The following is a 120,020-nucleotide window of genomic DNA, read 5'->3' as shown; positions in this document are numbered from 1 at the left end:
TAGACAGTATAAAGATATGCACTTATACAGTCCATGCTTGACACCGTTAAATAGCAGGTTTTGAGGTTTGTTTGTTTTTGAACTTTTTTTTTTTTAAATAAAGTTCAAAACCAAAGTTTAATACATTTTAGATCAGCTCTAAATCAATTAATGATATATTTATCTTTAAATAAGGAAAAAGTATAATCCAGCAAAAATAGAAAAGTCTATTCTCAGTGTAGAGAAAGGTTATACTATAGCATTGTGTTTTACATGATTTTATTTTGCTTAGTTTCAGACTGTTTCCAAGGTGAACTTGGTTTTTAATTTTTAGAGATATCAAGTTTGGTTTTTTTATTCATTTCTGTAGTATTTCTCTCTCTCTTTTTTTTGGAGTTTATTCTTTAAGAGCAAGACAAATTTGGAAAAAGCCTTCATCTGGGGTCAAAGCCTTGTTTGACGGTCAGTCATCAGAGAGAGCTAACTAAAAGCAAAATATGTTCTTTGTATTTCCATTTTTGTCGTCAATATGGGATAAAAGATAAGATATCTTCATGGGTGGCACAGTGGCGTGGTGGTTAGCACTAATGCCTCACAGCAAGAAGGTTCAATTCCATCTGGCCTTTCTGTGTGGAGTTTGCATGTTCTCCCTGTGTCTGCGGCCAGCTTCCTCCCACCGTCCACAGACATACTCGTTAGGTTCGCTGGTGATTCCAAATTGGCCGTAGGTGTGCGTGTGAGTGTGAATGGTTGTCTCTCTGTGTTAGCCCTGCGATAGACTGGAGACCTGTCCAGGGTGGCTCCAGCCGTCCCCTGTGAACCTTCACAGGACAACCGGTTACAGAAGATGAATGAATGAATGAAATGAAATGAAGATATCTTCATTTCATTGATTATTTCAGTGGAAGAGGGACATGCATGAGGTGCCCCATCAAAATGCCTGGTGCAACTTACCACAGATCACAATCATAAAATTTAAGGATACGACTGCCAACGTTTTGATACAAAATTTTGAAACACACCAGCAGCTATTTATGCTCTCAGAGAGAAGTTCATAAACTGTGACACTAGAGGGCACCAGCACTCCACTAAACTCATGCCACAGAGCATGAAACACATCTCTCTCTGTCCAGCTGATTCACATCTCATGTGATTCCTTAATTAATTCATAGCTGTTAATGTGTGAATAACGACATTAGTGTTCCTGTCAGGGAAGATCAAGGCTCTTCCCGTATAACAGTATTAGACCATGTGATGATAGATTCTCACTTGAATACACGCTCAGTGGAAAAGCTGGAATAGATTTTTACAGCATAAAAGAAAGTAATGCTCAATTGATCACATTTGTTGCTGACAATCAGAAGATGATGGAAGGTTTCGTGCCGTGTGCAGATGTGCTCTTGGCATTTGTCTGTGTCACAATAGGGCCTTCCAAGCCTGTTCTGTGCTATCACTCTACCCAGAAGGCTGCGCAGCCAGCCCCCCTGCAGCCTGTGATTATCCAGCTTTATTGACAGAAAATGCTCTTTTACATAAAGATGCTCCCATGCCCTTCAGTATTCAGACGCCCATCAATACAAATGCGTTGTGCATTTAAATGTTTGCGGGTCAGTCGTCTGAAAACGTAGGTTCAAACTGTGCCAGCAGAGTGAGATGAGTTTCTATGAATTGATAAGTAAAAGATTCAAGGGTAGGAACACTGCACGATTTGTCAGAGGGAAAATCCGCTTGTTCTCTCACGGGTGAAGAACAGCACTGGAGAATACAACAGACAATGTGGGGGTGTTTGGAAAGCTTACAGGGTTATAGCTCATACTTGCTAGACACTGGCCATCTGAGGTTGTCTTACAGGCGTTTCCACAGCATATGTCTCTCTGTTATCTGTTAGCTGCAGTTTATGAACAGTATGTAAAGTAATACGCTCCTTTTTTCCAAGCCTACTTATTAGTATTCAGGTCTGGTGCTGCTGGTTTATCGCGATGAGCCGCCATGATAATTTGACTGCTTTTTGCTTTGCAGCAATCTGTGCAGCACAGTCTTTAAAAACGGCTTGAAAATGTTGTACCTGTGGGTGGTTATTTAACAGCGAGGCCTATCTCCTCCTCGCCTACCTCCTCTCTGCCCTGCCTGTCTAGACTGTGATTACCATCTGCTTCATCACTCTGGATGGTCCACTGTTTACTGTGCTGTCTCTCTGCCTCTTTCTCAGACGCAAACAGCCACAAACACAATAAAATTACATACAAACGCATATTTCATCTGTCACTAAATCAGATTCTCAAAGCACTGGCAATACCTACATAGCATTAGAGGCTAATATCCGCCCCTTGCAGTATTTCCAGACTAACACAAGAATGGTGAGATGAGTTCAGAGTTTGTGGCTGTGTTTGCTTCTCAGGATGATAGTTGCACAATGATTAATCTGAAACAGGCATTTTCTAAAAGAGAAAATACATCAGAGAGAGACTTTGCCATGTGCTACTTGTTATGGTCTCAGCTAGCTGGGACTTGTTTTGTGATCAAGTGTAATTTTCCTCTAAAACTACATATAGAGCCAGTGATGATGTCACCTGCAAGACAGTTGTGTAACTACTGAGAGTGAATGTTAGATTATGAAGCAGAGACTGCAACATGAAGTGGTATTCACTGTAACCACTCAACATTATCTTGTTAACATTAGCACTGTGACTATGTTATGTAACAATGCCAGGTCAAAGTGTGACTCACAAGACTCTTGTTCTATAATGGTGTTTTAAGAGCCATCCAAATGAAGCGTTGCCTCTGGGTCATAAGGTTAACTGGCAATTCAAATAAATTCTGTCTTCGGCAACGCTTAGTAACTGCAGGTATGTTTTGGGGTTTATCAATATGCATTCTCGTCTGTACATGTGTTTTGATGAAAAGTCAATCAGTCGCTGCCCATGTACTGTTCCAGTTCAAAGTACACATCTGACCAAGCGCAATCAAAATATATAGATGTGTTCTGGCCCCATCCATTTTATTGAGGATGCATCTGGAGGTAACTGCTCAGTGTGACACCAACAGTCAGTTGGTATCTGAACCACAACTCCATGATCGAACGCACGTCACCAACTGTGCATAGCTTATGATTTTGCGTGATGATGTCTCCACAGACACCCAATTCACAATCTTGCAGATATGAGGAGTTTCCTTTAATTTCTTCTTGGGTTCATAGACTCATTTGTTGATGCTCATTTTACAGGCAGTTATTTAACTATAAAATTTTCTTTAAATTGTAAATGTCATATTTAACTAACAACACAATTAAAGCGCCAAACATGTTTACTTTGTCACACTGTTAAAATTTTAACTTGGGACTGCTGTGGGTTTGTTATTGATTCCATGCAGTGTACTACTTTGTTTTCCCATTCACTCGACGGCGTGTTTTTATTAGGGTGTAACACTATTACCTCATTCGTCCTCTGACAGCTTGCTCCGAGCTTTCAGAGCTTTCCAGAGATGTACAGGCAGGGCGTGTTGGGGCAACTGAAGTTCACATGTTCACATTCGAACCAAATCCCCAAAGAATGCTCGAGCTGTTGTGTAAGACCCTCTTTCAAAGAAATATCCTGTGTAGTCACGAGGCATTTAAAGCAGAGCGTTCTTTGCTGCACAGCTGTGTCGGATAAGGGGTTCAAATTCAGCTGCAAAGGTTTAGGGGCACATCAGACTGTATATATTAATGTCTCTCCATTGTACTTTCCACGGTAAAATACGGTGCCTCACATTGACTAGGAGGTATTGCATGCATTCCACATCATTGTAGGAGAAGCATGTGAACTATGACAGCAGTGTGAATGCCACAGCGGGGTCAGAGTGTCTCAAGAAGTTTAATATAGCCCAGGTCCTTCTCACCCCCTGATGAGAGACCAGTAATTAACACAAGGGCATCGTCCTCCTACTTGACATCCTGAACCCACAGCCCCACAGCTCCACAGACCAAGCTCTGCATCTATTTCCAGACACATGTCTCCAGTTAGGTTTGTTCAGGGGTGTACAGCGCTAAATGTGAGCTGACAGAAAGACAGACTGTCCACAGACGGACAAGAGGGGAAGAGACGTCAACAACTAGGTAATAATCTCATGACAGTCTACAGTCGTGGAGCTTTTTCTGTCAGGGTCGCTGCATTTGTGCTGCTTGAATAAATAAATACAAAAGTAAAATCTTAAAAACAGTGAAATTGTTTTACTCCGCACCCGACTACCATTTGTGCTTAAAATGGAGACTCGTGCGATGCCTGCTCAGTCTGAATGTTTTTTTGCTACTGTACCTGATTTGATTGCTTGAGCGCAACAAGTGCTTGATTATCATCCTTCAGAGAGCATTAAAGGGTGATCACATCATTCAGTGGTAAGATAAAGCAATCCTTACTTACTGCAAAACACTGCATCCGCTAAATGGGGAAAAAAGCTTGAAGGATTTAAGCACATTGCCTGGTTTTCAACAAGCCGTAATCTATGTGCTATCCACATTTCAGCTTTTCTTAATCCAGGCAAATTATCTACTTTTGTGGGGTCATGATAAGTATATCCAGAAATAAACACTCCAAAGTGCTCTGGTAAGCTGGCTCCCACTGGGGAATGTACAGGAGCAGAATAAAGTCGGACGGCACATGACAGACAAGACGGTGGGACTACTGTGTTCTTGGACAACTATCATTACTTAACAACACATAGTCCAACTCGGACCAACTCCAAGTTATGCGGCACAGAGTAGCTGCTGGTTTGTCAGTATTTTTCCTTTAAGTTTAATCTGAATGTAAGTTGGCTGACCGTGGACATGTAGTGCATTATTGAAGATCACCGCTGATGTAACAGTCTAACTGCTGAAGCACTTTGTTCAGTGAAAAAAAAGACGCTGAACAAGTAGAAGTCTGATCACTAATTGGTCCCACTTTCCTCTTGACTATTTCTGCTCTCTGATCATCTATGTGAAAACTCTTAGTGGGAACACGTCTTTCTCCATTTATCTGTAGTATCAATGTCAGTCATTGGGAATTAGCGTTTTTTTACAACCTGGACCTTATTTCTGGCATAAAATACGATCGTTTACTCACCCATATAACTTTGGTGTTATTTGGAGTCGTTTGTCAAATATTTAGATCCGCGTATATCCATATATTGGGAGTGACTGGGGCACCGAAATGCAGCTTCTAAATAACGCATTATCTGCCGCGAAACTCGTTCATTTCACCAATATTTTGTTATGATACTCTAGTGCTATTCCCCGTTGAGTCGGGAGTTACCTGTTACCATCATCCGGGGTCTGTAGATTGACCTGCTAACCTCTGACCTGGATGATGTCACCTCTGAGCGCCGCACACACCCGCGAAAGTCAGCTTGTTTACCTGTAATTTGCTACTGCTAGTGTTTTTGCAACATGGCTGAATATTTTTCCGATTCTGAGGTTGTGGATGACGACTTTGTTTATGATGGACGTCCTTACCGTTTTGAGCCAGATTATACGGATGAGGAGCTTGTTGAAAGGAGGATGCGGAGGCAGAGAGAGGAACAGCTGGCCAAAGAACAACAAATAGAGAATAGCACTGGTGTATCATAACAAAATATTGGCGAAATGAACGAGTTTCATGGCAGGTAATGCGTTATTTAGAGGCTGCATTGCGGTGCCCCAGTCACTATTTGAATATACGCTGATCTAAATATCTTCCGAACGACTCCAAATGACACCAAAGTTATATGGGTGAGTATACGATCGTATTTTATGCCAGAAATAAGGTCCAGGTTGTAAAAAACAGTAATTCCCCTTTAATTCAACATGTGTTATGTATTTATGAACTGATAATATTTCAGTCCTAGTTGATTTATGATGGTAAATATAGTTTACTACACTGGCAAATGTTTGCTGTTGCTGTTTTCCTCTGGGAAAAATCAATTGCATTTCCTGTTGCTTCTACACACTGAAACGTATAATTGTGAGGCAAACGAGACATAACAATGATGGTGTTGTGAGTGAAATAGAATTACCTGCTGCATCAGTTCCTGTAAATCCCTCTAGCATTTAAAGAAAGGTGTTTTCCAGCGCGGGAGTGGAGGAGCCCGCCTCTTGCAACAAAAAGTACAATATGCAGAGATAATTACTACCTAATACATTGAATAACAACTGAATGGAAAAAAATGCCAAACATGAAATAATGTCGAGAATAAAAGGGATAAGGATGCATTAAAGGTGTAGGACTTAATGGCTTTAAGTGATGAAGCTGTGGATTGTGACCAGCTTAGTGCCACTCCCTCAGCACTTCCTTTCCAAGAACGAATGACACATAAAGTGTAAAAAGGCATTATAGCTGTACTGATTTCATTGTAACCAAGTCTTGCACATATTGTTCAGTAAAATAAAAAGCGATCCAATGTTCCAGTTCCAGTTCGTGCCACAGCAGACAACAGAGAGCGGAGTAGGAGTTTCTGCTTGTCCACTGTTTCGGCTCAAAGCCTTTCTGCTAATGAGCTTTCCTCGATTCTGAGCATCTTTATGGACTAATTGACCATTAAAGGCTTTGAGCGTGAGTGTGTCAGTGCGCTGAAAGACTGAGCTGATGATGGTTTTGCAAATGAAAACACCTACAGGAGAGTGATGTTTCTGTTAAATGAACAAATTTGGGTGGCAGATATGAATTCAGAGACTGTGCTAAAATTGTTTGGTTTAAAAAAAAATAAATAATAATAATCACTGTGTAGACATTTCGTAATTTTTGATTCCCTGCATTCATATTCCTCGATATCTATCACCACCAGACCAGTCAGAGTGTGTTATGATAGTAGTGGATAATGTAGCCTCAAATAGAGATAAGGATCGGGATCATAAGGATTTATTGCTCCTTCATTCCTCCATCTCAGTACTTGGAGGAAGCAAACGTCTGCTTGAAAGCACATATGTGAGAAAGCAATCCTGTTCATCTGGCAGAAAAGAGAGTCTACGGAGGTTTTTGGTGCCCGTTGCAAAGCTTTGATTCAAACCTTGTGATTTTAGTAGATGGGAAGATGTAAGCTGTGCACCTGTTAGGGGTTTCTCCCTCCTTCTTTGATAAAGGGAGCATTTTGTTGCCTGAGGTGAGAGGCTAGCGCAGGTGCTGCCTCTGTTTGATGTACACACACTGACTCGGGGGGGGGGAAATCCAGCCACCTGTATCCATGTGCGTTATTGGAAACTTTCCCTCTTCTGATTTCACCATGGGCCTTATGGTACATCTGGGATCAATGTTTGGCACATGACAGAAGAGACGGAGATGGTTCTAAAACATAATGTCGCAGTTTGAAGTTGAGAGCACGTTCACCTGAGGGTTTCTGTACTCCAGATGGTCACGACTAATGCACCATTTAGGCTTCGGCGTCAATTTGACACGGTACCTATGGCGACAGGCTAGACCCTACGCAGACCCTAACGTCTGATGTGCACCTCCTCAGAAATGTAACAACGCGTCACAATGACACAGACCGCAAGAGTTGTGATTGGTCCACTTGGTAGCAGCGTATTTCCACTTTAGTATTTGTGCATCTCTGCAGTTTTCAAATTGCTTGTTTTGGATGAATACAGATGGAACACACTGAAGAAAGATTGACTGAGGAGGTTCAGGAGTTACAAGCATTCGTACGACTCGTCTTCTCTGAAACTTTCAGTCAGGATTGTCGAATGTAAGGCAGGAAGTCGCCGACTGGCAAAAAAAGACACAGCGCCGACTAGCGTTTGGGTGGCGTTTTTACAGCATGAGCCAGACTGATGAGCTCTCAAGTATAAATGGCGTAGGCTGCGTGCGTAGGCTGCGTGCGTAGGTTTACGCCGTCTTGTCCTGCAGAGGCATAAACCGCATTTAAGAGTTAAAAATAGTTCTTGAATATCAATACTGGAGGAAGTAATCTGATCTTTTATTGAAGAGTACAAGTATCAATAACACAATTTTAAAATACTCGATTAGAAGTAGAAGTCCTTATTTCCAAATCTCTCAGTGGTCTCAATAGTGATATCTGAAAATAAATAAATAAAACTATCTGCACAGTTTACCCCTAGGTGTAGTTTGGAAACACTTAAATAATAAGAGCTGGTTTGTTACCACGTCTTTATTGTTTCATAAGTAGAGGGAAGAGAACGACTGGTAAGAGCTTGCAGCAGGCGAGCAATGTGTCACAGAGGCCACATTTACCACATGGCTAAAAATATGAGACGGGGCTTTGAATTGACTGAATGCAGCTGTACTTTGTACTCAGGAGATCTAGTGTCTGAAGGAAGTTGCACAACCTGCCTGCGCATCATTTATCAGAAAGTAAAAAAAAACAACAATATAGTCGGAAAGCAGTTTTTTTAAGAAATATTTCCTTTGAGTTTTTATTTTCTCTGTCCTTTTGTTTCCATTATTCTGCAATCTGTGGCTTCTCCTCCGACCTGAAAGGGGTTTCACAGAGATAGTGCTTAAACGTGAGAGAGGAAAAGGAAAGACTTTGACCTCTCCACTTCAAATCATCAAAAAGCACATCCATTATAAGTCATTAAAGCGTGACACTGGCCACTGACTCATATGTCATACATTCCTGTGTCGCAGTTTCACGCGTGCTTTTGTGTGTCTATTAAATCCCATCAGTCAAAGGTTACTCGGTATCTAGTGGGTCAAAAGAAGAGCCGGGGATGATGCTTCAGCACATCCTGTCACCACTGAGTCACTTTAACACAGAAAGACCGCTTGTATTGTTTCATTAAAGGGAAGCAAAAAGTCCCAGTGGCCTTGTTGGTCACATCTCATGCCTTTATTGTGGGCTGTGATGGATTATTACTCTTCTCTTCTCTCTGAGGTGCATTAAGTCATTTTAAGTTGAGCTCTTTGCTGAAGTATAGAGTTCTTGATGTCAGAATCTTTGAGGTCAGAGATGTCTTTAAATGTCAGTTTGGCTAAAATGTGATTTTTAATATAGCGACGAGAGAATTGTTTTGCATCTGGAGTCTCATACAGGTTTTCTTTTGTTTCTGTAAAATTGAAAAAACACATTTTTTGTCGGAATTTTTCAATATGAAGCACTGGGTTCTGATGCAACACCTTCCTTTGTTCTTTCATTCTCTGTCTAGCCTTGAGACCTTTGGGAAGACTATACTTACAAACCCACTGGACTAGGACTTGTTCTTGCTGTAATACGGGGCCATGTTTTCCAGTAACAATGTGTCTTTTGGCGAAAGTCACCATTTCATACCTCTTTTTTAACAGCTTAATGGTTCATTGTCTGTAGATGTGCCGTATGTGCTATGAATATCCAGTTAAAAACAAAGGAAGGCTGAAGGTAAGAAGTTCAACATACACATTTGAACCAGCTGGAATTATTATAATCTGATTATATTCTGACGCGCTCTCTTTGATTGGCGAGGGAAGGACGTTCTTTTCTGCTGTTCTGTTGGTATTTAGACACTGGAAAGATGTTCTAATATTCATAAACTTTAGGTAGATTTTGCATAATATGTCTCCTTTACATCCAAAGAAGCATTATGCTTTGTTATTGGTCTGAGTGTTGAACTACATTGTATATAAATCAGTTTGTTTTATTCACATTAGCAATGGTTCAAATGACAGAAATGTCAAACCAATCTGAACATTTCCTCAGATTTTTCTATCCTCTTTTAGCTCTAAAAATTGGTTTTATAACATTTTAAAAAGAAAAACCTTATTTACATGTAACCTGGCTGGCACCAAACACACAGTCAGACAGGTGGTAAACATGGTGGAGAATTGACTGGCTCAACAGAGAGACTCCTTATGATTCAGAGCCATTCTCTGAATAACAGCAGGTACAAGCCCAGAGTCTTTGGCAATAAGTAGAAATGAATGAGTGGAATGACGACAAAGCTCAGGATATGACGAGCGTTTCTGGAACACGAGTGTGTTTACTGTCCGAACCGTCGTCATGTGTTGCATCATATCCTTCTTTTTCCCCTCCGGGCTGACTGGGTTCATGTGCGCTGGGATGGGTTTGGCGCGGCTGGACGGCGATGACTCTCCTACTCCTTAACAAGGTCAGGACTCAAGCGTGTGTTTGTTGTCTTCTCCCTCCTTGCCCTCCTTCTGTCTCGCGCTGCCTTCCTTCTCAGATGTGTCACTCCATCAATGATTGATGTCTCCCCGTAGGACTTGACTCATCTTTCACCTGCAGCCTGCCTCACAGCTGTTCAGTGAGCTCAGCACCGGCCCACATGCGTGAACACTCAGCTCTGCTCCGCATAATCTGAGCTCCTCAGAGGGTGTGTGGTTTTTGGAGAGTCCAGCGACTGATGTATCGCATGCCTTAGTCTCTTCATGAATAACCTCACATCCTGTATTTCTGTCCCCACTGAGTTTGTTCCTCTGTGTGTTTGTTTCTTCTCTTTAAGGAAGAGTTTGACACTTGCATCTTTGTATGAGAATCAAGGCTTTTATTCAATATACGTCCCACCCTTCATGGCCATTCCCAGGAGCCCAGAAATAAAAAGCCAGTTTTCAGCTGCAGATGCAGTAATTCCATGTTGTCAGAGCCCATTGTGCTGCAGAAGCTGCATCTGTTCTTGTCTCATATTGTCTATTGACGATGTGGGAGCGGCAGACGCCTCAACGGGTACAATTATGCAGCTTCACAAAACAGCGAAACTGCCTTTCCTTACTCATGGATCAGCGTTTTGTTGAAGCCAAAGGTGAGGGGAGGCTGAATAAATATGTTTATCCTTCTCTGCGATAGGCCTCTAAGCTTTATGCTAGCGCTCAGCTCCTCAGCGCCTGCAGTAACATATTCATGCAAATGAGCAGGTCATATACCCTCAGCAGTGACTTGGCTACGGTATCTTTTCTGTTTGTTTGGCCTTGGTTTTAAGGTTTAGAGCAGAGATTATGCTTGCAGAAAGTTTCAAACCAAAATCCTTCCTTTAAACAGAGTGTGTTTGGAAAGACTTCTTTGGACGGGCTGCCCTAAAATGTGACACCTATTGACAGTGTGTATTTTTTATTTGTACTCTGCATCACAAAAGAGCTGCCTGTAGTCTTTGTAGTTGCTGGAAATTGCAAAGCTCAACTTTTGCTGTGACGGAGACAAATGACACAAACTCAATAAATGTATTCATTCATTTCCTATAACTGCTTGTCCTCTAGAGGGTCGTGGAGCCTGGAGCCTATCCCAGCTGTCACTGAGCGAGAGGCGGGGTACACTGTGGACAGGCTGCCGTCCATCACAGGGCTAAAACAGAAAGACAAACAACCATTTACACTCACATGCTCACCTAGGGCCAAGATTTAGAATCACCAATTAACCTAACGAGCATGTCTTTGGACTGTGGGAGGAATTTGGAACAGACGAAGGAAAGCCACGCAGGCACAGGGAGAACATGCAAAGGCCCAGCCAGCCACTGGATTCAAACCCAGAGTATCAACCATTAAGGCTCTTTTAAAGTACTGCAGGACCTAGACGCCATAACTTATGGAGGGCGAGCCATTCATACTTGAGCGTTTGTCAGTCTGGCTAGCTCTGTAAAAACACCACCCAAACGCTACCCGGCACTCTTTTTTGCCAGTCGGGTTAATTTTTGTTTCTGCTTCCTGCTTCACTTTCAACAATGGCGACTGAAACTTTTGCCAAAATATCGCCGAAGGCAAGTCATACAGATGTTTGTATCTCTGAACCTCCTCAGTGAACTTTTCCTCAGTGTGTTGTTCCATCATTATTGATCCAAAACAATTGATTTGAAAATAGTGGAGATGGAGAAGCAAGCAGAAATACTAAAGCGTACCAATCACAGCTCTTGTGCTTTGCGTCGCCATGATGCGTGGTTACAATTCTGGGGAGGTGCTCATCTAACGCAAAAGTCTAAACTGCCTATTACACAACTGTGCTGCCTGAGAATTTTCATTTTCGTTTCTCAGTATTTTACTCTCCTTATGATGTACTGTCCTTTGGATCTCATTTGATTTAGTGTCTCCATGTGAATAGAATAATACACTAAAACACAATTGACAGTATGCGGCTTAACCGCTGTTAAAAACAGGCTCAAAATAGCGATTCATCCTCCTGCTGCAGTGTTCTTAAAAGCACAAAACACGTGTCTGGCTGTTACACAATGGATGTGTACAATAACAATGTTAGGTGATTCATGTCTCCACAACAGTTGATGTGAAACAGGACACCAGCACTCCTGTTGTTTATTCCAACTTCTTCCCTCGTAGCCTTCATCTTCTTCTGTTTGTTAAAAATCAAGGTTCAAAGACTGGAAAGCCAAGACAATTTCGAAATAATTAAGTTTCCCTGACAACAGCATGAAACCAGCAGTTGAATCAGAATTGCTTTACTGGAACTAGACAAACAAACATCAACAACGCATGTCAATTGAATTAGTGTTCTAGGCGGCTGGTCCAGAATCAAGCGCTTCCTAGAAAACTGACACAACCCTCTCAGGCCAGCTGGGAAGAAATGTGCTCTGACGTCTGGGCTCAGTTCTTGGAGCCAAAGAAAATAAATAAATAAATAAATAAATACAGCAGTGCTTTACATTCCCTCCCCACATGTCATTTCACGTTGCTCGTCCAAATCCGTGTCCAACCTATGGACTCAGAGTCTGGATCATGTACAAGTGTAATGCATGTGCTTCATGTGTCTTATATGTGGGAAGAGGGAGGACAAAGTTGGACCTTTTTTTATTTTTTTTACTGCTGGACATTCATAAATGCTTTGGACATGAATCACTTGGAAATGGCAGTGTCTAAAGTAGCTGATAGTAGATGATAGATCTGTGGGACAAAAAGCTGATGCAAACGAATAGATAGAGCTGGTATTTTATCCTGCTAAGAGTAGCATCATTATGTATGGGGTCAAATAGGGTTAGTTTTTTCTTTTTGTTGTTGTAAGTTTTTCTTTTTTTTCATTTATTAATTTGAGTGTTTGCAGTTGTCAAAGCATCCAGCCTCTCTCGCCAAATATAGCTTTAATTACATTCTTTCCCCCTCCACACACATGTTCTGTGTGTGGAGGGGGAATAGGGCCAAACCAAAATAATTTGCCCTGATAGATCACATGAAGCCACAGTGCTGTTGGAATTTCATTTGTAAATCCAATAACGTGCAGTACACATCTGTGTTACTGAGAAACAAAGTGCTGCAGCGCATTAACCCCACGCTGCTGATCCACTTCTGTCGGTTAATTCACTGGTGGCATTTTGAAGTTGAGAAAGTCGTCTTGCCAGCATCAACAGACTGGTTGAGCGATGCAGCCACATATGGCCGGTGTGATTTCTTGGAAGTGAATAAATAGCAGCAGTTGTAATTACATTTGATTGCTTGGAAATTGTCTCTTGATGACTCTGAGGCTTTTACTCTCTGCATATTATAAATTACTGCTGCTGCAAAACTGGACTCACTTATAGCATGAAGGTAAAATGCTTTCCCTTATTATAAAGTCAAAAGAGCAGCCAAGAGCAGTCATAATCTGTTCCTATTCAGCCAGAGGGAATGGCTGACATCATGGGGAACCAATCCATCGCACTAACAATCCCTCTGGCACGTCTCAAAGCGTTTCCTCTGCCCCTTGTTCACGCGCCTTGCCTCCTGTTTAGTGGGACAGAGGCAGAATATGTGTTCGTATTCAACCCTGGACTGGTGCACGCACAAAACACTATTGAGACGCATCAGGGGCGTCCGCCTCAAGCTCCACATGACGTCACATTAGCGACAATAAGACAATCAACCGCAGGGCCTTCCCCCAGAGTACTGTGAATGGACGTTTGCTGCTGTTTGACAGGTCTTATTGGTTCTTGGGAGTTTAATGCTCTTAACATTTAACTAGGCCCAGTGTGGCTGGGCTGACATTTGCACATGACCCTGACAGATTGTATACAGCCAACAGGAGGAACAATGAGTTTTTTTCATGGTGCATTTCCAGCTGACTGGAAGATATCCTGTACATTGTGTCTCTCTTGTTATTGGTCATGAGGGAGAAAATTAGTTTTTAAAATATACCAACACCATATTATTTCAGATTCTCTGGAAAATTTATACAAGCAGAAAAAAAAAAAACGAAACTGTGCAAGAGCTAATTTACACATTGACTGATCAATTTGTTCGTTCATTCATCATAACCATCCGATTTCTTCCTCCGTGCAGTCCCGCTGAACTCAGTAAAGTGCTCCACGTCTATGGCAATATTTGCCCTCACTGAAAGAAACGCTTTCATCAGCTTTTCCCCCATTTCCCTTATGTTCCCACTATGTCATCAGTCTTGTGGATGACTGGCTGTCGAGCTGATTAATTAGTCGGCTGGCTGGCTGACTGGCTGGCTGCTTTGCAGTCTGACTGTAGGACTGACTGGCAGATAAATGATCGACTGACTCTTTCACTGCCTTCTTACCAAGGTGACCAACTGCTTTCTACATTTAACTCATTGACAATTTTTGTCACGAGAAACACAAAAACGGTGGAACAGCCACATGATGGGTTGGGGTGGGCATTTTAAGTACATTCTGACTTCTCCAGCACGTAAAGGGCCGCCTATATCCTCTGGACAATATATCTGTCTGCATGTCAGGAATTTTACTTATTCACATCATTCTGTGAAATATTTGTTTTTCTCAGGTGCATTATTCCTGTTGGAGTTGTCAGTATTCATGATATTCATGATATATTCAACGTTCACCACCTGTTTTTTTGGGTTTTTTTCACTTAACTTTAGTAACTTAACGTAGGTTTCGAATAACAACTGTAAATATGTATTGTACCATTAATATATTCTCTATTTTACATATCCTTTTTTATCTTGTTGTGATTTTATTTTTGTCCTGTTTTACTCTGCTGCAGTAATACCCAAATGTTTCTTTGGGGAACAATAAAATCTTATTTTTTCTCTCTGGGTGTAACAGAATACACAACATTAAATTAAAGATTTAAACTATTAAAATGATAAATGTCTTCAGTGAGTATTTGTTATAGCAGAAAAGTGTATGTAGAGCTGACGCACGTTAAAGTGTCCAGGCATATTACCAGTCTTTTTCTTTTAATGAAGGTTACAAAATTGTTTCCTAAAGACCTTTGGTGAAACTGTACCAGTGCACGTCTGGGCAAAAGGCGATTGACTTGTTAATGATATGTGAGGATCAGACGTGGATCTCAGAATCCCATATTAGGTCCGGGTCATATCTCACCAAAGCCTAGAAGTTCTCAGTTGTTGTGAAAGATACGTCAGGCTAATGGAAGCAGATGAAAGAGGTCAGGAGGGAACAGATTATCTCGTTCTCATATGACTTTTTGCTCCAGTCATTGTTTGCATTTATGACTAAGTAATTATCTTATTAGGTTTGTTCGAGTGATTTCGGTCGTTCCTTTCCAGTGTCAACAAAACAAGCTGTTCCTGAAGATCTATCTGTGTGTCACCCCGGGCGGTCACAGTCAGGGATCTCTCCAAGAAAACTCCATATTTGTCCCTTTTCTATTCAGAGACATGCTGTCTCTCTCTTCCTTCCTTTGTCTCTCTTTCAGCCTCTTGCGCTCACTCAGTCATTAAAAAAACATCCGTTTCAGCTCTTGCTGTGTCTGACAGCTAATAAATACCAACTATTTGTTCAAAGTATTTGCATAGTTGGATCTAATACTAGTTGCATGCCAAGGATAAACCCTCCAGTGTCTGCGTATTGTTTCCTGAAAAGGTAGAACTTCAGGCTGCACCTGCCTCTTATTCTTTGTTTGCCTGAGCTCTAAGAGGCCCTTGACCAGAGAGTCTCTGAGACTGGAAGATCTTGTTGAGAACAGAACAATTTGTTCTGCCAAATGCAAGACTAAACGTACTGTACATGCATATAGCAAAAGTTCCTTCACAACAAAAACCAGGCAATTAAAGCTGAGTTACAGCTGTGGAGACGAAGTGATAACCATTCTCTCGACACTTCATTAAATCCATTGTAACAGAACACAGGAAACGGCCCCTTGGTCAGTGCTTCAGCCTGTTGTGGTGAAATTGGATGTGATGCTGGAAACAGCAGCTGCCTTTAAGTTATCAACCTTTACATGTCTTCTGTTCTAGTTAAAGTCACTTCAACTGTGGTGATGAAATGAACCTGTTTATGTACTGCTGCACTACAGAAATGTGTGTTTTTTTCTTCAAACACAGTGTCAGACAAAGCAATCTGTGCTGATATGTAGAGATGCCACTTTTAAAGGAGGAAACTGTGTTGCCAGTCAGACACTCTGCATTTGTTAGAATCCACTGAAAAGTCATGCAAATCTGTCAGATGGCTTGCATTCTCAGTTCATTCCTCACCGATTAAACTCTATATCAACTGAATTTAAGTATAAATCAACATTTTAGATTGTATATCCACTTCCATTCAGAGGAAACTGGATGTCTTTAATATACTGACAGCTGTTTTCAGTATTTGCGCTTTTGTAAAAGGCAAAAATGACACATTATTAGCTTCTTAGACTTAGACTTAGATAAACTTTATTCTGCACAAGGGAAATTGCTTGGTCACAGTAGCTTAGCTGTACATAAAAATGTAACATGTAAACATGTGATTGTTAAATAAAAACATGTGTTTTTGCTCTATGTGCGGTGTTAGACGCTCGTGAGAGAAGGTCATGCAGTTTTCAAGTGGCGAAACTGTAACATTTGCCAAGTGTAGGTTAGGGTTACTTAGTAAGTCTCCCATGCTTCTGCATATCTGATGTCAACCTGTAGTGTTATTATCCTGACATGGTTCAAATAAATGTTCCCAGTATGAAAATTATTATTGTTAGCTGGCATAGTTTGACATAAAGACAGGAAACAGAATGAAAGAGCTAGTCCACAGGTGTCAAACATACAGCCCGTGGGCCCAAAGCGACCTGCCAGAGGGTCTAAGTACAAAAATTATATATAACTGCTATTCCTAATTTGTCGACTGTTTTACTAAGAGAAGTGGACAGAACACAACACGGAGAGCAGTGTGCCCAAATTGCACATTACATTTTATTTTTATTAAATCTAAACAATCTGCTATTTTACTTGTTCTTCTTTGCACTAAAACAAATGGAAAAAATCTGGAGTTCTCATTACTTATGGGTTATTATATTGTTATGTAACTGGTCCGGCCCCCTTGAGATCAAATTGGGCTGAGCAAAAATAAACACGATCAACACTGTGATAGTTTTGGTCATTTGTTGAACCCATACACAGTGATTCACCTTCTGTTCACATCACCTTCATAGACACAGAGGGTTTGGAGACACGGTTGAGACGAGACGATGTTGTTAACTACAGTAGCTTAAAGTTTCACATTTTGTCTAATTAGCATTTAGAGGTGCTGACAGCTACATTTTTCATTTGAGATGTTGCACCATCCTAGCAGTTTCCTCTTGCTTCCAGTCTCTGTGATAAGCTAGGCTAATTGTCTCACTAGTTAAAAGCAAGGACAACTGACACACTTCTAGCATATTAAACTACTGTACTGGACATTTTTGCCCTGTTCTTTGAGCTGTTCTTTGAGCTGTTCTTTGAGCTTTTGCTGAAGGGAAGATACTGAGGATAACAGCTATAGAAACACAGTGTTTGTGCTCCCAGTTTATTGCAATCAACACTCATTCGCTGTCAAATTGGCACAGTGTTGTTTCTCTGCCTGGCACGCCCTCATCGTTGGAAACAATTGACCTGAAACTCAGTGGCATTGAGCCTTGACAGTGTCTGACCTACTCCTCCGTTCCCACATCCACTCCCTTTTTCAGAATATGTATGCAGTGAGGGTTTCAGCACCATATAAATTTAAAAAGGCTTTCTCTCGGTTGGAGTGGAGCTATTTTCCTGTTTGCGATCCCGTGTGTCTCGTTGGGGATACGCGAAAGTGACATGCACGTACCTTTTATTCTGCACCACCTTGGTGAATCCTTCTTCAGCTGCTTGGGGGCAAGAACAGAAGTCGCTGTGTATCCAGAGACAGAGAGGCCTGGCTGGCCGTAGGGTTACCAAGGCAACAGGGAACATTGCAGGCATGGCGCTGAAAGAAGAGGGGGTCTAGGCTGATAGGGATAACTGAGACGCCAGGGGACACCTTTGTGCATTGAGATACTCCACACTCGCTTTTGAAGGGGAAAAAGAGACTTTTTTTTAAACCAAACTAAATTAAACCATAAATAGTGCTGGTTAGGCAGTGTCTGAAATTGAAGAAGCCAATATCAGGGACGGTACCTCGCGGGCGGACACAGAACATTTTACGGTACCCAGACCATTGTGAATGGCCACTTTGATCTATTTATCATGTCTGTGTTATTAAATGTACGGTCTGCAGTGTACTGAAAATGAATGCTCTTAAAATGATGTGCAGGTTTCTGCAACATTAATCTGAAATACATCCTGTGAGGCTTTTTCTTACATTAAAGGTTTATCCACTGTTCATGATTCATTTATTTAGACTTAGCACAATACATACATGTGTGTAGTGTTTATGTGTCTGTGTGTCAGTGTGGACAGATGTGTTTGAATTTTTCTAGGATAAAAACACAATTAGATAAAATGTGGAAAAGGAATGGAGACTGTGGACCTGCAACAATCATCAGATAATGTCCGTTGATTGTCCTACTTTCAGAAGGCTAAGCTAATCCAGTCCTGAATATTAGCAGGTTCTGTTTATGGTGCATGTCAGGCATTCTGGGATTTAAGTTGTATTTGCTGCACCCCTGGTTCAGGTCTTATTGAGTACCCATGTTGGATGTCCTCTCTCTTTATTCTCTACTACATTTCCCGATTACACCTTCCTCTATATGCTGTTAATCATATTCAAACTTTAAAAACGGTCAGTAAATTCCACATATGACTGTTTCCAGTAGCACTTCTGTGCTCTCTCTATTCACACTTGTTCCTTACTGACCGTTTTCACAGCAAACATTTTGCAATGTCAGAACAGGAAAATTAATAACACTGTAATTAATCACACCAAAAACAGCTGCATTAAGTAATTATTGACAAATCAAAAGGAGCCTTTCAACGCAGCAAGTCTCTGTTCATACTGTAGTTTCATAACTCAAGGATAAACTCTTGTTACTGTGTTTTGGTTGAACAGAATCACAGACTATTTTTTCCATAATTACACATCACAAGCTAAGCAACGTTCCAGCAAACATTTGTGTAATAAAGCCAGCGGAACCTTTTATTTATTTTTTTTTATTTTTTTTATCATGGGCACATACTGCCATATCAATAAACCATCTACTGCAGCTTGGCATACCATCCACATGTCAGCGGTCTTAATTACTGCTTCGTTCCCAGAGCCTGGGAACCCTGCCACCATGTTGACTTTAGATGTGGCCCCTTCCCAACAGGGCACGGTTTTGTTTTTGTAAGACCGGGAAGATACAGCGTCACTGGAACTTGCTCATAACAGGCTGGGCAGAATGGGCAAGAAATGACCGTTCCTTAAAGTAATGTACACAGCTTCAGGCTGCTTCAGTTAAAGTGTGTTCTTAACCTTTCTGCAAGTGTGACCCTACTGTGACGTTGAAAGGCAAGTTTACGAGGGCACCGATGTAAATTTTCAGATAATGAAAACAATAAAATAGCGTAGTTCGCTTGGAGGTGGTGAAGAGTTTGTTCTCTGATGAGTTGTGCTGAAATGCTCTTTTACACAAAGAAGCCTCTGTAGTTGTCTTTAAAGCATGCCGGCAATTAAAATCCAGCCTCACAGAGATGAGTTGATGCAAATAGGAGTTGGGATTTCCAGCACCAGCACAACTTCGCCAACTTCCAATGTATTAGGGGTTATGGTATGAAGTGGTCATAGCTCTAACAACACTAGAAAACTTTATAAGTCTTATGACGCAGACCCTTGATCTTCCAACTCTTCCACTGTGGCATTCCTGACAACTTTGTCACTGCAAAAGTCTTTCCAATCCACTCTAATGTATCAGACACCGCATGATGTTCAGGAACATACTCTCTGGTTTTGATACGTTAATATTTCTATGAAAATCATCCAGTAACAGAAAGCATCAAAGTTGTCCATACGTGTGAACCATGAGCCATTTTGACCTCATCTGTGTTGACCTTAATTCGCTAATCAGCCTTTAAGTACAGACCCACCAGGAGGTTTGGAGTGGTAAATGATTTTTGTCCGATGACTGATGAACCAGTTTGTCAGTGAGTAAAATCTAATAATTCTGATGTTAAATATTCACTTGCGTTTATTGGTTGTTCTTTATTACGATTTTCTGTGGAAAGACTTTTGTTATTTGCACTGTGTATCTGACGACTTGTGTTGGGATTCGCACGGAGGCTCATCTCAAGTTTCCTCCGTGGATTGCGTAGTGCTCTAAACAGGTTTCCAACTAAACTCACCCTTTAAACCCTCCAAATAGTAGAAGCTGAGATTTGGAGGACATTGCCAGAAGTTAGTTTGTTGTCTAATGTACTTACTCAGTTGTAAAGCGAACGCTCCTTCCTGACTAAGAATGAAACTGTTTCCAAGTTGCTGGAAACAGTCTTAATGTGGGACCTGTCCAGACTTAGGTTTCATCTGATCAAGACTTGTTTTTCTTTCGTAATGTGATAAAGCCCTCAGGAGTAAATGTGTTTTTTATCAAGCAGCCTGTGAGTACGCCTGTTATGCATTGCTTAAATAAGGTACATATTTTGACCTTGACGCGCCTTTTTTATTTTTTTTTTCAAAAGATCCTGCCAATTACTGATGTCATGAATCTTGCGGATTTGAGCCAATATTCTAACTTCGTTGCACACTGATTGCATCACTTTGCTCATAATCTCATCTGGATTGTATGGCTGTGTTAACAAATTTGTCTTGGGCAAATGGCACTTTCACTCTCTCGCGGAGGCACCAGTGTCGGAAGTATACGTGCTGTAACCAATATGTAGCCTAAATGATTCACATCCACTCACATGTGGGCACAGGACCATTAACCTTTGTCACACTTCATTTGATGACTTCTAACAACTTGAGGCAAATAAAAGGTCAAGCCCGTTTAGAGCAGGCTAGAGAAGAAGAATTTGTGATTCCGTAATCTTCACCACGTCAAAGTAACGATGTGAAAAAAATAAAGAGTCTAATTGAGCTGTGCACTATTATCTCTAAATACATAAACGTTTGACAATGACCTCCTCTTTTAACATTCCTACCACACGACCAACACTTATAGTGTATTGAGATATGACCAGATGCAGTTCTGATCTTTGACAGCCCCCCACAGAGAAGAGGGATGGAGCGTGCACGGTCAGCACGCTGAGAGTCGAGACGACTTAAAAGGAGGCTATTTCCCCTTTGGCCCTGGCCAAAATCGGCCTTAACTCAAAACAGCAGCAAGAATCATTAGGTGAAGGTGCGAGTGAAAATGTTCAATATCTCATAAAATAATATTGACATGAGAAGCACTAGGCAGCACTCTTAAAAGCCAGCACAACAGAGATTGTGCCAGAAATGTTGTAAACAGAGAACAATCATCAATCATTCCAGCTCAGTACAACCTTTTTTGTTAGTCCCCCCCCCGTATTTGAGGCGTGCATTAGTGGTGCATTAGCCCATGTAAATGTCTAATCGCTGTGCTTGATATATTCAGACAAAGCCCTGCTGCTTCTAACGGAGCATCACACATAATGAACTCGCCTTTGATCATATCTAAAGTGTCAAAAGGTCAAGGATCAAGGATGTCTGCAGTTGTTCCACACTGAGTTTAACTTTGGTGAACTCTGATGCAGGAATTTGCACCACAGACCGACATCAGGCCATGAAGTTATTATCCATGTTGCGCCACTTATGTGTACAACACAAAGTTGTGTAATAAAAAAAGTATTTTGAATAAACTGTAACGTCCCAATAGAGATGTTAAACAAAAGAAACAAATCATGTATGGCGGCCCGCCAGGGTCTAATTTACTCCACCACAGGCTCATAACGAATCAGAAATATTTTTGCACAGAACACTGTGCTTGTGTTGTGTTTTTCCTTTTGCTCCCGAAAGCATCTCCCCTTCCCAAAGCCACCTCCCCCGAGACCCTCCACACACACCGGCAGTTCACCTGCTGAATTTAACCTGACGGAGAAAATGGCACGGACCACTAATGTAGCATTTGAAGCTAATGAAAACAATCTCATTTAAAGAAAACAATTTTGCTTTCTTGTACAATAATGCATATTTTAAAATATAATTCACTATTCACTAGTCTCAGTATAGTAATCCATTTCCAAACATACTAGATTCTTCAGCTGGAGAAACTATATGATTTCTAAGTTGTATTACAAACTACAGATCTTTGGTTTCTGAAGGTTTAATGGAAAATTTGCAACGAGTCACAAGTGGAATGCTAATTCTAAAGCTAACAGTGAGGTGGAAGATTTATTGGACCAGACGGACTGCAGCCTCTGCACTTGTAGTAGCAGAATTATGAAAGTACACAATTTTAACTCATTGTATTTCAACCAGGAGAGACTTTAAAGAGGAAAAACAGACTAATAGTATTATGTTAAGTATGATTTATTTTATAAGGTAGAAACAGAATGATCTTTGGCTCTTAGACCCAGGCAGGATGAAGATCACCAGAGTAGAAGGAAGCTGATGGATCCAGATGAAGAGTGTGGCGGGAACTTGAGGGTTGTGGTAAACTGTCAGTTGCTGAGAAGGAGCAGAGTTTTGCCATCGCTGTTGGCAGCAGAGGTGGAAGGAGAGCTGCTGTACTCGGCTGTTATATGCTGAAGGAGGCTGAGGACATGATGTTGGGTAACAACAGGTGGACATCGAGTTGGAAGATGGAGGTCTATGAGGTGAAGTTAGAGGTTTCACAGGTGGAGGGTTCGGTGCAAGAAGAGTTCTGTCACTCGTGTTCTGTCAGACTAGAAGAGCTGCAGCTTATGTGATTGGAAAAGCAAAAGCTGCTCTGTAGGAAGAGTTGGTGGAGGCCTTAAAGAGTTTCTGGCAAACAGTGAGATGACTGAGGAATGAAGGCCATTATTTTCAAGTGTTTTAGAATTATATTTTAGCAGGACTGTAATCTATCCCAACTATTATTTTTTTTTGTGCGTGAAAGAGAGCAGGAAGTATGTTAACTAAACAAAACATTAGCAATTCACTTGCAACCCCCTGGCAACCACTTGAAACTCTGAAGCTAAATCAGACAGCAGAGGGGGTGACTTGTTTTGTCAGCATACAGCACACCCATAAACATTTAAGCAACCTTTATCAAAGTCAGAGTCAATTCAGAGCATCTTGGATGGACTGAATGATTGCATTCTTGGTTAACTGAGTGCTGACTGTTTTTATTCTTAACTTCCCCTAACCCTGACATTAACTTAACTAGTTCTTGTAAGCCCTTTACAGGCTGCTTTACCTGAACCAAACCTTAACCATGAGATGTGAAATTAATTTGCTGTTGAACACTTACTAACAGCCTGTATTACTGCTGTTCTCTGTTGACCCTTACCATGACATTTCCTATCCTTGACCTTTTCTTCCAACCTTGTCTGAACTTTTTAAATTACATTTTCCTTACCTCTAACTCAAGCTTGATGGTCCTGCAGGTCTGATAGACATGTATCATATCTTATGGCCCCTACTACCATTTATTGTCAAGGCACCTAGTTTCATGTCCAGATTTTATCAGTGTTTATTAAGATGCTGCTCCATCACCTGAAGACAGCTTAGTAAAGCTCAGTGATAGGGTGTCTCCCCAAGTCCCAAGTGTTAAAGAAATTCACCACTTCAGGCCAAAGCACAACTTCCTCAAAACTGCATCAATCTAATTAACTGTCTGTGCAATCAAGTCTTCTTGTGGAAGAACCAGAGTCATAGCGTTGCACTCTGTGCCTGCACACAGTAGCAACCAGGTCAAGTAATTGTGACTGTGTCTGTCTTAGGTTGTCCCGAGGTTTAGCAGGGGGATCTTACCCTTCATTGGCAAACCAGCCTTCCATACCTGCCTGCCCATAAGTTCTTCCTAAATAGTTATTATTTTTACTTCCATCTCCTGTCAAACCATGTCCTGTGTTCCTTGTCATTTTACAAAAGCACAAGTCACAGGGTTCTTGCACACTGTGCTTGCTCACAGTGGTGTCAAGGTCAAGCAGTCGTGACTGCACCTGCCTTAGGTTGTCCCGAGGTTTAGCAGGGGGATCTTACCCATCATTGGTTGACAGCCTTCCATGCTTGATCCTCGTAAGGAGTGGATTTGTTTAATTTTAACAAGTGGGATAAGATCAATCCAGCTTTAAGGAGGATCTCATTGTGCCTGACCTGACTGGTGCAAATTTAACACATATGGGACTGATGATCATATCAAATCAAATTTTATTTATATGGCACGTTTCATACTTAAAAGCAATACATAGTGCCTCACAGATTCTTCCCTCTCTGCTTACTTTACTTTCTCAATGGCCAGTGTGGCACTTTCAAGATGTCTAGACCTTGCTGACACATATTTGGTCATGTATGTACCCATGGCCCATTTACAGTATGTGTACACATCACATGCACTTTTTCATAACTTTCTGTGTCTTGGTAAAGGACACCTCAGCCTGCTAGGACATCAGCACATGAGGAAGCATGGATCAAAGCTTTGGTTTAGCAATACTAGTTAGCTTTGTCATGGTCAGGCTTTATTAGACAAGCCTAGGTAGGTCGGGTTAGGTTAGATGTTCTTGATTGAATTAGATAAAATAAGGTTAATAACTTTTCTTAGATGGGGTCAAGTTAGATTTGGTTGGGAAAGGTCATGGCAGGTTCTGGTTTCTAGACAGTTACTGAAATATATTTACAAACAGATTAAATTAAATGATTTAGCCACAGTTTCCCCATTTGGGTTTTTATTTTCTCAATGGGGCTGGATTCAGTTATAGCAGGTAAGGCTTGGTTAGGTTAATTTAGCCTTGGTTAGAGCAGATATGGTCAGGTTAGTTACGTTGAGGCTAGAAGTGTGCTGTTTAACTATCAAGTGGTTTACCTTGGTATTTCCAGGTGGTTGCAGTGGTTTGTCTAATATTTCAGTTTTCTTTATTTAAATTTGGACAGGTTAGGAATCCATTGCTGTCTAAAATATCTCTATCTAAAAGAATGCAACTGGACTGGAGTTTCATTTCTCATCCAGAATACTTCCCAGGTGGACAATAGTAACAGGGTTGTTCACCCTCCACCCTCCACCCACGGCCATCGTGTCAGTTGGTAATCTCAGCAGAGTTCAGGTTTAAATGTCTGTCAGATCATTTCCTCTTTCAGACAGTTTCATCTTGCTAAAATGTGTACACTGTTGTCTTCAGAGTGTCAACTAGATGTCATTTTACTCCTGACTAGGGCTCTGTGAAGCCTAGGTGAAGCTGTCATTTTGTTTCCCCACAACACTGACCCCATTCACTCCTTGCATTAACAAACATCCTGGGCAATCTGATCGCAAGTACAGGTGTGAGCACACCCAGGATGCACTGAGGACACAAGTGATATTCAACCTCTGACCACATTAAGAGGTGGTCTATGGCCCCATCCAGACCTGGCATTAACATCCGTCCTGGGCAATCCAATTATAACTGTACAGCTTTAAGTACCTGTGGTCACACCTTCCATTAAAATGCATCTCCACATGTGTCCCCAGCTGGTATAGTAGCGGTGCGGACACTATTGTCTGGCTCTCCCCCGACGAGGGCTCTGTCCGGCAACCGGTTGCGGGAATCAAAGTGCGACCTGTAAGCAGGGTTGGCCGTGCTGTTCGTGTGCAGCGTCGTCGGGATCTTGGAGTGTGGCGTCTGCTCTCTGCCTTCACCACGAGACAGTGACAGTTGGGCCGTGTCTTGAGCTCCCTTCGCTCGGCTGTTGAGACCACAGCTCGTGTCTCTTCCCTTCCTAGTGCGTTCTGTGTGGGGCTGCACTGCACAGCCCGGTGACGTGTGCTGCCACCTGGGCATCTTGAACGGCTATCCATGGATTCCAGCCTGATGTGGTCGCTCCATCTTGTGCTGCCAGCGTTCTACATGACCCCATTAACCGCACAGTAATTCCACTGTGTGTCCACACAGCTTCAGGTACTCCATTCGCGGTGGAAAAGAGATTCGGGATCCGGCTCATTGAACCGGCCACCAAAGAAGACTCAAGAATCATGAATCTAGACGTCTATTTAACCGGCTCAGTTGAGTCCTACCACATTTGATTGATATACAATCAATAAACGTCACCATTCAAACATCTTACATCTCATTCGGCAGATAAACGAAATGTACTGCCCGACTTGACCACTAGCAAGAAGCGCAAACTAAGGCACTCAGCCACTCCAGGAGCGAATCCGCTGCAGATTCACTACTCATGAGTCCCTGGTCTCAGTTAAGCAGGGACTCATGAGTAGTGAATTTGCAGTGAACAGCCACTCACTCGGTCGGCAGAGAAACGAAACTTAACCAACTCACGGACCATTCTCATCTCAGAGAAAACACAAATACTCTTAATCTGTTTCCGCCTATAGCCAGTCTAAAGACGGAAAAAACTGACCATATGTTAAAATTTAGACCATTAATCACAGACATTTGCTTAATTCATGTGGATACAAATATACAAAGAAAACAAAGTAACATGTTAATAATGAAACAAAACAACTTAACACCAAAAACTCAGCTGTGGGCGGGGGCCAGGAATAGTAATAAACCTACTAGCTAAAAAGCAAACCCAACAGCTGGATATTAACCCAAATAAACGAACAAAAATTTGAGGCGGGGTACACCCTGGACATGTCTTCAGTCTATCACAGGGCTAACACAGAGAGACAGACAACCATTCACACTCACATGCACACCTACAGCCAATTTAGAATCCGGAGTACCCGGAGAGAACCCATGCAGACAGAAAGGCCCAGTCGGCCCACGAAACCACGGAACCTTCTTGCTGTGAGACATCAGTGCTAACCACCACGCCACTGTGCCACCCCGCGAATGAATATTTAACCAAATAACCCACACAGAAATAAACCAAATGAGCAACAAAAGGAAATATTTGACCTAAACAAATAATGCAAATAAGCAAAAAAAACTAATCAAACCAACAGGAGTTGTGGTGGGATGGAGAACCCAAAACTGTGTGGACACACAATGGAATTACTGTGCAGTTAATGGGGTCATGTAGAACGCTGGCAGCAGAAGACGGAGCGACCACACCAGGCTGGAGGCCGTGGATAGCCGTTTGAGATGCCCAGCTGGCAGCACACGTCACCGGGCTGCGCAGTGCAGCCCTACAGAGAACGCACTAGGAAGGGATGAGACACGAGCTGTGCCGAGCGAAGGGAGCTCAAGACACGGCCCAACTGTCACTGTCTCGTGGTGAAGGCTGAGAGCAGACGCCACACTTCAAGATCCTGACGATGCTGCTCACGAACAACATGGCCAACCCTGCTTACAGGTCGCACTTTGATTCCTGCAACCGGAGCATGCCGGACAGAGCCCTCGTCGGGTGAACGCCAGACAGTAGTGTCCGCACCTCTACTATGCAGATACTACTACTATACAGATTACATCTCATTACTCAGACAGATTACATCTGATGATACATTTTACACGATGGCCAGGGGGTGAACGACCCTGCCGCTGTCAATAATCTGTGAAATTAACTCAACAACCCCCTGTATAAGGTTAAAATACCTGGGACCCCCCATGTTATCTCCCCCTATTTCTTCCTCTTTGTTTTACTGCTCTCTTTTTTAGTTTTGCGCACATAACTGTGCGACCCAAATACACTAGATACCCTCTTGTATAGTGATGTAGTGGGAGTGTTCAAACTACCGTCTGTACCATTTTCTTGTTGTTTTGTGTGCCACCTTTTTTCACATTGTCCCTCTCCAGTCTTTCGATGTCCTCCATCTCCTGCGCCTTCTACTGTGATCAACATGTTGATCAAAAATACAGTTTTTGGTTGAAATGAGTCAGTTATTTTTTCCAGTGGGATGGAAAGAAAGGTTTTTATTTACAAATCCATTCTTGCCATGATTCTTACATATTTATCTTCTCTTTTAAGCTTGAAATGTTGAAAATACAGTATCTGTTTTAAGGACATTATGACCACCTTCCTAATATTGTGTAGGTCTCCCTTGTGCCTCCAAAACAGTTGTGGCTCATCAGAGAATGGACATTGGCCTTCTGAGGGTGTCCTGTGGTGTCTGGGAACAGAATGTTGTTAGTGGGGGCCTTTGGGTCCTGTGGGTTGAGGGGAGGGGCCTCTGTGGATCATCCCACAGATACTTGATCAGCTTGGGATCTCGCGAATTTGGAGGCCAGGTCCAACACCTTGTCGTGTTCTTCATGTTTTTTTAGTTGTTCCTAAAGTGTTTTTTGTGTGTGTCTGTGTCAGGCTGCATCCTGCTGGGAATGGCTGCTGCCATCAAGTAGTGTCATTGCTACGGGGTGGGGGTGCCTGGTCTGGTCTAGGTGGGTAGTACATGTCTAAGTAACATCCACATGAATGCCCGTGCCAAAAGTTTCCCAGCAGAACATTGTATTGTCACAAGATGATCAGTGTTATTCACCTGTCAATGGTTTTAATGTTATGGCTGATCAATGTATTTTTGCTTTCTTTCCTGTTATTAAACATTTAATACAATTTGATGTTTCCACACATTGCTATTGGGCAGTGAGCATCGTGACTGCAAAGCTCTTTGAGTACCAGTAGGTTGAAAACACCATTTACCAATCGGCAAGAAGTCAAAACTTTGCAGGACTGAGACTGACAGTGTGTCCACACTACAAAAGCAATAGACTACAAATGATTTTAAATGGAAGTCGACACTGGCTGCTGATGAACGTGATTTGCAACAAATCAAAGTTGCTCCACTTCTTTCTGTTCTTAAAATGTAAAACACGCCGAAATAGCACACGGTAGAGTCTTTAACTTGAAAACTTTGTCAAGGAGTCACCGCTTCCTGTGATATTTTGCGTTGTATAATGGTTGCAATTAAAATAATGCAATTAAATAAATAAAACTGCTGATTTCAAACACTCCTCTTAGTGACCTTATATTAAAACAGGGGCGTCAAACATACCCCGCTGGCCAAAACCTGAGAACACCAGAGGATCTAATCCTTATTCTCTTGTAACTTGTGTGATCATGACAGTTTGAAGCTGGATGAAACGAGCAACGCCGCCTGCTTCTTAACTGAGCTTACACCTAAACTTATAACAGGTTATTGCAATGTGCATTCATGAGTGGATTTAAATACTCCTGAGCAATGCTAGTGTTTTATTATAATTATTATCGTTTTAATCATCGTCCCCATGAGGCAGGATCCTCTCCATGGCGCTGCGATCCTCCTGCTGTGTTCACCTCCGAGGTTTCTGGTTGTTGTGCATCTGGTCTGTCTCAGCACCAACCCTTCACCAGCTGCTGGATCAGCCCCGTGATGGGCCATCTTGGTGCTGGTGAGGCCCTTCACTGTGGTCTCCATGTGTGAACTCAATCATGTCTTTAGGAATATCATCTTTAACAAGCTTTTTGTGTTGTTCACTACTAAATAATGTATGCTACCTCCACTTTTTAAAACACAATGTTTGTGCTCTTGATTTTTTAGATCATGGAGATTTACAATTACTTAAAGAGAGTCAGTCAAAACCCGGAGGAAAAGAATCCAAATGTAATGTAAACTAGTTCCATTTTATAAGCGCTAGTTAGCAAAGTTAGTTTGAAACTCAACAGTCAGCTATAAAGTCTGTTTATTCGCTGTTCACTTTATTTAATCTTACATACATTTGTCCATAGAATGCCGCGTCTCACCAGACTCTGCACAGACTACTGCTGTCGCTAAATCCAATATCCGCGTTTTTACGGTAATTTAAGGACTGATACAAAACGCATGTTCTTATTTTATGTGCACACATTTCATATAACGTATACATTGTTTTTAATGATTGGGATAACATCATAGTATCATAATTATTATTAAGATAGTAGAACCCCCCCCCCCCCCCCCCCCAGCCCACTCCTCCTCTAAAAGGTCAATAATCTGCTTTTTAAGAGCTGAAAAAATCTAACCATGCCACAATCTCACATTTGAGGTTTAAGAGAGTTTCAACTGTTTGGTGGCAGGAGCAGGTGTGGACGGACTTCAAACATTAGTGTAAGTGTGTTTATTGTTTTTCTTGGATTACTGCATCCATAGCTGTTGGTCTTTTGGGATGAGCCGGAGGCATTGGTCACGTCACAAAACTGTGGACTGAGCCATAAATGAAGGCGGCGCCATAAAACCAGGCAGAATTATAACCGATGGGGGGAAATGGCTTTTTACATTTTATTATGGGGGTATGTCACTAAACTATTCTAGTTACATGCAGTTTTTATGTCCTGGGGACCACTGAAATTTCAGTCATGGCTCCTTCCTCATTCATTTAGATACGGACCAGGTCTTGTTGACCCAAAATAACTACCCAAGGACACTACCAAATCAATTAACCTGACAAATTTGCTAACTAACCATACTTGATTAGCTACCAGAGCAAGATTTACTATCTTCCTAAACGTTTTATTGAGCAAAATAGTGTGAAATGGTGAATTAACCACCGGCTGCACACAGTGCAAGGAAAATTGTGCAGGCTTGCCAGGCCGGCAGCTGCAGGAGTTCACCAACTACGTATTTCTGTGAGCAGTCACCATCGTCACCAAGCTGATCTAATGTCCCATAGACATTCTGAGGTGTGGCTGCTGCTTTAGAGAGGTGGCATACGTATATAACTGCACCCTGAATGATATAAGTCACGCAAGGCCTGCAGGGCTGGACGCTGACACAACATATGAAAATTGATGAGGAGAGCCGAGAGAAGAGACTTCCCTGTCTTTTGATGTAGCGTTTCTGCCACCTACATCCCTCCGATCTCTTTCTCTCCGAGCCTGTCTTGTGCCAGATTGGTGCAGACAGAGCAGAGGTGCCAGGATGACCCTGAGCTGTCATTGTTTCCCCACTAACGCCCCTTCCTTCTCACTCCCTTTTTCTCCCCTTCCTTCTCCCTCTCTGGGCTGTGCAGGCTGCACAAAGACAGGTGATTGCTGCCCGTAGACGGTGGAAAAGTGTGTTCTTTTCTCTTCCATTTATGTCAAAGCCAGCAGAAAGTGTTTGGAATCACTCACCTGAAATGTCAGTGACTTCCTAACAGGGTGTCCGTCAGTGATTTTTTCATTTTTTTTCTTTTTCAAACTGACAAGGGAGCCATTAGCCAGCTCCGAGTGTGTGTCCTGTGGTGAAAAGGGGCAGGATCGTGATTTTGTTTGCGTGTGTATGTCTAGAAAAGAGAAAAGAGAAGCAGCATCTGGAAGGCATCTGTATAGGAACGCTGTGAGGATATTTATTTATAGTTACCAGGGGGTTTAGGTACATGATTCATAAAACGTGCTTCACACAGCTCTGATTATTATACATTCCTGATTATAGCTGTTGTTTACTGTGTGTTCAGCTACGTCCACAACCACAGACACACTCACAGGTGCAGGCACCATGACGACACTGCACTGTATGCAGCATGGACACAATCTTTAATCATCCAGTGGTCTGCTGCAGAGGGAGAATATACAGTGATGCAGACACAAACACAAACACAAGGACACACACACACACACACCTTCCCCCACCCATCGTCCACCCCCTGCAAACCTACCATTCCCTACTCCATGATGTAATGCTATCAGACCCCTCCTCTGCCGTCTCTCCCTCCCTCCGTCTTTCACACACTCCTCTCTCTCTCTCCTTCCCCTCATTCGATTGGTGGCTCCCGCCTGCATCTGCTGGTTCAGCTCTGACTCCCTGCACACACACATACACACACTTGCATGCACACACACACACACACACACACATATATATGCACACACACACTCCCATGCTCCCTCTCACACACAGTCTTACACATACACTACCAGGGGGATTCCTCCGCCACTGCAGCCTCCGCTCGCTCCACCTGGCTCCTGTCTTCCGCTGTGGGGGGAAAACGCGGTGAGTCCCTCCTTTCTGTTATGACAGCAGGCGATTGTGGTTCCAAGTAAGACAAAAGGGTGAGCGGACGTTCTTTTATTCTGCAGAGAGTGATGGACAGACACCGGGAGGCAGTGCCGCCACTGCAGCCTGGGAGGAGAGGCTCGCAGCTGAGTTTGCGCTCGGAGTAATGAAGTGGCGTGAGGTTGCTCAGTTACTACAGATACCGGTCATCTTGGCACCGGGTGCCATGGCAATAGATTGCCTCCAGTCAGGGTCTCAGGTTCATTGTGTGTCTGCGTCCTAGCAAGGTGCTGGAAGCCGTAGTGAGGTGCACGTGCGAGTGAGCTCAGTGTCTGTTTGCATATGTGTGCATGTGCAACCTAAATTAGGAAGCCTAAATACGCTCCGGGGTGTTGTGTGTTCCTCTGATTTCCTCTGTGAGTAATGTCACTCACTTACTTGCTTACAGAAACCAAGAGAAGGAAAAGAAGACGTCGGGAGGTGAATCACTTGAATATAAAGCCAAAGCTGCTACTGCATTGAGTTCCTGTGATGGTTTAGTTTGTTCAGCCGGCTGGACAAGGATGATATACTGGTTACAATAAAGCCCTGGCAGTCTCATTATGTGCGTATGGATTGTTTCTCTGATGACAAAACAGGGTGTGTGCGTGTGCTGTAAAGTTGTGCGTCTGTGACATTTGGACACTTGCCTTTCCTGTCTTCTCCTTTCCCATTATGTGCACTGGGCTTTTTCACTGTGAGGCTCAGTGACACTGACTGTAATAGGAAAAGTAATTCTATTATTGCCTCAGCCTTTGACTGCTAAATGACACATTAATGATAATATAACCGAGTGAAATGAAATCACTGGTGCATTTCTCTTCCTCGGCCAAGGTTGACCAGTTTGTATTTGGTGTAGCATTGCACTGCAACCTCACCTTTTATATTCGCTGTGTTGAAATGTTAATATTTTATATGGCTGGTCTACTGCACATGTGGACACTCTCATAACTAATTCATCCAGATGTTTTTCCATTTCTATACCATATGGACCAGGGGGGAAAAAAAGCCAGACATGATTCACTTCTTTTCCATTTATAAATAGATTATGGTTCTTTTTGAAGCTTGATTAGTACATTGGTCAGATCCATAATTCAAATAAATACCCACTATATCTGGAGACAAATGTAATCCATCAGATTCCACCAGCCCACTGCTGGCTGCAAACCAAGCAACATATTTTCCAAGCATGATCATCTGCATGCCGTTCTTCAATTGAACAACAAACAAATTAGCTGGGCTATGCCTTTCAACTCGCTCATTATTATCAATAAATGCAGTTACAACCACACAGAGAGGAAGAAACCTGCCCAAGACGCTCAGAAAGTCAGCTGTCCCAAACTGAAATTCTCTCTGCAGTCCCTTATGGAAAAGTGTGTGCAAATATGTTGGTGGATTTTTTAATCGATGATTAGCACATGAAACGGCTCTTCCTCGAGGCTGTTTAACTCTTACACAGTCTCTGCTCCATGCATGAATGGAAAGTAATTAGGTGGCCCAACAAAAACTCCAATAAACAATCAGGCAATGAGGAAATGCTGCACATAGCCGGTTCCTATTGGCCGTGGAAGCATTATTTTGGTGCTTCAAAGGTTAGAATGTGGTCATACTGAGATAGCTCATTGCTTTCTTACTGTTTGAGTCCCATTACAGCCAACAATAGACACAATGTCTCTCCACTGCCCCAAAGGCCTTTGGCAGTAAGTCCAGGAGCTAATGCTGAAGTCATATTCAGGATTTCTTTGAACTTGGCAGAGAATTAAGATGTTAATTTATCTTTTCACATTTTATATACATATCACCTGGCACAAACTGATTTCCTGTGAAATGGAACTGAGGCTGGAGAACGCTGTCTGCACGATTTCCTGCTAACTGAACTGATTAAGGGGCGGGACAGTGGTGTGGTGTGGTGGTTAGCACTGATGCCTCACAGCAAGAAGGTTCTAGGTTCGAATCCACCGGCCGACTGGGTCCTTTCTGTATGTTCTGTGCTGCATGTTCTCCCCGTGCCTGCATAGGTTCCTCCCACTGTCCAAAGACATGCTTGTTGGGTTAATTCTAAAAACTGGCCATAGGTCTCTGTGTTAGCCCTGCGATAAACTGGTGACCTGACCAGGGTGTACCCCGCCTCTCACCCAATGACAGCTGGGATAGGCTCCAACCCCATCAAACCGATTAGTCGAAGTAAATATACCTACAATCTAACTCAAAGTAAAGCATTAAAACACTATCAAATTAAACAGATCAATTCCGTCAATATTTCATTGACTCTACCAAACAACTGTGTAAACAATATGGATTTCAGCGCAAAGAAGGATTCGCATCGTTCTCGCTCCGACTCGTTCCCATACCGAGGCTTCCACACAAACTGTTTTTATCAGATTGTTTGATAGTTTTTTTTGGGTTTTTTTCCATTTTGCTCCAAACAGAAACACCGCAAGTATTTCTAAGAATAAAACACGCGATGATGTGGAGACTACTTATGGAAAAAACAAACCCACGACAGCTGCTCTGGTTCTTCCACCCCAAACTGAAAACAGTTGTGCTCTATAATAACACTAAAGTACTTCTTTACACAAACTGCCCAACAAATGCCAACAAAAAACCCATCTAAATTCCAACATTAGACGTGTTCAGTCTAACTTGTCTGCTGTTTAGCTGCATTGATGAAATTGGAGGGCTGCAAAATGACACAGCTTGAGGCACAAGGATACCTGGCACTCTACAGTGGTTAAACAGAGACTAAACTCAAAGCAGAGGGTTGAGAGCAAAGCAAGGTTTAGAGGATGACTCTTGTTTAACAAATAAAAATTGCACTCTCTCACTTTTAACTGTATCAGCTAAAATGCCCTAATACTAGTTGGTATCGCCAATGTTACGAAAAGCTGATTGAAATTCCATTGTGTTTGCAGTGAGATGTTTTTCTTTACATTCCACAAACCTCCACAGAGCCTCACTGAAAACCCAGCAGCTCTGACTTTTGATTCCCAGCTCTTAAATTTTAAGAAAGGATCTCAAGGATCTTAATGGCTGAACCCCCTATTAGACCTCAGACATGCATAGACAAATTCATACATTTTAATTTTACTTTCCTTTTTAACGGTGTATCATGCTAAATGTCATGATTAATGAATTTATTTGAAAGTAAAAATCCCAAACCTCATTAATTCCTTCTCTGAGCCTGGAGGCTTTCTTCCACGGCCCTCCCCCTTCCCGCTGTGCAGCTGTGCAGGACCTTCACCTATGCCCTCCTGCTGCGGCGCCCACAACCTCCCTGCTTCAGAAGCATGAAGAAAGAGCCAGACAAAGGAAATCTATGCACTGAGCAAACACCCACCCACTGATGTCTTCATTTAAACTGCACTGGCCGTCACCAACATGACTTCCCTCAAGCTCTCAGGGGGAAACCAAACCACATTAAGGTGCATTAATCTCATGACATCCTATAGAGCTGATATTAACGCCACATGTCAGCCCTTCCCCCGAAGCTGTCAGGCAGCAGATAGTGCTTCTTATTCATTAAAGAAGATAAAGAGGCATCTTAGCAGATCAGCTGGCTCCGGTACGTTCTTGAGGCGTCAAGAGTTTGATCTCTGCCGCATGTGGAAATCCTTTATCTGTTTTTTTGTTTGCCTTTCTTTGTTTGTGCATGCGATTTTTCTGTGACTTTGCTGTTTACTGACCCTTTGGAGCAAATATGCAACAAGGCTAATCCGCAGATAGGCCGCTTTTGCTCCTCTGACAGTTTCCCTCCACTTCTTCACGGTAATTCAGGCCTTTCTTCTGTGAAGTTTTATCAAGTGCTTTGATGAAAAATCAAAAGAAAGAAAACTGAACACCCTGCAAAGCCTTGGGGGTAAAATCTGGACTGTTCACTTGTAGCTTCAATCATCCACTCCTCAGTGTTTTTCCTGTTGAGCTAGACAAGTTAGCTGCAATTATATTATTTGGGGGAACTCAAAAAGCTCACTCAGATATGACAGAACATGTAAGGAATTAAAGTAAGTACCAATTAAAGCTGATGACATGATCTGAAGCTCCTGTTGAATTATTTTTTTCCCTGTCACCATAAACACTGGCATGTGAGAGAGAGACGGTTGTGAGGCAGCAGGGACGGGTGGCGGCGGTGAAAACAGGGGAAGCCACCTCTCTTGTCTTTGATACGCACACAAGCTGCCATCTGTGGTAACTGAGTGATTTTCACTCTTTCTCCGTGAGGCTGTTTGGTCTCATCGGCCACAAAACTACACTGACATGAGAACATTGCCTCCTTCCTAATGGGCAATTCACTCAAATTCACTCCACTCACCTCTACTGGTATCCAGCCATGTGGATAGCTTAATTAGGACAGATTTGGGGACATTTGTCAGATTTCTACCTTGTCCTTTGAACAGTGGGGAGTAAAGGATTATTTTTGTGATGCTCTGTGTTTTATAGGAACTACTGTGAAAACTGAGACCTGTTGATTTTCCGGCATAATCGGTTCTTTCTGTCTGTTATACTTTGTGGTCATGCACGTGGCTCTACAGGGATGAAAGTGTTTTGTTGTTGCTCAACCGGAGCCAACACTGAAATATGTCTGCTACCGTGTGATGGATTGCCATGAAATCTGGTAGGCATATTCATGTTCCTCTCAACAGGACACAACCTGGTGCATGGTTGACTTATCGGCCAACACCGTCACTGGGTCAAAACTTCAGTTTGTCCCCTAGTTAAGCTTATGAACCTGCAAAACTATCTGATTGAATGTCATTCAGCCTCAGCTGTGCTTTAATGCTTCCAAATCCAAACTGCATTAACATTCTTATACAGTATGCACTACATGCTAAACTGATTCAGAATAATTTATACAGAAAGACATCAACATCACAATTTCTTACTTGGAGGAAAATGAAATTCAGCTTCACATATCGAGATTAAAATGTTTGCCCCAGTCAGTTATTGTTCTATTTTCCAAGTTATTTTGGAGCTGTTTCAACACCACCCACGAGTGATTATTTTTTTAGCTGTGAGCTGCTACTCCATGTCCTCCGTGAACTGCACTGTACAGACAGAAATCATCCATTCTATTTGCATGCGGCCTGTTTTGCATCTAGTTGTCGACATATACCAAAAAAACAGCTCGGAACGAGAGTGTAGTATGGACACAGTGTCTGCGCTGTATGCTAAGATGGTAGACATTAGAACTGCTTGACATCAGCGTGTTGGCATTGTCAGCGTGAGCAGAAGCCGAGGTTAGCATTTAGCTCCAAGCGCTGTTGTGAATTGTCTTGTCTAAATGTCTTGTTGCTGTTAGAGGTTGAACGACTTCAGATTTTTTAAAGAAGACTGATATGTGGTGAAAGTTGAGTCGACGTCGACTAGTCAATAACGTCACACATAAAAACACAGTAGAAAGTGAAGCTTTGCAAGAATGAAATCTTTATTCTTGACTTGAATACATATTGTAGCGTTTCACACAAAAGAAGCTACAGAGGCTTTTCTGCAATGTAACTGAAGCTTGAACACGGGCTACTGTCAACACCACAAACACCGTCAGTCTGACACTTCTAATATGCGGCTCTACTTCTGCAGATATGTTTAGCCTTTATTGATCGGCATCGTCAATAGGATTTAATAGTACTTCACAGCGTGTTGTAAAATAAGATAATGTAGCCGAGATAAAAAAAGAAGCAGTATATCTCAGAATCCTTTTCCATTTATAGCAGTTAAAGGTCTAATAACTTTAGACAATGAAATTTACCAACAAACTGTTGATTTGCAGCCTCCTTCTTTCTGTTACCACAGGACGTTTGGTGAAATTGTTAATTGACTGCTGCTGAGAGGATGTGGACTGTTCCTCTGCTAGCATTAGCAGATGCCTTTTCAGATGAGTGTGCATTACAGTAGTACATTTTGCTGTGTTTCAGGACTAAGTTACATATTCTGCATGTCACGGTAGAATGGGCTTCATCTTAGGTGAAGTATTTCCATATACTCGATATAACTGCTGCTAGTTGCTGCAATGACCCACCTGGCTCCTCAACTGTCTTCCCAGAGGCATCCATGCTGTTATTGTCATATGACCGGCGTGAACTTCCTGCTTAAAGCGTCATGGCACAGCAGTAAAGTCAACTAGTCAGTGTAACCCCTAGTTGCTTTGGAGTACTAAACTTTTCACATGTAGTTATCTGCATGACTACATAGCCTACTATGCTTGGGTAAGTGAGAAAATACCTATTTTTGTCCTACCAGGGTCCAAACTAGTTCACTGTGAAGGTCGGGTTCATGCGCAGTGTAGAGAAAAGTTGCATGATGACGGTTTCTCATGCAGAGTACACAAACCTTACTGACAAATAAATGTTATGGTCATCTGATCTCATTAGATAACTCTTCTCTCAGTTCCTCAAATGTCAGAAATCAGCATTTTCCATTTTACTTAAAGGTTTTAAAACGGCAAATCATTGCTGTCTCTGATGTTTGACCAACCTGTCACAGCTACACAGCTCATATGTAGAGGAAGCAGTGGAAACTTTCAGATCCGAGTGTTGCATCATGAATCATCAGTGTGAGGAGAGAAGGTCTCCTGCAAAGAGAGAGGGTGAGTGAGATGAGGAGATATTTTTGGGGCTGCCGGAGCACGACAAGGTGAGGACACGAGGATGAGTCGAGTGCTGTTAGCTGTGCAGGAGGCACCTGTGGCCGACTGCGCTGACTTAACGTGGCAGCCTGCAGCGGCGAGCACACCCTGTACTCAGAGTTTGACCTTGTTGCTGGTGAAAAACTCTTGATTCCTTACCAACAGGTACTGCTCATAATGCGTATGTTTAACATATATATGCTAAGTTTTTGTAGAATTGTGTGTTTTATTACTGCAGGGTGAGGATAAATCATCTGTTATCACTGTTCAGCTAGCTTTGGCTGTGAGGCTAAATGCTAACGCGCCAACTAAATACTCATGCATTTCTGCTGCTGGTTAGCATGGACTGTGTTTACAGGCGTTCATCGTCTTAGCTTGTTAGCATGCACAGCTAATACAAAATGTCTTTTTACATTTTTGGTTGATACGTCAGTCATGAACAAAAGCCTTGGACAAGTTTGGAGTTGATTTTGGTGTTAAAGGTAAAGCTAAAGGATCATCATTAGGATTCATCCTCTGGCACCACGAACGTCTGTGTAGATTTAATGGCAATAAATTCCATACTTGTCGAGACGTTGAACAACCGCTTGCTAAACAAACCGCTAATGTGGCTCAAAAACACTCTTGTGGTTTTCTTTAAAAGCAGAGCAATTTCTTTTCGTTGCCTGAAACAAACTATGTGGGGCAGTTTGACAAAGAGGAAAATCATCGATCTCATTGTTGATCTCAGTGACATACGCTTGGCTCTACGGTGAGCTGCTACTATTTAGGGCTTTTGTTGGGTGAGTAAATCCGCAAAAGATTTAGGCAGATCTCCAAATCTGATGTTGTCTGTCATATACTTAACCCCAATAAAAGCTCCACGGGTGGGCGTGACCTTAATATGAATGGCTGCTGTGTGGGCTCCAAGCGTTCAAGTTCGCATGCTACGACAAGCGGATGCAGTTTGGTGGAAAATTGAGGGTGATGTGGTCAACAGCTGAGCTTGCTTCTTTCATCAAAGTGTAAAATGCTCCACATAAACTCCAACATGCTCATTAGCAGGAGGTATAATTCTTATCAAAGTGCTTCTACCAAAGCTGCAGAGCTACATCTTCCGTTTGGGAGGACCTGTGTGTGGGGACTACTTGGCACTTCTGCTTTTGGAAGTTTGAGTTAGAGACTACTTTGCACTTTTTTAATCTGTTTGATTTTGTAAAACTCAAAGAGAATAGGAAAAGTAAGACAAATTCTTTAGAGGAATTTGCTGAGTGGTCTATCCACCCCCTGTTGTTTCAAGCCTGAATTCTGCATAAGTTGGACGATTTTAATCTTCTCAGAAGTAATCCTTGTTTGAATTTGAGGGATTACTGAAGTCTCAACAGATAAAGAAGAACAACTTTGATTGAATGCGCAGTATGTCTGAGAATACACAGCAAAGAGAGATTAAACCTACGCAAAACCCGTCAGAAAGAGTCAACATTTCCACAACACAAGTGTCAGGACTCCGCAGGCCGAGCTACCTAAACGCAGCCTCAAGCATTCGGCCCTGGCTGGGCTGCTGTCATCACATTTCTTTGTGTTAACGCTCAAAATATCAGACAAATTGCCACATTGTCGCATGTCACTGGAAGCGAGAAGCTGGAGAATTGTTCATGCTATCTTCTCCCCTGTCTGTGCAAGTTTTGTGTTTCATGTTTCAAGCTTAATTATAATTTTAATGTGATATCCTGAGCAGAGCGGAGACGATGGAAACACCGCCTGTTGTTTTGAAATCTTAAAGGAAAGCTAGCTGACTGGAGTCCACAGTTTTCTGAGGGGCAAAAAGAGATTACATGAATGGCTGAGTCTGGCTGTGCTCAGGTCTTTGCCTTTGTACATAATCCCCTGTAATTCTCTTTGTGGTGGACGCTCTCACTTGTCATCCATTGTTTGATGATTCCAGGGTAACCCTGAGAAAAGAGAGACAGGAACACTGATACCCAACACAACAGAGCAGGAAAATAAAGAAATCTGCCACTGTCAGAATCCCAGAGAAGATACAGAAATATCTTCTGTTTTTTTTGACCAGATTCATTAGCCAGTTCATTAGGTACACTAGAAAAACAAATATATTCTAGTATAACAGTCCTGCACTAAATCTTAGCTACACAAAGTTTGTGGTATTCAGCATTAATTTAATATAACTGAGAGAGCTGTTGATTCAACTGTGTTTTCATTTTGGAGGCTGTGGTTTGTAGTACTAATGAACTGTACTGTGTTGTACTGACACACCTTTCTATTATTTTGACAATCCCATTTTAGCCAACGGGCTAGGATAAAGAACAGAAACGGTTCAGTGTTTAATTCAATACAGTGTGACATCACCGCAAACTATATCCAATGATCATACAGTTGCATTACCACCTTTCTGACGCTGCTTCAACTTAAGCTGAACATTATTATTAACTGTAGATAGAGATTTACTGCCTGAATATTATGTATATATATTTATTTTTTACTAGTGTACCTAATATTTTGGTAAGTGAGTGCATACAGCAAAACATACTCAAGGGTATTTGTCGGAGATTTTACCGTAAATTAATAAACTACTTATTTCTCCTTTGACACAAGTTGGACAGATGTTAACATTGGACATATAAATAAACTATTTTTTTCTTGAATTTTATTTTTCCCCCAAATTAAAAAACAACAAAAAAAAAACAAACAAAAAAAAAAACACAACGGATCCCTTTACACAAAACCTTCCCTTTTCTCAAAAAAAAAAAAAAGTCCCAGATCAAATATTCTCTGCTTAAATCTGCAGCATTTGGCAGCAAACAAAAATAAATATATCATAAAAAGATTTCTTCGTGTGCATTCATCATTTCTGTAACTGAAGACCTTCTCGTCCCTCGGCTGGACCTGAGAGCTTTGTCTTCTGTGGTGTTTTCTCCGGGTGATCTCCCACATGTGTGCTGCAGGCTCGGGCAGGGAGCGTGTGTGTGCTGAGGGAGGAGCTAAAGTTTGGTGGCTTGAAAGCGAACCAGCCTTCACTTTGTAGTGGAGGAGGCTCGTCTTTGCGCACGGAGGATGGACTTTACCGCACGGACACGCTAATGGACTCGGTAACGTACGGGCTTAGGAGCACTTCACGGATTTAGACGTTATTTCGGTCCGTTTCTCGGCGGTTTCTCTCCGGCCACAGTGAGGACTTCTGCCGGGGTGGAGCGTTTTTCCGCCGCAGCTCGTGGATGGTAAGGTCTTTTTTTGTGTGTGTGTGTGTGTGTGTGTGTGTGTGTGTGTGTGTCTGCTCGGTCCTCTTTGGTTTCCACGTTGAACACCTTTACAACCAACAGAGATGAGCCGCAGTGAAAACGGATTTTAAATAATTATATTTACTATTTATTTTTTTCTTCACCGGAATAACAGCTTCATTTGTGGAGCTTTTGTTTATCTAGCATAGAGGCAATTTATCCTAAGACTGGATCCTTAAAGCGCACTTAGAGTAACACCTCAGGCTGGTGGTGATATGTCTTATTTTAGTCATTAAATAAGGAATATTTTCTACATATAGTAAATGTTCTTGCTCACCTCAGAGCTGTTTTCTTGTCGCTTCTGTCACTGGTGTGCTTGATAAAGGTCTAATGTACATCCCCAAAATTAAAAACTCAGATCAGAATGAAAACTAACTCCACACCAGCTCTAGCAGCGATTTTCAGCACTGCTGTGAAAGCAGTACCTTGTATGTAGGTGGTTGAGACAGCCTGATAGACTTGCCCCTCTGTTTTCCGACTATCCATGTGGGCAAACAGCTGCTGTTTGCATCCAGCTCAAAGGAACAACAAACCAGAGCCAGTCCTGATGCTCTGCCTCTGCTTTGTTTCATTCCACCTGATTTGAAGAAACATTGGGAAGTTTGCAGCTGCTAAACCTCCATTAATCATTCATTTCGCTGAACGCGGTGGGGAGCCTTTTGGAATTGATTCAGCCCAAACTTTACACTCGCTTAATGGCACTTTGCTTGTTTCCTGTTATTCTCGTCCAAATAGCCGACTCCTCTTATCTCTACTGCCGTGTTGCAGAATGTGTTGACACAGCTCCCATATCACTCTGCATTTCTACCAACCAAACACAGTTGGACCAAATCTGGTGGTTATGATGCATGCAAGAGCCGAAGACTCTTGTTTTTTTTTCAGATTGCGCTGATATGCATTGTTGGAGTCGGACTGTAAATGACCGGTGGAGGAGATGTTTTTTTTTCCCTAGAGGTTTGCTGTGTGGTAACGCGTCAACAACACTACTGTTAGTTTTACTGTAAACCTCCTTACGAAACCTTTTTTGTAGAATTATGTGCAAAAAAGCATCCCAGTGCAGTGCGTCATCCCAGTCCTCCCTCTCTTTCTCACACACACACACGCTAACACAGACCCCAACCCCCACCCCCCCCCACCCCCACCCACCCACACACTCAAACACTCAAAACAAACACACAGTCTCCACCCAACACTCCACCCGCTGTAACAACTTCAGAGGAATGGTCAGCATGTGGAGAGGTTGTGGTAAAGGGTTGGAGGGGAAGTGGAAACCGGGGAGGGGAGACTCTATACAGCTTTTAACCCACAGAACGTTAGTGATATCCCATGCAGTGTCCAGTGGGATAGGAATTAGTCATTGTGAACTGATGGGAACTTGCGTGTTCAGAGTCCCCCGTGCAGCCTCCTATCCCGTGCAGAGATGTGGGAAAAGAACATTTTGCTGGGGTGAAGCCAGATCACACCCAGGAACACAACAGACACGGAGCCAGCCACGCTTCCAGTTCCATCAGCTGAGTTGAGTTTGTGCAAAAAAAAAAAAAAAAAAAACTTCAAAAAGGTTTTGTTGTTCATCCCAAATAGAAATAACAGTGCGTAAGAACTCCATGTTTTCTCTGAGGTTTCGCCTCGGCCGAAGCATTTGGCAGCGAAGGCGCCTCGGTTTGAGGAATCTGCAAGAATTCTTTTAGCGTTGCTGCAATCTAAACTGTGAAAAGTCACACTTCGCCTTTACACACTGGCGATAAGGTTTAATGGTTCACATTTGCATCCAGTAAAACTTGGCTGCAGACCTGTTTGCTGACTGTGTCTGCTGTGCCTTCGCGTAGCTTTGTGTGCCAGTTGCAAGGCCATTCATATGCGGCGTGACCTGCGGCTCCTGCAGACGGGCTGGCCGGGCCCTGCAGGGGGGTCAGACGCTGGAAGGGCTCTGGACGCAGGTGATGTCCCTCTGAGGCCGTCCCGATGAGTCTGAAATTCCTTTACAAATGGGATTTTCTGCATTTTAGTGCTTCTTTCCACTCTGGCAGTTCTTTCACAAACAGATCTGTTTTTCATAGTGAGAACATGTGTTGAACACAGGACCTCCGTCTGTAGCTGCGATTCGTACTTATCACTGCTCAACCACAGAATTACACCACTCCCAACAGACACACTGTGAATTTGCTTAACTCTGTCTGAAAGAATTTAGATAGCATACTTAGATTTATTAATGTGGTTTCTGCACTCTTAGTACTGAAGAGTCATCATGACACAGTTTAGATGAAGCAACGTTACCTTAGAGCCTCTTAAGGTGATTAAGTGATATTTCTAAAGTAACTATGGTAATCCTATAGTGCACTAGAAATTAGTTTTCATCTTTTTCATAGTAACTCATTAACATTCAGCTCTGTTTGGGAGCCGACCAGGTTGGAGAACACACGTTGACCCCTTCAGGTTTATTTTGAAGGAAGGCTTATATGTCTTGGCCGCATCCGTCAGACAAGTATTTAAGTTCACCAGAAGTGCCCTCTGCGCTGCCTCGGATGAGTGCTTTAACTGAGGTGGCTGTCTTGGGATGGAAACATATTATGTAACGCGTTCTTCTCCAGAGAGAAATGAACGTCTCCTCCATTTTCACTCTCTCTTGTTTTGAAAGAAATGCAGAGAAGAAGATAAACTGTGACGTCGTAATGGAAAACAGACCTGCAACGTGCCTGGAATGTTTTTCCACGAGAATTTGCTGATAACCTTATCTTATAGTTCATTAGAGGGTGATATGGAAATGGTTATTGTGTTTTTATGTTTGCCTTCTTCGAGTGTTTACATGGGGAAATAACAAAATGGACCCATATTATTTGGTTATGGAAATAAAGAACAGGAGGGGAAACTTACCAGGCCCATTCACACATGGCCCATTTAAAAGAGAAAAAAAAGGTCTTGCTTCCGTCTATGCATGCGTTTTAGGTCATTTTTCCATGAAAAAGCAAATTTTATGTATTGATTTAAGCATGATTCAGCAGAGAAGAGTCATTTATAGAAGGGACTGTGTGAAAATTATCAGTGAGAGAAGGTGCTGCAGGAGAAGGGGAGTTTTTTTTTTCCACTCACTCTTTTATGGGAGAGCTTTTTCTCACCGTTTTAAGTCCGCCTCCCCTGAAGTATTTTTCAAAAGTATGTGTTTTTGTCCCGTCTGTGGGTTCTTGCGTTGTGTGAGCTCGCGCATGAGGGTGAACGTGCATGGGAACGTGCGGTTGACGCAGTTTTGAACGCTAGCGATGGTGTCACACCGTTTTACTGGGCAACAGGTGGCGGGTACGTGCCAAGGCCATAGAAAAGAAAGATATAAACCTTTGCAAATGTTAAATATGCACAATTATGGTGATTAATATTGCACATTATGTCAAAAGTTAACTGAACCTTTGAGACTAAAGAGTGGGTGGAATATGTGAACTTTTCCAAAACTTATTGCTCTTTGATATTCGGCTTAAATGTGGCTTACATGTTATGCTGTTGTTGCATTAAGATATTTAAAATAGGTGAGGGTTTTTTTCTAATATCTAAGGTGTCTAAAGTAAATATTTATTGCACTATGGTGCTTTTATTTTAGGCCTACTCCCCTGTCAACTCATTTTTGTACGGTCCCTTAAAAAACAGCCTGTTTTTGTCTTCTATTGAAGTGTCTCCGGAAATCAATTCATCATAATGTTAACAGTGTTTCTAATCATTTCCGATTATTTCCCTTTTATAAATGTTACAGAACAGAACAAATGAGTAATGACCCCGTTCCGTGTCTGTGCCATGTATCGGCCGTTATCAGCAGGACTGTTGCCAGCAGGGACCACACTGTTGACTTATTACTTCCTTTATTGGCGGCGACTGCTCTCGGAGACAAAGACGGAGCCCGTACCTGACAGTAAACAAAGCAGAAGGGCTTCAGCTGTTCCTTTTGAAGTCGACGCGTTTACTGAGAGTAAACAGCCCACTGCCTTGAAGCGGCAAGCCTGACAAATGACTCAGACAAACTGTGTCGCGTTTCCACTTGGGATGAGTAATGCGACCGGTTTCGTGGTCAAGGCTCGTGGCGGCGGCCATCGGAATTCATACCTGAATGCTGGGGTGATTGCAGCCCGGGTCTGACAAGGTGAAACGGGGACTAGGAACGGAAAACAGTCATCTGACACGCTTGTAAATCCTATTGCCCTGCTTGTCAAATCGCGTAAAGAAATGAGTCCTCACATCGGTTTAACTGCGGGGATTAATCGTGCCCCCAAACTCTTATGTGCGAGTCATGAGATGAATAGCCCACAATGGATGGCCGGGGCCTTGGGTTTGATGGAGTAATTAGCGGATGAACTGTGATGCTAACACAGCATGGTCCAGACCTCACAAAGGCCTTTTATTGTGTGATTGCATGACTGTAAATCTTCAGCTCTCCTTTGTCACGCCACAGAGTTTGTTCACAATCTTGACTGACATCACCATCAACCCGGCTCATGAATGAGACGCTGTGTCCATTTGGAGCTTTCACAACGACATCGTTTCTTGTAATCTGTTTGAGAAATAAATGAACGTGGTTGGACAATCATTGATTTCAGTCAATCTGTACAGCCCTGAGCGAGTGGAAAGTTCAATTCCTGCCTCTTTTTTATTTTTATTTTTTTTGGTAATGTTTCCACCCATGGCTAAATGTTGAGCTCTAATCATGTGGATTTCCTGATTGGTCGGTGCACTTCATTAGACTAAATAGGTCATCACGTTAAAAGCACGTACTAAACAAAAGAATATGAGTGTAATGTATTTTCCAGTGATCTTGTATAGTAATAGAAATGATTTTTCGGTGATTTGACGTTGTTTCCTAAAGTGGCTTTCTCATCTCCAAGGGTTGCCATAGTTTCTGTAACAGCGCTGTGTTGAGTGGGAAATTATGCCTCCTATCACACTGCGTTCTGACTCACGTGCCGCTCATTATTGACGCTTTCCGGGTTTTTCAAGAACCGATCTCCCACAGTTCCCCCGTCGGGCTTGAATAAATCGTGGCAAGGGCAAGTCTGTATCAGACGGAATAAGGTGACCCCAACTCTCCTTTAAGCACTTATCTCTTCTGCCAGTTCTGCTTCACTCGCTCGTTTGAAATGATAATTGCCGCTTCCTGCACGGCAAAGCTGAGCAGTACGTACGCTAATGTAAAAGGGAGCTCGGATATTCCTCAGAGCATAGTCGGGCACAGGATCACACTGAAAGCGGCGTCACATCTCACTCCTTGCTCTCCATTACAGCACAGTGTGGATGTGCCGTGTTGGAATGAACGTCACAGGAAGGCGAGTCCTGGCGCTAACCTTGACGATGCCACAAAGGGATGTGAAGTCACTCGGCTCGTCCCTGCCCATCAATGAATGCCTTTGACTCGGAGACACGGGCACGGCGGGATCACGGAAACAGCCCACGTACTCTGGTTAAACAATTAGCACAGGTCTGTCTGGTAGCTCAGGGTCACGCAAAACCAATTAGGACGTATTCAGTGCCCAGCCTGGCGCCTGATTAACATGAGAGAGGGAGGTTTGATGCAAAAAGAAAAGTGGATCAAACCGTCAGTATGTTTTTATGCACTCTGATGGATGATAAAGTATCACGCTGTTTATGAGATTTACAATTATCTGCAGGCCTCACACAGGAGTAAGCTCTTAATACTTTAATAACTAATGGTTATCATGTTAGGTTTGGGTGTAAAGGGATACAGTTAGTATGGAAGTATTTTATAGCTAAACCTCTGTGTTGTGATGCAACAGAAGATGAATAGATTTTGTATATTTCATACATTTATTGCAGATTCAAAGAATTTCAGCGATGAATGCTTTTTAGTTTAGTCGGTACACTTTGTGTCCGTCACGCAAAAAAACTGAGCTTTGATCCAAATTCTGTGGTCGGCTGAACCCTGGCTGAGTGTGTTTGGGACCATGACCGCGCTACGACCTGAATATCAGGACATTCAGTTTGCCCTTTTTCCTTCAGCGAAACCTTGAGTTCTCTAAATCATCCCCGTCGCGTTTTTGAACACAGCAGGGACATACCACGGGAGGATGCATTATTACAGAGAGTCATCAACGCAAAGATGATTCTCTGAATAATTAATAACGCATGCTGCAAAAAGTCATCTTCTTCATCAATCTGGGATCACACATGTGAATAAATAATTAAGTATTTAATTGAGTTTCAGATCTCAGAGAGTTTCACATTAATATCAGATGACACATCCTGTTGTGTCCAGGATATGATTCCCAATACAGTAAGACAGGAACAGACACTGGATTACAACTGTCAGTAAAAAGTTGTTGTTTTTTTACAAAATAAAATGAATGAATTTGTAAAATGTATGCAAAATACACAGTCTGAATTGTGTCAAGTAGTTTTCTGAGATGTCCAGGTACAGAAGCTTTGCACCTTTATTCTCCGGCCACATTTGCGTAGTGGTAATGGAGAGGGTTCCTCTAAAACGAAACGATGGATTAACATTCAGATTCGTTTTTTTGTGCCGTTTGTGCAAATTTGTCTCTTTCAGAGCGGGTTTGCCTTTAGGCGCCAGGATCCTGAATCTTCAGTTTGCAGCTGTTCCACATTATAGAGCAGAAAGTTGGAGCGTGCATAAAGGCTTTTATTTTATCCCGGGTTAAAATCTCTTCTGCTGTGCGCCGACACAGAGGCCTCGGTTGGTTTCGGAGCCAAGAGAAAATCACGTTACCTGCAGGGTAGAAACCATGTTGGAGAGACAATATAAGAACAAATTTTTCTCTCCGTTTGCATCAAATGTTTGTATTTTCTTCCAAACTGCGACATAGGACAAAAATTGGAAGCCGCAAGCAAACGCCACATGTTCAGACCCTGTAGTTGATGCCCTGTTGATCCTTCTACTTTTGCTCTTTTTAGAATATTTACGTTTAATCAGCATTTAATTTCCTGCTCCACGGGAATTTTCGTTTTTTAAGAAGTAGAAACGAAACAGTATATCTTGATGTAAAGTTGTTTTTCCAGGGCTTGCTCTGCTTGTTATGAGGGGATATTAAAAATGTCTCCAAGATTTCTGTGAGAGGATATCCAAGAAAGCAATCAACCACTTTAGCATCAGTGTAGATGTTTCGAAGCATTATCTTGGCATGGACTTCCTGTTCATACAAAAAATCTACAAAACTATTAGCAACACTTTGAGCTGTCAACATTAGACCGGTATGGTGACCTGTGCTCAATTTGGGCCACATTCAGTAAGTCCAATAAGAAAAGGTGTAGAATAATAGTTTTTATATTCAGTCTATGGATGGAAGCCGTGGTGAATAGTAATGAATAATGTCTGCACGCCACTGTGTACGGTAGTTGTGCAGTCATCTACTCTCTGTCTTTGTCTAGCACCTTTATCCCTGAGCTCCGTCATCCCAACATGCTGATTCATGCTTTGATGCTGCATAAACTCACCGCGTCACTATGATGATGAATTTACTATAAGCTCTGCCAGCTTAGGGAACAATTGCCACTGTCTCGACTGCTGCGCTGGGTGCTTACAGTTTATTTTTAACCCAGTCGTGATTTATTTAGGAGCCCGCTTTCTTGGTGCTGGGAGCAGCCTGCTCAGCTGAAACACTCACTTCTATTCCCAGGTGGCGAGGGTAAGAGTTCACATGGTACCCTGTGTTTCCACAAAGTACTCTACCTGCAGTGTATTCACAGGCTTCTCGGATGTCTCGTTCCCTAATTGGAAAGTTGTTTTTTCTCTATGCGTGGACTCTACAAGCAAAATGTGTTGATTTTTTTGCTCTGAACACTGGTTTTCCAGTATTTGCACAGCTATAAAAGAGTGAAGTGTGGAGGCTTTAGGGTTCTTTAAAGGTGTCTTTGATGGGGAAACAAAAGTAACAGTGACCATCCACTTATGCTATAGTAATGTGTAGGGATGCACCGATCCGACTTTTTCAGTCCCGATACCGATACCGATGCCTGGGCTTTGTATATCTGTCGATACCCGATACCGATCCGATACCGTTGACTTAATATAATAAACTGCATACCTTCCACCTTATACCTTCCTTCCACCATGTAGAAGAATCTAAAGGCACCAGACTTTCCTAACTAAGACAAAATAACATAGATGTAATGTATTGAATACTTATTTATTTGTTATTTGAACAATTGTGCATCCAAATTGAAAATAAAATGTAATCAAACTTCTTAAAATAAATTTAAATAAATAAAATGTAGTAGTAGAAACAAAACAGTAATCAAAACAAGTTACCAAACACTGTAAACATGTAAAACATATATTAAGTGCAAAGTACTGCAGGAATTCAAAATACAAAAGCAGCTGAACCTGAGAATATAACCCGTGAAATGCCTCCACACACCCGACTCTTTCGCTCGCTCCATGTTAAACGCTCCAGCTCGTTCTTCTTCTTCTTCTTCTGTTTAATGGCGGATCATATCTTTACGACATACCGCCACCTACTGGACTACTACAGGATCTCCAACTCGTTCCACCATGCTGTTAACGAATGACGAAGGATTTGCTGCGACAGAGGAAAAAAAGAAAAGAAAAGAAAAGAAAACTGGATCGGCCCGTGGATCGGTTAATTTTACCGATACCCGATCCACATATTTTTTCCAATATCGGGGCCGATACCCGATACCAATATCGGATCGGTGCATCCCTAGTAATGTGTGGTTTATACCTCCACACCTCCAGGCCTGGACCCTACGCACACCTTAATGCCATAATGCTCCTCAGAAATGTAACTACACGTCACGGCGACGCAGACCGCAAGAGCTGTGATTGGTCTGCTTGGTAGTAGCGTGTTTCCCCTTTTGTATTTCCAGCTGCTTCTCCATCTCCGCAATTTTCGAATTGATTGTTTTGGATCAATAAAGATGGAACACACTGAGGATAAGTTAACTGAGGAGGTTCAGAGATACAAACATTTGTATGACTCGTCTTCGGCGAAAGTTTCAGTTGCCGTCGTTACCGACGAGCGTTTGGGTGGTGTCATTACAGAACGAGCCAGACTGTCAAAGTATAAATGGATCGCACTTACGTAGGGTACGTGTTACGCCATCTATGTCCTGCAGTACCTTAATGAGCTTTGAGTGAGTATACACTGATCTGCCACAACATTAAAACCACTGAGAGGAGTAGTAAATAACATTGCCCATCTTTTGGACCAGGCATTCGTGTGGATGTTACTTATACATGTACCACCCACCTAGACCAGACCAGACACCTCCACCGCATAGCAATGACACTCCTTGATGGCAGCAGCCATCCCCAGCAGGATGCAGCCTGACACAGGCACACACACACACACACACACACACACATATCAACATCAACACCAGGTGTTGACCTGGCCTCCAAATTCACTAGATCCTAAACTAATCAAGTATCTGTGGGATGCACTGGAACAAGGCTGATCCACAGAGGCCCCTCCCCTCAATCCATAGGACCCAAACGCCCCCACTAACAACATTATGTTGCCCAATGCCAGCTGGGATACGCTTCAGTGACCCCCTCGACCCACCAGAGGACAAGCGATTACAGAAAATGAATGAATGGACAACTCGGACAAGTTTGTTGACGTGATACATACAAAACGGGGGATTCAAGTAATCCAGACGTATACTTGGCAAATGTTACAGTTTTATCATTTGAACCCAGCATGTCCATCTGTCCCAAGCGCCCAACGGCGTAATTTTTGTGCCAGTATATGGTTTATGGTTACATGGACATGTTAATCGTCCATGTACCTTTTCTCTTTGTTGTCGCATAAAAACTGGAAACAGTCATCAAAGCACATGAACACAACAAAGTCAGAAAAACAACTTCCCAACTTTAGAAATGTGACTGTCCTGGGAGCAGGTGAATGCACTATAAGTTAACAAACGTCTCCTAGTGAGCAGCTGAAAGGCCAGCCATTGATTGTTTTTTTTTTCGGGGGTAACTCCCCCTACATCCCCCTGCTTGATTTTTGTACCAATCAAGCACTGCCCACTCAGCTAAGCAGGCTGCTATAAGTGTGAGTTATAATGACAGACACAGCAAGGAGTCTCTGCCCTGTCAGTCACCAGCTGAGGTCTTTTCTGCCCAACATAATAGCTCCATAAATCTTTCTGAATGGTGATCTGAACCCATAGGGCCATGTTGTTTTTTTAGTTTCAGACATTGGAGGAAAAAAGAGCCAACTTTCACATTATTGCAAGACAAGGACATTTATTTGACCCAATAAAAACAATTAAACGTCTTGATGGCTCGCTTCAGATACGGTCTCCCAAAGTCACCCTTGGATGTGGAAAAAAAAAAAATAAATAAAAGTTTCCAGATTTGATTATAACCACGCAATTAATATGCGTTTATCGTTCCCTTTCACTTAGATGTACTCATGATACTGTTAATGGATTGGAACGCAGCCCAGTCTGGCCTCATGTCTAACTCTGCGACAGTACTTTCATCACAGGGTCCTGCCCAGCCACTGATTATCTCTGTAAGTGCCTCGATCCGTGCCAAAGACTAAATGTGAGGCAGGTCACTTTGCAGAGAGGAGTTATTGGGAGCTGCTACTAGTTGAACACAAAGCTCAGTCTTTCATACAAAACTAGTCCGACTGTTAGCGTTCATACAGCTCTTTGTCCAGTGAACTCGACATGACCCGACTGAGTGTCGTCCAGTGTGTCTGTCACATCCTTTCTCTCTCTGAGCAGATGCAGGTATTAATAGAGAGCCTCGGGGGAGGTTGGGAAGGTTAATGAATCTGTAGCTTTAAGCAATATGGCACCAGATTCACCCTTCACAGATACAAGGGGCAGCAGACCCTCGCCTAGATGAGCAGATGGGTCCTCTGGCATTGAGCGTAGTTGGTCGCTTACACTTTAACGGCTCCGGCTGAATAGAGCTCTAATCCTATAAGTCCTATAATAGTTGCTTTTAATAAGATCACTTCTTTTGGCTGAGCACTTGCTGTCAAAAAATATTTAATGCTTATTAATATTTAGTTCGTCTATTGTTCTTCTGAGCGGATTAGGACACTGCACAATTAGCTGGACCGCAATGCGTGGTCGTGGTATTCAAGAGAAAAAGTACATAAAACAAAGCAGGCAGAAGTGCGGCATTACATCAGTTTACTTGGCCTTCGAACCCTTGCTAAGCCTGAACAGATCTGCCTCAGGCGTGCAGCGCATCCATCCTCTGCTCCTGAGGTACTGGCCCCAGTTAGATGAACATTTATGAGTCATCATGTACTTAGGTTTCCCTAGATACCTTGTGCTTCCCAGTCTGCTGCATGGGCCTCTTCATACAGAAATAACATGTTTCTGACTGAGCTCACCAACCTTTTGGAGGGGTCCAGCGTTGTTGTGAGGAGGTAGAAAAAGTGTACTACCGATCTTTATTGATGTAACAGCTCAGTTTGGTTAGTTTGAAGTAAAAGCAGTTTATAATCATGTCGGTAACCAGCATAGGACACCGTTTGGACCAACTCAGTTAGAACCAAGTGACACATTGTGTGTTACCAGAGAAAGTTTCTACTCTTTTGGGCAGTGAAAGGTCAGTGCAGGAGTGCAGAGATATTCCTTCATGCATTGCTGCCCCAACAGAATTACCCAAAAAGCTTCCTCATTTATCAGAGTAGCAGGAAAGCCTCCTAACAGCAGCCCTCTCTTTTCATTAAATCTTAAAAGACCTCTGGAGTTACATAAGGATTTGCCCTGGGAACATGGAGACCTGAGGTGCTCAACACATGCCGGGCTGCCATGCTTGTTGTCCCAGCAGGTATGAGAGGGACCACCAGAGGAGGGAAATGTTAGAGGAATCGTGGGCGGATGTTTCAGCCTCCAGTGCCTCGGGTGGCTTCAGCAGAGCAGCAAGAACCAAAGCAGGTCTAGTAGTGAGGTGAGGAGTGACTGCTCACTCACTGCTCAAGACCTGGGGATGAACCAGAGTCCAGGGAGTCGCTGTGTTTATATGGACATTAGTATTCTACAAATAATCAGGATCATTGCCCATTCAGAATAACCCATAGGACCCAAAGGCCCCCACTAACAACATTCTGTTGCCAGACACCACAGGACACCCTCAGAAGGCCCATGTCCATTCTCTGATGAGTCACAACTGTTTTGGAGGCACAAGGGAGACCTACACAATATTAAGAAGGTGGTCATAATGTTATGCCTAATTGATGTAAACAGTGAGATACCGATGCAGTATGTGTGCCAGCTACCCAGCCTTCAGACGATGGTTTTCCTACGTTCTGTTGACGTATGTTCGAGTTGATCAGAAGTTAAAAATGGTCCTTCCCAGCAGGGCCCTGTCTCACCAGACAACCAGAGTCCAGTCACATTCGCACAACTTGGACTGGTGTTGGATTTATAGGTCACTGTAAATATTTGAACGAGGTCCTCTGGGAGTCGTTGCAGTGACGGCATAGATGCCATGTGCTCTCCGGTGTTTACTTTCCAAACGTCACCACCAGCGCGGGTGCTTCGGGGGAGACATCCAGCGCTGTCAGGCAATGAGGAGCAGTGAGTTGTCTCACATCACGGGCACAGGCTTTATTGTGTTCACTGAACTGAGGTGTCTCTACTCTTCTAAGGGTAGGGTCGCAAGAATCATGCAAGAGTTTTTTCCTCCTCTGTCTTAGGTTTGGAAGCCTTGTCAAGTATTTCCCCTGCTGCTTTTTTATGAGTACAGCGTGTTTTTCGTCACACTAACAGCACGGCTCTAGGAATGTCGGCCAGTTTGACAGGCCATCACTGAAATATGTCAACAGATATTGGATATATGCCACGCAATTTATTACAGACATTCATATCCCTGTCAGATGAACATGAATCTATATTTTAATTTATTTTCATATTGGCTGGATGTGTAAAAATGCTAATAAGTTGACTTTGTGTTGCAGTCCTAAAATGCATCATAGCCAGTTTGACAGTTATGAGGACACACTCTAGTTTAATGGTGGTATTATGCAGCTTATGTCCAGTGTTTATTTAGCAAATAAGGTAGGAACAGATGGGAGTTTTACCTATTTCAAGTGCTATCCAGGAAAACTTACGCCCTACTACTAAATAAGAAATATGAGCATACATTTTGTACACAGGCACCTTAATCTACATACTGACATGGAGGCCAATAAAAGCCACTGGGCCGCTTTGTGACAAATTACAGAGTTGTCTCGGGAGTCACTGTTCTTTCATTTATTTCCCCACACAGCCACAAAATTAGAGCCTAGCTCCCATATTATCTTCCCGGGAATCTCTCACCAATTGTTGATGACAGCATAATTAAAATACAAGGATCAGAAAAACATCTTGTGGAGAAACTCGGCGGGCTGCAGCGCAAACAGCAAATTGGACATTTACTTAGGCTTAAAAGTTTGCGAAACCCTTCGAGCTACCGCATGATGTTCCTGTCAGCTGGCTGGTGTTCTTAATTATCCGTTTAGCAGATGAGTTTTTATTCGGCGCTGTGGTGAAAAAGTCAGCGGTAGAAGCATGGATCGTTGCTGTTGTGTGTGTGTGTGTGTGTGTGTGTGTGTGTGCTACTGTTCAGCCGTAGGACAGGGATGAGGTGGGTCATTTCTGAGTGATGCCATTGTTGTCGTCAAAACCGTTAAGCACATGTCTCTGCCGTGTGCAGTAAAATCTGCGCCGTTATCCGAAATGAACTCCAGCCAAGTCGTTCAGTCTTTTTGCTTTTGTAGTTGTTGGTTATAGCATCAGAAAGTTGGATATGGATCTGTTATTCTAGCTTGTGTTTAATCTTTTATTTTTTTTGTAAACCATGTTCTGGGATCAGGCATTAAGAACCGACTTGTCTTTCTTCTCTCCGCAGATCCAAAATGATTTTAACTAAATGGCTGCTGGTTGGAGATTTGTGCTGATCCTTCGAAGTGCTCCACGAGTAGATGAACACCAGCAGCCTTTAATCTGGGAAGGATTTCTCTCTCTGTGCTAAGAGTCTACTAACCGTGCGTAAGGACCACTGGGAGTACAAAGAATCAAGTCAAGGACACGTTCACTCCCCCTCAGCCTGCAGGAAGATGGGAGTGAGAAAATAAAGCTCTGCCGAATCAAGAGGAGCTTAATGAATTCCAGGGAATCTTAAAACAAACGGCGTGCGTTTGGTTTGTGTCCGTGTCAGAGAATCAGGCAACCATGTGGACGATAGCTGCGACCGTCCACTGTCTCCTGGCTTGCTGCCTCCAATCGGCGATCGCCACCGAGGAGGACGTCATGCCGCGCATCAGTTTCCCGTACAGTAAGTGAAAGCGGTCACATGTCACATTTTTTGTGCGGCCATGATAATTGTAAACATCTGCTGGACCCGTGCCTCTTAACAGTGATGTCCGGTCGTAGCTTAGCGCCGCAGCAGGGCACGGCAAATTTGAGAGGTTTTGGACTTCTCTAAAATCTGCAGGTGCGGTCATGACGTCTTTTTAGTCTTTTAAAAACAAATATAGGGAATGGGTTTGAGATGCAGAGCTCCACATCCTTTAACAACAATAAATCATAAATATAAGATCTATCATTCTTATCCGCATATACAAATCATGCAGATAAAACATGGAACTGAATTAAATCTGGGCAATACCAGTGGAAAAAGCAACTAGGTACAAGTCATTCTCAGCAATATGAAGCCGATGCCTGACCCCTGTTGGGTGACGGATGAGGTGTGCAACGAATCAAAGTGGAGATTCCTTCAACTTTTGACATAACATTACAAGCCCCTGAAGACTCTACGCCATCATTGTAGCTGGCCACGCTTTCCCATTTTTCTCAGTTTGATCATAGCATTATTATATTTTCTTGTCATAACAGCTGTTTAATACTAGGGCTACATAGATCTGCACTCCAGTGCAGCACAGCAGCGTGTGTCTGTGTTTCGACCTGTACGTTTGCTGATTATTTACTGTAGTGAGGGATTTTTTTTGGCGTTCAATTGGTGCCCTAGTCTTTTATTATGATGTCATGTTGATCCAGTCCTTATTTATGAGCCCTTCAAAACTGAAACATGTCCAATGTGCAATTTGCTAGCTCGCCACCGCTGAGATATCTGCAACATTTCTAACTTCAGCTGACAAAGTGGTCGGTCAGAAAAAGGAAGACCGCTTTCATCATTCCTCATACAAGGACGCGAGAGAAATGAGAGTAAAAATGTGCTGCTGTTATTATGGATGGTTCGGCAAGCGGCACAGCGGTAACTAAAAGTGTTGTGGCTTTGCACACTGCCAGTTCCCCATAAAATAAAATCATTTAGGTTATGGTCAGGAAACACAACCGAGACGGTTGCAACAAGTGTGCAGGGGAGCAGCCTTTGCTGCTGTGTATTCACAGAGGCTTCTGAGAGACAACAAGTGCCTGCAGACATAAAGGCGCACATGCCAACTTAAAAAGACACCCACACTGCAAACACCACATTTCATAAATGCGTCCAATTATGCGTTTTGTTCCCTCAGGGTCTCCCTCAAGATGAGATGTCACTTTGCAGGTAACTTACTGCCTCTGCTGTTGTTTTTAACCCTTAGTCATGAACTGACTATGCAGAGCAAATAAAGTGCAACAGTTCTGGGTCTGGTATCCGTCCCGCTGCACTCATGCCTTCATGAGCACTTGGCTCTTCCTCTCTGTTTGCGTCTGATTGACCTTTTGCTAATGTGCAGCTGAGTGCGACAGTTTATCTTAAAAATATAAACGTAATATCTCTCCTGGCGAATCTGCTGATTGGATGGAGGACCTTTTTTGCACCTGACTTCATCATCGCATGTAATTACTCCTCACACACTGCAGCCGTCCTTATTATAGCAACTGCGGATTAAGCTTTTGTCATTTAAAAACGCACGGCGCTGTTTTTCAGTATTTGTTCAGCTGACAGCTTTTTGGTAATTGATTGATGCATTATGGGAGCTTATGACAAATGAGGTAGCTGTTTGGAGGTGACTCACAGGGGAAATTGAGTGCTTTTCAGGAAAGCCTCTATAAACACCTACCTTTCAGCGTCCTGTGTTGTAGTTTGTCACTGCTGAAAAGAGCGTAGCTTCTTAAAATAAGCTCCCTGCTTCTTGCAATGTGTTTGTGTTATCGCCCAGACAAATACGCCGCTCCAGCAGCCACCAAAGTATAGGTTTATATGAATGTAGGGGTGTGTGTTGGCTCCTGTAAACACTACCTGCCTGAATGTGAAGCTCCGTCCTATGAAAACACATTCTGGCGCATGTTTTCTTCACTCTTCAGCCAACTCGCCGAGGCCTCATCCTGTGATTCACATGCACCACCTCAAATTGGCATCACTCATACCCGAGAACAGCCTTTCACATACTTGAGCCATTTAACTTGTTTCTGAAAGAGCTAAATGGATTAAATTGGCGCACGGCTGGTTCCCAGCAAGGGAGTATTTTGCAAACCACTGATGTTTCTTTTTTCCCCCCCTCACTTTGCTTCCCTCCACTCGCCATTCATAATCTAAATTTCATGTATTTTGACACGAGCGGTTAGTGATTGAGGTTGTCAGCTGAAGAGCGTAAGTGGTGCTGTGAGACAACATGCTTTTCAGCCTATAATATGGTGTAGAGAATCTTATTTAAATGTCACTGGCACTGATTGTAACCTATTCAGTTAGAGCGGAGCTTTGCATAAACGGGGTCTGCAGCATCGCGGACATGCTAAACGCTTCGTATACAAACTAACCTCGGTTCAACCTGCGGCATTGGTGCGCAACATGTAAAGCAGGTCACCTCTGTAAACCTCCATTTTTGGTTTGCATTGTTTGCTAGAAAAGGGGGACCCGGGCTGTTTTCTCAAGGGAGGACCCCTGCCCTCTTCTTGGAACGGCGTCCCCTTTTCTTTTTGTCCTTCCTCCCTCTCCTCTCGCTCCTTCTCTCTCTCCTAATGAGCGGGCTAATCTCTCATGTGTAGTGAGTGGAGGTTTTTTTTTGTGTGTGTGTGTGTGTGTGTGTATGTGGTTGCTGCAGTGGGAGAGCTTTTCTGTTTTTCATTATGGCTCTTGCGCAGAGAGGCAGCACAAAAGATCACGGTACTCGAAGCAGTAAGCGTCGTCGGGGCATGCGGCATGTATCACTGGTAGTTATGAGGAAACTTCTCAGGGAAGATGCTGCTCGCTCTCTCTCTCTCTCTCTCTCTCTCTCCACAGATGCTCTGAGGAGACGGATTATTTCTCTACTTTTATTTATTGTTCACTTGGAAGAAGAAAAAGAAAAGCATAAAGATCTGACCGGAGTGCGTGAACTGTATTGAATATCGCGGTATTACTGCTGTGGATCTGGTTCCTCTTAAAGAATTGTGCTTAATTGCTGTCTTGCCAAGACTCAGATGAGATAATTGTTACCACATCTGTCTGTTAAACATAAAGCTGCAGCAGAGGGGAGCACGTGCTGCAGCCGGGATACGTCTTGGAAAAAATACGTTTTTACATTTTGTACTTTCTTTCTTAAAGTACACGGGTCCCACAAGTACCTCCCAGCCATTTACTTAATTAATCCCAGTGGTTTTTGTTACTGGGGACCTGATAAATCCAACAAGTTCTTGTTGCTATCTGTACCTCTGTCCAGTGAAATTTGCAAATTTCCCAAAAGTACTAAAAGGCCTTCTTCTTCCTTCTTCCTGCACTATTCATGCAGAATCACACTCATGTCAAAGTTATTATCTGCTTTTGTTGTAGTAACAAGCCTACAGCACCACGAGTAGCATCCAGAGACAGTTTCCATCCATCAGTGTGTAGTGTGACGTATAGTATATTGTGTAAAACAAAGGAAACAGATCAGATCAGCCTTCCACTGCTCGAAGAGAAGCAAATGCCCCTTTAAGCCGACCTGCCGAGCACGCTGTGTATGCTCAGTGTACACAGTGTCCTTTCTGCTTTGCGTTTGGTTTATGTTCGGTGAATATTGTGCGCCTTCTCTCATGCATGCTAATCCACTGACCTTGGCAGTGTGTGGATCGCAGTTCAGAAACAGAAGAGGGGCGGCGAGAGGAGGAGAGGGGGTCAGACTAAATACTCGTGAGGTTTTAGACATGCTCCGGTGGCCACCTAAAGCCCAGCAAGGACACGCCCACTGATCCTGAAAGAAAAACGGTCCGCGGCTTCCAGCAGAGGTGGCACTCACAAGTGCCTGCATATAAAACCATAACAGCCGCAACAATGGAGCGTAATTACAGCGCATCAACTCCGTCTGTTTCAGACGTTCTAATGGCTTCATCGCCATGCACGCTCCAGGGAGTGCTAAGAAAAGTTCAGTCTTCGCCTATTTCGATCAGGAACATTTGATTCGAAGAAAATGGCAAGCAGCGAGAAATAATGGCGTAGCTGGTAATTTAGATGGACAGAGAGGAATGCGAGGTTAAAGAGTGTCATTAGGGGAATTTGCTTTGCTGTGGTGCAGTGTTGATTTTTGAAAACAATAATGCGGTTTGCCTCATCAAACGGCTGCAGATTTTTAGTTTTACTGGTGTTGTGACACAAAAATGGTTTCTTCTTTTTTTAAATGAACCGAAAGTGACACGCAGAGGCACTCATGTGGTAGCGTTGGATGTACGTCATTCTGAACATGTCTGAGACTCAAACAAATGCTTTATGTCACACATTTGTATCCACACTGCTATCAGAAAGTTTCGTTTCCATTACATTCAACATTAAAACATGGAATAAATACACAGCTTTTATCACAGGGAATTCTATTTTCCTTTAAGAGGAGAATACATCACAGGCTTCATTGATACTCTGCACACACAAACTGTTTTGCTGGTTTAACATACATTACTACTTAAATACATCTGTAGTTTCCATTGTTTATACTCTCTGTGTATAGTGGTTGAATTGTATACAACTCCAAACTAAACAGACTTCACCTTCTATAAGCAGAGTTGATCTATGACTGAGTATAGAGTTTTTATGGACTTTGCCAACGCACAATTGAACACAGTGGCTTTTCTATAACATATTTCCATCATGCTAGATTATCTCATGTCCTAAAATAAACTTGGCGTTTCATTTTTCCTTCATTAGCGCATTACACACTGACAGTGTTTTCTTCCATATTTAGCTAGAACGCTCTACAAGCAGGAACACGGCGCGGTAAGATTTGGAAACTATATGGTCATATGATCGCACGTTTAAAGCGACGCAGACCACAGTAATTTAACTGTCACACTGAATATTTAAAGAAAAATCAAGGCGCTTTCCAGGGAATACTTCAGGTTTTAAGTGAGAGATGAGGCAGAGCTGAAACGGTTAAATTAAAAGTCAGAACTTTCCTGATTCAGTTCCAGTACGCTAATACACTCCACATGCCTCTGATTCCTACTAGCGTGTGAAAAGACACACTGAGGTGTGTGTCCACATGAAATCAGATGTACTGATGAGCCACAACAACTGACAACCTTCAGGTTGTCATTTTATTCGATCATGTCAGGGCAGAGTAACACAAATATGGAGACTACTGCAGCTGATCCCGATCTCCTGATGGCGGCACCACTACAGGAAATAAACGTGACCGCAGAATGGAAAGAGTAAAATCCCACAGCTGTGAGTGTGTTCAAGAGAGTGTGTGTGTGTGTGTGTGTGTGTGTGTGTATGCGCGCGTGTCCATTAGCAAAGAGTGTAAACCAATATCCTTGACCACATCTCATCCTCAGTCACTTTGTGGCGGACGAGTGAAGAGCAGGAGAGTCGGTCCGACTCCAGGCTGCTCTTCTCATCAAGGGCCTCTCCAGAGATACACACACATCCACATCCACTGTAGAGGGTCGTGTTTGTGTGCTGTGGTAGCACTTTAAAGACCTTCAGCAGCACATGAGCGGCCAAAGTGAATGCACTCACTAAACCGCTGGCAGCTCCGTTGGTGCCCTAAATATCGACATGTGTGCAAACTCAAAAATGGCAGCATAAAAACGTATCGACACGTGCTTTAATGGGATTCTAGCTGCAGAGGGATCCATGTGTGAGCACGTCAAAGCCAGCATGATGGATGTTTGCAGCGATGACACATGTCTTTTTCCCCCTTCTCAAATCCGCTTGGCTGTGCTGCAGATATCATGTAATTCATTAAGCCAGTCTTTCATGGTGTGCATGTGTTTTTAGTCATGCTAGCGCTGTTCTCTTTGTAGATTTAACTGTCAGTGAATCCACCACTTTGGTTCAGACAGAAATGTCTCGCAGTATCATCGTAATCACCATTTAATTTAAGACATTCATGGTCCCCAGGGGGTGGACCTAAATGACTTTCATGATCTATTCCAGGATGAGAATGAGGTTTTTTTTTTTAGAGTTTTTTTTCCAATTTTTTTGTTTGGTGATAATAAACTTGAATATACTTGATTAACATAGCTGGAAAAACTATTAGTTTTTAATTTCTTAGTGAGAAGTTTTTGTTCTTTAGAAAGAAGTTGTGTAGTGTAGTGTAGTATAGTGTCTGAGCAGACATAGACGCCGTAGCCTATGCACATACAGTAGCCTACGACGGTGCGAGCCATTTATACTAGTGCGTTTGTCAGTCTGGCTCGCTCTATAAAGGTTGTTTCTACTTCCTGGTTCACTTTCTACTACATGCTTCTCTTTCAACAATGGCGACTGAAACTTTCGCTAAAGACGAGTCATACTAATGTTTGTATCTCCAAATCTCCTCATTAACCTTTCCTCGGTGTGTTCCATCTTTATTGATCCAAAACAATCAATCCGAAATTTGCGGAGATGGAGAAGCATCCAGAAATACTAAATCGGAAACACGCTACTACCAAGGGACCAGTCACAGCTCTTGCAGTCTGTGTCGTCGCGAAGTGTCGTTACATTTCTGGGGAGACGCACGTCAGGCTACAGCATTAAGTTCTGCGTAGGGTCTAGGCAGTTGATGTAGCTACAGCATCAAATTGACACAGAAGCATAAACCACGCATTAGAGTGTGAATGCTACTTTTCTAAAGTTTTGTTTTGACTATATTGATACTAGCATGAATACGTTGATACCCAAAAAATGGATATATGACGTCTTCAGTCTTGCCTTTGGCACATAAATGCTGTTTATAGTTCAGCTGTAATTTCATCTCTGCATCTTAAAATGTCGCATATCTGCCATTTCAGCTCTGAAGCAGACTTTATTTAGCTCCTCCTCAGCATTTATAGAGACTTTACCACTGTTAGAACCCTAAAACTAGATTTCTTCTTTGCTTCTACCTCAGATACCAGATTCGTTTGTCTTTTTTTTTCATGCAGTAACGTTGCATCACCATGTCAGCAGTGCATCTTTTTAACATAGTGCGACTTTCAACCTACCACCCAGTCGTACAACAAATGCACATTTCATTCTGATGCTAGCAGACAAACACTACAGGGGCTTCTTTCACGGAGCGGGGCATGAACCACATTCCAGTGACATATATGTTGAATTATGTGGTGTTGCCCACCGCTACAGAGGAGAGACGGATGGAGAAAGAGAGGCTGAAGAGGCACACGACAAGCACAGACACGTCTGTTTTGAATAGTGAGTGAGGACATTATACCAACTATATGTCACCCTTTCTGTTGGTTTCAGGGTCTGTTTGAATAACTCGTTCAGACACCACACAGAGCCTCTCTCTGTCTCACCGAGCTTACATCCAGGGTTTTGTAAGCTTTCAGCTGTGATGGAGCACAGCGCTTCCATCGCTTTGCTGCTTTGAGTGTTGGGTGGGTGCGTGCCAATCCCGAGTGCATCAGGATGACACCTGAGAGCTTTTAATTACAGAGCAGAGCGCCGCGTCTGTGTCAGCCCCTTGTTCTCTGCTTTTAAAGGCACGCTGTGTTTTATGCACTGACCTCACCCCTGTCACACGTGTGTTGGAGACGCGTTTTGTTCAGAGGGGGACGGAGTCATCACACAACATTTCCAGCCACCAGTCTGTCATTTCCTGGTCGTATGTTGTTGCCCCGATGTTTTTCTGTACCTGTAACCGTGTGGCGCCATTAACACTGTTTTTGATGATGCATAATCCTCACGTAGACTTAACACTGGACTTGCGCTCTGTCAGGCTCGCCTATTATCTGCAAGGTCCAGCTGTCTCTCGGTGTAACGTTTGCACGCTCACACACACATATGAACAGAATAGAAAAAAAAATAACATGAAACCGCAGCGAAGCAGTGACTACAAACGACACTTGTGAGCGTGATAACCTGGCTTTGCACTCTTATTCTCTGTGTCGCCAGCTTCATTTCCCAAATGCCAAAAGTCAGTTTCGCTGTGCCCTGAGTTTTCCTTTTGTCTCAGTGAAGATGGACAATAACAAATAATAAATAAATTCATTTAAGTGGAACATTAAACACTTCAGCGGTGCTCAAAGCTCCTCTAACCCACGTGCCTCCTCATCAGATGTTCGTATCCATCCTCTGACAAACCTTTCGGACAAGCAGCGTTTCTTTGGTGATCTACCGCGGCAGCACACAACCTGTCTGCTCTTAGTAGCCAGAAGTGAAACAAACCTCACTTCGCCTAAACATCGGGAGGAGCAGATGACCTTGCAGTGACTCCTGTCGGATTCTGTCAGCTCCGCCGCAGCTATCGAGCTCTTTGTCAAATCGTGTCAAACGGAGAGCCTTGAAGCTGTGCACAGTTGTTGGATGGTAAAGGGCAGAGATAGTGTTTTTTTATTTTTTTTCTACAATTGTGTCTTGCATGCCAGATAAGCTGAGCCCGGTGTGAGATTAATATCAGCTGAGCTGCACTCTCCTCTCCATTTTGGTGTTCTCAGCCCCGCTGCAAGCGAACCCCTTTGTCCCTGTTGCCCCCTTGCCTTGTGACTTGGCTCACGCTGCTGTAGTAAATCTGGGCCATGTTTACACTCAGGGCTTTTAGGCGTACACCTACCAAGCAGCCAATCAGTCACCCCACCCGTGATGTGCTATTAAACCTTGGAGGGGGGAAGAAAAGGGCTGATCCTGCTCCATTTTCTCTGAAATATGATGCTTGCCAAAATGCTGGCTTGAATTTGTGTTTCTCAGCAACATCAAGCCTGCAACCACGTGATGATGTCTTAGTCACCTCAGCGGTGAGTAAGCTGAACGCGCTCAACCTAGATGTGAATGAAAGGATTCAAAGGCATTTGGGTCTTAATTAATCTTAATGTGCTATTTTGGCAGTCAGGGCTCTCAGCTCTGTTACATGAAGAGAAAACTGAAAATGGGAACAGATTAATTTGGGAATAAATACAGTATATGTATAAGAAGATAACATTAATGTGTCTGAGGCACCATTTTCTTTCTGCACACTTAAATACATTCATTCTTATGTGTCTTCTGTTTCTGTTCACTTTCTATTTGGAAGTTAGATGAGAAGACTGATACCACTTTAATGTATGCACTATAAATAAGCTGCAGGTTTATTTGCATGGAGACAGGAAACAGGAGGACACAGCTAGCCTAGCTTCGTCCTGTGGTGACAAAATTTGCCTACCTGCACCCTGTGATCGACTTGCAGGTTTGTGGTTGAATTGGGGTTAATGTGCATCACTAATTCTTCACCCTTTCCTGGTTAAACATTTGGTGCCCACGCAGACAAACGCCTGTTAATTCTGCACATGTAGAAATACTCACATTAAACTGGGTTAAACTCATACACGCATATATAGGCAGGAAATATTTTGTGATGTTCATAAGATATAAATGACCTCGGCGGTAAATTAATACTCGCAGAAGAGGAGAGATGCACAGAGGGGCCCGCTGAAATATCTCTGCTTTCATTCAAGACGTTTGTAGCTGTTCATTGTGTGTCCTCAGAATTACTCCGACTCTCTCGCCATGAAGCAAACAGTTCTGTGATCACAAAGCATCTGCTCTCTGAAATCCTCTGTGATCTCATTTCTTTCTGCCGTCTTTAGCTCCACCGATTAAAAAGAAAATAACAAAGAATGAATACAGTGAATTCTCCTGCCAGAGTTGAGTTTCGCGTAATTAATTGCTGAGAGATTGTTGTGTCTCAGTGGGGACGAGGCATTCAGCTCTTGAATGTTGCCGGTACTGCATGCAGACCCTGTTCTTCCAGCTCTGAAGCGTCCTCGGATGATACGTCTTTTGAACTCAACCACTGCACTCCCCATAGCCGTGGAGAATTTAGGCAAAATGCACTCAGTTTGACTTCCAGGCTGAAATTCAAAAGGCCCGTGGTGCTGGCTAATTCGGCATGTTAGCACCGACAATAAAGCAGCCGTATTGATGGTAGGTGCGATGTGATGAGCACTGGTGGAGGTAGAGGGCCTGACTTGGTGACAGCCAGCTGATTAAACAGGCGGGTGATGAATGAAACTGGAGCCTGGCTGTGAAATGGCCTGCAGTTGCCGCCGCCGTCTGAGGATGCTGCGCATTCTGCTGCAAGCGTGTCGAGACGCACAAATGATCGGCTGAACTAGAGAGCGTAGAAATCCTCCAGAAGAACCAACCTCTGTTGATGGAATAAAGAGAGAAAGGCCTGGTATTCAGTTTGCAGCTTGACACAGACATGAAGCTTGTAACTTCTTGACCTTCCGCTCTTATCAGAAATCCATCTTGGAGTGCTTTGAAAATAACATTTTTTTTCCCCCCAGTCTGCATGTTTCTTCATAGGTCAACGGCTCAATCCAATCTTCCTGGTTACCACAACTCCCTCTCAGTACCCTGACCTCAACCCCCCCACCCCCACCCCCCCGCTAAGTATCCTCTGCCTGCTCTCTGAGTAAAACTTTCATGAGTTTGCTCTCCCCTGCTCGTTATTCCTTTGTCTGTCTAAGACATTGTCACTGTGATTTATGTCAGAGACTTTTAATTTGCTGAGGAAAGGTTGTTTTTCGGTTCTAGTGAATGTCCAGGACCCAGGGGAGACATGACTATCAGGCAATGATATGTCCCCCTGTTGAGACTTGAGATGACACTCCTTTGTCTGCCAACTGCGGGGTCCACTGGGACTGAGAATACCCTTTTTTTATGAGCATTTAAGGACAATTTAACTGACTCAATTTACCTTTAGATAAAACCGCTCTTTCCAGTACGCAGTTTCCTTTTTCATAGGGAAACTTATTTTTCCTGACCTGAATGACCTATGGACGACTATTGGAAGTCGTTTCTTTTCAAATGTTCTATCCCCTCCCCTGATTTTAATGACAGGCCTGTCTCTTCATTGACTCCAGATGTCACAGCGTTTTAAACAGAGCGAGCGCTGTTGATGTGGAAGGGCCTAAGATTTGATTTTGGACAAGATGTGGCTTGTGCAGCTGGCTTTCACTCCCATAAGGGGAGGACGATCATCTGCCAAAGTGCCTTGAGTGTTAGATGAACCATTTGTTTGTGAGCACATAGAAAAGTTTAAGTCACGGGTTGTAAACATTTATTGCTCTTTACTGGTTCCATTTGCATTACGGTCCAACGCACCACCTGGAGTGTTGACGATGAACGTGCTGCTGGTGTCTTTTTTTTCCTCACTGTCACAAGTGTCTAAATTTGAATTCAGTTAGCTGGTTTAACATGGGGACGAGGCTGTAAACGGTTTAACTGCGGCAAATATTAGTGTTTACAACTGCGGATCCGAGCCAGTAATCTTATTTGGACAAGCAAATGGAGTCCGTGACCCCCGGTGTTTTGGCTTGGGAGGGACATGGAGTGAGTTTTAATATGTTTGGAGCGGGAGGCTGGAGATAAACATTTACAAAGATGGTCAAAAATCTGCAATGAGCAAGAAGTATGTAAGCTGCGGAGGATGAGATATCATATTCCACGTCTTTGTAATAGATATAAGTTGATAACATTCACGCGAACAGATACACTGTTGTTTATCAAACGGTTTTACAGAGCTTCTGGCGCCCTGTGTTGGCTTTTTGGGACATTTATCACACGCTTAGTAAAACTGTAAGGCGACCACTTGTCAAGACTGTCGCTGCTTTCAAAGAAACTTGCTCCAAAAATCAATCCCCTCCTTTTCAAATTGCCCCTCTCGCAGCAGAAAGCGGTAACAAGCAGCTCCCGATGTCACTATACAGGACACGGAGCTGTTTGTGATGCTAGGGGATGTGCTATGAAAGGAGCAATGTGTACGTCAAATCTGCACTTCATCACAAGAACTATTAGGAGCCGCAGGAAAGGGAGCGATGTAGGAAAAAGTAACTCGCTTGACTTATGGCCCACTACTAAAGAGATCTATTTGAAGAGGCAGCAGAATGAAAGAGATTTAGATTAGTGTCGAGAAGAGGAGGCTTTCACCCTGCTGCCAGCACCAGAGTAGAGCAAAGAAAGAGTCGGCCAGCGCAGGAAAGTGGCTCATTGGCGAACGTATGACATGTTCCTGTGAAAGCTACAGTACCTGCCACTGCCGCTGTGATAAAGGACAGAACAAACTTGATGAGAGTTTTCTACTTTGTACCATAAATCAGTTTTACTGAAGCTCACCACAGTGTTTCCACTTGTTTCCTGCTTGATTTGTGCCTCTCAGTGAGGCCTTGAGAGATTCTCTTATTTTCTTGGATTGCTTAAAATAGTAAAGCAAGATTTCCGGTGATTTAAGGAGGTATTGCTTCCTTAAATCCCTGCTGATCTTACTTTGGGCTTTGGATTCCCAACGCCTACAGAAAGCAGTGGTGGTCATTTTATGATCATTTCTGGTGGTCGGTGGCAAGTTTTAGCATCGAGCACATGCATTTAAAACTGAGCATATTTTACGAGTGTCCCCGTACTTTGAGCATCACAGGATGTTCTGTACCGATCTGATCCCCTCGGTTCTGTCCTGTGATAATAATCTGCCGCGTGTGTTGTTTCCAGACGCAAAGGAGAGATCGGCCAAGAGATTCTCGGTGGACGGCGTTTTCAATTACACCTCCCTGCTGCTCAGCCAGGAGGACGACATGCTGTACGTCGGAGCCAGGGAGGCACTGTTTGCCTTGAGCCTCTCGGACATCAGCAAGACCAAGCTCCAGAAGAACGTGAGTACGACAAAAAGCCAAACAGATTAACTGTTCTAGTCAAAATGCAGGTTTATAGCCAGAACAGATGTTGAAAATTAGTCCAGGGCATGGTTCAGAAACATCACCGTCCCCCTGTATTTCACATGACTTATTCTTCGGTTTCTTTCTCTAATGTCCAGCTGACGTGGGGCACTCCTGCTGGAAAAAGAGAGGAGTGCAGTTTCAAAGGGAAGAACCTGGAGGTGAGAGGCATTTCTTCGCAGCTCCAACAGAACACCAAAAAAATGTTGCAAGACAATAAAAAGGGCATGGGCGCCTGCGTCGACAAACACCACTTACGAATAGATTCATCAAGTGTGCAGGCTCCGCCGGGGCATTTGACTTTCTTCTATTCTGCCGGTCTGATACCTCGTTGTCATGCCAGCTCTTGTATCCCTAGGCGACAAGCCTCAGTAATCTGTGTACTGCAGTGTACAACTGTGGTCTGTGTATTACAGAAAGCTCACCAGGCAAACTGCTGTGTGATGCTGGGAGGTTTTCCCAACAGTGCTTGAGGAATATTTTTCTAACAGTTACTACTGGAACTGTTTCTGAAGTATTTACTTGTGATTATTTTGGGCGGATACTTAAGAGGCTCTCAAGGAAATGATGTTCAAGTTCTAAGAATTTCTTGTGACTGTGTGGACCTGACTCTCTCTTCATTTGTTCCCATCCAGACTGATTGCTTCAATTACATCAAAATTCTTCTGCGGCTGAATAGCACTCATCTCTATGTGTGTGGCACCTATGCCTTCAGTCCAGTCTGCGCCTACATAGTAAGTAGTGACCTCTCAGTCTACCTGTTGTTTGCCTGCAAGAGCTAATTTCTCTCCCTTCTCACTAGAACAGGTTTGAATTTGATGTGTTTTTTGATGCTCTTTAGAAATCCAGCTCTTTTTATCCTCCATGTCGGCGTCAGATCTGTTGTTATCCAAGCGTAACCAAATCCTGCTGAAGCACTTTAGCCAGACGAGTCAACGGGGGGTACACAAACTGTGTGGCTTCCAGGGAGAGAGGGAAGCGGTAGATATGTTTATCTAGCAGAGAAGTACATCTGGAGTGATGGTAACCGGCAGCAGGATGACATTGATTTTAGTGATAGGGGGGCAATCGAGCTTGGCGACAGCTCAGCTCTTAAAGGGGGGCATTAAACTCTCCCGTTTGACGTCAGAGTGAAAGAAAAACACGGGTCGTCTCAGACTGAAGATGACTTGGCAGGACGTTAGGTCCTGAACTGAGATTCCATGCAAGTCTGAGCCCTGTTTGTCCACAGTCCTAGAAGCCACGCGATTAATATTAACACTCATAAATATTTTATTTTTCTAGCACTTCTCAAAACACAGTCATGGAGGATTTTTACGGACAATGTAACAGGACACTAAAGCCAAGAGGATACACTAACAATCAAATGAAAGACACCAGTTTAAACAAGCTCCGAGTAAAACAACATCTCATTATGAACAAAGACATGGGAAGATTTCACAAGCAGCTGAGATTTCACAAGCGCACTGTCCTGTTTTATTTAATCACTAGCAAACGGAAACAAGTTATTACTGTTACTGGAAGATATCCACTTGATTTGTCAAACTCCACTGACGAATAATATTTTTTTTATTCGGACTTTGGAAGCCGGGAATTTATTTCCCAATCACTTGGAAGAAGAAGGGAGCTCAGAGCAGCCGGTATGGACGGAAGAAACAATTACAGCGTCCAGTATAGTTTACCTCAGGGTGTGAAGAAGTAAGGATATATTACATGGTTAGTTAAAAAAAAAATCAAGAATTAATAGACAATTTATTTGAAAAATTAGATCTGCTGTTTCCGAGTGCCTTTGATTTTCTGTAAAGTACTTTGATGCTCTGTATATTTCATACCCAACAAATCCCATAAAAAGACAGAAACTGTTTGCAGCTATGTGTGAGACATTCTGTTTGCATAAATCTTTAATAATGTGTAAAATAATTAGCATATTAATTAAGCTGTAGCTTTTAGAAAATGGTAGCAAAATATTCAATAGTCAAATAGTCAAAATGCGACATAAGTAGGGTTTAAGATGCATTTTAGAGACTTATTTTGAGCAAGGAATCAATACAACGTTCGATACAAATTAGCATTAGCAGCATTTATGGCAACAGGTTGCCTTATTTGAGATAGACATAGATTAGAGTTCATCACTTGTGTTGAATGTGTGTAATGAAGCTGAGATGGGTTTTTTACAGCTCAGTGGTAAGAAAGTGCATCAGACTTAGGCTACACTATTTGTTAAAGGGACTAATTCATTGTTGTTTATGGTCTTTTCAGGGATTTTTTTCAGCAGCAATGAAAATACTGAATGTTATCATAATTATCCTCAAACATCTGCTGATCTCGGGTCTGTAGATCAACAAGTCTAGTGGGTTGAGAAGTGTGTGGTTCCTTCTCTCAGTACAGAAAAAACACAGAATACAAGTCATAATGTCAGTGCACTGTGTGTGTTGTATTGGAGAGACTGAGCTGGAGGTTGCTGAGCTCACTTTAGCTCACTCTCTTACTATAAGTAGAATTTAATTGGACTGTGCCTGAGGGACGTTTGCTGTTTGCGTCTGCTGTGTCTAGAACACGTCAACGTTCACGATGGAAAGAGATGAAGTGGGCGAGGTCGTGATGGAAGACGGGCGCAGCCGCTGTCCCTTTAATCCGGAGTACAAATCCACTGCCATCATCGTTGGTATGTAGCAATGCACGGCTCTAATCCACACACACACACACACACACACACACACACCCACACACACACACACACACACACACACACACACACACCTGTTGTGAAAGGCTCTGGAAACAGGTCCAGCTGTTTGTGAAGCCACTTTGATGTTAGTTCCGTCTTTGATTCAGTAATGAGCCGTGATGTGCCCGCTAATGTGGTTTGTCTGCATCAGACTGTATGATAAATAACCGGACATCAACACACCCTGTGTGTGTGTGTTCTTGAACAAGCAATTAGTAAATAATTGAGCTGGATATGAGGGGGAGGAGTGATTTGTCTAATCCCTCACACACTGTTCTGTTATGGTGCATAACACTTGACTTTATTGCTGACTTCATCTCCAGCTCATAATGTCTTTGTCATTATGTTTTGTTCAGGCTTTGTTTTTTTCCCTTTGTTTTCTTCCAGATGGTGAGTTGTATACTGGTACTGTCAGTAACTTCCAGGGGAATGAACCAGTCATCTACAAGAGTTTGGGTCAGGGAACTGCTCTGAAGACAGAAAACTCTTTAAAATGGCTGCAAGGTAAATTTACCCATTAAATAGCCAACTGTGTTTTTTTTTGTTTGTTTTTTTCCAGCTTTCCACACATCTTCCATTATGCACCGAGCAGAGTAGATAAGCTCAGAAAAGTAGCGATCATTAGCGGGGCGCATTCAGGCTAATGCATGCAGACGGAGAGCAGAGACAAACCCTGGTAGATTGCGTGAGCTCGGTCCTATCAGCCACCGCACATGCACATCAAAACCAGCCTCAGCCGGCTGCCACTGTTTCTGCCAGAGTAGGCTGCACTTTGCGCACAATTAAGACCTCTCTTGTCTTTTGATCTCCATGTAATTCATGCAGAGTGCTCCTGATGAGACATCTGAGTATAGTTATACAGAAAATCCCGTTTCCTCCAGCCTTGCAGGATCCTATGACACAGTTCTCTGGCGTATTATTTCCGAATTTACGATGATACAAAAGTGATGATTGGGCTGGGAGAAAAAAAAAATAGTTCCCGTGTGTAGCGTAGAAGGTGTAACACATCTCTCTGACCACATGTTTGCTTTGTGTTCTCCTGTTTTTGACAGACCCGGTGTTTGTCGGGTCGGCTTACATCGAGGAGAGTCAGCCAATAGGAAACCCTGTGGGCGACGACGACAAGATTTACTTCTTCTTCAGCGAGGCAGGAAAAGAATTCGACTTCTTTGACAACACCATTGTGTCGAGGATCGCTCGCGTGTGTAAGGTAAGGCACGCTGGGTTAGGATGAGGTGATTACACAAGATGGTCACGGAAAAGAAAGAGGCGCAGCAGGGCTCAAACTTCCTGTCCTTAAGCCTGATACAATTACCTCAGAACAAGACGGGACGCTCCCATGTCACAGCACGTTCAGTTGTATTTGACTATACATCATCGTCTGTGTGGATGCAATAGAAATTTGTCACTGGTGCCTTAATGCCTTCTCTATTTGACTGTACAAACATGTTTTCAGAAGATTTGCTTTCCCCCTCGCCTGAATCATCGCCTCCTCCTCCTCCTCCTCCCTCCCTCCCTCTCTGACTGCCTCTGCAATGTCATATCCCCCTCTCCTTCCATCTCCCTCACAATGTCAGCTGCACTCGTCCATCCCTTCAGCTCCTTGCCTTTCTCCACCAGCCCTTTGAGCTTTGCAGGCATTATTAGTATTCAAGAGTGCTTCGCAGCAATATGAAATGCTCTTTTTTTTCTCCCCACTCTACTGTATGGCCTGTTTTTGTTGCGGGCAAAGCGTGCAAACAGTAGGTACTGCAGACTTCACTCGGATCATTTAAACAGCCTACGTCATCCCTCCTCCTCCTCCTCCTCTTCCTTAAGAGTTTAGTTTGGTCAATCAACCTGGATAATCAGCCACTGACTTTATCCCTTTTCAACTGTCATCTGATCAATTAAAAGGCTATGAAGCTGCCTGATACAAATGCACTCAGCATCCCTCCCTGACTGATGCCTCTTGTTCATGGAGGCAGTAATGTGCGTAATCGTGGGGACAGCATGTAATCTTAAGTGACAGCCTAATGACTTAGTCCTGCTAGGCTCTGGCACTCGGTGCTGCGACACCTCTCCCAGTCGGCAGAGCACCTCCTGGGTTCTATATATGGAAATCATTGACAGAAAGGCCCCCAGACTGTGGCAACTTGCTGCAGATGAACTGTGCAATAGAGACAGAAGAATGGCTTTCTCTGCTCTATAAAGCGCCTTTATTTCACTGGAATGCTGCAGCTCTCTTATTCCTGGCTGACGTCTTTTCAGATGCTGTTCCACGGCAGTACAGTGGTGCTGCATGTGGCTTATTCTCTGATTTACTGGGTAAACGCTTAAGTGACATTAACAAATAACAATGAGTCACAAGAATTCCACTTACTGCCCAGCTTCTGTTAAAAAGAAATGCTTTTGTAGAGTTATTTTTGTGCAAATTATTGTCTTGCAAATGTCACTCTCGTTCCATAAAGGCCCTTGTGCGTTGGCCTCCATCAGTTTGTTGCGAGCGAGCAGCTGGTGCAGCAAGATCTGAGGCTGGTCTCATGCAGATAGACATTGACTGTGGCTTAGATCTGGCTGATGGGGAAAATGCAAGTAGACATCTGCAATTATCTGTTGCGCAAAGCTGTCTGATTCTGCAAAGTCTTGTTAAGTTAAGACAGACAATTCAGGCTCTCACTCATATAAAACATTTGCCTCCTGCAACATACGGACGAGTTTCACAGAGGATGGCAGCGGTACGAAAAATGAGCCGTCATGCATTCCTATAGATCACCATGGAAACATTGCTCTTACTTGAGAGTTGGTGCTGGTTGTTGCCTGTTTTAAGCTTAAATCAGTCTTTATTTTTTCTCATTAGATCAGAGGTTTTCAAAGTCTGACACAGTTTGATCCGGCTCAGACTAAATAAACAGGAAGGATTGTAGTGTTGCCATGGATTCAATTAAGTTATGGTCTGCTCTACTAAAATAGCATAAAAATATAAATGTATGTGAAATACATTTGTTTACATCTTGGCAATTTTCAAAGTAGCTATCAGTGGTTTGTATTTGCAATATATCCATGTGCGGACTATTGCTGGATTATTTGTTGAAGAAAACTGATTTCTGAATGTTTTTTGCACACACTAGTTAGCACTGTCGCCTCACAGCAAGATGGTTCTGGGTTTAAATCCATCGACAGGCTGGGACTTTTCGCTCTACCAGCATTGGGTTTCTCCGAGTGCTCTGGTCTTCCCACAGACCAAAGACATGCTTCTTAGTTGTGTCAGGCTGCATCCTGCTGGGGATGGCTGCTGCCATCAAGCAGTGTCATTGCTATGGGGTGGGTGTGCCTGGTCTGGGTGGTACATGTCTAAGTAACATCCACATGAATGACGGGTCCAAAAGTTTCACAAGTTGGTCAATGTTAATTACGTCTTCTGTCAGTAGTCATAATGTTGTGCCTGATCGGTGTAAACATGTGTGAGCCATGTCTATAAGAAGTAGTAATTTTTGTACCCATATTAGTTTTCTTAAGAGTTTTAAGTAGCTTAATTGCATCCATGAGACGTGACACACTCGTAGTTTCTCCCTTTGCGCCCCACCTTCAACCCTCCTTCAGCCCCCTGGTGAAGAGCACCTCACAATTCGAAAACCTCGGATTTAAACCAATCCAAGAGCAAGAATAAAGCCGGCTTAACACTACAAACCAATTTAAAATGTCTGGGAGAAAAGCGCTCCTGAATGGCCGCGGGCTTGCTTCACAAATTATTATTCACCTCTTTTTTTTTTTTTCCTTCTCAGACTAGTTTATCACACGTGAACACACGCCCTGTGTAGTGTTCACGTGTGTAGCGAGCAGAAAGTGCTGAACTCAGGTTAGGTCAAACCAAGGTATGAAGACCCCTCCCTGGTAGCAGTCTCTAACACACTTCTGTGAAATGACAGGAAGCACTCACTGCTTTTTTTTCTCAGTGTGCCAAGCCAAGTCCAGATATGCTGGTATGTGGTTTTATTTAACATCTGAATCAAGTTACTTGGCCAACACTTAGAGGGCATGCTTCTTGTCCGATAAGATAAATGAGAGCGTAAAAGTCTCTTTTATTTATTTATTTATTTTTTTATACTACTGTTGTACTTTGGTTTGCCAAGTGATTCTGCTTCCAAGTTGCTTTTTCTCCCCCTCCTTCCCATCTGTCCCCCTCCCTTAGTCCACTCCCTCTTTCTTTTGTTTATTCAGGTGTGCACACTGAAGGACTGTGAAAAGCAGGCAGATCATGAACATTGTGTGGCACCATTTGCCTTAGCCGACGTTTCCCCGAATCCTCAGGTTGATAAAGAATCATAAGTGCGATAAAATATACAAAGAGCTGGCAAATGCAGCGCAGGGAAAGAAGCGCGTATATTCATGGCGGGCAGCTATCAGAGGGAAGTTGTCGATGCGATCCCGAGTACAAGCTGCACAGTGGAGCACAGCAACAACGGCCGTGGACAGCTGAGAGAGCAGGAATGTGGTCTCCTCATTATGTGCGCAGGCTACTACCACAGCCTGGTAATTGGCTCCCGGGCCCTGCTACAGTCCCACAAGGGTTCACCTCGCTGTTGAGCAAGATGATTGTTTGTGTGTGACGGCACACAGAGGAGGAAACGGAGGTAGTTACAGTTTTGCACTTTATTATCTCCTCAAGGGTGATTCGCTGGCCGTGCTGTTGCGCAGGAGTTGTTCTGGGTTTTCGAGGCCGTGCTGATGGGAGAGTTTGGATCCGAGGCAGGAAGGCTGCCTTGAGATTGGGCGAGGCCACTTGTTTTGGTCCTGCTCTTGCTCCTCTTCCTCCTCCTCCTGTGTTTTCCAGCTTGGGAGGAGTTTCTTTTGGTGTGTGTTTACAAGCTCTTTGATAATTACCAGTCCTAGCAAAGCCGTCTGATAACTGTTTATGTGAATACCTCGCGACAGCTTGAAAGAAGAGTGAATGCCTCCTCTGTGTGTTGGAGCAGAAGTGAGGCGTGAACCGCTGATCTCGGTTTCAAAGCTGTAATTAATATCTAACCATTGTTTGTTTTCCATTTCACCATCTCGTCTCCTTCAAAGAGCAGCCGATCTTTTACTCTATGGCATTTTTAATATGGAGAGGGTTTTTTTTTTCTACCAGATTTTATGGCTGAAATATCCTTTGTAATTCAGTATAAATGAATCACACATATGCAGCACCGCAGTAAAAGACTTCAGCACATGGAAACATGAGGACATCGGAGTCCTGGTTGTGATTACTGTATTTGTCCAGCTCATTTCCTTAAAAAAAAAAAAACTGGGGGTAGTCACATTAACCACTTCTCTCGTCCCTAATTTGACCTCAACAGCACCCTCTAAAGCAAAAGGGAGGGATTGCAGCTGTGATAAAATACAAGGGCTTCAAAGTGCTGCAGGTCATTTACTAGCTGGTAAACTTCAGCGTGTTTAAAGCTTTTTGTTACTTCAGGTGAATTTTTTCAGGTGAATGTCGTATCAAGTCTGACACAAGGAGGTGGTTTCACATTTTATACTCTGAAGGGTTTCCCTGTGTTCACTCCGTGTATGGTCATCATTTTTATCTTCTGACTTTGGTCCAGTAGAAACTTGAACCCTCATGTGTAGGAGGCATCATGTGTTGAGCTATTACAGTTTTTAAAATGCTGGATGATTTTAGACATTTTAAATGTTAAATGCAAATGTGTGAATAGCCATGTATGAATACATTCTGATATAACGGCCCTACACTTAATTTTATGATTTAAGATTTTTGAGCTGTTGATTCACCTTTCATTTTGAATGCTGTGGTTTGTAGAACTGTTGAACTGTATTGTGTTGTATAGACCCCATTTTGGTCAGCGTGCTAGGGTAGGGCAGTTTAAAAGCACTGCAAACCGATTGCACACCGGAATCACCACCTTTCTGATGCTGCTTCAACATAAACTGAACATTATAGCAGCCACGAAGGAGGATTTAGTGCAGGACTGTTATATTAGAATGATTTTGTTTTTTACTAGCGAACCTGTGTCAGAGGCCTAGCCTTCTCAACACCTGTTTCCAGAGCTGACTCAGAGGCCACAACATCCTCCCTTCCAGCCTCAGCCACAAGCTCCCCAGCTGAGAACAGATTTTTAGTCATCGTTAAGACAAACTTCCAGCTTCAACCAATGCTCATCTGCTACAGCCTCACCTCCTTGTCAGAGACACTCCTTTGTTTTGACTTCAACATTTTCCCACTCCGCTCCCTCCTCTTGCTCTTAGTGTATCGCTGGTTCATCATCATCATGTGTAGTTTCCAGCGCTCACAAAGTTATTAATGGAGCATAAAACCTGTCCTATCAAACGTTTTATAACATACTGAATGTCTTCTCAGGGTGATAAGGGAGGCGAGCGGGTGCTGCAGAAGAAATGGACCACCTTCCTGAAAGCCCAACTTCTGTGTTCCCTCCCCGACGACGGCTTCCCCTTCAACATCATCCAGGACATGTTTGTCCTCAAACCCATGGGAGACAGCTGGGAGAGCACTGTCTTCTACGGAGTCTTCACTTCTCAGTGGTAAGACGCGAATACAGGGAATAGTTCAGACCGCACGCGTGCGTGTGTGTGTGTGTGTGTGTGTGTCGGCAGCAACGTAAATCACACGTGTTTGATTTATGTTGCTGTTACAGCTGATGTTTAAAAACACAAACACATGAATCAACGCAGCTCACACACCCCACCTAGAGACTGTTCTGCACTCAGATTTGGCGAGTTGCCTCTTTTTACTTGGCTCCTCTGAATTTAGAGCAGCTGTAATGAGCTTAAACACTAACGCGAGCTCATGCAACCCCAGTGTCTAATTAATGTATCAACAAAATAAAGGTTTTAATATGGAAATCATTCAAGCGCCCACTCTGCAACTGTTCTCTGTCAAGAAGCTGCTGCTCCAGTTTCTTGAATAAAATGGGTACAAATGGCAAAAATAAGGACAGTATGTGGTGACGTTCTCTAAGACAGCTAAAGCTTTCAGTTGAATGGGTTACAGCATTGGGTCGAAGATCATTTTTACAAGTATTTCAATAAGAAGAAACATGAAAATGGGAAAATTGAAGAGATAGAGCGATATCCCACGGTTTCGCCTAAGCTTCATGTATTCAGATAATATCCAGAAAAATAACATGTATCTCTGTCTGTTTACAGGTATAAAGGTGCATCGGGCAGCTCAGCGGTGTGCGCCTTCACCATGGCTCAGGTGGAAAGAGCCTTCAGCGGTCGGTATCGAGAGGTCAACAGGGAGACCCAGCAGTGGTACACCTACAACCACCCTGTACCAGAACCACGGCCCGGGGCGGTGAGTTGAGAAAAACAATATCCTGTGACAAACCACACAATTCAGTGCAACAGCCTGTACTATCCCAAATATCCGCTTTGTTGTCACATGTAGAAAAGCTATGTTACAAACTCCGATAAGCCTACCTATAGGTTTATTCTGGGCCTGTTCAACAGGTGAGCTTGACTTAAAGCAGATGTTCTCCATTTATTTTCTTTGTCTGTTAAAAGACAGTATCTGAAATTACTGATTAAAACTTCCTGTATCAGCTCACAAAGTAGTTTCACGCCAGCTATTCCGAGTCTGTGTTTCTAGATCTCAGGGTTGTAGTCCTGCACACAGGTCAATACCGTATTTGGTCTATATTTAATGTGTACTATTTGAAGAAGCAGGGATTCATTTTTTATTTTTAAATTACTTTCCACCAGTGCGTGACCAACCACGCCAGGCAAATGGGCATCCAGTCGTCCTTGCACATGCCTGATAAAGTACTCAACTTTGTCAAGGACCATTTCTTGATGGACAGCGTGATCCGCAGCTCCCCCCTGCTGCTCAAACGCAGCGTGCGCTACACACAGATCGCTGTGCACAAGATCCAGGGCATGGAGAGGGCTTACGACGTGCTCTTCATTGGAACAGGTGCTACTTACTACACAACAACAGCAGATCATTTCTGCTACACAAATTACATAAGAATTTGCATTGCGGACAACATAACTCACTCCCACTTGTTCTCTGTTTCTGCCAGATGATGGAAAGCTCCATAAGGCCATCAATGCCAATGATAAGATGCACATCATAGAGGAGATGATTCTGTTTAAGGAGCCTCAGCCCGTGCAGCACATCGAACTCGATCCTCAGAGGGTAAATCACAACTCTATCATCACGTCGTTAATAATATTTAATACAGAAACAAATTAAAAGGTGTTTGTTGCAGTTTAATAGTCCTGTAATGGTTATTTGTCATACTGTTTTGCATCAGTTTCTATTTAATGTTTTGTCATTCATTTTAAACTAATAAAAATGTGGAAGAGCCAGCTTCACCACAGCACAAACTGGATTTCTTTCTGCAGGGGCCATTCCATTGAGTTTCCCTGTAAGTTATAGCACCGCGAGGAACAGAGTTTACGATCCTCACTGGCTTTTTACCCGGGGCTAAATTTCATTACCTTTTCTCTCTTTATTACATAATGGCCTCTCTGCGGGCCAAAGCAGCCAAACTGCAATCTTATCAGAGATTACGTAATTCTAATAAAGTCTGAGATGGTTTTGTGAGTTTATTCTTAGCTCCAAATAGGGATATGAAAGACTAAGGCAGGAGCCACATGATGGATACTGGCAGATATGCTGTTCTAAGAATAGTCTGTATATTTGGGAACAAGGCTTTACTCTGTGCATCCGTGTGATGTTACACACTTGTAGATATGAAATAGAGTGTTCAAAAAAAGAGAAAAGTATAAAAGAGCAAAATACTCACAAACACACAAATTGTGCATGCGTCTTCAAACACATGTTCGGATTACCCTCTGGGCTTCGGGAAAGAAAACAGCTGGTCAGAGCTGTACTCTTCTGTTTATCTTAAGTAATTGTTTTAGCATGGTTTCCCCTTTTGAAATCTGAAATCTGTAACCAAAAGCAGACGGCCTGTTCTGCCCTGGATTCACCTTGTGCATGACACTCACACGTGTTTTTCTTCTCTGCAGGGTTTGTTGTTCGTGTCGTCGTACTCGGGCCTGGTGGAGGTTCCTGTGGCCAACTGCTCCAACTACCTGAGCTGTGGGGAGTGCGTGTTGTCCAGGGACCCCTACTGCGCCTGGACCGGGCGGCTGTGTCGGGACGTCAGGATGGCTCCGCCTGACAGGTGAGAGATGCTAACTAGTATCTCAGTAGTTTGGAATACGCCATGACAAAGTTTGAAACCCTTGATTCGAAACTAATTTGTTCATGAGACTTAGCTGACAGTCAGTTTGGCTATATTTCCTCGTGAATCAAAGAGCTGAACAAACAGAATTTGTTTAGCACTAGAAGAAACATTTCAGGGAATTATTCTGGGGGGGAACATAAAATTGTATGAAACTCTTTTCATTAGCATCCCCGAATGTGAACGCCATAGTCTTGGGTGATTAAAAGCTACATTGGCAAGATTCATCCTGTTGCCTAGTCTAGAAATCACACACAAACGTTTTGTGGCATTAAGTTAGTCAGTCTTCATTGGCACTGTTAGGAACAGATTATCCCCCTGTAAAAATCTGCATGGCCAAACACATTTTGCAAGTAATGGACAGAAGAGTAGCAACACTGGCAATAAACCTTAGCTAAATATTGAATGCTTTTACAATGTGCATTACATAAATTCAAGAGGAGAAATGCACAAAACCACTTCGTGTGTTTTGGCTGTGTGGTTTGGTCATAGTTATGTGCTTGCTTTTCAAAGTAGACTGGTCTCATAGTCATACTGATGAAGCTGTACTCGTAGGTTTTAAATGAAAGACTGCAGAGCATCCATATAAGGTGCCTCTCATTACAGCTGCTAACCGTCACCCTGTTGTTCTCTTTGGTCTGGTATGTTCTGTCTCAGCCACTGGCAGCAGGACGTGGAGGAGGCTGACACATCAGCGATTTGTAACAAGACTTCTCCCAGCCCCAGATCTGCCAGGCCAGCAGCTTCTCGTGAGTGTGTTCTTTCCGTGCAGCGGTCTCTAATTTGAGTGTTTTTTGTGGCCTCACGGACACCACGCACAGCATGCACTTAGAGCAGAAGAAACATGTTGTTAGATCCAAAAACAAAGCCAGGTAACAAGTCAGTAAACAGGTTACTCATACTCCTATTATATTATGTTACACAAGGTGTTGTCGTCTTAAATTTGTATGATGTGCAGTGATGTTGCAAGTACATTTACAATAGCTGCACTTAAATTAACTTAAAATAAATCGCCTAGGAACATAATCATCCATGAGATGTTTCCACATATTTTTGTTTGCTTTCAAGAATTACATTGGATGAGAAGTTTAATATAACATATGTCCATTAAATGGTAAATTGTAGCTGGAAGACAGTTTGCTTGGCATTAACATAAAAATAACTTCTATGTCAGTATAAACAAGTAAGCAAATTTAATTTATTTTACTTTGTGAGATTTAGATGTGCCTTTTGTTTCCTTAGGACACAACGGTTTCACCGTTTACAGTCTTTATGATAAGCTAAGCTAAACTCTCCTGGCTCAGATTTTTGTATGAAATGGATACACATAGTATGTGATTGACTGATCTTCTCATCTAACTCTCTGCAAGAAACTAAATCTCTCAGATTTGGAACTTCTCCCAAGGTCCTGATGCAGTAAAATATTCCTCCAAAGGGATCTTTCAGTGTTTGAAGGAACTTTCTTCTTATTTTTTACAGGAGGCTCACATTGCCAGCTCATCACAATCCCAGCCAACACATTTAGAGTCCTGCCCTGTAAGCGGCGGTCCAACCTGGCACAGAGGAGGTGGCGTTACAGTGATAGCGCCAGCCAGTTCCTCTACGCCACCCCGGAGGGAAACTTGGTAGTGGTGGCTCAGTCCGACAGGATGGAGACCTACGAGTGCTGGTCAGAAGAAGAGGGCTTCCGCCAGCTGTTGGCTAACTACTGCGTGAAGGCAGAGCCCCGCCAAGAGAGCACAACTCTGATTGGCCACTCACGCACACCCCACATTACACGGGAGGAGACCATCATCCTGCCTGGCGAGTCCCGTTCTGAGCAGGTCCACACCAAGACGTACTGGAATGAACTGATCGTGGTGTGCGCTCTGCTGGCTTTCTCACTCATCGTGTTCTCCTTATTCGTGATCTACAGGAACCGCGATCATATGAAATCCATGCTGAAGCAGGGCGAGTGCACGAACATGCAGCAGAAGAAGCCAAGGATAGTGGGAAAGCCCACCGAGAGCTTACCCCTCAATGGCAACACCATCCCTGTTTCTACTTCTGATCACAAGGGCTACCAGACGTTAAATGACAACTACATCTGCAGCACGCCCACACACGAGTCATCACCAGACAACAGCAAGAGCTTCTCTGAGTCGTCCGACAAGCGGCCGCTAAACCTAAAGGAGAGCCATGTGGAATACTCGCCGACCTGCCCTCGGCCCAGAGTGAGGCTAGGCTCGGAGATCAAAGACTCTATCGTTTGAGAGCGCAGCATTCGCTAAACAATGACACCCTGCATCTCCATGAGGGATACAGGCCACCATGCAAAGGAGAGGAGACCCTGACATCCTCCTTCATCACAGCACATCTTTTATTTTAGCCATCCTAGTCCTGTGATCAGTGCGGAGGTCATTTTGTTTAACCATTTCCACTCCGAAGCCAGAGGTTGGTCCGGTTTACTGTGTAAGTCAGGAAGCGAAAGCAGCACAACACTCTGGTTTTAGCCAGGCTCACGAATCATGGCGGATGCTAAGAATAATTATAACACAGTCTTTATCTGAGTCATCCTCGTGGCCACTAACACCAAATGTGTGAGCACAGGGCTGGGCAAAAGAATAACAATAAAACAATAACCAGAAAACCCTGCTCCAGTATCAATATTTCTCCCAGCAGTACATTGTCTAGATGCCCATCCCATCATAACAACAGATATTCTGTGTTGATATTTTACCCAGCCCTGACAAGAGTAAACTTGCACATTACCTGCAGAAAGTGACCGCCACACTGCAGCTATTATGCACAAGCCACAGCTACACGGTGACGAAGAGTTCAGGTTTAGGAGAATATAATACATGTAATACATATCCCTTATGATTCACATATTCTGGGAGAAAGTCAGAAGCACATTTGTCCCCTTCTTGTGAATAAATTTCATGACTGCATGAGGATAAATGTGATGAAAGAAGAGGCAGAGCTGGAGAATAGTTGGAAACATTGGAGCCACAATGAAAAGGACTGCAGCATGATGAAAAATGCCTAAATACTGACGTTTACCTCCTGAATGTACGTTCTTGGAAGAAGGTCTGTTTCACACACACAAAATTGCACCGTGGACAATTTCCGAGCATTTCTGCCCATTTGAGACAGACTTGTTGGAAAGGGTTAACAAATGGACTGAGACGCAGACGCCCCGTTTTTCTGAGGCGAAGTGGGAAAACCTGACATAACAAACGCAGAAAGGCAAGGCAACGAAAGCGGGGACATCCACACCTCTACCATGTTCAGGGCAGCACCGAGATCATCACGTGCACTGTGCCAAATAACAAAGATAACTTGATTGTCTGATCTAAATGCAATAGTGCCATTCTGTCATGACCACTCCCATCTCATGCTTTGTGTTAGCATTGATCACTGTCAAAGAGCACATGGTGATGGACCCAGGGTTGGGTTTTACAAAACGTATTGTGGCACTAATAATAAACAAATGTGAACGCAAGGTTGCGAACTTCTCTAAGACTGTTAGTTCAAAGCAAACAAACTTTTACAAACTGTGTTGAGCAAAATAATTTACCTTCGTGTACAATTTGAACTGGGGCCAAAGGACATGACTTGGAGATCACTTGCCATGTGGTTGTCAGGTGAGACAATATTCCAGTGTTTATTGCTCCTTACTGAGGCATACAGGTGAAACTGCTCAGAGACAATGGAGTGTGACAGGCGCTGACAATACAAACCTTTTGGTTAGTTTAAGTGCTGATGAAAGAGTCGCAGAACAACTAATGTCGCTGTAGTGGAGATATTCAGTGGTCTCTCACCCAGACTGCAGCTGCACAATGTAGTGAGACAGATACGCAGAACGCCCCCCGCCCCCACCAGGTTACATGTCTTACATCCACGGCATTCACCAGTCAGAGGTCAACGTCACGTTAATGTGAAAGCACAAGTAATCAGGGTGTTGAATATTTACAGGTTTGCACATTTCAGTAAAGTTGGCGCATGTTCTAAGAAATGCAACTACTGAGACAGAATGTGTAGCTGCTAAGGAAAACGATTTTCGGAAATCAGTCATTACAGGGACCAGTGCAGCCATTGCGAACACTCTTGCGCCCACGTTGCTTCGACTTTTGAGACTTAACAAGCAGAATTTTCCAAAGACGCAGAAAGCCGATAGTGTTGAAGTGAATGACAAACGTTTGCCATAGGGACAACATGGCACCACATGTCTTAGAATACATCACCAAGTTCACTGTATTGATTGAGTAAGCCTACAGTATAATATACGTATTCCAGTATCGTACAGATCAACATTTTGCTATTTCTAACACTGAGCAGATGATGAAATGCTATGTAACTGCTACAAGTTGACAAAGTAACTGCACAGCATACCGCGCAACAGTGGTCAGTGTTTCCTTTTTAAGTTTTGTTGTGTATATAGAGTACCTGTGTTTAATATTGTGTGTTTTTAAGGGACCTTGTGCAAGATGTGTTGTAGAGATAGTCTTGAAACTAGAGTGAACACTGCTGATATTATTTTTTTTTTCCCATAGTGCTTTACTGCCTACTTCAGCATCCATTTCGTTGTGCTGTTAATTCAGCACCTGGGCTGTTTTTTATCAAGCACGTCAAAGCAGGAGAAATATTATTTTTTTAATTTTTTTGTGCCACACCGATTTGAAGTGACAGTTTGGCATAGAAAGACGCAGGCTTCTATGACCTGTAAGCTTGATAACACTTTCATGTCTGTATGCTAAATATGAAGCTATGATCAGCAGTTGGATGGCTTAGCTTAGCATTAAGACTGGAAGCAAAGTGAAACCGCTTGTCTGGCTTTGTCCAAAGGTAATCTGCACAGTAACTCCTGTTGGCGCCTTGAGGTTGCTTATCAACCAATATTATTGAGAATTTTGCTGCCTTCAAATGGAACATTTGAGCTTATGGTTATGACATGGTTAGTAGCGTATGTGCTCGGCGCTGAAGTGGTAACATCGACCTCTAGTTGTGAGAACACCCGCTGCTAGGCAACTTGTAGAAGCCACCCAGGCTAACAGTTTAGCAGCTAATGACCGGTGAAGCCTTTGGTAATATCAACCTCAAACATAATAATTCCATAAAAAAAAAACTATAACTAAATACTAAGAGAGTATCCAGGACTTATCCTGAAACCATGACCCCGTTTGAAGGCCCCATTGGATCATAATTCCTCCGTAAAAACGATAAAGGTTTTCTGTTGTAAACTTGACAGTCGCTTTTAAAAAGGTTTTGTTACCTTTGGACTAAAGCAGTCTAGCTTCTTCCTCTTTTTTTATAACCTAAGCAACTTATTGATAACCAAAGTAAATCAAATTTTTGGTGGAGTGCATTGATCCTCACACCTGCTTTTTTTTTTTTTTTTTTAAACAACAGAACGTCTCGCTAACCTGCTTTGAGGTGCTTGGTGGGTAAACTCACAGCATAAAATGCCTTTAGATATCAAATTCTGCCTTTAGCCATGTGCCACATTGTACACCACCCAGCAGTGAGCTAACCAACAGAAACATGGTGAATGACGCGATTGTAGCCCTCGCCGGGTATGCTTAACTCCACATCACGACACGGGTCCATGGTAGATTTACAGATTCACCCAAGTTACCATTAACTTTGCCTGCAAACAAGACTGGGAGCTGCTCAAAATCTTGTACCATTCTGCGGTCTTTGCTAATGTAAAAAGTGAAACTGAACTCATGGAAAACTGCTTCTCAAATTCAATATATAACAGTATATATATATACATATATAATAATAATAATATTACTTCTCAAAGTCATAAAGAAAATTTGATGTTACAGTTTTGCCTTACCAATTAATAATTACAGTGTCGTGACATGACGTGCTTTTTTGATGAGAAGCAAACCATAGTGGCATGGTAAATGTCATTTTGAGCAGCTACTCTGTAATGCAACATACTGTACTGGATATGAATGTAGCCAAGTATATATTTGTAGAACATCTACAGCAGTCTATTTTCCTAAAATGGCTTAAGTAGGCAATCCATTGCAACATCTCTTTTGTCATAACAACTGTCATAACAATGACACAGTACAGTAGTAAGTAATGGACCATCTGTGCTGCATGATGTAGTACTGCAGTACGATGCAAGCACAGCTCCAAATCCTCTGTATCGGCTCAACCGTGAGACACAGCGACAGCTCTGCCTCGGCATACTCGACAACACCATAAGCTTAGTTGACTGAATAATTATTAGACAAATGTGGTCTTGCCTGCATGATTTCTTTTTTTTTTTTTAGTTGTTGTGTACAAATAACATTGTGAACTGTATTTTTTGTATCATTGAGATTGTGACTGTTGTTTTTATTATATTGTACATAAAAAGCACTTTATTTTAATTTTTTTAAGATAAATGAATAAAATACATGTTTTGACACATGCACGCGTGGTTCAGTTCAGCTTTATCCTATGGATTGTTCTTAAAATCTATGTCCTGACCTGAATCACTGTGAGATGCTATGGACTTGTGGTCACGGATTCACCAATGTGGCAGCCCTAAAGCAGAAAAGAGTGGGACAAAATTCCACCCCAGCCACATCAGAGACTGATCTCCAGTTATCAGAAGTGTTTGGTTGCACTTTATCCTAATGGTGGTACAACATGCTGTTAAGATCAGGGGAAATTACTGTTTCATATATTGATTTAGGTATTAGATTAGATTATCTTTCTGGCTTCACAGACATAAAATTATTATTAAAAACATTAGCCAGTATTTTGTTTTACTCAACACACCTTTATTCTTTTTTATATTTAATTTGAAGTAGCTTCAGTATGAGATACACACAAAAATCAAATATATTAGAACAGGGTTGAATGTTTCTCTATTCTATTCTTTATATCCAATTACAGGCGGCACAGTGGCGAGGTGGTTAGCGCTGATGCCTCACAGCGAGAAGGTCCCAGTTTCGAATCCATGGGCCGACTGGGCCTTTCTGTGTGGAGTTTGCATGTTCTCCCTGTGAGGCATCAGTGCTAACCACCTCGGTGTTAGCCCTGCGATAGACTGGCGACCTGTCCAGGGTGTACCCCCGCCTCTCGCCCGATGACAGCTGGGATAGGCTCCAGCAGACCCCGCGACCCTTCACAGGAATAAGTGGGTACAGAAGATGAATGAATGAATATCCAATTACATACTCGAGATAATGACCTGGAATCACCTCTAGATCTCCTCTTTACCATTCTCAAACCAGACTTTGTTTCATTCTTGAGTCAGTAAAAGTATCATTACTGAAACTATATAAAATGACAGCTACCCTTGATGTTGAAATGACTTTATATTTGTCTGAAGATGAGAAAAATGTGACTTGAATACTGGATTAAAATGTCCACTTCAATAGATAATAATTGATATACACTGATCAACCATACCATTATGAGGTGAAGTGAATATTACTGATATTGTATTGTTATTGCACCCGTCAGTGAAAGGGATGTATTTGGACAAATTGGTCAAGTCAGAGTCAGTCAAGTCTCACTGATGCTAGTGAGGGGAGAAGGCTGGCCCTTGAGGTCTGATCCAACAGTTGAGGTACAGTAGCTCAACGTGCAGAAAAGGTTAATCCTGGTTGTGCTAGTATGATGAATGACCTTTTCTTTTACATCTTGTGGTTGGCCGGGTGTGGGGATGCACTATGGGAAAAAGGCAAGCCTGCAGAATCAGTGTGATACTTTGGGTGATGTTCCACTGAGAGACCTTGCCATTCATGTGGATGTTACTTTGACATGCACCTCCTACCTAAGAAGTGCTGCACCCTTTCATGGAAACAGTATTCCCTCGCTCAGACAGATAATGCTCTGCCACAAAGCAAAACGGTGTTGAGTTCAACGTGTTGACATGAGCTCCAAAATCCCAAGATTACAATCTAATCAAGCATCTGTAGGATGTGCTGGACAAAGTCCGATACATGGAGGCCCCACTTTGTAAACTGCAATACTTAAAGGATCTACTGGTAAATGGAGCCCATGTCTCCATAGGTCAGGGATGTTTTGAATGCAAAAGTGGGGCCTACACAACATTAGGCTGGTGGTCATATTGTTATGGCAGATCGGTGTATATATCACTTATAATCTCTTTCTGTGTGTTTTTATCTTTTCTCGATAACCTTGTCCGATCTAAGCGTGTCAGACACAACAGCCGTCTGCAGTTGACCTTTTGCTGCCCTTGTCCAGAATCTTAGCAGCCCTCGTTGCTAGGCAACATTAAAGGTAACTTCCACATTCTAAATTCTCTTCCATTGTTTGACCCGATGATGTCAACATATGGAATATGATGACACTGGATTAGTTAACCTATGAACAGCCACACAGGCAGGCGGATACACAGCTATTAGCGCGTTATCGGTATAGGCTAGTCAGTTAATTTCAGAACAGCTACACAAACTTAGAAGTATTTGCTCGTTTTCGACACATTTTTCTGGATTTAATTCAATCTTTCGAATGCGATGGCCTCTAACTAAGAGATTAGGTCTGGTAAGTCTCAGGGCTCTGGGAAACATCAAGGTAGGTGTGACTCTGTGCAAGATGATGCTAAAGAGTGGACAAACAAAATGAAAGCCAGTCAGGATGAAGAGTCCCCCAAGAAAAAGAAGAGGTGTGATAGTGATAGTAAGAGTTGTAATCTCTACAGCGTAACATTAAAGGGTACTAGTGTGAAAGGAAGTAAGCGAAAAGCTGTGGCTGATAAAGAAAGCACACGAACAATGATTAGGGATAATAGTAAGACTTGTTATCCGTGTAGCAAAACGTTAGAGGGTGCTAGTGTGAAGGGAAGAAAGCGAAAATCTGAGGGTGATTTAGATAGCCCACGAAAAAAGATTAAGGATGATAGTAAGAGTGGTAATCCCCGCAGCGATCCGTTAGTGTGTGCTAGCATGAAGGAAAGAAATCAGAAAGCTGGAGCTGATGTATGTAACCCACGAAAAAAGATTAGGGATGATAGTAAGAGTGGTAATCCGGGTAGCGATCCGTTAGAGGGTACTAGCAAACCGTTAGAAGGTGCTAGCGTGAAGGGAAGAAAGCGAAAATCTGAGGGTGATTTAGAAAGCCCACGAAAAAAGATTAGAGATGAAAGTAGGAGTGGTAATCCCTGCAGCGATCCGTTAGAGGGTGCTAGCATGAAGGAAAGAAATCAGAAAGCTGGAGTTGATGTAGGTTACCCACGAATAAAGCTTAGGGATGATAGTAAGAGTGGTAATCCGCGTAGCAATCCGTTAGAGGGTAGTAGCAAACCGTTAGAGGGTGCTAGCGTGAAGGGAATAAATCAGAAAGCTGGAGTTGATGTAGGTTACCCACGAAAAAAGATTATAGATGATAGTAAAAGTGGTATTCCGGGTAGCGATCTGTTAGAGGGTGCTAGCATACCATTAGAGGGTGCTAGCGTGAAGGGAAGAAAGCGAAAATCTGAGGGTGATTTAGAAAGCCCACGAAAAAAGATTAGAGATGATAGTAGGAGTGGTAATCCCTGCAGCGATCCGTTAGAGGGTACTGGCAAACCGTTGGAGGATGCTAGCATGAAGGAAAGTGGTAATCGGGGTAGCGTATCCCAAAGGACAATCGAGGGCCCCAACCCTGTTGTGATTAGCGGCACCTCTTCATCTTCTGTTAAGGAGGAAACATACGATGGGTACTTCCCCGTGAAAACCAGCCAAGGTAAGTTGATCAATTAGCTTCAACAACTAGTCCCACATTTCTAGGCATATTCTTCTTTCCCATGTCCTGATATACCATAAATATGAAGCTACAACCAGAAGCTTAATTTTGCACAAATACTAGAAACTGGAGATAGTCACGTGCATCTGTCTAAAGTTAACAACATCCACATATCATTGTCATTTATCGATGTGTTAATCAGTGCACTGGTGGGTGGATTTAGTTTCATTTGGACAAAGCTAGTGTATGTAGACGTTTATGTTCAAAGTGATATTAGGACGGACCAAGGGTTGGATATGGTATTGTACAATCTAAATGTATCCCAAACTTGACACTAATACATCCCTGTCTATGTGTTTGTGTGCAGCTGAATTTCAAGCTAAATATGTACAGCTCGGCATGCTTGGAGAAGGTGGTTTTGGATCTGTTTATGAAGGCCACAGAATAATAGACCTGCTACCAGTAAGTCTTACTCTCACATTCTCTCTCTCCTCCATACATGCACACGTTTCACATTTCACATCTTTTTTTCAAAAGGATAGAAAGTAACATGCTTGTGTTTCTGTCTTGCAGGTCGCGATTAAATATATTCCCCAAGGTTTTGTCAAGTCCTCACAGAAAGTAAGTGAATACATTTGAAATAGATGTTAGATGTGTTCATTGGCTATTGCTATTGCTAAGCCAGTGCAAGACAATATTATTGAAGCATTTCGTTCACATGTACAGACTGGTATGTAGTTTTTCATATTTTTTGTCTGCTTTCTTTCCTTCAGATTTGGAATGGAAAGAGGTACAAAGTCATCCATGAAGTGTACTTCATGGTTAAAGCAGCAGGTGGACCTAAATCATCTGGGAAATCTGCAGTTATCACCCTTTTTGACTGTTTTGATCTGGAAGACCACCTTATCCTGGTTATGGAAAAACCACGCCACTCCTCTGATCTCTTTGATTACCGAACTGAAAAAGGAGGCCGCCTGACAGAAGATGAAGCCAAGGTACTGAAGCTGTAATGTTAAATTAGTTGTATCTTTCTCATATGGTGACGCTGGTCATATATGGTCACACTGTATGGCAGCAGTTAACTCACCTGTGCCACTCTCTTCTAATGCAGGTTATCATGAAGCAGATGACAGATGCTGCCGTTGATATGCACTCGAAGGGAGTTTTTCACAGAGACATCAAGTTAGAAAACATCATCCTTGACCGTGATCCTCCTGGATCTCAAGTCCCACGGGTCCGGGTAACTGATTTTGGATGTGGCACCCTTGAAGAGATGGAACCTTATTATTGTTACAGCGGTAAGATATTATGTTCTGCTTCTTTGAAAAATACAGATTTCATCTTTAAGCAAGGCTTTAACAGCCCTTCTATCTTACTGACTTGCTTTGTCTGTCCCATTTTGTCTTTGTACTGTAGGTACCATCTCCTTAGCCCCTCCAGAGTGGTTTGAGGAAGGAGAATACTTGGCCAGACCCACAACAGTGTGGCACCTGGGAGCACTGCTGTTTGAACTGCTGGCTCGCCAACATTCATTCAATACAACCAAGTATCTTGTAGGGGAGATTAGCATCAACCCCATACTATCCACAAGTAAGATATACACATACACAGGCTTGGCATATAGGATGAAGAAGATGCTGAGGCATCATGTCTACATAACATGTTGTTTTCAGGTCATTTTAGACAGAAGAAATTTACTTAAGTTAGTTAACACCTGCAAGATATGGTTAATATTCATTAATTCCAAGAGACTTTCTTGCTTATCCATAATTTTTAAAAGGGTCATTTAAATAAATATATAAAAGATTCGATTTTAGACTTCAACATACTCTAAATAATCGAGAGACATCACTGTCAACAGTTCTAAATGGGACTGCTTTCTGCCACAGAGGTATTCCCATAATAAACTGTTGTCATTGGAGTCTGTGGATACTGAGGGTAAAATTATAGTAAGACAGAAAAAATATTGTTTTAAACAGAACAGAAATGGAATGGAGAGAAAAGGCAGGATATTTCTGTGACTCCAAAATCACCACTAAATTAACCCTTATTCTCTGCTGCTCTCTGCTTCTCTGCCCAAACCCTAAACCTCTTACTTTCCAGAATGCAAGGATTTTTTAGGACAATGTCTGGTGGTAGACCCAAACCATCGTGTCACCTTGGAAGACCTGAAGCATCATCCCTGGCTCACAGAATAAGCGTAAGACCATTGTGGGGAGCATGGTTCCTGACTCCTACACCACACTCCCCACAATCCTGCCCCTTTATTTGCACCTTACATTCCCACATTCAAAAGCCGTATTCCCCCTGCAACTCCTTGCCTCCCCCCCAGTCATCTGTGGAGAGGAGATCTCTCTTAGAAATACCTCTCCCAAGGTTTCTTCCTTTTACCTTAAGATTTCTGGGGAGTTTTTCCTTGTCTTCTAAGAGAGCTAGGGCTGGGTTAGGAGTTGCAAAGCTTCTTTTTCTTCCATTTTATTTCAATTTAATTTAATTTAGTTAGATTTAATTTAATTCTGTTTAATTTAGTTAGAATTAATTTAATTTAGTTAGATTTAATTTGTGTCTTCGTGGGTTCTCTCCGGGTACTCCGGCTTCCTCCCACCGTCCAAAGACATGCATGTTAGGTTAATTGGTGATTCTAAATTGGTGTGAATGGGAGTGTGAATAGGTTTAATTCCGTGTAATTCAATTCAGTTTAATTTAATTTAGTTTAGCTTAGTTTAATTCAGTTTAATTTAGTTTAGTTTAGCTTAGTTTAATTCAGTTTAATTTAATTTAGTTTAGCTTAGTTTAATTTAGTTAGATTTAATTTAGTTAAGCTTAGTTTAATTTAGTTAGCTTTAATTTAATTTAGTTTAATTTCATTCAGTTAGATTTAATTCCATGTAATTTAATTCAATTTAATTTAAATAAAGTTTAATCAGCCAATTGCTTTTTTATTGTATGAGTCTTTCCAGAGTTTAACAGTCTTTGTGTGGCTGCACACTAAATTTCACTTGTGACGACAGTAAATGTTGGTTTTTCAAAATACATTGCTTCTTAAGCCCTGTACTTTATTAGGGAAGTGCAGTGGATATAATGGAATATATGCTACTGACTTAATTTGTTGAATTAAAAGCCCACTTTTCTCTCTTCTGCTCTTACAGAAATGAGGATAACGCATAATGCATATAGATTTTCTATATATTCCTAAATTGTAAAAAAATACTATTTCACTATTTATAGTACTATTTCATATTTAATTATTATTGACTGAAAACAAGTTTGGTGAGAATTGGATGAATGCTAGGAGGAGTTTATTTTGGTTTGAGGTGTAATTTTTTCAAAATAGCGGGAAACAATGGCAGGCGGAAATGGGTGTGGCCTAGTCTATTATAACCAGGGATATGTAAGGAATTAGAGGGAGAAAGAATTTTGTTTCTAGGGCGCACGGTTCTCGAGATATGAGCCAAAGCGTAAATTGGCTTATTATAGCACCACCTAGGTGTATGCATGAGTATTGACACCTTGGCAAAGTGAAATGCTAGGACTTTTACCAGGTTACCAGGTTTGATGCCTTTCACCCTTGCAGTTTGTCCTGGGCAAACACTTTTAGCTAAGCAGAAGAAACAGAAGAAAAAAAAATCGCAACAAAATCAATAGGGATCCTACAATGAGGTAAAAACCATTAAGGGTGATACATTTTGAAGCAAAAGAACATTTCTAATCTTAAACAATAAATTGCAGACTTGCAACTTGAATGGTTATTACTTTGTATTTGGACACATGATGGATTAATTCAGGAACTACGTTTATGGTCAATTTTAGTTTGCTAAAGGCTAATCCCTTTTCCATGAATCAATCTACTCAGTTTAAATGTGTCAGTAAAAAGTCAGAAGGAAATAACTTCAAGTAGTGCAAAACAACTTGAAAAGTAGATGAGACATTTTTAACTTCAAAATACCTGTTCAGTATATTCAGACCTGACATTAACATGTGTCTCCAAATGGTTAGACCAGGGTGATGCGCCTTCAAATGCCGTATTCTTCTGACCTAATCTTTATAAAGTCTATGGTAGCCACAGGGTGTGTGGAAGCTTGCTAGTTTTGGTACAGTCTATGGTAGGCTACTGTAAACTGCCTGAGATAATATCATGCGGCGGGCTGTGATACGCCCAACACTGCCAAAAATCAGTGAAGAAGAAGGAAGAAGAACCACTTGAGATCAGATAGGCCTTTATCCAATCTAATGTCGGAGACTCACAAGTTGAAAGACAGTTTTTAATGTCCAATAGTCAAATAATTATAAATAATAATTTGTCTGTGAAACATTAGTTAAACAATTTGAATGAAGCACTGCTCAAGTCACGCTGTGCAGCGTTACGTACCACTTTGATTTTCCTCTACATTTTCTCAGCGTTGAGAGATATCTTATAATGATGGATTCACTTTGTACCCAAAGCAGGTACAAATGCAATGTGTCAGACTGCTTTCTGTGTTCACATAAATTGACCTGTATGGGAGTAGGGACTGAATTCAGTAGTAATCTTCGTCATGGTTATCATTTCATTCATTTTATTGAAAGAAACAACCATGACTTTAATGAGTGAAATTTAATAACCCCACAGTGGGGGATTATGTCTTGATGAGAGCTTTTCATCTTTTGATTGTCTTAATTTGTTGAGAGATCTCTGATTTAAAGGCTACCTCGACATGGACAGAACATTGAAAAGGTTAGTATTCTAGTTTATGAGCAGTGTTAATTTTGACCGCCATTTTTGTTTTAGTCTATTTAATCTATATTTCGTCAGTAGGTTTGACTACCTACCTCGACATGGACAAAATATTCTGCAGGAAAAGTCTACCCTGACAGAACAGTACACTGTGAATTAATCTCACCTCACTGATGTTCCAACACCCCTGCTGTGACAGAGATCAGCTGCTAGTAGGAATAATAGACCTGGCCCTGTGAAGGCACTGATGGTCACGTGGAGAGAACGTGAGTGTAGCCCAAGCTCACTGTGACCAGATAGAAGACTCATCTGACATGTATACTCAGAATGATAATTTAAAAAAAAGATTTTTTTTTTGTTTTGTTTTTTACAAGAGTCTGCCTTCTTCTGTTTTCTCTGAATCTCAAATTATTGTCCCTCTTTTGATGCCCTGTGACAGATCCCATTTACTTTCAACACCAGCAGCTCATATGCTGTCACCGACCATTTGATAAGGAGCAAAGATGGTAATTTGTCATTCATTATTGACAAATGACTACGCTGTGAAAAATGCCTTTTGTTTGCCGGAGCCTTGAAAACAATTACAGTCGGCCAGCATTTCGGCTGTGATTGCTTCACATATTTCACGGTGACGCTTGGTCGACGATGAAATTGAAAAGCAGATTTACTTTTCACAGTCAATGACAGGAACTGGAAGATCTTTTAAATCAATCCAGACCCGACTTCCCAGGTCACACTCCACCGCACTCCCTCCTCAAAACTGGCTGTTCACATAATAGGTCATATTATTGAATTTGAACACAGCCTGTAATAAACTCCACTCTAAAGAACAACTTCACTGAGAAAAGTATGCTTTCGTATTAGCCTATATACAGAAGGACAGACAGAGCGCCGCTTAAAAGATTTTACACCCAGTTCCTTCCAATATCATTTCTATTGGATTAAGGTCAGGACGTTGATTTGGCAATTCCAAAACATTCATTTTGTTCTTCTTGAACCCATTGTTGTAGAACGACTTCAGTTCCCGGACAGATATCCTTACATTTTCTTTTACAATACACTGGTATAATTCAGAATTCATTGGTTCATCAATGATAGCACCGGTTCACTCACAGCGATTAGCCTGGACCTGACCCTCCAAGCCTCCTGTACACAAAGAAAAGGACCCGCCGGTATCGCTGCTGTGCCAGTCACAAGGCCGCATGTTACATGCTGGCTCTGTCAGGTTCCCAGTGAATGACCAAGAGTCTACTCAGCCCCCTGCTGACTAAGATCCCAGACACAAGGACACACGCTGCAATATTATTTGCAAAGAAGATACCTTTGTAAAAATAATAATAATAATAATAATAATAATAAATAAATGAAAAAACAACAACACTGCAAGTGTTTGCAAGATACTGCCAGCTAAAACACTGCAGCTTCTATCCACAACAGACAACTACTGAGCCCATTATATTATTACGCCAAGTGTATGGACATTGCTATGAGACAAACAAATATGATCTCCGGACCCCACGTGACTTTTGTTGTTGACGCCGCCATATTGGCAGGAAAAATGAATGGAGCCAGCGCTGATTTCAGGCCGTCAGAGTTTACTGTGCACTTTAAAGAGATAGAAATTGACCAGTACAAGGCAAAACTCGACAGATTAGATACCACGGACCATTATCATGCCCCAGTGTGACTTTTTTCGAGCACTGAAACAGCCAGCTCGGACAATGTTCCTGACCTGCAGTATCCGGATATAACTACCTCATTAACTTTCCTTCGTTCTACTCCGGAGAGTCACTGAAAGCATACAAGAGCATGGAGGGGTACAAATGGATGCAGTCAGGCTTCGTGATACACATCCAGCTTTGGAGTTTGTCGGCTAAAAACAGTGTTGTCATCACTGGAAGGGTAAGTGTCTCTTCGCCACAGATACATAACGGCAGCATAATGGAACTAGCTAATCACGAAAAGAAACCTGTTGGACATTGTGTTAAAAACATGCAAAATAAACAAGACATTACACTTGGAAACCGATGGATTCTGTACCTGATATAAAGTGATCGCCACACAAGCGAAATCCGTTTCTTGAGGGATCCCACCGCTCCATTTTTGCATACAACTGGTACTAGGACAAGTTAGTTGCTCACAGTTGTCAACCGAATAGTCATTAGCGAAGCTTACTTTCCTGCCAATATGGCGGCGTGGTATGCAAACTTTTTTTGCACAAAACCCCACTTTTATCAAGGCTTCCATCAGTAGTTTTTTTAAAATAAAATTTGCCTTAACTCAGTCCTAGCAACATGCTTTAATCCGATTCTTCCATTTTGGTAGCCGTAAGCCGAGCTCTGCCGTGTGCGTTAGTGTAATCGGTGTACCAGGAAATCGTGCACTGACAAAAGTTAATTTTTTTTAAGTTAAAAAAAAATGAACGCATTTAATCGCAGTTAAAATTTTTAACGCGTTAATTTTTTTTGTAATTAATTAATCGTAATTAACGCGTTAAAGTCCCACCCCTAATTATTATATATGGGGAGATATGTACATCAAAGCAGCCATTTAATAAGGCGTCTGCACCTAAGAGTAACACAGTTTAAACCCTTCGCTCCTCATACAGTCATTATCTAAATTAAGGTTCACAACAGTATCTCTGCATAAGCACAGATGAAACACTGTTCACCCTCAAAATACCAACACAGGAGGAGTACTTGTCTGAGGCTATATTTTTCAATCACGTGATTACTGTGAAAATCTTTTTTTTTTTTTTTTTTTGTTTATGTAGAAACTTGTATGCACACGTTCTCAGGGTAAAATAATGTTGTATCTGAGTATCTGCTAAGCGAATGAGTCTGACAGTGTTTGCAGACTTTTGGTTTTATCAGGTTGTTGCTTCAGACCCCTTTTCACACAGACACAACGGCCATCACTCTCATTTGAGACAGTAAAAAGTCTGGAAATGAAACAGCTTTCCTGCACTGTCTCCCTGGATCTAAAATGTACACCCAACATAGATGGCGTCATCAAAAACGCCTAGAGGATGTACTCTGTTCTCTGCACATCCATCGCCGTCTAGTTTGGATCTGTGTTAGGAGGGTGGTCGAGCAAATTCCTTGTGTGTGTATACGTGGCAAAATAAAGACGATTCTACATCTTTACTTTCTGCACACTTGGTTAGTTTTGAATGAACAAAACTGGAATTTTCCCTTTCAGTCTACAACCAATGATGCATTAAGACAAATTGAAAACTTGATGTAGTTGGATAGATTGTTCTTGTTAAATATGAAGCTGCAGTTAGGGAATGGTCAGTGCAGCTACTTTAATACATATTCAGCCGTTCGTAAAAACCCATTTTCTCTTTGCCAGCATGGGTTACCAAGTATGCATTGATGGAGAATAAAAAAGCCAAAATCCATTTAACTAAAAGTGTTGTTGAAATACTTTCTGTAGCGACTGTGTCTTAAGTACACTGAGCCATTAGATACTCTCAAGAATTAAATCCAAATCACAGCACCAGTCTGGATGGGTGGAGAAAGTGGTTCTTGGATCACTTGCAGCCTAGGTGACAACCGTAAATGGAGTATAAACAGTGGGTTGCAGTGTTGGCTGAAGACCTTGTAATTACAGTGCAGCACATCTGGGGCAGGTGCTGTGCAGCAGTTCTCAGGGAGAAAAGTAGGTGAGAGATTATAAATCTTCAAGTCTAAACTCAGCCAATGTTCCTGCCCTACTGAGCTGTAGGCCTTGTGCTTCACTGACAACTAGATCACATCAAAACACGACCAAACCTGCCAATGTATGTCCTCTGAAGCTCCATGAATACTGTCTGTTTAAAAGACAGGATTAAAAAACAAAAAACACGCTGCCATGTCACCATGTCATTTCAGTCCCAGATCTTTTGGGGTATCTATTTGACATGTATTGTTAATTATCTTATTATTAATGTTAATTATCGTATGTCCTCTAAATTTGAGGCTAGAGAAGTGAAAACTTAAAAGTAAAGCTAAACTTGTTCTTTGCTGCAGTTGACTTTAAACAGTGTTCGCAGCCCAAGCAGCCGTATCGTTGTCCATCTTTTCCCAGCTTTGTACTTTAACACTGTACTGTATAGATTACTGTAAACACCTTAAATGAAACACCCACCTTTTGTTAGCAGCCCTACTACAGCAATTAATTTATTCCCTGCTTCCATCTATCAAAATAACTCAGCAGAAGTAAGCCAGAGATTTGAGTTTTGAGAAATTGAGCTGACTCCGGCCTTGCTTTGAATTCTGCGTCTTCCATTACCACTCAGCTCCTCCTCTTGGTCAGCTTTAAGAAAACCTGACAGAGCCCTCAGTACGTCTGATAGGCCTTATGCTTGAATTTATGTGAGATCTAGGCAAAGCTGCCAGCAGACCACTGTGGATGACAGCAGATAAGGTTTGAATTTTCTCGACTTTAAGCAGCCTGCTGATGCTGCATTTGCCCCTCATCACTATTCGCCCCCTCGCCTGCTCTCCTGCTATCTGGAGATGGAAAAAAGCTAAACTGGTGACTTAATTATACGCCCTGTAATCTGAGAACTGAGGACACAAACTCACAGGATTTTCAGACACACGGCTTACCAACTGTAAATAGCTTGAGCTGTAGCTTACCGGCTTGATAAAAACTATAAAATGAAATATCAGCAATGTGAAATCTACGTTGCTTGGGTTTCCTATAATGTAACCGCAACAATTGAGTGGGTTATATTCATACAAAATCTTTGACATATAAAATTTCTCACTGATTGTTAACTCTACAATGTTTGTTCATAGTAAGGAGGCCTGGCTTAAGGAATGAGTACACAATTTACCTTACTAGTTGAAGAAATGAAAATAATGTGGTGTTTGCTTCCACCTAGTGGTCATTCTGGCTTTTACACCATTACGCTGCGGGTATTCTTCATTTACAGTAAATTAACACTGATGCAGACAGAACACTGGACTCTTTAACCTCAAGTTATGTGGACAGAATGTAATGTGTTTTTATTTATAGAAGCTAAGAGTTTAATAAAGAGCTCTTGTGTACTGTTGATATCTTGGATAGTTCCATATAAAGTGGTGACAATAAATACACTTGTATGCTACTAAGAATAGACACACCCGCACCAGAGATTTAGAGAAGTTGGTTAAATTACATAGATCCAGCATGACCTTGTGGCTTAGCGGTGTACACTGCTGAAGGATAAACTCTGACAGGTTGGCTAGTATTACCCTGAGTAGACATTTTGTGCATGGTAGGATTTTAAATCAAGACAGAGACTTGAGCAGTAATAACCGTCTCAAAAAGAACAGGTTTTGAGCACAATGATATGAATAACACCTCACGTTAGTAGTCTTGTAATAACCATTTTCTGTTCAACATGTCAAAAGCTATTGTTATGCAGCGTATCGGTCCAGTAAACACATTTAATGTAACTTATGTGCAGAGATGGATAAACAGGTTTTTCATCTTCCATTGCTCCACATTCGCAAAGCTAATGCGTTTGTGGTTTCACCATAATTCTGTCTTAAAATGAAAATTATTCAAATACCAGAATACACAGAGAAACGGCGAGTTGTAGTTTATTTCCAAATTAACCGACATAACTCTTTAGCACATTCTTAAAACAGCACCTGAATGTGACACCACTGATAAAAGGTTGACATTTGTCGTATCGCTCATATAGCTGAAGAAAAGCTTGAGAGAAAATGCTGCGTTGACCGTCTGTCAACACTAACGTAATAATAATTCAAGCAAGCATGAACTAAAAAGATACACTTTATTTGAAACCAGCAGGGGACATTTTTGTACAAAAATACACAACTGTTACGCAGATGCTTTGTGTCGAGAATTGTTCATCTTTATCCTGCTGGTTACACCACTGGTGCTCCACTGCATGCAGCACCAACGTGGGACAACCACTAACCTGCTCAGACATAATTTCACCGAGTAAAATAACAAATCCAACAAGCAATGTCATTTGCCATAGGGAAGAATGTGGGATCCTGGATTCTTGAGTCTAGACAGAAATGACAGATCCTTTCTCATAAATATCAGGAAGAATGCTGAACGTGGGATGTTCTTGGAACACTGACTCTAATTCATCTCCGACTTCTTTACTTGGACTTTGTGCTTCCTGGCTTCCCTCCTTCATCCGCCTTTTTCTGCTTTTGCTGCATTATCTCGGCATCCCTTGAGGAGAAAAGGGACATTGCAAGAGGGAACAGACTTTGTTAGGAGAGGGCAAACTGTAAAACATGTTGGAACACATTATGACCTAAAAGCACACTCATGTGTTTGTAATGCATTTATTTTTCTGTGTCTAATCAACAGATATATGTTGCTGTGTATGGCCAAAGATGAGTGAAATAGTCTCCAGAGGCCTATATTCAAGTCATGAGTAAACATACTGGGTATAGCGCTGAAGAAGTTTGTGTGCATCCCATCTTCTCCAAATAACTTCTTACCTCTGCTTCCGAGCAGCAGCAGACAGCCCATCATCACCCCTCTTCCCTTTAGTGGTTTCATTCTGCTTTTTGGCATGCTTCTGTCGCGCAAGCTCACGTTGGTTTCCTCCTGCATGTCAGGAAAAAGACAACGTACACAGAAGTCAGACACATCTGGTGTGCGAGCAGAACCGTAAACACCCTTGTTACTGAAAACTACAAAAAGGTCTAAACAGCATCAACAACATATGGGTATTTATGTTTTTCTTGTGCCTAGATACCAAAATATACAAATTAAAAAGTCTGCCCGTGTTGTCCATGACGTATAACGGCAGAAATAAAAAATAAAAAAATGGTGCAGAACTAGAAATCCGCCGACGTGGCAGAGAGGCGCTCTGGAGCAGATTCAAAAACCAGAACAACAGCAGAGAGGGCAGCAAAGCATCCTCCAACATAATAATACGAGATGTCGAGCACAAGATGCGAGGCCCGAGCAACATTTGCAGGAATAAAAATAATCGCTGGTCACCGCGTTGACGTCCTGTTTGATCCAGGCAGTGTTGATGTCCAAATACCCGTCTTTTAGTCCTGCTAAAGAGTCTCCAAACAAGGCCAGGGCTTGGACTAACAGCCGGACAACAAACAACCCACTGGCCCACCGGTGCGTACAACGCACTTTACGTAACACACCGTGTTATTGACACTAAGCCCGTGTTCGCCATTCACACCGATCAAAGCCAGTACAGCTGTCGGGGTGTGTCAGGTTTGTCACTCAACAGCGACAATACCGACATGAACTCCGTTAAAAAAAAAAATGTTGCGTCTATTTCAGCAAATAGACGCAACCCAGATCGGCCATTGCTAATGGGTGGCGAAAACAACGAGCACAAACCACATGCAATCGAGTGAAGTTCATTAATGCCTTACAGTCGAAATATATGTCGATACCCACTGGTCATTTTAGTAATCGATGCTTCTCTCGCCCGAAATCCAAATAAGCTCAGCCACAGGGCCGCTGGCTCCCTTCTCGTCTCTCCAGTCGCTGTTTCTGCTTCTTTTGGTTGCTACCAAATGTGCGCGAGACTTCCGCACGAGAACTAGAACATTCCGTCTAACCACATTGGACTGCGCATGCGCATGCGTGCGGAGCGTATACTCATTATTTAAACACCTGGCGCAGGCATAGTTTTCATCTCCTCTACCACCGTTCAGTCAGACCCTAGTATATACAGTCAATGGTCAGACCTCGTATGCACTCGTGTCTCTTACGTTGCGGACGCGCAAGACCTGTACAAACGTAACTGGCACTAAAGGTAAAGTCAAAATGTTTCTAAAAATGTACTCATTCACATGTGATATCAGCCTTTATACAAGGAGGAGGAAACAGAGACAAAATACACACACTTACCAGTTCATTAGGTTCTCAAAACAAACGCATTCTAATATAACAGTCCTGTAATAAACCTTCATGAAGGTTACGGTATTCAGCATTTGTTTAAAGTAACTGAAAGCTGGTTTCATTTTTGAGGCTGTGGTTTAAGAAATAAGAAATAAGAAAAACCTTTATTTGTCCTGCATTGGGGAAAATGAAGTTTAGAACAGCATACAGAAAAAAAATAACAAGAGCAAAAAGAGTAGCGTATAAAAGATAAATACTATTTAATTGTATTGTGTTGTACTGACATATCTATTATTTTCATAACCATATTTAAGTCAGTGGTCCTGGGCTAAACAACAGCAACACTTCAGGTTTTAAATCCAGTTCATGTGGGAACAAGAAGACTCAGATGAGTTCTTGTTCTCCGTGTCACTGAAGGTTGTTCTTTACTGTATGTTTATGTTGTGTGTTTGGGCTCATTGTCCTGCTGCTAAATGAATTTTAGACCAGCCAGATGGCTACATGATTGTTCTCCATTATGGATCTAAAAAAACACCTCCTCCTTACGTTTTTAATGTTCATTTAACAAGATGAGACACAAGCGTTTCTCAGAGATAAGCTTATTGTAAAATAGCCAGCAGGTGGCAGGCTCTGATCAAGTAAATTAGGAAACAAAGGCAAACAGACGAGGGAGTCTACATTTTCATCTCAAGCACCAGAGGCCACCAATCATTTCAAATTATACATATAAGGTCATCAAGTAGTAAAATGCTTAAACTGATTAATAGTTCACTTAATTACAAAAAGTCTTTTACATCAGGCAGAACCCTTTAAACAGTTTAAACAGAAAAGTGCAACAATAATTTTTGTTTATTTCAAATACATATTCTGCTGGAATCATCAGATAGACAAAATAATTGTTTCTATTGAAGAAAAAAAAAATGTTAATAACAAAACCACATGATGTTTTTAGCCATTTTTATATTGTGACTTTAGTGACTGTCTAGTTGCTAAATTGGCCAGCAGACTGAGTCATGTCTGCCCAAACCTGACGTCTACTCGGACACTGAAATAATGAGAAGACACGGCTTACTACATGCAGCTGAACTTGCATGTGTCCAATTCTGTGTAGTGTAGTTTTTTATAAATATAAGATGAGGTGATGTGGAGACTTGAGTTTGTCAAGACAATATTGGTTAGGAGTGTGTATTACATTTGAAATGCCAAAATGAGTTCATAGAAATGGAAGTGAGCCGCTGAAGGAGGAGACTGGGTTGGGTTTCATGCTGCAAGGAAAGTACTGTATTTTAAGGACATAATTACTGTTTGAGTACAATGAGCCATCAAACTGCTGCTGTGATTGTGTGGCCAGCAATCTATTTGGGTGAAGAATACTGTCCTCTTAGAATTTAATTATATACTGTGAGTTTGTTTTGGTCAGCAGCTCCCTGCATGTTATTTTTTCATCTGAGTTGGACTAAAACTTCCTTTGAGTGATCCCAAATACCATTTCTTGTATCTCATCAAAGCCTTGGGGTTAAAATCACGTGTGTGCTGCTTCAAACACAATGTGCAGTCAGTTAGAAATGCCGTCGTGGGAAATGAAGAAATATCGTACTGTCATTTTAAAATTCTTATTTTGACTCCAACTATCGTATGTACTAAAACAACTTCACACACAATCACACACTAGGACAAAATCAAAGCTATTGTATGTGCGTGGAACTGCAATAACCTAAGGAATAAACATGGAGGCATGGCCATTTGAATGAAATGACTGTTTTATTCATTGTCAGTCAAATTATATATCGTATAGGTCCTGAAGCAATTGTATAAATACGATAATTATTGTATATCTGCCAACACTGTACATCACTGGCTAGAATACAAAGTGTACACATTATCAGTAAAGAGAAATAATTAAAGATTTTTACTGTGAGCGTTAGTTGCAGTATATTTAGATTTGCAGTATTATTAATCAACGCATGTGCACCAGCTTATTAGTGAGTAAGTTATTTTAATGGAATATATCGAGCCTGTAAACATGCTAACATGCTCACTATGGCGATGCTAAAATGTATATATTTAGCATGTACAATGTTTTCCACGTTCACCTTTAACATGTTAGCATGCTAACAATTGCTGATAAGCATTGAAACGCATAGTACAGCTGTGGTTAGTGGGAATGTCAGTGGCAGTGCAGGTATTGGCCAAATGGTGGTGATGGGGTAATCCTGGGTTAGTTAATAAAGGGCTTACCACAGTCATCGTGACTCATCCACAGGATGAGTAAAGGCATTGACAAAACTTCATGGTAACATACTTTTGTCTGGACCATAAATTCAAAGTGGTGGGTTGACTGATTCACAGCTAGCGCGACAAAAATATCAGCATTACCATTTTGGTTTAGTAATTTAAGTTTATAGTGATTATTTAGATGATTGTTTTACAAATACTCATTCTAACAGCCAATCCAACCTTTGATCAATTCCTACGTACTACGTAGTAATAAAACTAATAATAATTTAGTCCAAGTGGTGCCACTTTTTGAATATTAGCAAGTGGAAAGAGGCTCCTTAATACGCCTGTGACTAAAATGAATGTTTTGGTTTGTCGTGCTTCGTTTCTGTTGCATCTGTTGCAGTTTTAGAGCAGGTTGTATTAATGTCTCTGTCTGAGTAAATATATATATTATACATATTCAACATTTTTAAGCAAATGTAAATGCAATGTGAATTTCCTCTGGAGTTTTTCCAAATGGCCAGATGACAGTAAAAAATACTGTAGGCTTATTGAATTTCAAAACTATCCAACTTCGTTCTTATCCATTGAGCCCCAGTTAGTTCAGTTTGGCTTTACAGTTGTTGAACAGAGACTGACTGAATTTGAGGACGTTTTATGAGGTGGATTTTTTTTAAAAATAGCCCAGGGCTTAAGGCGTTTAACCCTTCTAGTACCACACAACGGGAACTTAATGACAGCTTCCACAGTCGAGCGTCAGTTGGATTTTTACACGACTATTTTCACAACTGAGAGTTTTGCATTTATAGGCTCCCACAACCTTAACTGCATTTAGAGTCTCCCTTAACTCTAAGAGTCGCACTAAAACTCAATGTATGATATATATCAAGGAAATATATTAAACTCAAACAGGACGAAAGAGCAACCTGCTATAGCCAGTATCAATATCAGCTAGTACTGACTATAACTACTGCATCACGTAAAACTCATTTTACCATCAGTCTGTAATGATAATAAATAATTTCCTTATTATGGTACAAGTGGAGTATATTTAAAAAAATAAAAATAAATTGGGGAAAACGGTAGTGACACTATATCATTATAGCAAAATGCTATTTATATGTCATACGCAATTTAATGTTTTTTGAAGTTGCAACTAAGCCACAGTAGTAAATGAAGTATTTTTTTCATTTGAATCAGGGAATTTGTGTGTCTACTAATTGACCTTCCATGAGGTCAGGTTGTCGCTTCCTGGATCCACTGACTTGTCAGACCTTTATGTATTGGCATTGTTTATACACAGGATATTTTATATGCTTGGAAGAATTTGACATTGTTTATTTGATAAATATTCTTCAAGGACTTTGAACCTTAGCAGCCATCTATTTCTGCACGTATACACAGATGTAAGCCATTATGCAGTTCCAGTTTTAGTTTCAGTCCCTTAAGGACTCCAGTTAAGTCCAGTGTTTCTTGCTGTCCAATGCACAAGAAACTTAATCTTGGTCTTTGTCATCATGATGAGTCAAATATGACTCATTATTAATTATTCTTGTCTTGGACACAGAGGACCTATTCAGTTATATATGTTTGTGCAGAGGTAGTTAATGAATGTTCCCATGTAGGTTGTCGGGTCCCTGTATACGGACCCTCTCGCTGTTACTGACTGCAAACAGAGGATCAAGTGAATAAACAGCCACGGTTTCTTCATGCCACTTGCGTGCAGGGGTGTGAAGACTTTAACAGCCTGTAGAACAGCATGTTCAACACTGTGGTCAGTTTATTGGGCTGGTGGCGACACAGAGCAGCCCAGGATGTCTGCCTATGACTTGTTTTCCCCCACAGCTGCTTTCAGAGACAGCATCCTGCTTGAAAGCAAACTATTTTTGTCTCCCAGTGCAATTATCACCACCTGGTAATTTTGACAATGTTGACTGCGTCTGCTTCACAAAGCCTCAAAATGTTAATGCTGTCCTCGTGTGACTGCTGCTCCTTGTGCTGCCAGTCACATGTCCAGTTTAATAAAAGGGAGATGACGGTTTAGGGAAAAACTTTGTTTTCCATTAATTTCATAGTAAATATAACCACTGGATTTTGTAATAACAGTAAGAGGCCTCACCCTGCCATTATCTCCAGGGCATTTCCATACTGACTTCAAGTGATAGACATCCTTTCTAGTCAATATTTCACTTTGGGCAACATGCATGTGTGCCTATGTGACTATTGTGTGTTGTTGGATAATTATATAGACAGAAACAAGAAACAATAAATCAGTTTCACATGTACTTGTGTTTCTAATACTATGTGTGATTGTACTGCAGATGTTTTTATTTAGTTCCAACGGTTTAAATAGTCATGGAGTGCCTATGATGTGCTGTGAAGACAAGACAACGATCATTAATTTCTCCTCCATCGTTGGACTGCGCAGTCCTCCTGTGTAGGCTCCACTGTGTCTTTCACAGTCTTTGTTAACGCTGATCATGAAGTGGTGAGAGCACTGATGTGTGGCGGTATAAACTTAGTGTGACAAGCTTGGACGTATGGCGCATTCCTCTCTGTCTCATTTCACCGCTGTCATCCATCACACTGCCAGAGTCCTGCCTGCTGTCATGAGTGATTGATGGGACTTGCTGATCCCATCTTCTGCATTGCCTTAATGTCCCTCATGCCCTGATTGTTGGGAGCTAATTTTGACATGAGCCTATAAAATGATTATGTTGCTCGTGCTTTGTCAAAAACAGTTCTGCATGTATTTTTTTCTGCGGATCTGAAAACCCATCATTCTGAGTAAAAATATGTATTTCATATGATTTTCTGCTTTATCTTAGCATGGTAACATATTCACAATGACGGCACTAACATGCTGTTTAACAGGTGTAGGCCTAAAGTCTGTGAAGATTCTCAGCCATCTAAGTCATGGTATATCCATGTTTCTAGATATAGACCTAATGTTCACCACCTTAGATTAACAAACATTAACATTTGTTAGTGATCACTAAACACAAAGCTGAGCTCAATGTGCTGGATATTCAGCAATATGACAGCAAAACACTTTGGTGTGATGATGTAGCTGTGTATCATCAGAGGGGGTAACATTAATGGCTTAAATATATTTAATATGAATTGCTCAAAGCCACAATGGTCATTTGACAGAGAGCTAATGTTGATATTTGATGCTATCAAATGTGCTTGTTTGCCGTGTTTACAAGAAAAGTTTCTTCTGGTATTCATAACCTCTAAAGTGGACATTTTCACTAAGGTCATGTTTTCTGACAAATGGTGGACGTGTATATTGTTAACCAGCCATCAACCATTAGCAATTTCAATAATATGGAAAATGTTGATATTCACAATGGCCTCATCCTTTCATTATGCCTTTGCAATACTAAATTAAGTAACCTGGTCATTGGTAAACTGTTAGCCTCGGAGGCTTTTAGACAGCAACAGTTGTCTATCAACGGTGTTCTCACGGCTTATGGCTAACGTTACCACTTGAACACCAAGCATTTTGTGTAGTCTAAAACAGGAATGGTACATCTATTTGAACATATTTATGCAGTCTGACGCATATTAGCATTTTTATTGCTAAATGCTTATATTAGCAATGTGCCATGCTCACAATGACAATGCAATAGGCTATATTTTTCCACATAGTTTAATGGCTGAATATGCTAATAGAAAATTATCTAAAAACACATAGTTGAGCTGATGGAAAGGCTACTTTTTGGTAGGTGTTTGGTCATACATCAAAGTGTGTGTCAAGGCAGAAAAGTAGCCAGGCTATCAACTGATAACCACACACAGAGTAGTTCTGACCAGTGATGCATGCTTATATGATTTAAGCAGTAAGACTTTAAAGTTTGTTTAGTTTAGTTGTAGCCACATTTTTTAGATGTTGGAGTTTGTCTTTTGTTTTTCATACTACATCAAGAATAATTATGTCATCCAGGGTTTCTCCACTTTGAAGATAATGTTTTGTGTGTGTGTGTGTGTGCTTTGCAAATGGTCCTCATGTGAAATGTCTGTTAACAATTAAGACAAAAATCTGAAACATACTTTCAGTCAATACTTTTTCAGGCTCTTAAAAGGTCATAAAAACAGAAAACTGATATCGACATCCACAGTATGTTATGTAATGCAGTGCTTTATTTCACCTGGGCCACTAAACTTAAAGCAACAATATAATCACGGTTGACACTAAAATGGGCTAATGTGTTGCCTTGATGGGATAATAGGTCAGGTTAGCATGTGTGGAGGCTTCTCTGCTAAAATGAAGGAAACTCTTGACACGACAGAGATGAAGTGAAGGAGTGCACAGACAAATGTCTTTTGAAAATTCAGTTTGGTCAATTATTTCCTTTTTCCTCTCTTTCTTGCTGAGGCATAACTGAAACGTCACCAAATATTCATTCGAACAATATAATTGTGGTGAGTCAGACCCAGAAAAGAACTTTAAAATCCATGTGTGTCTTGCCCAGAACAGAGAGAGAGGGATGAAAAAGGAGATTTTGCTGTTGTGAGTTAAAGGAGCCAGACAAAAGGACTCCCTCTCTTTCATCGCATTTCTACTCAAGTCTCACCTGTTTTAGATGCCATTTCAGTAGACCCAGTGTTTCACCTTCTGTCTGAGGTCTAAGTGGCTTGCCTGAGGGTAACTAGTCTACATGATCAAAAGTTAGTGTTGGAGACAAAAGAAGACATGTGTGCGTCGAGGTGATTTTTTGTGGAGTGCAGATGTTGTACTGGTTGACCCTGCGAGTGGAAAAAGTTATCCAGCAGGGGTGGAGGCTAGGCTGGACTGAATTTCACTGACAAAGGCTTGAGTGTAACTTTCTGAAAATTATCTTGACTTCAGCATTTCAAAAGTTAAGTCGGGTGCATGAGAACAAAGGAGGAAGCTTCTCAAAAGAAGAGAGCATAAGACACTTCTCTATGTCAATTTGGGATTTGCTTCCGACAGATAATAGTAGCTCACATATTGTTCACACAAACATATGACATTCACACATACAACAGAAGCACTGGTTATTTTATATTTTGTATTATATGAATCTTTTTATATTCTATTTCTAAGACTTATTTATACTGTTAGGCATTTGGGTGGATGGCAAAAGAAGAATTTCATTGTACAGGGAAACATGTTTCTATACTGTGCACGTGACAATAAACTCTTTGAATCTTGAAATTAATTTAACTTGCACTGCTGGACTGTCAACTGTCAAATCTGTTAAAAGAAGATTCATATTTTTGGTTGCCACTGTGAGCACTGACATTTTTACTAATGTGTGATTCAGTGCTGCCACAAACACAATTTCCACAGTATGATGGTGCCTGTGACAGCAAGTGAACATTGTGAGATTATCATGACAAAATATAGCAAATTCAATTGCATCTTCTGAATCACAATAATTGCCTTCATCATAAACGTTTTGCATTTTGCACAGCTTTGTTGCAGTGTCTGGGTCAAAATGTTACAACCTGTCCTCTGGTACATCTTGAATGAATGTTCTCTCATTTGACTCGGAACAATAACAGTCGTCCAAGGAGAAAATTATGCCTTTATTTTTCTAAATTTATATCAGATATACACAACTGTGTATCTTCAACTGTGTTTATCTTCCTGGTTTATTTGTGTTTGTAATATGCAGAGGGTGTGCACTAAATCAGCTGCAAATGCTACATCCCTGTTTGCAATCATTTGACTAAAAAGACAAAATAATAATCTATATGATTGTTTTATGGCTGTTCATCCACAACACTCTGGATATGCTGAACGAAAGGGACTAACGTCAAGACTGGTCTTCTTACGATAATTAAATGAAAACATGACATTGTCCAGATGATGCGTTCAGCAGTGGTTACCAAGGTAACGGCCACTTCTCCCCAAGTTCATGACGTCCAGGATATGGGTATGACTACATAACGGCGGATTGTGTGCTGGATCATGCCAAGTGGCTCTGACAAGGTTAGATGGTCCAATATCAAATCGAGTTTGGAAAAACATAATTGCACCAGAACAGCAGTAAACACAGTTCAGAATATGGAGACAGACGCACTCACCCTCCACGTCCTCTTTTATTTTAACCAATATGTTTGCTGATATATATTTCTTTTTATTAAGATTTCTCTGTCCTGATCCGTCTGTCTCTTCGTCCTCCTGCTGTGGATGAGCTCACTGCTATCTCCTGACTGACTCATCTTGGTTGGTTCCAGGGACAGACGATCTGACTGACCGATCCCCACTCTGCATGTAAAGTATAGAGAATTATTCCATCTCTGTGGCAGACAGTGCAGACTCAATGAAGTCACTCTGTATGTATGAGATGTCATGGAACTCATTGAAACGTCTCTCACAAAGACTGTTTTATGGCTGACATAGTATTTTTGTACATACTGTCAAACGCATAGTAGTTGAACAATAACAAGCCACAATACATTAACTTCATGTAATGTCCAATTTGATACATGCTGTGTCCACAAAAGCAGTAGATAACTGACTGGGATGTCAAGTTTGTCAAATGAAGCGTTTATAGTTTGTTTGTGTATGTCTAATATATTTGTATAGCTAGAAGGGTCTTTCACAGAATGAGCTGTCATTGAGTAACAGTGTCGTTTTATGGGCAGTAATGTAAGTGACATTAATACTGTGTGAATACTTCAATTTAACATAAATATCTAAAGACCTGACTGTTGGATTGTGAAATGATGTATGCAACTGATGAATATTGGTAACCGTGGCCACCTACGACTTTTCCGCTAGCATACTTGTAAATAGCAACTTCTGGATGGATTACCATGAACTATAGATTAGGAACTTTTCATCTAGCACCGTCAACAGGTTCATGTTTTTGTGTGTGTGATTTGTCAGACACCATCGCAATCACACCATTATCAAACAGGAAGTAAGCAAAAGGAACTAAGCTATACTACATAAAGTATGCTTATGCTATACCGTCTGTTCAGTGCTGATTAGCACATATTGTGCAAACACATTTTTATGCCGTCCCATACCGATCATTCACACTTGAAGGACAGGTAAAAACAGCATGATTTGGTTCAATTTGTGGGTGGGATTTAGGGGGAATCTACTGGCAGAAATGCGATATAGGATTCAAAATTATGTTTCTATTATTGTATAATCATCTGTAATTATGAATTGTTAGATTAAGTCGTTTATGTCTTGGACATAGGGAGCATTTTCATCCATGGTGCCTGCCATTTTTCTCAGTTGAAGGAGGGGCAATATGCAATGTCACCACTAGATGTCCCTAAATCCTCTACTCTGGGCCTTTAAACACAAAAAGCGACAGATGTACTAATACAACACATAAGAAAGAAGTTCATATATACTTCTTTTTCTCATCTCTTTGGTTTAGTCAGTTGGTCTTTCATTTATATAAAATCATCATTAATCTGTAAAATATATTTTTTTTTAACCAAATACGTTTCTCTGCTTGTGTTAAGAATATTTTAATGCAAATTAAAATTTCAATGGAAATTTTTACGGCTCCTCTGTGCACAAAATATAAATATACATGTTCTGTACATTACCAGTAATCCCAAAAGAGTGACACTAAAAGTAGCATCCCTGATGTGGGAGGCTCCTCCATGGCAACTTGCCTTTACCAGGCCTCAATTAGCCGAGTGGCAGGACACATGGGACCCCTCACCCATCTCAAGACAGTTTCTCCTGAGATCACAGCGGAGGGGAAGGAGTTCAGAGAACAGGCTCGGTACGATAAAGCCCTTTACTGCTAGTGTACGGTGTAGCAAATATCCACCGTGCCTTTTCCCTAAGAGGACACTTGGAGACAAATATTATGAAGGATGGAATTAGATGCAGTGTGCTCGCTCAGTCTTGCTGTAGCTCCCAGTGCTCTTCAGGTATAAAAGCCTATTACTGTAATGATGATGATGAATACTTAACATGGAATAGATGTAGTTCATCACTTGATGTACTGTATACTATCATGTGAAATAGGAAAAGCATGACAAAGACACAAAGTACAGTTTGGTGTGAAATTGGATATCTTAAAGTATGAACGTGTAATCCTCAGACTATGAACACTGAACATATTATCATGAAGTACATGAGATAAACTCATTAGACAACAGGAACAACATACTGAGAGTCCAATCTTTTAACTCTTATTTGGTCTCCGTTTGCTGTGAACCATATTTGTCTTCGGTTTTTAGAGCTTTCTCTCTAAATTTAAAACAATTCACTTAAGTGTGAAAGACACAAAATCATGGCACTGAATGGAACTGGGGCGTTCCACAGATAATTAATGATTATTAGGTGAAAACATTTTTTTTTTGGCCAATCAGATCTCTGGACTCTCCAAGGATCTGGCCAATCAGATGAGTGGCAATCTCCCCTGAGGACTAAGTAACCTCAAGTTTTATTTTTATTTATTTGCCTGCACGCCGCTAATACCAGCGCTGAAGTGACCTGACGGCTTCTTCCTCCAGCAGTTATAAGAACTATGAAAAAGTACCCTTGGCCCAAAAGTACCTCGTCTCTGTGAGTTTGTCACCATGATCCACCTCACATTACAACATTACACGGAAACAGTTGAGAAATTGTTGATATAAAATATTAATCATAGCAGCTTTAATTTAGCCCATTGAATTCAGCTTACATCTAAAGAAAACACTGTTATTGCTGCATGTTTCAGGTTTCCGAATATATTTTCTTATCCTCTAAAATCCCATTATCAATATCCATATTAGTCTATTGCCATGAACATTATGGCACTTTATTCCCCCTCTTATCATCGTCCGATAAACCTTTAACATTTACCATGTCGTGTCATGGGTGACAAAATGTACCCTAGAGTGTCAAGATGTTTGTTTGCGAGCTTGTATTCGCGTCAGTTTTTACCATTTAACTTCTTCACTTGAAATGATCCATAAAACCCTTTTCTCTTTTAAGTGCCTTTCTTCGTTTGTCATGTTCTTTTTTTTCACTATTAAATCCATCTTCCTCCCATCCCACCCTCTCCTTTTGGAAGTGCAGTGCAGCTGTGGCAGTATCCTGAATAAGATGACGTCTGTGGCCTGAGTGAGTCATCGAGACCCTTAAGAGGTGCCGGGGAAACTATAGCTCGCTGAATGACTGTACCATCAATTCCCCCCCATAAAGCTCAGGATGAGGCGGCTCCAATCATCCAGCTGAACAACAGAAACAAAATGAGCGGCGTTAATCTCCGAGATAAGACACTGTGCAACTCGTTTGTATGTTTCTAGTCCTTTGACTTTCAAGTGTGATTACCTGGCGGCGGTACATAATACAGCTCTTGACAAGGGAATGACTTTAATCAAGCTTCAAAGGCGACATGTGACATCATGTGGTGACTACACATGCACACAGAAGAGAACAAGCTGATGAGGGTTTTTCTCTTATTACGTGCAAAATGTGTCATCCAACCAGAAGGCTTCTTTCTGATCTTCTACATGTTGACACCTCTATTTAGCTGATACACTCATCTGTGCACCGAGCTAGACAAGAAGAAAATCACTGATTCTGTAAATACGGCGTTGCTTTTTGTGGTGAAAATTTTGTAATCTCTTTAAAGTTTAGTCTCTCTTCCACTTTCAGCAGTGTCAGCTATCAGGTCAGTTGGGCTCTCATGTGCAGAGAAAGCATTAAATCAAACATACCCTCCTTTCCGTGCCATCCTTGGAGGAACATTTTTCTTTTCATTCTCGTGTGCGTAAATCACACTAGCCTGTTTTAAGGAGGAAGAACAGAAGATAGGCTCACAGATGCAACTTTTTGACACTTGGTTTCATCAGTGGACAAAGCTGAAAGGATTCTTTGTTATAACAGTCAAGGGGAAAGTCATCTGCATCTGTTTTTTGTCTGTGTTGAATGTAACTTTAAGCCAGAAGTGAAGAAAGACAGGTTTAATTCATATTTAAATCCTTTAAATCAACTAATGAGGAATTGTAATCACTTTGTTGATCCTCTGAGTTTTCCTCTTGGATAATATCTGGCATAAATTTTTAATTCGTCCTTAAGATTTGCTGGAAAGCACGAGTTGTGTCGTTCAATTCTCCAGGCTAGCAAGTGCATAACAACAACTCTGCTGCAAAAACAATACAACCCTGCAAGTTTACACCACAGACACAGACAGGTAACACAGGACAGGGTGCAGAATGCACAGCGACCTACAGATTATGGTAAACTTTGTCCTTAGAGTCCTCAGTCCTTCACTTTCTGACCAAATAAATGCAAAACCGCTAACATTCCCATCATCCTCAGTTGAATTTGGTGTTATTTGGTGTTTTAACATTAAACAAATGCTAAAACTAAAAAAGGTATTGCTTGCTAGCCTTTAGCATACCAGCTAATGTATTAGATACTACTTCTGCCTCTGTCACATCAAGTAATGTGTATACTTAACTACAGCAGCAGATTGGCCCAGTTCATTAGTCTTTCTAGACAATAAAATGCTAAAAGACATTGCACATGCATTTTTCAAGATGCTGCCACATCCTAATTTGGATTTTACAGGTACTAGATTCATCAGAGTGTGAAGCTGAGAACATGGTTTCAGAGACACAGTCCCTTCCTAGTCCCTTGATATAAATGCTTCAGTAGTCTGGTGTCTGACTTTTATTGGATCGCTCTGTCACTGTGTCCCTGTGGTTATGGGAAATTGGCTCCTGCTCCCAATTACTCATTTCTGTTCCAGGGGCGGGCACCGTTCATTGTTTTCCAGTGTGTGTGGTGGAGTAGAGTCGGTTTTGCCAGACCGGACTGATATTTTAATCATAAATTGCCCACTTGCGCCAATTTAGCTGTAGAAATACAGACTTGGACTGTCCCGCTGCTGCTGAGATGTTCCAGTAAGCAGAATGTGCCAACAAGGAATTAAAAACTGATTTAAACAGTCATTGGTATTTTTTAAGTCTCAATGTTGTCATTTACTCACAGAAATAATGTGGTGAAGATGTTTCCAGAGACCGCAAAAAGCAGCCCTTGTTTGACTGCTGTCTCTTTTCATGCGTGGAATGATCAGTCACACCTGCACAGTCACTGTAAAAGTGGTGGCTATAAAGGGCCTGTGTTCTCAGTAAAACACCAAAACACCTGGGTCTGCTTAGCAACGAGTGTATACATGCATGCGTGTGATGGCACCGGCGCAGAAGAGCACACATTCAGAGGGAATGAAAAGCCGATTGCCGGCTCTGATTGTGTTGCTGTGTGGGAAAGTTTGCGCCCACCTTCACTTTGAAGACAGTGAAAACAAATGCACGACTCTCAAATGTCAACATAATCCACTGCCTTTCCTGAACAGGCCTGCGGTCACAGACTATTCCCAGCTCCAGATGCGTTTGCTATTATTTTAAAACTTTTTGGAGGAAGGAGGCAGTTAGTTTAAGCTAAGCCACTGTACTTTACAGCCCATGCAACCATCAGGTGTGATTGTTTTGATTAAATCTTATCTTACACGGTGCTTCGGAAGGTTTTCAGCAGTTTCCGCAGGAGCTTTGAATGAACCGTGTGTGTGAGTCTCTTTAGCACTGACTGCGCTCTTTGTCCTTGGATGTCGGAGAAAACATGAGACTAACTTCTCATCGAGTTCCACAAAACAAGCAGGTGTTGCTTTTTTTGTCCGTCTTTTGTCTGCGGGCTACACAGACTGCAAAGGAGCTGTAGGAAGACTACAACTGCAGCTTTCAGTGAGAGATCGAGAGGTCCTGGATCAGGCTACTGCCAACATGCCTCGCAAGTAACACGCAGCCTTGAAATTCTTTTGAAACACTGAAGCCTTGACTGGGTCTTGATTCAGCAACGCCAGGAGTCATGACTGATACTCAGGCTTTACTTTTCAAAGGTGTTCTTAGTATTGGACTCTCTTTAATATTTGTGATTATGGTCGCATTTAAATACAATTGAATTGTAAAGAAATGTTCCTTGTAATCTTTTTGTAGTTCAGTAGTCACAACACAGCAGTGCTATTTTTTGGAGAAAAAAACCTACACTGAACTGTAATATTAGATTAATAGTTTTTATATATCATAGTGGTGCTGAGTCAGTCTCTTATCTTGTTCTGAATTAAACGGGTTGTTGACTGTACACCAATGGGTGTGTCGAGTGTCTTGACACATTTGATAACATGTCTCAGCTTACTCGGCTGGGCGACGTTTCAGCCGCTGAAAGTCATGACAGTCAGATATGAAAAGGAAGTCGAGTACGCCAGCAGAACAGAGCGATGCGTCTTGTTCGGTATCAGATGGTGTTATCTGTGTTACTTCAGAGGTCATGCTCATATGAAAACATCCTTTACCTGATCTCTGCTATTGCTCAGCCTGCATACACACCCTTCCTCCTCAACCAGGCAAAAGTTCATTGTCTTTGGCACATCTGTCTACATTATGCTCTACTTTAGTCATCGACTTACCTTTTTGTCGTGGCAAAAGTGCAAAAAATGTTGTGCACAACATTTCAAATTCAACCTAAACAGAAAGATGCAAATCTAATATCTTTCAACTCCTGATAGAACTTCATAAGTGGCCTGTTTTGTTCGACACCAGCCGAAGCCTCGGTTTCACACAAAAGGCGTTAAACCCGATACCTTTCCCAAATTCAGAAGTGCCTTCTCACTCTGCCAAATACGCCATCCCTGCCAGCTGAAATAACAGTGTGTGCGTGTGCATGTGTGCTGGAAAATGAGTGTGCACATCACACACCCTGTTTAAGCCTCAGCCTTTGAGTCATTTGTGAAAACTTTATTGAGTTTCACAGTGAAATGTGCAGAGACTGATGAGTGGAACTTGAATATTGTGTTTGTTAGTCACCCAATGCTGAACCATGCATCCGATGTGTCACTCGTGTGAAGACGGCATATTTTAAAATTATTCTGTGAGTCTCTGTGGTGCATTCGGCTATTAACCGAGAGGTTAGCGGTTTGAGCCCAGCCAGGGACATAGTTCTGGGGAGATTTGGACTCTTGGACTCCGTGAAGAGGCTCATTTTTAACATCTGTACGTCTTGTGCTCTGGAGTCTCACATTAGAGCCATATGTTGACACATATGAACCTGGAAGCTGTGATGTAATCTTCAATATTTAACCCTTTGGTGGTGACCGACTACAATGGCACTGACATGAACAACAAACTCCGCTTCCTACCAGTTGCAGGAGTCCTGGGAGTCATTGACCTCAGGTGTGGAACGTCACTCCCTCGGGGTCGGGGTGTGCATTAGCGGTCTCCCATGCAGCAGATGGCAAATCACAGACAATGAGCGGATGAGACAGACGAGCCAGGTAAAGAAGAGGGAGAGGCTGAAATGGGTTAATCTGCTTTTCTGTAGGAGGAGAGACTCGAAACCTTCTCATAGGCGCATCAGTGGATGGGGAGGGACTGCTGCACTTATTGTACAGTGTGCGGACTTTTCAAGAGCTGATTTATGGTGATCCGAGGAAACAGTTTTACCTAAAGTGTCTTGTCCACCGCTGACCTCCAGTCACCCCTCCCCCCTCCTGTTACGCACTTTCATTGCGGCAGTAGCTTAGCAATTTAACTAAATAGGCTTACTTGTCAGACTCATCTGCTTTGCTAACCTCCACCCTCACTTGTGTGCTTTCTCATAGTTATGCAAAGACTTAAGCAGCTCATGTTTGCAGTCATTCTGCATGTTTGCTGGGCTGTGAGACGCCTGAATTCAATATCCTGAATAAGCCGAGCGGAGGGCCTCCTGGCCAGCAGCAGGTTTAATAGCGATCTTAGGTGTTCCTGTTGGGCTTCAAACAACAAGACTAAAGAAAGTTGGTCCTACAGTCAAAAATGAAGATAACTAAGTACATTATCTCCTCAGGATAAGCATCTTTACGCTCGAGGACTATTTGCAAATTGACCCACATTGGTCACTTCGTCTTTCTTTCTCTTTCTCTCTTGCAGTTTAAATATTATATTACAGATACATTTGCATACATTTTCATTCTGAGTAAATGTTATTTGTGTGTTTAACTACTTAGCCATTTAGTTAATATGGTGTCTTTTACTGTGACACCACTTGTTCACTGACAGTTGACTGATTTCATTCATCAGATTCATCAATAATTTATCATCTAGTGTTTGAACAACAGTGTACTTAACAATGCATGAAATAACTCTACCAACTACTCACAATATCTACCTATCTATCATTTCACTTTTTTGATGTGTCTTTTGTGGAAGAAATTTTGGGTGCCAATAAACTGTACAATTTTCTCTTACAGCGTCATGGACATTTATTAACTGATTGTGGACTATGCACAACGTAATAAGCAGTGTGGTTTGCAGTGACTGACTTATGTTTTAATTTATAATTTAACTGAACTTACCCAAAGCAAAATGTTCCAAGTAAAACTCAGCTTGCTTAAATCTTGTTAAGTTATTCCATCAGTGCTTATTATGTTTTGGCGTAATTAACTGAACTGGCACAGTTAACACAGCTGGCATGTCAAACGTACTATTTATTAAGAAGTACTGATCAGCTTGTTATGTCGTGCCTGACGTAGTTGCTTGCCAGAAAACAGAGCCTTCAAAATGGCGTAACTTACCCTGGAAGCCAAACCAAGTTCCCCACCCAGAAATTGTTTTGTGGCAAAACGTTATTCGGGAGTCACTCTATAGGTAACTCATTTTGCTCCAGCAAAGATCTACTGCGCCAATCAAGTGTTTAAGTCGGTGTTATGTGGTAATGGAGAGTTGAGTCTGGTTATGCCATGATAGGCTTAACTCAATACTCACAACATATTCATTCACATGCATCAGAATCAGGTTATTTTACATTTCAGGTTTGGCTCTGGGAATCACTGTCAGGTTTCTGCAGA

At 42.0% G+C, this 120,020-nt stretch overlaps 3 protein-coding genes across 3 annotated transcripts; 2 read left to right on the top strand and 1 right to left on the bottom strand.

Annotated features, from left to right (window-relative positions):
* The first annotated feature begins 41,577 nt into the window (after positions 1 to 41,577).
* LOC311485648 (semaphorin-4B-like) lies at positions 41,578 to 87,393 on the top strand. Its single transcript, XM_084541207.1, has 15 exons — positions 41,578 to 41,768; positions 55,663 to 56,088; positions 68,590 to 68,750; positions 68,912 to 68,974; positions 69,449 to 69,547; positions 71,367 to 71,478; positions 71,929 to 72,045; positions 72,594 to 72,751; positions 77,882 to 78,063; positions 78,688 to 78,838; positions 79,246 to 79,456; positions 79,566 to 79,681; positions 80,521 to 80,678; positions 81,396 to 81,487; positions 82,218 to 87,393. The coding sequence occupies exons 2-15, from the start codon at positions 55,986 to 55,988 to the stop codon at positions 82,988 to 82,990; spliced, it is 2,496 nt and encodes an 831-aa protein (XP_084397333.1). The 5' UTR covers positions 41,578 to 41,768; positions 55,663 to 55,985; the 3' UTR covers positions 82,991 to 87,393.
* A 3,833-nt stretch (positions 87,394 to 91,226) lies between these two features.
* Positions 91,227 to 92,617, top strand: LOC311486134 (serine/threonine-protein kinase pim-2-like; the record flags this gene model as incomplete). Its single annotated transcript, XM_084541896.1, has 4 exons — positions 91,227 to 91,414; positions 91,531 to 91,717; positions 91,836 to 92,009; positions 92,523 to 92,617. The coding sequence occupies exons 1-4, from the start codon at positions 91,238 to 91,240 to the stop codon at positions 92,615 to 92,617; spliced, it is 633 nt and encodes a 210-aa protein (XP_084398022.1). The 5' UTR covers positions 91,227 to 91,237.
* An 8,270-nt stretch (positions 92,618 to 100,887) lies between these two features.
* serf2b (small EDRK-rich factor 2b) lies at positions 100,888 to 102,683 on the bottom strand. The gene is made up of 3 exons (XM_084541712.1): positions 102,526 to 102,683; positions 101,595 to 101,703; positions 100,888 to 101,319 (listed from the first exon to the last, which is right to left on the bottom strand). The coding sequence occupies exons 1-3, from the start codon at positions 102,530 to 102,532 to the stop codon at positions 101,244 to 101,246; spliced, it is 192 nt and encodes a 63-aa protein (XP_084397838.1). The 5' UTR covers positions 102,533 to 102,683; the 3' UTR covers positions 100,888 to 101,243.
* Positions 102,684 to 120,020: the final 17,337 nt, after the last annotated feature.

The sequence above is a fragment of the Chelon labrosus genome (genome assembly GCF_963514085.1).
Source record: "Chelon labrosus genome assembly, chromosome: 3".
Classification (NCBI taxonomy): domain Eukaryota; kingdom Metazoa; phylum Chordata; class Actinopteri; order Mugiliformes; family Mugilidae; genus Chelon; species Chelon labrosus.
This window is presented reverse-complemented; position numbering and strand designations above follow the sequence as displayed.

What these genes read in the sequence shown, in the direction of transcription:
- serf2b (XM_084541712.1), bottom strand. An exon ending in GCTGCTGCTCGGAAGCAGAG is followed by an intron (nt 101,320 to 101,594) that starts GTAAGAAGTTAT and finishes TTTCTCCTCAAG; the next exon opens with GGATGCCGAGATAATGCAGC.
- LOC311485648 (XM_084541207.1), top strand. Translation starts at nt 55,986, where the DNA reads ATGTGGACGATAGCTGCGACCGTCCACTGTCTCCTGGCTTGCTGCCTC. An exon ending in GGAGTCTTCACTTCTCAGTG is followed by an intron (nt 78,064 to 78,687) that starts GTAAGACGCGAA and finishes GTCTGTTTACAG; the next exon opens with GTATAAAGGTGCATCGGGCA. An exon ending in TGCCAGGCCAGCAGCTTCTC is followed by an intron (nt 81,488 to 82,217) that starts GTGAGTGTGTTC and finishes TATTTTTTACAG; the next exon opens with GAGGCTCACATTGCCAGCTC.